Genomic DNA, 140475 nt, shown 5'->3' on the forward strand with positions numbered 1-140475 from the left:
ATCAAATCGCAATCACTATTGCTAGGATTTAGTTTCCCGTGAAAGCTCCAAGAGCAAGGCAGCTCTCAGATTGTGGTTTTTGATTGTTTTGCCAGTTTCATAAAAAAATTATAGTATGAGACATGTGCTACAGATATATATATATAAAAAAATTATTTACTGACCTCTTACAGCTACAATCAATAAGATTTATTAATAACATAATGTAGGGTGCGATCGTGGCTCAAGAGTTCGTCTTGTAATCGGAAGGTTGCCGGTTTGAGCCCCGGCTCCGACAGTCTTGGTCGTTGTGTCCTTGGGAAGACACTTCACCCGTTGCCTACTGGTGGTGGTCAGAGGGCCCGGTGGCGCCTGTGTCCGGCAGCCTCGCCTCTGTCAGTGCGCCCCAGGGCAGCTGTGGCTACAATGTAGCTGCCATCACCAGTGTGTGAATGTGTATGTGAATGGGTGGATGACTGAATGTAGTGTAAAGTGCTTTGGGGTCCATAGGGACTAAGTAAAGCACTATACAAATACAGACCATTTACCATTATGTTTAGAAACAGAGTGGACCTTTCAAATTATTTCACACATTTCCTCTAGGTTCAAATTTGTAGCTCTTTCTCAAAAAATTTGAGTGATTTCATTATTGTAAACCCAGTAAATGTGCTTTTAAAGTGCACAATAAAACACTGGATAATATCTCATTATGGCTTCCAGATGGACTAAATAAATAAAAAGAAGCTTGCAGCTAGCAGCATGAAATAGTGAAGAAAGGGGAGCCGATATCATGTGATGCATTATTGAGCAAAGTGTAAGAATAGTCTAAGAAGAATTTTGGCTTTCAAGTTTTCTTCAACTGACTTTAAAACAGTCTTTGTCTCTGTCCTTTGTTACTAAAGTCCTAAAGATACAACACAGTCTTAAAAATAAATACATCTGCACCACATGGGACAGAGATCTTGGCTCCTCTTGTCAGCAGCCTGCTGAGATAATTACACGGTGCAGACTACATGAACATGGCCTAATAATACACAGTGCAGACATGGCAGGCTTGTAAGGTTCACCAGATCAGCAGCTTGGCCCAAAACCATTCTCGTTCTTACTGTTTTTTAATCAGTTGGAAGAAAAAGGTGAACACCTGAAACAGACAGTATTATTTGTAATTGTTACTGTACGGGGGACTTCTTGAAGAAAGAAATCAGCTGCTAATCTGATCGAAAGCTTGTTTGTGTCAATGAAACTTTGAACTTTATAAGCCGATCTTTTAAACTATTCACTGAATTCTCAGCGTCACAAATTACCAACATGATGTTAACAACAATCCAAGGGAGAGCAGCAGCTCCAGTCCTTCATTAAATACCACAAGCGATTAGATGATGAGAGAGAAACTACAGGAAAAGGAAACTCCATCCACAGGTGGACCCACAAGGAAGCGTCACAGAAGAATGAAAGGGACAGAAGGACTGAGAGAGAGTGAGTGAGAGGGAAAAAAAACAGGGAAAATCCCAAAAAGTTATTGTTAGAGGCCAAAAACCAGGGGTATTAATATCCAGGTAAAATACCCCAGCTTGCTCCAGATCCTTTAAATCACCTTCAATTAATTCAGTGAGATTTTTTAGGTGTAACTGATTTTGCAGAAATGGAAATGTTTTCCAAATTCAATGTTTTTTAATGTGACATAAACAAAAGTACAAATGTTGGACTAGAGTAGGATTAACCTCTTCAAATCTTATGTTATTTAGTTCCATTTAGTTTGATTAAATCTTCTTTAAATAGCACCAAAACAATACAATTATTCAGCAAAGAATTCAACCCCAGCAGTTTTTATTGGTTGTTTTGAGTTAACTCTAGTATTCAGTGAGGTTTCACGGAGTCCTGAAAACTTCACCCCTGATAAAGTCTTTTGGAGCATCATGACCTGCCTCCTGTCTGTTTTGGCTCCACAATGGGCCACAACAAACAGCTCACCATTAACAACAGCAAGTTAATGTCAAGTGGACATTGGATAGTGTTCAGAACCCAGCCTTAACTTCTCTGATCACCTATTCTGCTTGTCTCTAAAGCCTGTATGTTTTATACCTTGTACTTGTGAAATACTTTTAACATCTCAGTTACAGTTCTGGTATCTGCTGGTATCTGCATGCAGTTTAAATTTGAATGGCTATACACAAATGAATTAATCATCATTTACTCATAAACACAGAAGCATAAAGTCAATCTCAAGTTCCCACAGAACATACATCCCTTAGTGCAGGTATAATGCCTTTCAAAGGCCAGAAGCTGACATGAGCTCCACTGAGCTGAAATGACAGAAAGGGAGCAGTCAGATACAGAAACACAAAGAACAGGAGAGATAGAGAAGGAGCTTTTCAACAATGCTGCTTAATAAATCAAACAGGCAGATGAAGGTTCTGCAGTCTTCATGAACTCCCTGCACTGTAGCAAGCATGTTATCTCCCATCTCAGAGGTGAAAAATGAGGTTGAGGTAGTTACTAGTACGTCAGGTTTTGTTCCCCGCTTCCCATTTCTTGTTTAAATTCCTCTTCCGCTCTGCCAAAGTTGCTTTGAGGTGATTAGTTTGGTTGAGTTTTATGGTGAGTTATTATATTTTTTCAAGACTTTAGCGTAATGTTGCCCAAAACTCTGTTCACTTAACAGTAATCTCCAACACTCGGTCTTCCTCCCACAGTCCAGCACCATGCAGGTTGGGATAGATGGTGCTCTAAATTCGTTGTAGATGTGATTCTGTTTCTTTCTGTGTGGGAGCACTAGCCAGAGCACGACTGTTTATTTAGAGGCTTATACTGCCATCTTGTGGCAGTAGTGAAGACTGACAGGCTCACTTGTTTCATTCATATAGTACCATTTCACAATAGTTCATCCCAAACTATCTTATAATGGGAGGCAAAGACTACGTAATATTAAAGAGGAAACACCAAGTTCACAATCCCCTATTAGCAGAACTTCCTTTTCTGGAGGGTCGTCTGGTAGAACAAGGACTAAGAGAGACACAGGCGTGTTCCACTGGTTTGGGAGTTCATTGAGAAACCATGAACAACAAACACAAGACCAAATTCGTTGCCTTTGAATACACGTCTATTGTAACAGTTGCAACAACAATTTTAAGGAAAAACAAAATTCAGTTAACATTAGCTTGTAAGGTAATAGGCACCAGTCTGTCTAGTTTGCTGTGTGAAGATGGGATGTGTCAGTATGCCTCAAGGTAATTTGTGAGCCACAGATGCCAGTTTATGATAAATCACAATCTTTCATTACATTAAATAATACATCAGAAATCAACACTTAAGAACATTTATTCTAGAGTTAAACGGCAGTCAATACGTCTTGTCTTTTTGGTTTTGATGAATTAATAAGTTGACTTTAGAGTGTCCAGCAGCAAAAGTAACTTTAATTTTAGTAGATATTTTAATAGACATGAGACAAAGTCTGCAGCAACATCACCCTGTGACAACTGGATCGTCTCGCAACATCAAAGTACCTCAGTGTGACAGAAGGACTGAATCTACATCGTGTCAAGAATTCAGGATACGCTTTTTAAGTTTTATACAAATAAACCTTTTTCAAATTTTACCAACTTTAATGATGAAAACAGAAAACTTACAAGCATTTACATGACACTATGGAGTATTAACACAAAATTATAGCTATACCTTGAGGGTAAGGAGGATCCCGTTCTACCTGTTGTGATAAATTACAGACTTTAAATGTTTAAAATAGTGAATCATTAATCAACACATTTAACAGGTCAGACATGATTATCACAGTTTTATGGCAGTCGTGACTTTAATTTTTGTTATTCATTGTCTAGTTTGAAACTATAACTTGGCCCTATTCTGTGCAGCATCAGAGCTCAGATGATTTCTGAGGAAATCTTGGATCTTCTTCCACATGTGGACCTCAGCTGCTGCGTGGGACTTGGGCTCACCTCCCCACAAGACTGGCTTGCCTAAAACCCCATGGAAGCTGGAAGGGCAGTAGGGTCCATAAGGTGGCTCTAAGTAGTGTCCAGCTCCAGGGTATGACACACTCTCAAACTTCTCCTTCCCGTGACGCTTCAGTCTCTCCACCATCTCATCCACGTAAGCCTTGCTGTCCCAGTTAAGGTCATCCTCAGAGGCCACAAAGAGGAAATGTCCTTTGGCTCGTTCAATGGGAATCAGGCTGCCCTTGTTCTCCTCCGCCAGAGGATTGTTTAAAACGTATTTGGTGTTGAAGGCCCCTGACTCAGTGGGAATCACTTTCTTTAAATCAAACATTAATGCAGAATGTATTTGTCTTTTCTTATAGTAGAGAGGCAAAGCTACATTGGCAGAGCAGCCATTGATCCACACTGTGGCCTCAACATCTGGTAGGTAAGAAGCAACTGATAAGGCAAGATCTCCACTTTTGGAAAGGGATATTACACCAACTTTTTTACTGGAACCCTGTGGAAAAACATGTCAATGGACAGCCATCAAAGTTGTCTTCAACAACTATGAGTCTTCCAGAATAAATTAACTCACCTTAGTTAGTTTTTTTAGAAACTCGACAGCTTCTTCCAAATAATCCAGGTGGATCTCCTTAATGTTTTTAGGCAGGTCATCGTGGCCATACAGGGCAACAGTCAGAACCAAAAATCCTCTGCTGGCCAACAGAGAGGCTCTTTTCTCTGACAGACCTCCACCAAAAGTGTACAAATCTAACACAGCTGGGAAGGGACCCCTGCCTGGAATGAAACATACATGCAAAGCAAGCATATTTTTGTATGGAGCTAAAATTATGAGTAACTGTAACTAGGACATTTTCAAGTATGTACTTTTTTTCCTAAATGATGCTGACAAACCTGGAGGAGTAAACAGGACTCCTCGAATGTTCCCCTCTTTGATGGGGACCCGAATGACCCCATCTCCCATTAGAATCCTCTCATTAGTCGCCTCTGCCAGAATCCGGCCCTCACCTGCCTCCTCGTGCACTGAGAACTTTACCATGGATGGATTAAGGGCATTTATCTTCTGAAGTCTTTTATGCAAAGAGTCCGGTGTCATTGACCAAAGCAGACCCATCGGTTCAACCCCAACGTAGCTCCCACTGAGTGAGGGGTCTCTCTTCAAGTCAATCTCCCCGTTGCCATTGGCTCTGTAGGTGGCCGCAGAGCTGAACACAGTTCCCTTGTCGTCGGTTGAGCTGGCTCTCAGGGAGACCACCTGCCTCGACCTCAGCCCGGCCACCTTCACCTGAATAGGCTCATCAAACAGACACCTGGCACTCGGGAGCAGCCTCAGCCTGACTTGGGAAGCCATGTCTTCAGCAACTTTCCTTTAAGTTACACGTTTAGACTTTGCCCTATAGAAAAATAAACAAAATAGTGCTACTGCACACGTTATTTTTATTACTCTAAGAGGTGCTGTGAACTTTAGCCTTTTAGAGTACACACTGGCCTTGTGGTAAAGTTAAAGAGTCCTATTGTATTTCACTCCAACTCTAGCATCCAAAGTGGATGTAAACGACGATGTGATATACGTCTTCCAGCTTTGTTTGGCTCAACAGAACTGTTAAGTTTCAAGGGTCCTGTGCGCTTTTATTTTGATGCCTTCCTTCCTACTTCCCTAACCCTCTCAGACCTGCAGTAACAGAACTACAGAAGCATTAGCGCTAGCTAAAAATCTTTTCTTCCCCCCACCAAGGGTAAAAGAGCAGGAAATATTTTTACATTTCTGTAAAAGCCTGAAGCCTCACCACCTAGACTTTTGTCGAGGATCAAGGGAAGACAGAGTACAAGAAAAGCTTCGTAAAGACTTTGGCTTCACTAACTAGTACATTTAAGCATTATACATACGACTTAAGCCTGAAAACAAAAGCTTTACCTGACGCTTAACCCTCCAAATGTGGAGGCATACACTCACGAAATCTCCCACCACTACTGGCAAACGAGCAAAAAGTGTGCAGAGAGCCACGACAAACTCGAGCGCTTATCAAAACAGGAAGTTATCACTAATCCCTTCACAATAAGAGCCTGAACTGCAAACAAACGCAGAGCTGCTCGGTACCGATTATAGCCCCCCAACCCCCCTTCCCCTCTCTCTCTTCCTCTCCACTGCATGGCTTTGGAAAATGTGAATGCGTGCACAAAATTCAGACTTTTAATTGTATTTTCTTAAGTTTTAAAGCTTTATCTGCAATCATACTACATCAAAGTAATTAAGTAATAGAAAAACAACTAAATTAAAACTGAACAGTTAAACAAAAAATTCAATGTTTTTCATTGTCTACAGTACCTTAGAAATTTCAGTATGTGTTTTTTTATGTAGAAAAAAGGAAACTGCTTGAAGATAATAATAATAATGATGGATTGGATTTATGTAGCGCTTTTCAAGGCACCCAATGCCACTATTCATTCACTCTCGCATTCTCACTGGTGGAGGCAAGCTACGGTTGTAGCCAGCCACAGCTGCCCTGGGGCAGACTGACAGAAGCGAGGCCGCCTACTGGTGTTGGCCCCTCTGGCCAACACCACAGATACGCTTCCCAACCCCCTGAGCCACGGTCGCCGTAATAACAACCTTTTGTTTAATAAATGCTGAAAAGCCTGGGAAATCGCACATTGACTACAATGAGACTACAATATGACTACAATAAGATTATAACACAGTATCCAACATCAGGATTTAAGGGCAGAACCAGAAATAGAAGAAAATTTTAGAAGTACTTACAAGAAGCATTAACAGAAGCTTGCCAGAAAATAAACAAAAAGTTGTTGGAGAGTCCAGGGCTTTTTCCAGAAACCACGTTAAGAAAAGATACGGAATTTGTTAATCGTGAGATGAGGGAAATTCCACGTTTTGTGTTATACATAGAGGGCTAGCTTACCAAGTTACCAGGATTAAAAAAAAAAACCTACCTAAATGGCTGGCAGGTTTTCTTCAACACACCTTAAGTTTTTGTTTGACTCCTCCCCTCATGCTGCATCTGTCTGAAACTGTTCCTCATTTCCACATTTATGTAATCATCAAAGCACATAGTGATTTGAAAATTGCAGCTTTTCTGGTATTAAGAGATGACCACCTTACTACTTAGTAACATATTCAATAGAACATGTTGGATTTGTTGGAGGTAGTTACCAGTATGTCAGGTTTTGTTCCCGGCTTCCTGTTTAATTCGTCTTCTTGCCAAAGTTACTTTGAGGTGACTAGCTTTGTTGAGTTTTATGGTCAGTTATAATATTTTTATATATATATATATATATTTTTTTTATAAAACAGGCCCTGGGACAAAGGGGGTAAGGTCAAGAACTGGTCCAGGATCACACAACAAACACTCAATAATAGATCACAGATAAAAGACCACCCCCACAGGACTACTGGTAGTGGCCATGTCCTTTCCCCAACATATATATTCATTTCACCTAGTAATAACCTCCAACAGGTGCTCTCCAGGTACTCTATCTTCCTCCCACAGCGAAGCAACATGAAGTTTGGGATAGATGGTGCTCTAAATTGGTTGTAGATGTGATTCTGTGTCTTTTTGTGCTTTAATATCAGGAATTATTTTGTCTAATTAAATATTGACTGGCAGCTTTTCTGGGGTGTACCCTGCCTCTCTCTAAATGTCGGACAGGATAGGCTCCAGCCCCCTTAATTATTGGGTAAGTGTTAAGTGAATTGGATAAGTGGTTAAGAAAAATTTAGGGATATTTTGGCTGGGGATCGTAAGCATATTTATAAACTGAAGGAGTAAGTTTAATATTAATAATATAAATGTACTACATTTGACAGATGTACAGATAAGAGCTAGAAGCTCCATTAACAGAAAAAGAATTAACCATGTAATATTTCTTATACCAAACAATATAGTGCCGGGGCTGGATGGCTTCCCGGCTGAGTTCTATAAGCTTTTCTGGGATATGCTCAGCCCAATATATTTAAAATGTATCCAAGGAATAAAACAAACTGGTATTATTCCCTGTGATTTAAACACAGCTGCTATCACAGTTCTTCTTAAACCTTGCAGGGATCCCACTGTCACATGTAGTTATTGATCACTCTCACTAATTAATACAGATATGAAAATTATAACCAAGGCAGTAACAATCAGAATTGAGAAAGTCATCTCATCCATAATTCACCTGGATCAAACTGGTTTTATCAAACACAGACACTCCCCAAACAATACACCTAGACTTTTGGATTTAACGGCTTCAACAGGAAGCCGTTAGGAAAAGCTTTGTAAAGACATTTGTGCAGAGAGCCATGACAGACTGGAGTGCTTACCAAAACAAAAAGTTACCACTGATCCCTTTGGAATAAGAACCTGAGTTGCAAACAAATGCAGAGCTGCTGGATATGTTTTTTTAATAATCTCTCTTTTGAATTTAACCTTTTGGATTTAATGTCAACTTAAATACAGTTTCAGTCAGTGGCAGACCTGTAATATTTGACCTGTACTAAATGAGTATAATAGTATTTGCCAGTGTGGCAAGCACGTCCCATTTTACTTAGAGGTTAACTCTAATGGAGCCAATGTTGCTATGTGAACTTTGCTCCAGATACCATTCCTGCTATCCAGAAAGTACATCATGAAAAGCTATTCGTGTACACGCAGAACACCCAAAACAACGCTTAACAACAGTGCAATCCTCTATGCCAGGGGTCTCAAACTCGCGGCCCGCAGGACGATAGTTTTTGGCCCCCACCTTAATATGAAAATTTAATGTTAGTGCGACCCGCGAGTTTGATAATGTATTTTAATGTATGACGTATGGAGTGTTTCTTTCTTTTCTGTACCTGGCTGGCTTCCTCCTTTGGGCAAACGCGGACATTCGCCCCAGCGCGCTGCGTTCACAACACTTCAAAAAAAGTTGTTTTTTTTAAGTTGCTGCCCAGCGGGACATTATACGTATATAGATTTATACACACGTCAGTGGGATTTTTAGTTATTTTTTCACAGAGAGAGATCTCATATTAACTCTCAAAGTGATGCGTAGGCGGCGGGATAAAAGAAAAGTAATGAACTCAATGCAGCCCAATTTAGTCTGCAGTCACATAGCGACACCTGTTCATCGGCAATAACAGTCCCCGGTAACCCGGACTAATTATAGAGTCGCACCGTAATTTGTCGGTCGATGTTTTTTATTTGCATCACTCCGTTTGCATTGCAGCATACATGAACATTACATATATTTCAATATAATGTAAAAGCAGTCAAAACAACTAACATCAGAAACAGGTGATGTTATTTGTTATATGTCACGGTGTCATTTCCGCTTCTTTCTCCTGTAACAACAGCCCGGCGGATAACAGTCCGTGAGCAGTCGCCTTTTTTGCGCTCCCTGTACTTTCTACCATCTGCAAATGCCACGGTGTTCGTGTCATCGTGAAAGACATGAACATCGAGCGTAAAAACAAAGGAGACTGCTACCGGCTTTTTATCTTCCGATCGCCGTGCTACGGTTGCAAGAAGAAGAAGGGGGAAATGACGTTCTCTATGCGTTGAGACGTTCTCCGTCCGTCGGCTAAATGCTTGATTGAAACTTCAATCCGACATTATTATTATTTATTAAACTTTATTAAGAAACAATATACAGAACATGTATACAACCAGAACAAAATTAACATATGCCAGGGGGTGTAATTCAAATAATTTGTAATTACTACAAATAGTAATAGTTTTCATAGCCTTTTTGTCAAGTGATCCACGAATCAATTTTATGTAACATAAAACATCATTATAGTAATGTTTAAAATTAGGCTTTTTGTTACTGTATTTGCATTTGTGAAAATAAAATTTTGCTAAGATAACTAACAAGTTTATTATAAAGTAAACATCTTCTCTTTTTTTTGCCTTCGAAAGAAACAAAATACAACGTTTTCCCATTTCACAGTAAAGTCTTTATAGAGATGTCCAGCAATGAATCTACTGAAGTCTTTCCAAAATGTTCTAGTGTATGAACAGATCCAGAAGAGGTGTTGCACAGTCTCAGGATGGCTTCCACAAAATCCACAGTTCACATTTATGTCCCTTTTGAACTTTGTCATATAATTAGCAGGATAAAATTTATGCAGTATTTTAAATGAGACTTCCTTCACTTTATTCATTACCAGATACTTGTTAGGAATTGTCCATACTCTTTTCCAGTTAATGTCACTGACAAAGAAATTCCAGTAAGAGACCACATGTGGAATAGTTAGAGATTCTGTCTGGAACAAAGCACGAATATTCTTATTACTTTTACTATGGTTTGTTAGACAGATTCTTCCTATGTGTGAATCTAAAGGGTTGGGGAGAGAAACAGATGATATGCAAGGTTGAATACCTTTAAAAAGCATTATAATACCCGTAGGTATTGCATCAAATAATATGGCATATTCTTTGGGTGTGGCTGGAAATTTATAGGTGTTTAAGAATTCTGAATAGGACATAAGCTGCCCATTAGGATTAAACAGCTAATTCACTAAAACAATCCATTTCTCAACCCACCTAGAAAAAAATAATGATCTATTTTTATAGGAAATGCAATATTTCTTTGTTGAGCACAGGGGCACCCCGACGTGTCTTATTTGCACAGAGAAAGTTGCGGTGCACAAGGAATACAATTTGAAACGTCATTACACAACTAGACATGCTGAGGTGTATGCAAAATACCAGGGAGATGAGAGAGCGAACCGGGTTGCCAGTCTTAAAACAGATCTACTGAGGCAGCAAGATTTCTTCAAGAAAGCAACCAAAGAGAATAATGCAGCAGTCGAAGCTAGCTACGTGGTTAGTGAGATGATTGCTAAAGCAGGGAAGCCATTCACAGAAGGTGAATTTGTCAAAAAGTCCATATTGCAGGCAGCAAATATAGTCTGTCCGGAAAAGAAAGGTCAGTTTAGCAACATCAGCCTTTCTGCCAACACCGTAGCAGATCGCATTTCTGACCTGTCAAGTGACATTTACGACCAACTGTGTGAGAAAGCCAAATGTTTCAGTGTATACTCAGTCGCTCTTGATGACACAACAGACATCACCGACACTGCCCAGCTCGCAATGTATGTCCGTGGTGTTGATGACAGTTTTGAAGCGATGGAGAAGCTGCTCACAGTAATTCCAATGCATGGCCAGACCACCACTCAGGAGATATTTCACAAGCTGTGTGATGCCATTGAGAATGTTGGTTTGCCATGGAAGAGGTTTGTTGGAATAACAACAGATGGAGCGCCATCAATGACAGGTAGGAAAAATGGACTGGTGGCACTTGTTCAAAAAAAACTGGAAGAGGAAGGCGTGGAGGAGGCCATTGCTCTGCACTGCATTATCCATCAGCAGGTCCTTTGCAGCAAATGCCTGAAGTTTGACAATGTGATGTCTATTGTTGTGAAATGCATCAACCAAATCAGATCCAGGGGCTTAAAGCACCGAAGGTTCCATGCTTTTTTTAGAGGAAATGGAGTCAGAATATGGGGATGTGCTCTACTTCACTGAGGTATGTTGGCTCAGCAGGGGAAATGTATTAAAGAGATTTTTTGAGTTGAGAACAGAAGTGAAAGCCTTCATGGAGAAGGATGGAGTAAGTGTTCCTGTGCTAACTGATCCCAAATTGCTCATGGACTTAGCTTTTCTTGTTGATATAACACATGAGCTTAATGTACTGAACAAGAAGTTACAAGGCCAGGGGCAACTTGTCAGTGCTGCCTATGACAACGTGAGAGCATTCTCCACAAAACTTGCGCTCTGGAAAGCTCAGCTCTCTCAGACAAACCTTTGCCATTTCCCAGCATGCAAGGCACTCGTGGATGCAGGCACACCATTCAGTGCTGACAAGTATGTTGATGTCATTTTGAGGCTACAGGAGGAATTTGATCACAGATTTGCTGACTTCAAGACACACAGAGCCACCTTTCAAATTTTTGCGGACCTCTTCTCCTTTGATGTGCAAGATGCCCCTTCTGTGCTTCAAATGGAGCTCATTGAGCTGCAGTGCAACTCTGAACTCAAAGCGAAGTTCAGGGAGGTGAGTGGAAAAGCAGAAAAGCTTGGACAATTTTTGAGAGAATTGAGCCCTAGTTTCCCTCGGCTTTCCCGAATGTTCAAGCGGACCATGTGCCTTTTTGGTAGCACATACTTGTGCGAAAAGCTCTTCTCCACTTTGAACTTCAATAAGTCCAAGTACAGGTCCAGACTTACGGATGATCATCTTCAAGACATACTGAGGGTCGCAACTGCTTCCTCCCTCAGGCCAAATCTGGCTCGGCTATGCGAGAGGAAACCCTGCCAGGTCTCTAGCAGCAAGGAGTAGGCAAGAGAAGCCATGTTCAGAAGAACAGTTCATTTTCTACAGTGTTCCATTCATGTTCAGAAGAAGGTTATAGAACTGTTAATACAGACATTTCAATCTAAATACAGCAGATATAGAAGACTGAAAAAAACACAAGTTCACTGACTAAAAATATCTTATTATTGTTTTATTTATGTAAGATAAGAGAGATAAGATAAGATAGAACTTTATTAATCCCTCGGGTGGGTTCCTCTGGGAAATTCGATTTCCAAAAAAGCACAGCACCGACAGAAGTTACAGAGTTATACACACACACATATATATAAATACAGAGACAATATAAATAAAATATACGAAGGGGATAAATAGAATAAATAGGAATAAAAATAAAAATACAAGTGAATTGCACATTTCAAGTATTGAGTCTATATCAATCTGTATTACAGATTGATTAATTTTCTTATTAATTCTTAATTTGCTTATTTATTTTTCATATTTTTTGTTAAAAAAAAAAAAAAGAGATTTGCGAAGATTGGAATTTTTTAACCATGCCTTTCTTGTGGAAAACCTAATGCGGCCCAGCCTCACCCAGACTCTGCCTCCAGCGGCCCCCAGCTAAATTGAGTTTGAGACCCCTGTTCTTATGCATTTCTGACTAGAGCTTTTTTCGTGTGTCTGACTCTCTTCTGACTACAAATATGTAGGACTGCTTTCTTTCATTTGCGCAAAATCTCTCAAATTAGAAACATCCTGTTTAAGAGTGATGTTGAAAAACTAGTTTATGCATTATTACTTCTAGGCAGAACTACTGTAATTCATTATTATCAGGCTGTCGTAAAAATTCCCTGAAACACCTTCAGGTGACCCAAAATGCTCCAGTAAGAGTACTGACAGGGAAAGAAGGACCATATTTAAGAAAAAAAAATCCAAAACAAAGAAGTGAGAGTTCAGGAGGCTAGCGGCAGAGACACAGCAGTTAAGAGGGCTGACCAGGAGGCTGGCAAAGAAAGACGGAGCAGATCTGGAGGCCGACCATGACCATAAAGATCCTCGGCTGACAAGACTAGAGACCGTTGTCAGTTTATACGTCAAGGACCTCCTCAATCACACTAACACTTCTTCTGTAGAGGAAATAGAGTCTGGGGATGAGGTATATGAGTCTGGGCACTGAGGCAGTCTTTGGTGGGAGGACCCCTAGGGAGGATTTTTATGAGAATCAGCACCCCCAAGTCTGAGGCCATGTTCCTCAGCTGGAAAAAAGTGGAGCGCCCACTCCGAGTTAGGGATGAGTTGCTGACCCAGGTGAAAGAGTTTATGTATCTCAGGGTCTTGTTCACGTATCATGAGAGAGGGGATTCCTTTTTTGATTCCTTTTGTCTGTACATTCATGTCCTTGGTTTCGGTCATCTCTCCTGATCTTGTCATTCTATAGGAATGTATTTAGGTTTAATGAGAGTAAAAGAATATTTAAGCGTTAACATGAAGTGGAAACTTGAACATTTAAGTAGTTGTTCATGCTTTGAAACAGCTAGAAAGAAGAATTAAACTGTCTAATCCAGGGAATAATTGTATTAAACATAAAAAACCTTTCATTTAAATCCATCCATCTAGAATTTACAAGTTTAAGGCTTGGTAATTTAGTAACATCACGTAAGATCATGAGATGAAATCTATTGGGCCGAGCTAACTGCGGTAACGCATTGACGCCATGCAGCCCCATGCAGCGGGCGACCCGCATTAACTCACTAACGGAGATTTGCCGAGTTAATGCGGTTATGGCGTTAACGTGATTTTAACGAGACTAACGCTGACAGCACTAGAAAATCTAGAATAGAAAATGAAATTATCATGGTTTTGGTAAGAGAAATTAAAATTACCAAACTGCATGAAACTGAACATTAAAACAAAACGTTAAAGGGAAATTTTCATTTGTATTTTTTTCTTCCACACAGTCTTTTTGGATAGCAAGGATTGGAGTGTGTCAAGGTTAATATATCACATTTATCTATACCAGAGTTGCAAATGTTTAACCGAAAACCAAAGGCACATCCTGTTCTTCTACAAATCCTTACCATATCCAAATTCAAACGTTTGAACTATCGAGCCAAGCGACCCGCAGAAAATAACTGCTAAAGCACTTGCAGAGAAACTGGACAGACTGCAATGTGATAGAAAAGCTAAATTAAATAAAGCTAATCATCTACAAGAGAGTATATGAAAATAATATCTATATTGTAAGTACATCACTAGATATAGATAATAGTATCTATATCTATATGGTTCAAGCCTCAACTAATGATTCTGTTGCTTTGTGTAATGAAGCAAGAACTATTCATGGTTCTTTGATCTGTGTGTTACCAGATGATGAAAATGAAAAGCATGAAACATGGTTTAAAGCAAAAACAATGTGTTATGATGAGTTTATTTATGAAGTGAGTGAATGGTTATCTGGTTGCGAACATTTGCATTTCAAATATTGGTGTTGATGATGGTGTTAATCCAGAGGACAGTGTTTCAAATGTGGCTGGTAAGCCTTCCACCATTAAAAGGTCAACTAGTGGTAAAATAAGCACAACATCCTCTGCAAGAATAAAAGAAAAGCCAGAAAAAGCTCTGTAACACACATACAGTTTCTAGGTCTGACCAACAATCTCCATCACCAACCAGTGTTGCCTTCTACTTTTAAATATCCTATGAACCTCAAGTAAAGCAGCAATCTGAGAGCGAAATATACCGGCTCCATTCTTTTAGTACAGGTAAGCAGTAATATTCTATAATAACTTCTCACACCTTCTATTCGAGCGCCCTCTGTCAGACATCATTTACAGTTTCAGTAAAGCTGCATTCACAAACACTGCAACCCAGTTTTACTGTTAAGCGACAATTACAGTTCACCGTTTTGAGTTGTTTGTATCCACTTATCAGGAACCCGACTATAGTTTGAAAGTCCAGGGCATGCAAAGTTCATTCTTGCACAATGCTCGACTTTAAAGGGACCATCAGTGTGAAGCACTCTGGAAAGACTGGAGCAAACGGTGGACTGACTTCTTAACAAATCAGTTGTTAAGAACTTCAGTGTGGTGACTGATTAGTCAATGACTGAACAATCAACAGACTTGTAACCTTTCAGTAACATGTGTGTGCTGTATGAACTATAATATTAAAAAATATTATGTTACTCTTGTACATGTATTCAAGGATCATGCTGCTAACTCAACAAAAACAATCAGGTCAGATGTTAAAATGACCTGTTTTCTGCATTCTAAAATAATCTACAAACTTACCTACAGACCGTTTGTTTTGAAAACAGCTGAAATATAATATGATCATTTCTGGAGCTGATTTGACATCGGCTTTCAGGATATCCAGGAACAGATCGACATGTTACATACTACCCTAAAACTCAGTGTAGAAGCGCACGAACGTTTAAGCGGTTAACAAGCGGCGGCTGGCTTGACTGTGGTGGGTAAAAACACCGATGTCAACACATTAAAGTGAAATAAAATCAGACACTTTTTGCAGGCTGACTTTAAACTCTGCAAAACCGATTTTCTCAAGAATAAACCACTGCAGAAAAGCAAACGTCACCCATTATATATATATATATAATATATCCTAAAAAATTATATATCTTGTGCTTAACTTTTGCAAATAGGTAATATTTTGATAATTTGGCCGGATATTTAATGTTGCTACATTCTCGCCGAAATCGTCGCACTATTTTATGCACTAGAAACAGTGCTTTTTCAGAACTTTACTTCCAGTTCTGAATTTCGTTTGAAATGCATTCTGGGATACTTGGCTAAGGCGAAGTCCAAACAAGTCGTCACCAGAAGCGTACTTTGAGCGTATTTTGAATTTAAAACATATTTGGGCTGCGACTCAAGTCTGTCTTAAGTCCGCGTGATCACGGGTACTTCGAGAAACAAAACCAACCACCAGACTCATTCGCTTCGGTGAGTTTTGGTTTTAAGAAAAAAAAAAACATCCTTGTAAAACTCTCGGCTGTTGCACATATATGGAGATACATTTGTCTCGAAAGGTTGAAAATAATCTACGATATACAAATGTGCGGACTGAGTTAATTTTGAGTGCTCACAAATCTGTGCTCCAGTCCACATAGATACACAGCAATGTAAACATATGGAAAACTATTTTGCAAGTACTGTACATGTTACAGTACAGTGATAATTTACGTAATTCAAACGTAATTAAAAATTTGAACATCACAAATCTCCCATTTCTCTTGTTAAAAATGTCACTGAGCATTGAGCGCATATTTTATTTTATTTTATGTGTGTGTGTGTGTGTGTAGTCTTTTTTATAAAAATATATATTTATTTACAGTCAACCATGTCACACATTGCTCAAGCCTTTAATTCAGTTGTGTTAATTACAATTTTTTTTTAGCTCTAGTTCTATTGTTTTTCTGAGCTTCTGTGTTTGTTTTTTTCGTTTGTTTCATTTTTTTTCTTTCACTTTTAAAGACATGCAGTTCTAACAGGTTAGCCACTATAAATATATGACTATATATAAATATGTGTGTGTGTGTGTATATATATATATATATATATATATAATTTTATTTTATTTTATTTATTTATTTATTTTTGCCTGTCCCGTTTGGATTTTTAGCCATCAGAATTGTTGTCTGAAGGCCAAGAAAGATGCCAAGTGGATTTACTTTACCAAGTGGATCATCGTGGCTTTGCCATATTGGTCCATTTAACTGACCTTTATTATAATTATGTATTTATTTTATTTTCATTTTTTAAAGATGGGACAGACATGACTGGGGGATAGGACAGGGTGAAAGAAAGAGAGGGTGAGAAAGAAAGAAAAATAGAGGGGAGAAGAGATGGTGAGAAAGGGGGGAAGAAAAAAAAAACAAAGAGCAACATAATAAATCCAGGCTGGAGAAATCCAGGCTCATCCAGGCTGGAGAAACTGATCAGGAGGGCTAGCTCTGTGGTCGGCATGAAGCTGGACACTCTGGTGACAGTGGCAGAGAAAAGGACATTAAAGAAACTGATGGACATTATGGACAATGCCAGGCATCCTCTGCACACGGCCATTAACAACCAGAAGAGTCTGTTCAGTGACAGGTTGCTTCTCCCCAAGACAAGAACTAACAGACTTAAAAACTCCTTTGTCCCACACGCCATCAAACTGTTTAACTCCTCTCTGGAGGGGAGAGGGAGGGGAAACAGGAGGACAAAGGAGGGGGGAACAACTAAGCTGTAGTGCCTCTTCACCTCACTGTACAATACCTTTTGTGCAATACTTTTGTAAATAGTCAACAGTGCAATAGACCTCAATACATGAAATGTGCAATTCACTTGTATTTTTATTTTTTATTCCTATTTATTCTATTTATCCCCTTCGTATATTTTATTTATATTGTCTCTGTATTTATATATGTGTGTGTGTGTGTGTGTGTGTGTGTGTGTGTGTGTGTGTGTGTGTGTGTGTGTGTGTATATATATATATAATATTCTGTAACTCTGTAACTTCTGTCGGTGCTGTGCTTTTTTGGAAATCGAATTTCCCAGAGGAACCCACCCGAGGGATTAATAAAGTTCTATCTAATCTAATCTAATCTAATCTAAAAACAACACCCTCACAATAAACTAGCTAACAATAGATAACAGTAGATACTTTTTTTAAATTTCACCTGTTGGGAATGAAAAAAGAAAACAAGCAGAAGAAAACGAGAGCAATAGAATAAACAACATCACGATGATCTATGGGAATATAACGGTAAATACTAAATATTAAACATTATTGTGCAGCACGTAAGATCGACAGCGCACAGTGTGCTTTGAGGTAGGAGCCAAAAAGGGTGTAGTTTGTGTGTGTGAGCACCCGTGTGTACACCTGTAAGCATGAACGCGCTTGTTTTTAAAAGGTTCCTTCATGTAATGATCTGCTAGAGCAGCGGTCCCCAACCTTTTTTGCCCCACGAACCGGTTTATGCCCAAAAACATTTTCACGGACCTTTAAGGTGTTGCGGATAAATACAACATAATAAAACTAGTACCGGTACCGAAAAAAAGAAGATTTATTCATAACACACGTGAAAAGACCCAGGAAAACCGAGTTAACGATAAAAACGATAAAAACGATAACAAAATAACGCTGAAAAACGATAAAAACCCTGAAAACCATACATTTCACACCTGAGCCTCAACTCTCGCGGCCTGGTACCAAACGACTCACGGACCGGTACCGGTCCGGGGATTGGGGACCGCTGTGCTAGAGGGTGTGGGGAGCCACAGCCCCATCCACCAGGGCATGAAGCAGGTATGGAGGAGATCAAAACTCCAAACATCCAGAGGCCCCCAGAACACAAGAGACCAAGGAAGACCAACAGAGGGGCAGCCGCGCCACTATCCCAGAAAGAGCTGACGAGAGTCCCAGATGAGGGGTCACTCAGCAGCCGCGGAGCAGAAGCCAGGGGGGGTTGCAGTGACGTGCCCGTGAGCTCCGCTGGCAGCCAGCTGTGCCTGAGTGACTGAGCCCCAGGCCGAGAGGCTGAGGGCACCCCACCCCCGAAGTGGTCCGAGCGAGCCCCAGGCTCCAGGCCCCGACAAGCAGCCACCAAGGAGTGAGTCGGTGTGTACCTGGGCGCCCATCCCCGGACACAAAGAACCACCAACGCACCGATGTCTGAGGGCGTCTGTCACTGGCAGGGGAAGTGGTGGGGGGAGATAGGCCTCCATACCTTGGAGGGCCCGAGATGCCCCCAGAGAGGTGGCGTCTGATACCCGACCAGATACAAACATCCATTCCCACCCTCATGCTCTCATATGTAATTACTCAACACTCACCCAACGTGGAGATATATTCCTCTTGTTAAAAGACCCATATTCACAAGGCGGTCTTGTGAATACCCTCAAAGCTGCAGGACTGCTTTGAGGGTATAGAGAATGTAATTTGTGAACAACATTGAGAAATCAATAACAGTTTAACCCAGGGGTAGGCAACTCCAGGCCTCAAGTGCCGGTGTCCTGCAGGTTTTAGCTCATTCAAATTGCTAAATTATCTCCTAAACGTGTCTTGACATTCTCCAGAAGACTGGTAATGAACTAATCATTTGATTCAGGTGCGAGACCCAGGGTGAGATCTAAACCCTGCAGGACACTGGCACTCGAGGCCTGGAGTTGCCTATCCCTGGTTTAACTGATTGCATGACAGAATATATATCAAATTCTGTGAACACATCATCCTGCCAGGCAGGACTGTATCACTGGATCACTTTTTCCTGATTATCCTGGACTCTTTGTGCCTCTGTTATTTCCAGTCAGCTTGTGTTACCACCTTGCAAGTCTTATTAACTTTTAATTAATTGTGACTATGCATTGATGGCATGGATTTGGGACCTTTTGTCCTAATCAACATCTATTCAAATTTTTTGTTTTTAAAAGTTTAATTGTAAACAATGGAAGAGAAATATCACTTTGAAGTTGGTGTTTACCTTTTGAAGTGGCTGTGTGATCATGAAAACGGGAATCAAAACTGCCTGAAGTGCAACGAGTGACTGAATAATTGTACTGAACATAAAAAAAACCTTTAATGGAAATCCATGCAAACCATTTACTTAACTAGAAAGAAGTCTTTACTGATGGGTGCATGGGAGGGTATCTGGTGCAAAGGTATCACACTAACAGTGGCTGTGCAAGAGCTGTTAAATATTAACAAAAAATAGTCAGAGTTTCTGTCTCGCTCTGGAAGATCCTGCTGTGCTGATTTGCTGCCCAGTGTAAAATATTACTGCCACTGTCTGAAATGGATCTAGTATTAACATTATTGACAGAGAGTACAGTGGGCACTTGTAATGTGGTTGCTTGCTAATGATACATATTTAAACTGGCACATTTTTTGAGTGGAGTTTGGATTTGGGTTTCCTGCACTCAGAGACCAAACTGGGACAGTGGGTTGTTGGTGTAATTAATAAACATAATGTAATGTAATATGGATCGATCTGTCTCTGAAATTTCTTACAAAAAGTATTGTGTAAGGGGACTTTTTATCTTACATTCATAAAGTCCAATCTTTTTCTCTTTTTCAGAAAAGATGTCCTCTCAAGTGAGACTGAAGCTGCTGCCAAGCATCAAATGTATGTTTGATGAGCCCATTCAGGTGAAGGTGGCCGGGCTGAGGCCAAGGCAGGTTGTCAACATGAGAGCCAAATTAACTGATGACAAGGGAGTGGTGTTCAGCTCCTCGGCCACCTACAGGGCTGATGGCAGTGGGGAGGTCGACCTGAAAAGAGACCCCTCGCTAGGTGGGAGCTACGTTGGAGTAGAACCCATGGGTCTGCTGTGTTCCATGAGGCCACATACCATGCACAAAATATATCTAAAGACAAATGCCATAAACCCCCAGGTGGTGAAGTTTTCTGTGCATGAGGAGGAGGGCAGATTACTGGCAGAGATGATGAATGAGAGGCTTCTGATGAGAGATGGGGTCACCAGGGTTCCCGTCAATGAAGGGAACATCCGTGGAGTCCTTTTCACTCCTCCAGGTACTGGAGGTGGTTCCTAGGTTTCTATGTTCATTTTAGTTCATTTAACATTAACCAGCTTTTAAATCAACATTGTTGAAATTAAACTTTAACTGTCATTCAGTCATCTGAAACTTCTAGTTCAAATTTTAATTTTCTCCCACCTTGCTTACTGTAGTTCACATTTCAGGTGCGTTTCTCAGTCCTCCACAACTCATGTCCAGTTAGTACAGAATGCAGCAAGACCTTTGTTTGAAAGACTGCTAACAAAAAATAGCTGACTGTCACATATTACACCTATTCTTGCGTCCCTTCACTGGCTTCCAGAGAAATTAAGAATAAAATTTAAAATATGACTTGCTGCTGATTAGAATCTTTTTTCTTTCTTCCAGGAAAAGGTCCTTTTCCTGCTGTGTTGGATTTGCCCACCTCAGTATCTGAGGCAAGACCCAGTCTACTGGCTAACAAAGGCTTTGTGGTTCTCTCAGTGGCGGTGTACAATAAGAAGGGTGACAATATCACAGAGACACATCTGGACCACTTTGAAGAAGCAATGAATTTCTTAAAACAGCAACCAAAGGTGAGTTGCTCTAGTGCGCACAGACAGCAGAAAGATGTTTCATACTGAAGGAAAGTTTATGTTTCTATACTCTGTGCATTCTCAGAGAGGAGAGTAAATTTGTAGATCCCAGGTGGAATATCTGCTGTATTCCTGTAGCTAATGGGGATCTTAATTAGCTTAAGTGGAGTTTCAGAAATACTCTCATTTACATTCATTCAGATAATTGAATAAATTTCAGAGAGCATAAAGCCTCAGCTTTACGACATATTTTTTGTAATCGCACAAATCTTCTTGAGAAAACATGAATTGTTTCTATTATCACACAATAACATAATAATTTCTAACATATAATAATTTTCAAGATCAACATTATCAGCCCCCTGAAAAATTGACCTTTTTATTGATAGTAGAAGCCACTGCTGTGCAATGTTTGAGCTGTCACTTGAGAACGCATCACCCCAAAAACAGAAGAAATCCTTTTATAATTTTATAGAATAAGAAATGTTGAAGATCTCTAAGCAAGAAATAGATATACAAAGTTATCACAGCATTTCCAAGTTTCAATATGCAAAGTTAAGAAATTCAGCCAAGAGAGTCACACAGTACAGAACAAGCTTGGCAGGGTAGGAAGCAAAAGATTTCAAACACTCTAGAAAGAAAACTAGTGATAGATGTGTCTAAAGACCCCAGTACTACTGCCAAGACACTAGAATCTAGAATTGTAGTCTCAAAAAGGACAATCACGAGAACAAACAAAAATTTGCAGTGTGAAGTGAACCAAGGTCCATGCTAGAAGCCAATAAAATCTGGAGGAGCTTGAGAGATTTGCCAAAAGAGGAATAGACTGTAGAATGTAACAGCGGCTCTGCGTAGCGTGATAACGTGGTCATGGGGCCAAGTGGGGGAAATTGGGCTTGAAGGGGTAACTGTAGCATGGCTTGGTACATAGAGCGATCACACTGAGGAGCGTGGAGTTAGAACTGTGGTAAAAGGGGAGTACTAGAAAAGGTGAGCATGGCTATATGTCTTGCTTACTTGCAGGTGGAGTGAAAGATGCTTGGAGGGAGAGGGGGCGTGAGTTAGACGGTGTGAGATGGCTGACCTGAGTTCCGTAGGTTCCGAAGGAGTGTGATGGCAGGAGGGCAGGCAGGTGAAGCACGGAGAGATTTCCAGAGAAGAGCTGGGTTATCCGAGGTTCAAGAGATTAGCTTAATTTGGGGGTAAGGGTTTTGGAGGTTCCGGGAAAAGCTAGGGCACAAGAGAACAAGGTAAGAAAAGCACTTGGCAAATAACATGGAGCATTAGAGCCAGCTACCAACATGAAGTAGTTGACAAACTGTTGGAGAGGGAATATCAGTGTAAGGCTTAAATCTCTTTAGCCTGATTGCCTCAACTCAGCTCCAGGTGAGTGAAGCTGTTGGAGATATGACGGCCCTGCCCAGGGCCAGATACCAAGGAGACTCAAGACCCTGGTAGAAGTTTCCAGCCACTCACCCGGATCATGATAGCTTCACTGTGCATATATGAATGTGTTTATTTATTTAGTAATGGTAATATGCATATGTAGTCCACAAAAATGAAAATAATGACAGGTAGAGTCAGCCCTGCGCTCCAAATGTTTTATAGATTTGCATCGCCTTTTAATTTCTGTGTTATTTCACAGGTGGGCAGTAAAGGAGTTGGCATAATGTCAAGATGCAAGGGAGCAAATATCGGACTGGCACTCGCTGCTTTTGTGCCAGGTGTCGAGGCCATAGTGTGCATGAATGCCTGTAACGCCAATGTGGTCACGCCTCTCTACTACAAGAAACGGCAGATCCTGTCATCAATACTGTTTGACGAAAGCAAGTTTATTCCCACCGAGTCAGGTGCAATCATCATAAAGGATGCTCTTGAAGATCCCCTGGCAGAGAAGAATAAGGGCAGCTTGATCCCCATTGAACGAGCCAAGAGCCATTTTCTTTTTGCGGTTGTAGGAGACGACCTCAACTGGGACAGCGAAGCCTACATGGATGAAATGGTAGTGAGACTTAAGCATCATGGGAAGGAGAACTTTGAGACTGTTTTTTACCCTGGAGCTGGACACATGTTGGAGCCACCTTATGCACCCCACTGCCCCTCCAGCTTCAATGCAGGTGTAGGCAAACGAGTGCTGTGGGGAGGTGAGCCCAAGGCCCACATAGCAGCTGAGATCCACCTGTGGAAGAAGATCCAGGATTTCTTCAAAACTCACCTGAGTTGTGATGCAGCACAGACTAAAGCCAAGTTATAGATTCAAACAGGATGATTAGAAAGCTTGAGTTACAGAAACATAAATCATGACAGCAAATTGACTGTATGAAAATCACATTTTATAATTAATATAATAGTTGTTAATATGACAGTTTGAAATTTTAGGTGAAATTATGATTCGCACATGTCTTCCCCTCCTGTATCTCCTGAGCCCTGTACACATGTTTCTTTTTTCATTTTTCTTTATAATTTTTTGGGATTGTCACTTGATCTTCTGTCTGCTTATCCTGGACTCTACAGTCAGCTATGGTTTATTTCCAGTCGGCCTTTCTTAATGTTTCATTGAAATTACTTTTTATTTGTTTTGGCTATTTGTTCCATCATCACAGTGCCAAAAACATTATATGATGAGTGTAGATACATGTTTTTAATTTTTGCGTAACGCTGATTTTGTTATTTGATCCCACATTACTGTACTTATCTTTTGTAAATTGATCTTTATGTTGTAATTAAAAACAACAACAAAAAACAATTGTGTTAAAACTATTAAAGCCTAAAAAAAACGCAACAAAGAATAATGAGCTGACAAATAGACTTCAGTTTAAAGTTTAATTTACACAGTTTCCTTTCTGAGAGACCAGCAAATTAAAAAGATGACCCATGAAACATAACATATTAAAAATATTCAAATATATATAATGTGTAAATGGGAAACTAAAAATGGCTTTATTGATATGGTCCAACCCACAGATTAATTTCTTAACTTTAGGTGGAAGCAGTTTGTTATTATGTGAGAAGAAAAAACAAAACAAGGTGAGACAATGTAGCTACTCCTGTTTAATGGTTTACTCGTATTTTAAGGTAGTAAGTAAGGTACTAAGTCCACACAAGTCGTCACTAGAAATAAGGTATTCACTTGCTTTGAGCATATTTTGTATTGAACCATATTTGGTCTGCGACTCAAGTCCGTCATAAGTCCACAAGATCACGGGTACATCAAGAAACAGCACGGACTAGTGACTCATTTTCTTCAGTGAGTTTTGGTTTTAAGAAAAAAACATGCATGTAAAACTCTCTTTGGGCTGTTGCATATTTTATGGAAATAATACATCTCAAAATGATCTAAAAAAAAAGATTTTACAAATGTGTGCACTGTGTGAATTTTGAGTGCTCACAAATCCCTGCTCCACACAAACACACAGAAATGTAAACATACAGAAAGCTATTTACAAGTGCATATTTCAAAATCATAATGAACATATAAAAACACATTTTGAAGCTAAACTTCACAAATCTGCTCATTTGTGCAGTTAAAAGCTCCTTGAGCATAATACACTCGCACACACCAATCACAGTTGACAGTGTATAGGAATTTCTTTTACTTATGTATTAATCACATTATTTTATTGTATAATGCCTTGGTGCCACTGGATTTTAACATGTTTCACACTCATACTATAAGACAAATGGTGGGGGTGTAGTAAGGAAGTTGGGGGAAGCAGACAGCTCCACAGGAAGAAACTTTTGTCTCTTTGAGGACTCTGGTAGGTAGCAAGGGAGTGTGAACCTTAACCTCGTAAGACCCGAACTCTTCCACAGCATGTATTTTTAATTTCTCTTTGATATTTGGGCATATTGGGGCCCAATGAATGTAAAAACAAAGAATTACCAGATTTTTTTTTACCTTATTTTTGTTTTTATGAAAAATCAGAGCCACATATAAGGATATTCGTTTAAAATTTTGATAGAACAGTAGCAGTATAATGTCCTCATCAGTGGATATCAGGCCCTTGTAGAGCAAAATTGAGTATTTTAGTCTAAATAACCCAAAATGGGAAGTCCACATATGTGGACGCCAGGTCCTAGGAGGTTAAGGTGTGAAACAGCTGTGTACTGCCTTTTGTTCCTGGAGAAGGTATTTAACTGAGAGCCATGTTAGACTCAGGGGAGACTCTGCTGACCTGCCCCACGGTCATGTAGGCTCTCCACCAAGCCTGGTTGTCTGTTCTTTGTGTGTTTTGATTAAAGACTGTTAGCTACCGCTCACCGCTCGTCTGCAGGCTTTATTTAAATGGAAAACTTCCACAACAACAGTTAACCACATCACACATTGCTCAAGCCTTTAATTTAGTTGTGATTTTCTTGGTATTATAATTTAAAATAATTCAAATATCCAGCTGTAGTTCTGTTGTTTTTCTAAACTCATCAAAAGTGTTTTGGGGGTTTCTTTTTGTATTTTACTTTTAGAGATATGCAGTTCTAAGAGTATTTTAATCTAAATTTCTAAACCGAAGAGACTTCAGGAAAGTCTGGCGGCAGAAGCTTGATAAATCCATCCATCCATTCGCTTCTGCTTATCCTTTCCAGGGTCGCAGGGAGCTTAATAAATCTGCTCTATAATTTGACAAAAGCACACTTAAGTCGTACTGAAACTGTAAACTGTAGATTCCATCACATAAATCTTATTCACAATATTTTTCTACTCTGATATCCTGAGCGGCCCGGGAAAGAGCCAATACCTTGTGATTTCCTTTTTGGCTGCTACAATCAGAATTTTTAAAAGATATTAAAGAAATTATCAGAATTTTTTAAGAATATGGAAGAAATTTGTAAAGGTATTTTATTTACCTTGAGCTTTGTGGAACTCAAGCCGTAACGTTTTAATTTTCCAGCAGTCCCACCTTCCAGGCCTCACATAACCTCCAACGGTTGAGTGTTCTCATGTCAAATATCCCTTTTTAACTACAGAAATTTTTATCAGTGGTTTATTGTCCTGTAAGGAGTACAGAAAGGTGTATCTGAGTACTTCATACTTTAGAAAAGAAGTCTTTACTGATGGGTGCATGGGAGGGTACCTGGTGCAAAGGTATCACATTAACAGTGGCTGTGCAAGAGCTATTAAAAATTAACAAAAAATAGGACACAGAGTTTCTGTCTCACTCTGAAAGATCCTGCTGTGCTGATTTGCTGCCCAGTGTAAAATATTACTGCCACTGTCTGAAATGGATCTAATATTAACAGCTTGTTGAATTAACAGTGGGCACTTATAGTGTGGTTGCTTGCTTGCTAATGATACGTATTTAAATTGGCAAATTTTTTGAGTGGAGTTTGGTGTAAAGCATTTCATGCACACTGAGCACAAACTGGGACAGTGGATTATTTTAAACACTGCATGGTAGCAATGGCACCCTTCAGTGACATAAATAAGCAGTGTGTTATACTGTTATCAGATGTGGAGTCTCACTAACCACTTTAATAGTGACTTGTGTCCCAAATACTGTTTATTTGTCTTAGTTACAGATAGTGAAATAAAAATGGAAAATGATTGTTTCATAATTGTATACTCAGCTTGGTCAAGACAATAATTCGAGAACGAGAAGCGTAGGATTTTGAATTGATACCATTGGTGCATCTACTAAAGTTCTGGGGTCAGTTTGAATATCAGTGACCTTGACCTTGAGTTCAAGTTTTCTGAAAATCTTGTGAATGCTACAACTCTGTGACGAGAAGTAAGTCTCCTAGGTCTTTAAATTTGTATATAGGACTAGGAAGCTGAAGGGTTGCACTGCGGGCCATCTGTAGAGGTGTAGAGTCAACAACCTGTCTCTGAACGTGGACAAAACAAAAGAGATTGTTGACTTCAGGAGAGCACAGTGGGATCACTGCCCACTTAACATGAATGGATCCTCTGTGGAGGTCGTCAAGAGCACCAGATTTCTTGGTGTCCACCTGGCGGAGAACCTCTCCTGCTCCCTCAACACCAGCTCCATAACCAAGAAGGCCCAGCAGCGTCTCTACTTCAAGCAGAAGCTGAGGAAAGCCCATCTCCCACCATCCATTCTCACCACCTTTTACAGTGGGACTAACAAGAGCATCCTAAGTAGCTGCATCACTGTCTGGTATGGTAACTGCAGCGCATTAGATCGCAGTACTCTATAACGGATTGTGAGAGCAGCTGAGAAGATTATTGGAGTCCCTCTCCCCTCCTTATAACACCCGCTCGCTGGAGGACCCCACACAGCCTTCAAACACACTCTTCACCCTGCTGCCTTCTGGAAAGAGGTCCCAGAACATCCGGGCCCTCACTACCAAACTACGGAAAAGTTTCTTCCCACAAGCCGTCAGACCCCTGAACACTCAGTGACTGCACTGGCACACGCACACCTTCACACACGATAGTTACTTTTGCACAATACTCAGCATTTTGCACATTTCCATTGTCTTGTGTCTGTATCGTCCTGTTCTGTCTAGTTTTGCACTGTTTTGTCTTGTTTATTTTTGCAATTTATGCACACTGCACTTTATGTAGTCCTGGGTTTGTCCGTATATGTCATATATAGCACCAGGGTCTCGGAGGAACGCTGTCTCATTTCACTCTGTACAGTACCTCTGCACGTGGTTAAAATGACAATAAAAGCCACTTGACTTGACCTGTATTTTGTAGCAGTTGCTTGGAGACGAGTGCCATACAGTTCAAATGAGCATACATTCCAAAATATGCAAATTAGCCCCATACATCATAACGATGATGTTTGCTGTTCAGGGTATGAACATTCTATGCTGAAAGTTTATAAATATACAACCTCTGACTGCTTGTTTTCAGTTGAACTTTTGCAAAGCTGAGGAGATTTTCGCTGTGATCACATCAAGTCCAAAGATGTTTAAACTTCTTTTTCACAGAAAGGTAAGTTTGAAGAGACTCGCAGCACGTTTCTCTGAATATTTTCTTATGGTAAATAAGCATTTTTGAAACTTTTAAGGAAGCTTCTTGGATGATTTCTGTAAAAACTGAATTTTGAATCCAAATGAAGGATATTGTATTTTCTTACCATATACTTTGTTTTATGCCATTACTGATGTTGCTTTTCTTGTTTCTAAACAGAAATCACATAAACAAAACGTGGCAGAGACGGAAAGTCCTTCTACGTCTCATCAGAGGTAAAGAAATGTGTCACTCTTTAATGCTGCTGGAGATATTTATAGCAGTGGTTTAGTTGGAGCTGTTTTATTTCCCTTTTATTGGTGTTTTGTAATTACATCTTTTACTACTTCTAGTCTTGTCTATAATTTATATTGATTCAGAGATTAGCGTTTGAAAATGTAGAGTGTAAATGTACAAAATACATGATTTTGTTCCATTACAGTTATTAATTTTTATCTGCAATCTCCAGCATGTACTCCTTGTTAAAATTTTCCACTTTGAAAAATAACATTTACACTTTTGTCCTCATCAGCATCCCGGATGCTTCTGTTGCTGAAAATGGTCAAAAGAAGAAGAGAAAATGGAGACACTTCTGCTGTTCCTCGGTTTGCTTTTACTCAAAACATATGAAATGCACTTTCTCTTTAAATTGCACTTGTTAATTTAAAGTGACTTTACTTTTTTAATAAACTTATGTTTGTTCGTCCTCTGCAGCAAACTGACAGCGATGCAGAGGCAGAGAGCAGCACTGTGAAGACACAAAAGAAGTGTCGCTGGTTTCTTTTTAAATTCTGGAAGGTATGTTTTATGGAAAGAGTCCCTGTCATCAAGCATTTACTCATCACATTAAATGAGAAGAATTAAGAGCAATTTAGCACATCTATGTCCTCAAATTAAGTTCAAAGATGTTTAAACGTTTTTTTTTCACAGAAAGGTAAGTTTGAAGGGACTTGCAGGATGTTTCTCTAAATATTTTTTATGGTAAATAAGCATTTTTGAATCTTTTAATGAAGCTTCATGGATGATTTCTGTAAAAACTGAATTTTGATCACAACCAAATGAAGGATTTTGTATTTCATAGGACAAACTTTAAAACTCAATTTAAAGCATGAATAAATTGTTTTTATTTTATTTAAAGATATTCATATATATCTGCTTCATGAGCTGACAGCTCACTAAAGTGATAAATAATATGAAATAATACCAAATTTTCTAACTGGACACTTTTCATGGAGAGACTCCCTTGGTATGTTTGTTTTATGCCATTACTGATGTTGGTTTTCTTGTTTCTAAACAGAAATTACACAAACAAAACGTGGCAGAGAAGGAAATTCCTTCTACGTCTCATCAGAGGTAAAGAAATGCGCCACTCTTTAATGCTGCTGGAGATATTTATAGCAGTGGTTTAGTTGGAGCTGTTTTATTTCCCTTTTATTGGCATTTGTCTTCCACCTTGTGTATTTACATCTTTTTTACTACTTTTGGACGTCCTCCAAAATGTTTCAGCGTCAAAGCTCATGCATACATGCACATACACTGCTCAGAATCTTGACATCTTTCCTAATTTTGTGTTTGTGTTTTTACCTTTTTGGAGCAGTGTAGCACGCGGTGGGAAAAAAATAAAAAGTCAAACTGGGACTATAGACCGCTTCGGGTGAGTACACGTGGTGCACAAAGATCAAAGGTCACTTTGTCAAAGTGGAGAAAATGAATTATTTTACACTGATACTGTAAACGTTGCGCGTGTGTGTCAGGTTTCCAAACATCGGAAACACCTGCTACATGAACTCCTGCCTGCAGAGCCTCCTCAACATTGAGGAGTTCATAAGAGACATCAGGCGTCAGGGGGTTTTGTGGAGCACAGATCCAGAAGCTCAGCTCTTAAGGTGCGCTACGTCAACCTTCTACTTTCTTCAAACACCTGAAGAACAAAGAGATCTAACAGCAGAAATGTCTGTTTACCCTTCCTTTCTACAGAAGGCTTATTGATGTCAGGGACTGTCATGAGTCGACAGATTATGGCCTTAAAGATCACCACCTAAGAGCTTTTAAGAAGGCATTCAGCAATCAAGCTGCCGAATACACCGGCAGTGCACAGAAAGTGCGTCAGCTATTTGGACATTTCGTTTTTTGCTTTACCTTCTGATTTTGATGTACTGTTTTAAATCTCTCTGCTTTTCTTTCAGGACGCTCATGAATTCCTAACATTGTTCCTCAATGAGGTCAAAAGGCTCACACCTCGCCTGGAGAGGAACGCAGCTCTCCTGGGCCAAAGTTATACCTGCCCAGTAGAAGACCATCACATTTTTAAAATGGAGAACATGAGGACATGCAAGAGGTAAGCCTGTCTTTCAGAAACGCAGAGCTGGTTGCAATATTTTCATATACCTCTTTTCCACGTACCTGATCTTTACTTTAACTACGTTACTCCTGAAATGTGTAGCTGCGGTCACCACTCATCACAGCAAGAGGAATTCACCAGTTTGTCTCTTGACCTGGTTCCAGAGGGGTCTGTGATAAACATGTTAGAGACATACTTGAAGGTAAGATCACAAATTCCAATAGAGTTGTCGTATCAGCGATCTTAACACACCTTTTTTGTTAGTGTTTGTGTGTATGCGTGTGTGTGCATATGTTGAGATTTCTTTCTACCATAAAGCCTGTTTTCTCTGTGCTGTTGTTCAGGAAGAAGAAATAGAATATCGCTGTGATTGTGGAGGGACGGCCTCAGAACTGAAGTCGTCTTTTGATACACTGCCAAGGTGAGTAAGGTCACATCAGAATTGATCGACTGACCAGGTTTCCAAACTGTGGTGCATCAAATATCAGAGTTTTTCGAGACAATATTTGAGCAGTCGTTTTCTCCCATCTTCTGTTTGTGTTTGACACTCATTCTTCTTATTTTCTACCTTGTTTGTGTTTTTTTTCTTTTCTGCCAGAGTTCTGATCTTGCATCTGAAGAGGTTTGGCTTTACACAAACCTACAAGATTCAGAAGGTGGATGACCCCGTCAGGCTGCAGAGGGACTTGGTGGTGCCATCCAATCAGGTAAAAACAGACTGCAGAACGTCTCAGGCTACGTCCACACTAGCCCGGATAGATTTGAAAACTCCGTGTCCACACTAGCGTTTTCAGTCATTTTCAAATAGTTGTGCGTCTGCATTGAAACGGCCGAAAACGCCTATGTTCCAGTCCTGCGCATGCGCAAAAGTGAGTGAGAATTACAGAATTTGAAGAAAAGCTATCCGGAGCATGTACAAACTGATATTAATCGTTTTTAGGGCTGTCAAAGTTGAGAGCAATCAAAACAACTGCTGTATAATGCACTCGGCTTATCTTTGTTTAATTGCTCACATGACTGCATCACATGACTAAAATGCGTCATCGTTTTAGAAAGTCTGTGTTTTCGAGTGTCCACACTGCGACGGGACAACTCCGTTTTGAAATGTATGCGTTTTCGAGAGCGTTTTCAAGATGCTGTGTTTTTCCTTGAGGAAAACGCCGTCTCAGTGTGGACGGGAGGTCAAAGCGGAGAGAAAACGATGTGTTTTCAAACGAAAACGCATTAGTGTGGACGTAGCCTCAGCAAATCAGCTTAATTGTGGCACTGATGTGAGACTTTATGAAACTAACACTCTTTGGATTTGTTCCTTCTCAGGGTGGTGGCTGTTATAGTATTGTCAGCATCATCAGTCATTATGGAGGCACAGAGTCAGGTAAAACAACAGACTTGTGACGAACAGAAAATGAAAACTTGCTACTTTTCAGTGAAGGACTCACACACAAAAGCTTTTGATGTTCTAAGAAGCACTAAGTCAAAATCACTGTTTGCTTGAATCAGTTGACTTCCAGAAGTTGGATTCATTTGTCTTAATGTGATTTCAGGACACTACATCTGTAGTTCTGTCCATCCTGAGGAGAGTCAGCACTCTACATCAGATCGCTGGCTCACCTATAATGACGCACAGGTGCTCCACACAACTGGATCTGTAGTTTGTGAGGAACAGCAGCACTCGGCCTACATCCTGTTTTACAAGAGAAACGTAAGAAGACACAGCATCTCATCCTGAAGTGAGAGAATTTTTAAATGTCCTGTTACCTTGTTAACCAGTTTTGTCTTCATTCTCAGTTCTGAAACAGGAAGTGGAAGGAAGGAAGGAAGTTAAGGTCATCGTCATGCTGAGAAGGAAAAGCAGTCGTCCCAGCCCACCATCGCACACTGGAGGACAAGTATAGGTAAGTATTGCCCTCAGGAGGGAGGGTCCTCCCAGAGAGCCTGGTCCTCCCAAGATTTCTTCCTCCAGGAGGGAGTTTTTTCTTGCCACCGTCGCCCCACATTCACTGGTCTCATCAGCAGGGACATTTTTAACCTCCTAAGACCTGAACTTTCATGGCATGCATTTTTAATTTCTCTGTGCCATTTGGGTTGATTGGGACCTGATGAATGTAAAAACAAAGACATCAGATTCGGACTATCTTTTTTTTGTTTCTCAAAAGAATGAGATCCACATATGAGGACATTCATTTTAAATTTCGATTGAACAGTGGCAGTGTAATGTCCTCCCTCATAAGTGGATATCAGGTTTTTGAAGAGCAAAATTTTGTATTTTGGTCTAGACAACCCAAAATGTTATGTCTACATATGTGGACACCAGGTCCTAGGAGGTTAAAACAAAATCTACTAGAGATCGTCCTTTTCTGGACCAGTGTTTGGCTTGCTCTCTGGAAACAACAAATTAGTGCTGTCAGCGTTAACGTCATTTTACCTAATGACGTTTACGCTGACAGCACTAATTTTATTGTTGTTATTAATATTATTATTAATTTATTTGTAAAATAAATTAAATTTAAAAAAACAAAGAAATGATTTAATTCTTTATTTTATTTTGTTTTATTAAAATCAAAATAACAACAAAAACAAAAATAACTAATAAAAAAATATTAAAAGTTTTCAGCAGTGTTTTGTGAAATTTGTAATGAGCCTTAGTTAAGTTGATGTCACAGAAGTTTCTGAATCATTTAGATTGTTCAACAAACTGATTCACTCAGGTAAAGATGGTAAGCTGGAGCAATGGTACCCTTGGAGTTCAGTTTAAGTTTTCAGACAAATATTCCCTCGATCAGTTGCAGCTTCTGCTTTTAAATAAATGATTTAGCTGCAAATGTTTAGCTGCAGGTAGCAAAGTCCAAAAGTGACAACATTTCCACTGCAGTCTCTCCAGAAATGGCTTATAAAATTTTTACCAAATTAGACATTTATCCTTGGATCATTGACAACCCTGTAGGGTGAAAATCTTTCATTGTACCTTTTATAACATTTTAACAAGTTGCTGTCTCCTGCTGCAAGTTTCCTGTTTTGGCTGAACTTCATCAGCTCAAAAAAACTCACCGTGCTGTGGTGTACTAAATGACCTCATGTACAGGACACACTGAAGGCAGGTTTGCAGTGTTTAATTAACAAAGTCAAGATCAGTTAACAACAGCTGAACTAAAGACTTTCTTTTTCTCATCGATAAAATGAGGTCCATGCCAATGCGCTCAAATGGGACCTCCATTAATGGTGAGGGGCATAAAGGTGCTTTTTGAATGACCAGCTGGTTCACCAGCTGACACCATTGGACGCACACCATCGGCGCATATCCAAACATGCAAGAAATGCAAGATGGTGGTGCGCACAGATACAGCGGCTCTATGCTCTCCACTTACCCAATTTCACTGTGCAAGAAACTGCACAATGACAATAAAAAGCTCTAAGTCTAAAACAGTTTCCTGGCCAGTAAAATCGGGCAATTATTCGCTCCAGAGTTTTATGCTATTCCAGGTGACCAGCCATCGACTTGTAATGAGCCAGCTAAAACAATAATTTCTCAGTGGCTCTTCTGGCACCAACAAGTGGGTGTGTTCTTCCATCGTGCAAGTGTCACGACACACTGAACATGGTCTGAACATGGATTTTCCCTCGATATTTCTTTTCCACCAGTACTATGGGGTATTTGTGAATATCCATGACTGACCCGGCCAGGTGGCCAGCTGGTCTTTGGACAGGGTCACGGCAGTTTCAAGGTTCAACAAAATCCCTTTCACTGACAGACTGAAGGAAAGCTCCTCAAAAATAGAGGGTCTTCAAGCTCCTCAGTGGCACGAAAAGGTTTCCCGGACTCAGTGTTGTATATTTTTTTCCCAAAAGATTGAAATAGTGGAGAGAAATCAGCTTCTGAAACCATCCAGAAGACAAAGTCTCCAACTGGTTTGTGGAAGTCCAGTTTCTCCAAATTAATCAGCGGGTGAAATGTCTCTTCATGGATGGTTTTGATTCTGTTGTTATTCACGAACAAAGCCCTCAAAGCAGCATATGAAAGAAAGTCCTCTTTCATTGTTGTCTCCAGCGTGTTAAAAGAGAGATCGAGCTCAGTGATGAGTTTTGAAGCGGCTGCAGGGACTTCTCGAAGGTTTTGGCTCGAACAGTCGAAGGATGTTGTTCACAGTGGTGACACTGTTGACTGGTGATTGACAAGCACTGAGATACTAGCATGACAAACACAAGAAACATCATGACTTATTCTCCTGAGTGCCTGCAAAACAAACACAAAATCAAACTCAAAGCTTTTCTCTCAGATGCTGGTGTGGCACAATCTAATGATAAAAAAGGTCATGCTAACAGCTTTTGGAGCACAGCTGCACAAAATAACAGCTTTTGGAGCACAAAATGCATTACAGGTAAACCCAGTACCCAAACATGTTAACAAGGATAAAGAAAAAATCTGAAACAAAAGCAGGTAGTGTGGTGATTTATGTTGTGAGGATGCTTTCACTCCCATCAAAGTCACCCAGTGTTGAGAACCCAAATGAGCCCAAAAACCTCAAGTGGCTGCAACCAACAGCGAACGTCAAGAAGTGGATACTTGCATGTTGAGCCAGAAACATGCAGAAAACCCAAAAGAGGCGAGATAGCACATCTTGGTCCCACTCAGGCAGTACGAACACCTGGAAAGAGGAGCCCACAGTTCAGACCCAAGGTCACTGGTAAGGACACCAGCCAGTTATAAGTCTAGTTTTAATTTTCATTTTAGTTAGTGTTATGGCCTTTCTAAGGGTGGCCAGACCATAATATAAGGGTGATCCACCCCTGTCTGACCCCAAGCAGCACATCACACAACCAGTACAATTTTGATGGTGATTTTTTTTCACAGTGATTGAATTCTAACAAAGGAAAGGAGCGAACTATAGCTTCGGGGTGGACCCCAAAACAACAAACAAAAGGGACCGTATCTAAAGGATGTACAAAACTTATTTATGAAAAGAATAAAACCAAATGACAATGTCTTATCTCCCTAACTAAGAAAAACATGAGAAAAGGGTAATCAAATAAAAAGGCAGTCCACCCCTACATGCTCCTGTATAAAGAAACAGGTAACACAAAGCCTGCCGGTTGAGGTCCATGGCGGTGTCATCTTATATGTTGTCTCCAGGTCATTAGCCAATCTGTATGGGCCGTCCCATGGATGCACCAATCACGGAAAGGCACCTGCACACTCAGATTTACATATGAGACAACATTACGACAACAGTCGTAACATTAACTAAAAATGTTTTTCACCATCTCGTTTTAACTTCTGGTTTAGCTTCAGCTAACTAAAACTAAATGGACCTTGGAAATAATCACATCTTAATAGAGTGAACCATAGACTGTATAAAAGATAGGACCATTGCAACTTTACTGCAGCACTTCACCCTTTCACATAGTCCCAGCTCTTCTCTGTCATGTTTTATGGTGCTGCAAATGTCTTCAGTTGGTGAAAGGTTGGGCTGCTGGTGTCTTGTTGTGCTTGCTATGCATCCCTGACTCGTTTCTTCTTTCTGCATCAAGTAAGGAATGTAGTGAAAGTTCCCAAGAGGTTAAAAGCACCACTGAAAAAATGCCATCAGACCTGAGTTGGGACACTTGGATTATGGAGCTTCTGGACCAAGAGAGTGGATGGGAGCATGTGTTTAACAAGTAAGAGTATAACGTCCCCCAAAATGTCCCTAACTAAGAAAAACATGAGAAAAGGGTAATCAAATAAAAAGGCAGTCCACCCCTACATGCTCCTGTATAAAGAAACAGGTAACACAAAGCCTGCAGGTTGAGGTCCATGGCGGTGTCATCTTATATGTTGTCTCCAGGTCAAGGAGACAACCTTAACCTTAACAACCTTTCGCGTGCCACAGCTGGTTGCCGACCCCTGGACTAGACTATTTAACAATATGTTACAGATTTATGTTACAAAGAAGAAACGCCACAGAGGAGGTTTGTGGATGTAGTGAAGGAGGACATGCAGAGGGTTGGTGTGACAGATGATGCAAACAATTGCCCATTCCCACAAAGCTATGGTAAAAGCTAGCGTGAGATTGGGCTGGGTTCATTGTACTGCTGTATATGACTAGGTATTTATTTGGGAAAGGAAAAAATGAACTGAAAACAGTTACTTTCTTATGAAATGAACAAAAATAAAACCCAATGTTGTAACAATTACTGCATGGTATATAAATTAAGATTTTCAAAATAAAACACCAGGCCTCCTAAGTCCTAACTCTGGTTTCACTCAAAAAACCTTATACCTTTAAAGTGGAATGGCTTTCACCTTTGAAATGCCCCAGGGTACAACTAAAACAGTTATTGTCAACTTAAACCACATTTGTACTAGTGGGCCCCCACATAGACACACATTTACTTGTCCATATTAAACCTGAAGCATAGGCCCTTTCTCTTGTTTGTACTTGTGTTCTCGTGTACTCGTGATACGTCATCAGTCGGAGACCAAGTACTGTTCCAATTCAAAGTATGCATCAAGCCGAGAACGCGAAAAAGTCCCGGATGTGTTCTCGCTCCGCCTGTTTTATCGATAAATGAACGTTTTCTTTAAATTATTTGAATATATATGAGTGCCTGTGTATAAATACACAAACAATACACATATGCTTTCAATTGTGTAATTTAAGTGATCTAGGTAGCTCTGTTTTGGAAGTTCAGTTAACGCTAGAAATGTGTTTTGGAGTTTCTACGTCCTTTAGAATTTGTACGTGCTTTTTGGAGTTTGTACGGGCTTTATCTCTAGGGGCCACTGTATATATTTATATATAAACATACATAAATAAAACCACTTTTTTTTTTTTTACATTAGTAATTCCTTTTGTGCATAATTTTATATTGTTGTTAATAATAAATTAATTAAAGCAACAAAACAACCTGAAGAGCCGAAAGAGCCGTCTCTTTTTAGTGAGCCGAGCTGAAAGAGCCGGTTCTCTAAAAAGAGCCGGAATTCCCATCACTAATTCTTAGGACTTAGCTTCTGTGTCAGGTCCCACAGGTTCACCTGAACCTTTACCACTTGTCCCGCCCCAAAGCAGAAAAGAGTGTTTTGGACTGGCTTGTTAGTCTAGCAACCAAAGACAATACAGAGTTGAGATGACTGACATTAGATTGGTAAACAAATAAGGTGAACCTATAAAACAGTCATAAATTCAATTATGTTTAATTCTTGAGTTTAATAAACAGATAATGTCTGTTAGCAGTTAATCTGTCATTACAGTTAAATGCTGAAGCAGGAATACATTTGTTTAACACTCACAAATGTAGGACTTAGTCATTTCTACTTTAATTTCTCCATTTTCTACCTATTAAAGGATGACAAAATCGCATTTGGAGTCTGCTGTAGTTGATAGTGGTGCAAATACTTTCACAACCACAAGTCAAAGGTTTTTACACTTAATTTGTCTTGTTTTTCAATACATCAGTATTTTAAAATACATTGTTATTTATCATAAAAAAGAGCAGCATTGATGAGTAATGTGCTAGTTTTCTGTGGTGCCATTTTCATCCTTGTACTACTGTGGTAGTGAAATATACTTTAGAAATGTGCTATAATAATGCAGTTCTTTAACTTGGAGTTGGTCTTGTATGGTTTAACCTTTTTTTCCTGTGTGTTCGCATTTGTATTGTAACATTTATTCTGTAGCGATATCTCCCAGGTGGCATCTTTGGTCTCCTTCCTTGCTGTTTTCTGGTAGTGACCTCACCCAGATAGCTGTAGGATGGTCACTCACAAGCTGAACACAAATATTTCTTTTAATCTTTGCTGCCATTGTATTAAACTTGATTTATGAATTTATGTATTCAGTCAACACAAATTCCAAGCAGGTAAAAAGCTTTGGAGCTCAGCAGCAGTCAGAAGAGCTTGATGAGGTGAGGAAGAAGTTACTGCCTCTGTCAGTGCGCCCCAGGGTGGCTGTGGCTACAGTGTAGCTTGCCATCACCAGTGTGTGAATGTGTGTGTGAATGGGCGAATGACTGGATGTATAAAGCGCTTTGGGGTCCTTGGGGACTAGAAAAGCGCTATACAAATACAGGCCATTTACTGTTGTCCTGGAGTAACTGTAACCCACATAATTCCCTGAGGAATTATTAAAGTATTCTGATATTAAAATCAAACATGAAATGCATTCAAAGACAGAACAGAAAATATTCACAAGCAAATAAAATAATATATTCAATAGTTGTTTTTTGTTTTATCTTTCAAATCCTGTTTATAAATTGGCTTTAGCCTGTGCAGCATCACAACTCAGGTGAGTTCTAAAGAACTCCTCTATCTTCTTCCACAGGTGGATCTCTGCTGCTGCGTGGGCCCTGGGCTCCCCTCCCCACACCACTGAGAAGCTAAGCATCCCATGGAAAGCAGAGGAACAGAAGGGTCCATAGGGTGGCTCCAGCAAATGTCCAGCTCCAGGATAAAAAACAGTCTCAAAGTTCTCCTTCCCACGACGCTTCAGTCTCTCCACCATCTGGTCCATGTAGGCCTTGCTGTCCCAGTTGAGGTCATCCTCTGCAGCCACAAAGAGAAACTGGCTCTTGGCTCGTTCAATGGGGACGAGGCTTCCTTTGTTCTTCTCTTCCAGGGGATCTTCAGTAGCATACTTGATAAGGTTTGCTCCAGACTTGGTGGTAATCACCTTGCTGAAGTCAAACATTAAGGGTGAGAGGATCTGCTGTTTCTTGTAGTAGAGGGGAGTGCCCACACTGGCACTGGTGCCATTGATCCAAACTAAGGCCTCCACACCGGGCACGAATGCAGCAAGAGAGAGCGCGATATCTGTTCCCTTTGATCTTGATATTATGCCGACTCCTTTACTGCCCGCCTGTGAAATAACACACAGAGCTCAGAAACCGGCAATTCCAAAGTATTAAAAGTTGTGACCTGCTGGGCATTTAAACTGGAACAGTTTAAAGAAAAAAATGGGTATTCTGGCACATAACTCGTAACTACACATAACTAGGACTCCCTAAAGCAGTGTCTCACTTTTTGCCAAGCAATTCTTCAAACCTGACTGATTTTTAACCAGTTCACTGCATTTCACAGACTACGCATGCAATCATTCCCCCCCCTCCCAAAAAAAACAAAAACATTTGCTTCACATTCGGTCTGAACACACAGTTACATGGGTTCTTGTAAAGTTACGCTGCTAGCTTAAGTGTCACCCACTGGACCCACCTTGGGGTGGTGGCGTAAGAAATCCACGGCTTCTTTAAAGGGGTCCAGATGTATCTCTTTCATATTTTGTCTGTCACTGAACACAGCAATCGTGAGGACCAAAAACCCTTTGTTGGCCAACAAACAGGCTCTTTTCTCAGACATGAAGGTGCCCAGATCCAGCACAGCAGGGAACGGACCTTCTCCTAGAACACAGACAACAAAAGTTTCATGTAAGTAGTGTAACGATGGTTAAGTGTTACTGGACAGTGACATGTTGGTTTTCTCTGCACACTGTTGTTGTTCCTTTAAGATTCATGTTTGGTTGGGCTGCAGGAAGTAGTGAGGGTGGTGTACAGGAAGGGGTGGGGGGACCTGGTTGTTCTGTGTGTGTGCCAGGCTGAAGAGAGGTGTAGTTCGAGAGCGCTTCCCCCTGAGTTAACAACCCGCTGGCTTATGTGCCGAATAAACGGACAAACTGAGACCCCAACCGTCTGGTTCTTGTGAACGTTACAGTAGGTTATAATCATGCATAATGTGCAACTTTAACCTAAAGCCCTACAATAAAAGATCCATATTCAACACTTCATCTATGTTTTCCAGTTTAAATATGAATTAAAATGTTTTTCACTCATGTATCGTGATTTTGGTGTAAGTTTCATCATATAGTTTCATTACAGCCCAATTAGTGCTGTATTTTATGATCTCAGAGGTGTTAAACACATTTTTTTTTATATTTAAGGATACTTTTAAATAACTTCCCAAAGTAGTACAATAAGTACTTCTACAAAGGATACAGCTGTGCAAATATGATTACAGCTAATATGACAAGCCACCCCCTCCTCTGTCCTCCAGATGCATTTTAGGAACTGAGACATCTTTTAAGACATCTGTTATTAATCTCTGTCTCTCTTCCACAACATGTCTTCTATCCTGTCTTCCTTCTCTCACCCCAGATGGCCCCGCCCCTCCCTGAGCCTGGTTCTGCGGGAGGTTTCTTCCTGTTAAAAGGCAGTTTTTCCTTCCCACTGTCGCCAAAGTTCTTGCTCATAGGGGGTCATTTGATTGTTGGGTTATTCTTTGTATGTATTATTGTAGGGTCTGCCTTACAATATAAATACTTTGAGGCGACTGTTGTTGTGATTTGGCGCTATATAAATAAAATTGAATTGAAATTGAATCAAGAAAAGTGATGTACCCTTTGCAGAAAATATACCTTCGCCACCTGTTAAAAAAAAAAAGGGGGCCCACTGTAATGATAGTGAATACTTCTAAGTGGAAAACCACATACAGTACCTGGGGGTGTAAACAAGACTCCTCGTATGTTCCCCTCTTTGACTGGGTCCCGACTGACCCCGTCTCCCATCAAAAACCTCTCGTTTGTCTCTTCTGCCAGTATCCTGCCATCCGCCTCCTGCTCATGCACAGAAAACTTCACCACGTGAGGGTTCAGAGCTTTGTTCTTGAAGAAGTACTTGTGCAAAGTGTCTGCCTTCAGTGACTGCAGCAGACCCATGGGCTGCACTCCAACGTAGCTCCCGTTGAGTGAGGGGTCTCGGTTCAGGTCGACCTCTCCGCCATCATCTGCCCTGTAAGTGGCTGAAGAGCCGAACACCACTTCTCTCTCGTCGGTCGATGTGGCTCTGATTGTGACCACCTGCCTTGACCGCAGCCCGGCCACTTTCAGCTGAACGGGCTCATCAAACAGACACCTGGTGCTCGGCAGCAGCCTCAGCCTGACTTGGGAGGACATCTTTTCTGAAAGATCAAAGACTGAACTCCATGAATGTTCAATATTTGGACAAATGGGTCATTGCAAGGAAAATAAAAAAGAAACATTCTTGGAATGCTTCCCACTCGACACCATCAGAATCAGATCTTTTTTTTTTTTAACTTCAATATATTTGAGGACGCAATGCTACATACTATGTAGATTACTGGAGTTACAGACCAGAAAGTATACAGTGTTAGGTCAAAATGTGGCACTTTTTAATGTCCCAGCATTTTTTAAATCTCACAACTTTTTAACCACATGAAATTTTAAAGGCTGAAAATTACATTTCAGCTTTGTTACAAACAGCAACCTATTTAATTTTAATTCAGCTGTCTACTGGGATATATCAAAATTTTCAGTAGTAAAACTTCATAAATTTAATGCCAATGATGCAGAGAAAAAGAAACAAGCAATAATACACTGGGTATTTTTCCTGCTCTGATCAGTCACTGGAGAAAACTCTCACAGGTGCATTTTGATGACCTTTCACATAGTTACTGGATGTGAAAGGTCATTTTTTCCCTACATTCTAGTGTCCAAAGTAATTTTCTAAAGCAGGGATTCCCAAAGTGTGGGCTGGGGCCCTCTGGTGGGCTGTAAAGATACTGCAGGTGGACCACAGTATTAACAGAAATTCGGTTTGGAATTACTCGGAAGTATGTGTAGTTACATGTTCATACAAGTTAATTTACTTATATAAAAAGTGAATTCGAACTGGTAGTACGAGGTGGTTAGTTTGTGATATTATTCATTACTGTGACCTTAATTTTCTGCTCATGTATTTAAATTTGTATCCCTGTGGCAGGCGGGGTCACACACTGGCCTTAACATTATGCATATGATTGGGTAACAATAGCAAATTATAGCCTGAGTTGTTTATGTTTGTTTTGTTTTCAAGGAAACATATACATTTCTTTTGTATTTTAATTAGAGGGAGGATTTCAGATTGGGTGGGCCCCGCTAGGTTTTCTTTTTTTAAGAGAAAACGGAAGTTGTTGTTGGGGACTGAAAGTTAATGACACACTGAAATCCCTAAAGTTTATGGAATTTTGGTTAATTGTATGGATTAAACAAATGACACTAATGGCTCTTGGCTCTGGAGTAATCGCTGAAATTACTCCAGAGATCTAAAGCGTATCTTATATGAATATTTCCCATAATGCTGAAATGCCAAGTGTATCATATTTAATACATTAGTTTTTATGACTTTTTTGAGACTTCCACATTATTAGTGTGAATTTTCCCCCTGAGAAATCTGAAGAAATTGCACAATAAAATTTCAAGCAATAAATTGCACAAAAATGCCAGCTGAAGTAAAAAAAAATAAAAAAAATTAATTAAATTAAGACTCATACATGCACATTGATATTTAATTTTTTTTTATGGGTCTAAAGTTAAAAAAATACCTGTGTCAAAAAGATGAACCATTTTGTAGTTATTTCATGGTTCAGGCTTTACAGGGTTAAAAACGAGTTCAACTGTTGTTTCATTCTTTTATTCTGAAGCACATTTGAATTCATGGGATTAATTTCTTCTTTTCTTATGTATGTGTACTTTTGATATTTGTTTTGTTTTCTGTTCATTATTAATCATACTGTCTGTGTAAAACACCAGCTTCTAATCTAGGCATGGGGATATCTTTAGAGTCCTGCATATGCAAACCATGCATATGTCACAGAGGGACAACACAACAATAAACAAGGGGAGACTGAGACAACATGAAGACAATATAGATACAGTATAATGAGACGGGGGAAGTTAGCTCAACACAAAACACATTACATATCCATTACCAAAATAAAACAGGAAATGTGACACAACATGAATCCATCCATCTTCTTCTGCTTATGTAATCCAGGGTCACAGCGAGAACATAAATCATTTGACAAAATGAGCTCTTAAGACACCGAGACCATGACAGCTGTATATAGATTCAAGGACTCAAGAGATTTTTCAAATTAGCAAAGAAAAAAAATATATCAACATTTTTCTGGAAATGTATGTTTCCATTAAAATAGTAAATGGCCTGTATTTGTATAGCGCTTTACTAGTCCCTAAGGACCCCAAAGCGCTTTACACAACCAGTCATCCACCCATTCACATTCACACACCGGTAATGGCAAACTACATCGTAGCCACAGCCACCCTGGGGCGCACTTCGTAATCCATTTAAAAATTCATCTTAAGTCACTGTCTGCTTATTCAGAAAAGTCCTGTTTAATTTTTTATAGGAGATGTACTCCAGAGAAGCTCCTCACTGTACAGGTGAGACGCTCGTGACTGACTCGCAACACAAAAGCTGCCAAAATAAGTGAAAAGCAAGGATTCTGGTATCTTACTGCCCCTGAGGATTTTTATCCCTTTCCAAATTTATTTAACAACACAAATTCAAAACAGCTGATTATTCAGCTTCATTATATGACATAAACCCTGTATTCTCTCTCCCCTTGAGCTTTTCTCTCTTAACTGTCACCAGATTTTTGTTATCTTGTCCACACAAACAGTTTTATTTGAATGTAGTTTGCAATTTTTCTTGCACAGAATTTATGCAGATAAAGTTATCACATCATTCCACCAAATGTTACAGTTTATGGCAATAAGACATGGAAGAAAAGCACAAAACTGCATAAAAGGTCAACCTAAACCTCCAGACATTTGAACACTTTTACTAATTTGTAATCCATGATCATTTCTGCACTAACATCTGAATGTGAAATAAAGCTTCACTCTGCTGATCTGTTACTTACAATCATCTAAAAGCCTTTATGTCCCATTAATTTATTTTACTTGTGATGTGACAGATGGACGGTGGGAGTATGTAAATAATCATAACAACAGCAAAAATGTACTGACAAGGTGAAAGTGAGGGTCTAGAATCTAGTTATAGTTCAATCACTATATCAAGCTAAATGAAAAGGCTTTAAGCTGAATTCATACTGATGTAGATGTAAACTTTACATAAACTGATTTTTGTGCTCTGAGGCTGAAAAGTATGCCAAAAACTGCCATTCTTTTAACGGGCACCTGAGGCTATATCCAAAGAAGTGAGTAACTCTCAGCAGTAGGAATACACTTGTTTACAGCTTGGACCAAAGCCGTTTTTTGTATCTATGGCTAATTTTCTACTTGTAACAGCTTCATGCAGGGTGGAATTTTATATAACTTACCCATTTAAATTGTGTGCAAGTGGATGTAGCCACATTTAGTGACAGGTGCGTGGAAACTAGGTCAGTACTGTTTTAGTGGGCCTCACCGAAATTGACCTCTCAGCCACGTAACTGGGTAAGTTTTGTATTATTTAAAAATGCAAATCATCAGCTAGTCCAAGAACTTTGTGCTCCAATTCTAGTGTGTGATGTTCAAGTATTTAGTTTGTTACACCAATATATTGTATTGATATAGTTTGCTTACCAAGCTTGCAAGCATTGGGTGATAACTACATCCTCTTGCTAACGCACTGCTTACACCAGGCTGTTTTTCTGTTTGTTTGTTTTTCATTGTTATTTTTAAGTATGAGTGATAGAGTGAAATAACATGTTTTAATTCAAGTTTATTATTTATTACATCAACGCTAAAAAGAGTTTAGTATTGATTGCTTAACTACAAAGGATTGGAAACAAATCTTTCATCCATTCTGTTTGGGAAATCTATCCATTCATTTACTTCCACTTACCTAATTCCGGGTCACAGGGGGCGGGGGGAGCCTATGCCACCTGTCATAGGGAAAGCTGGGTTCCACCATGGACAGGTTGCCAATCTCTCACAGGGCAACACATCCATTCACACTCACATTCACACCTACAGTCAATTTAGCATGACTAATTAACCTAATTGCATGCATGTTTTTGGGCTGTCCAAAGAAGCCAGAAAGGCAAAGAACATGCACACACAAACTGGGTTGAGACTCAGAACCTTGTTGCTTTGATATTCAGTACAAATCACTGGTCCACTCTGCTTGACACTCAGGAAGCTTTAGGTTTTAAATGTGGTGCCTAAAGTTAGATATTTGGGTCACATCATGACTGATCTCTGCAATGATGATGTGCAGCACCACTGCTGCACAGTATATGCACAAGCAAATATGCAAGTCTTTAAATTCTACATGTGTACAGATGATGTTAAAAGCTCCTTTTAGATGGCTTTTTTTATTGTACTCCATCTTAAACCACAATTATGGCACAAAAATAAAAGAAAAAAGCTTTAGGATGTTGCTCAAGCTTGTGCAAGTGCAACACTAAATGTGTATTGTTTTAAGTTTTGATTGAGTAGTGTTAGTTTGTTCTTTTCCTTTGTTTGATGACTTCATTTACTTTTGTTTGAGCAACCAAAAAAAAAGTCAAGTGGATTTCATAATGGTTTTGAACACACTAACAATAAAAAGCCCATTTAAGCCTCAGAAAATTCCTAATAGAACATCTCAGCTTTTCATTAGTTATCTATTGTTTTACAGAGTTTTTCAAATCCTGCAGGAGGCATTACTCTCAAAACAGAAATAGTAACACCCATGATGTTAACCTATTGCTCCCTCTTGATGCAGTGTAACCACTGCACTGTTAAGCCAGGGGGCTTTTTTTTTTTAATCTACAGAAATATACACGGTACGGTAACATATACCAAACATTAAATGTATTTTTTTTCCTAAAAACTATGAAAATACAGATTTCCATGCAGTAGTGTTGCAACACAGAATCTGACATGATGTCTATGCCTATTCAGGCCTCACTGGGAACAATGTAAAGCACAAAATGTGTGGGATAAACATGTAATTGTTATACTTTTACCAGAAACGTGGAAATCTTTGATCATCTGTTTTCAAAAGCAGGCCAACACGTTCGCTGTCTGCATGTTGGCAAGAGCCCGAGGACCACTGCCAAACACAAGGGCCGCAGAGGGATTTGAATAAATGTTTCTACAATCACTGTTTCCTCGTGTCCTTTTTAGATGAATTAAAAGGAGATGATATGGTGGCTCTGCTTGTTTTGGATGCACTGTGCAAGGAATGAGACAAAGACTAAAGAAAAGCGCTCTTGCGTAAATCAAAAGTTGTTTGACTTTGGAGACCAACTTTTTCCTTTGTGTGTTGATAAAATCAAGAACTACACAAAAAGTGTACAAGAACTAAGGAATTTTCTACACCAGTCATTGCAGTTAATCAAATCGCAATCACTATTGCTAGGATTTAGTTTCCCGTGAAAGCTCCAAGAGCAAGGCAGCTCTCAGATTGTGGTTTTTGATTGTTTTGCCAGTTTCATAAAAAAATTATAGTATGAGACATGTGCTACAGATATATATATATAAAAAAATTATTTACTGACCTCTTACAGCTACAATCAATAAGATTTATTAATAACATAATGTAGGGTGCGATCGTGGCTCAAGAGTTCGTCTTGTAATCGGAAGGTTGCCGGTTTGAGCCCCGGCTCCAACAGTCTTGGTCGTTGTGTCCTTGGGAAGACACTTCACCCGTTGCCTACTGGTGGTGGTCAGAGGGCCCGGTGGCGCCTGTGTCCGGCAGCCTCGCCTCTGTCAGTGCGCCCCAGGGCAGCTGTGGCTACAATGTAGCTGCCATCACCAGTGTGTGAATGTGTATGTGAATGGGTGGATGACTGAATGTAGTGTAAAGTGCTTTGGGGTCCATAGGGACTAAGTAAAGCACTATACAAATACAGACCATTTACCATTATGTTTAGAAACAGAGTGGACCTTTCAAATTATTTCACACATTTCCTCTAGGTTCAAATTTGTAGCTCTTTCTCAAAAAATTTGAGTGATTTCATTATTGTAAACCCAGTAAATGTGCTTTTAAAGTGCACAATAAAACACTGGATAATATCTCATTATGGCTTCCAGATGGACTAAATAAATAAAAAGAAGCTTGCAGCTAGCAGCATGAAATAGTGAAGAAAGGGGAGCCGATATCATGTGATGCATTATTGAGCAAAGTGTAAGAATAGTCTAAGAAGAATTTTGGCTTTCAAGTTTTCTTCAACTGACTTTAAAACAGTCTTTGTCTCTGTCCTTTGTTACTAAAGTCCTAAAGATACAACACAGTCTTAAAAATAAATACATCTGCACCACATGGGACAGAGATCTTGGCTCCTCTTGTCAGCAGCCTGCTGAGATAATTACACGGTGCAGACTACATGAACATGGCCTAATAATACACAGTGCAGACATGGCAGGCTTGTAAGGTTCACCAGATCAGCAGCTTGGCCCAAAACCATTCTCGTTCTTACTGTTTTTTAATCAGTTGGAAGAAAAAGGTGAACACCTGAAACAGACAGTATTATTTGTAATTGTTACTGTACGGGGGACTTCTTGAAGAAAGAAATCAGCTGCTAATCTGACCGAAAGCTTGTTTGTGTCAATGAAACTTTGAACTTTATAAGCCGATCTTTTAAACTATTCACTGAATTCTCAGCGTCACAAATTACCAACATGATGTTAACAACAATCCAAGGGAGAGCAGCAGCTCCAGTCCTTCATTAAATACCACAAGCGATTAGATGATGAGAGAGAAACTACAGGAAAAGGAAACTCCATCCACAGGTGGACCCACAAGGAAGCGTCACAGAAGAATGAAAGGGACAGAAGGACTGAGAGAGAGTGAGTGAGAGGGAAAAAAAACAGGGAAAATCCCAAAAAGTTATTGTTAGAGGCCAAAAACCAGGGGTATTAATATCCAGGTAAAATACCCCAGCTTGCTCCAGATCCTTTAAATCACCTTCAATTAATTCAGTGAGATTTTTTAGGTGTAACTGATTTTGCAGAAATGGAAATGTTTTCCAAATTCAATGTTTTTTAATGTGACATAAACAAAAGTACAAATGTTGGACTAGAGTAGGATTAACCTCTTCAAATCTTATGTTATTTAGTTCCATTTAGTTTGATTAAATCTTCTTTAAATAGCACCAAAACAATACAATTATTCAGCAAAGAATTCAACCCCAGCAGTTTTTATTGGTTGTTTTGAGTTAACTCTAGTATTCAGTGAGGTTTCACGGAGTCCTGAAAACTTCACCCCTGATAAAGTCTTTTGGAGCATCATGACCTGCCTCCTGTCTGTTTTGGCTCCACAATGGGCCACAACAAACAGCTCACCATTAACAACAGCAAGTTAATGTCAAGTGGACATTGGATAGTGTTCAGAACCCAGCCTTAACTTCTCTGATCACCTATTCTGCTTGTCTCTAAAGCCTGTATGTTTTATACCTTGTACTTGTGAAATACTTTTAACATCTCAGTTACAGTTCTGGTATCTGCTGGTATCTGCATGCAGTTTAAATTTGAATGGCTATACACAAATGAATTAATCATCATTTACTCATAAACACAGAAGCATAAAGTCAATCTCAAGTTCCCACAGAACATACATCCCTTAGTGCAGGTATAATGCCTTTCAAAGGCCAGAAGCTGACATGAGCTCCACTGAGCTGAAATGACAGAAAGGGAGCAGTCAGATACAGAAACACAAAGAACAGGAGAGATAGAGAAGGAGCTTTTCAACAATGCTGCTTAATAAATCAAACAGGCAGATGAAGGTTCTGCAGTCTTCATGAACTCCCTGCACTGTAGCAAGCATGTTATCTCCCATCTCAGAGGTGAAAAATGAGGTTGAGGTAGTTACTAGTACGTCAGGTTTTGTTCCCCGCTTCCCATTTCTTGTTTAAATTCCTCTTCCGCTCTGCCAAAGTTGCTTTGAGGTGATTAGTTTGGTTGAGTTTTATGGTGAGTTATTATATTTTTTCAAGACTTTAGCGTAATGTTGCCCAAAACTCTGTTCACTTAACAGTAATCTCCAACACTCGGTCTTCCTCCCACAGTCCAGCACCATGCAGGTTGGGATAGATGGTGCTCTAAATTCGTTGTAGATGTGATTCTGTTTCTTTCTGTGTGGGAGCACTAGCCAGAGCACGACTGTTTATTTAGAGGCTTATACTGCCATCTTGTGGCAGTAGTGAAGACTGACAGGCTCACTTGTTTCATTCATATAGTACCATTTCACAATAGTTCATCCCAAACTATCTTATAATGGGAGGCAAAGACTACGTAATATTAAAGAGGAAACACCAAGTTCACAATCCCCTATTAGCAGAACTTCCTTTTCTGGAGGGTCGTCTGGTAGAACAAGGACTAAGAGAGACACAGGCGTGTTCCACTGGTTTGGGAGTTCATTGAGAAACCATGAACAACAAACACAAGACCAAATTCGTTGCCTTTGAATACACGTCTATTGTAACAGTTGCAACAACAATTTTAAGGAAAAACAAAATTCAGTTAACATTAGCTTGTAAGGTAATAGGCACCAGTCTGTCTAGTTTGCTGTGTGAAGATGGGATGTGTCAGTATGCCTCAAGGTAATTTGTGAGCCACAGATGCCAGTTTATGATAAATCACAATCTTTCATTACATTAAATAATACATCAGAAATCAACACTTAAGAACATTTATTCTAGAGTTAAACGGCAGTCAATACGTCTTGTCTTTTTGGTTTTGATGAATTAATAAGTTGACTTTAGAGTGTCCAGCAGCAAAAGTAACTTTAATTTTAGTAGATATTTTAATAGACATGAGACAAAGTCTGCAGCAACATCACCCTGTGACAACTGGATCGTCTCGCAACATCAAAGTACCTCAGTGTGACAGAAGGACTGAATCTACATCGTGTCAAGAATTCAGGATACGCTTTTTAAGTTTTATACAAATAAACCTTTTTCAAATTTTACCAACTTTAATGATGAAAACAGAAAACTTACAAGCATTTACATGACACTATGGAGTATTAACACAAAATTATAGCTATACCTTGAGGGTAAGGAGGATCCCGTTCTACCTGTTGTGATAAATTACAGACTTTAAATGTTTAAAATAGTGAATCATTAATCAACACATTTAACAGGTCAGACATGATTATCACAGTTTTATGGCAGTCGTGACTTTAATTTTTGTTATTCATTGTCTAGTTTGAAACTATAACTTGGCCCTATTCTGTGCAGCATCAGAGCTCAGATGATTTCTGAGGAAATCTTGGATCTTCTTCCACATGTGGACCTCAGCTGCTGCGTGGGACTTGGGCTCACCTCCCCACAAGACTGGCTTGCCTAAAACCCCATGGAAGCTGGAAGGGCAGTAGGGTCCATAAGGTGGCTCTAAGTAGTGTCCAGCTCCAGGGTATGACACACTCTCAAACTTCTCCTTCCCGTGACGCTTCAGTCTCTCCACCATCTCATCCACGTAAGCCTTGCTGTCCCAGTTAAGGTCATCCTCAGAGGCCACAAAGAGGAAATGTCCTTTGGCTCGTTCAATGGGAATCAGGCTGCCCTTGTTCTCCTCCGCCAGAGGATTGTTTAAAACGTATTTGGTGTTGAAGGCCCCTGACTCAGTGGGAATCACTTTCTTTAAATCAAACATTAATGCAGAATGTATTTGTCTTTTCTTATAGTAGAGAGGCAAAGCTACATTGGCAGAGCAGCCATTGATCCACACTGTGGCCTCAACATCTGGTAGGTAAGAAGCAACTGATAAGGCAAGATCTCCACTTTTGGAAAGGGATATTACACCAACTTTTTTACTGGAACCCTGTGGAAAAACATGTCAATGGACAGCCATCAAAGTTGTCTTCAACAACTATGAGTCTTCCAGAATAAATTAACTCACCTTAGTTAGTTTTTTTAGAAACTCGACAGCTTCTTCCAAATAATCCAGGTGGATCTCCTTAATGTTTTTAGGCAGGTCATCGTGGCCATACAGGGCAACAGTCAGAACCAAAAATCCTCTGCTGGCCAACAGAGAGGCTCTTTTCTCTGACAGACCTCCACCAAAAGTGTACAAATCTAACACAGCTGGGAAGGGACCCCTGCCTGGAATGAAACATACATGCAAAGCAAGCATATTTTTGTATGGAGCTAAAATTATGAGTAACTGTAACTAGGACATTTTCAAGTATGTACTTTTTTTCCTAAATGATGCTGACAAACCTGGAGGAGTAAACAGGACTCCTCGAATGTTCCCCTCTTTGATGGGGACCCGAATGACCCCATCTCCCATTAGAATCCTCTCATTAGTCGCCTCTGCCAGAATCCGGCCCTCACCTGCCTCCTCGTGCACTGAGAACTTTACCATGGATGGATTAAGGGCATTTATCTTCTGAAGTCTTTTATGCAAAGAGTCCGGTGTCATTGACCAAAGCAGACCCATCGGTTCAACCCCAACGTAGCTCCCACTGAGTGAGGGGTCTCTCTTCAAGTCAATCTCCCCGTTGCCATTGGCTCTGTAGGTGGCCGCAGAGCTGAACACAGTTCCCTTGTCGTCGGTTGAGCTGGCTCTCAGGGAGACCACCTGCCTCGACCTCAGCCCGGCCACCTTCACCTGAATAGGCTCATCAAACAGACACCTGGCACTCGGGAGCAGCCTCAGCCTGACTTGGGAAGCCATGTCTTCAGCAACTTTCCTTTAAGTTACACGTTTAGACTTTGCCCTATAGAAAAATAAACAAAATAGTGCTACTGCACACGTTATTTTTATTACTCTAAGAGGTGCTGTGAACTTTAGCCTTTTAGAGTACACACTGGCCTTGTGGTAAAGTTAAAGAGTCCTATTGTATTTCACTCCAACTCTAGCATCCAAAGTGGATGTAAACGACGATGTGATATACGTCTTCCAGCTTTGTTTGGCTCAACAGAACTGTTAAGTTTCAAGGGTCCTGTGCGCTTTTATTTTGATGCCTTCCTTCCTACTTCCCTAACCCTCTCAGACCTGCAGTAACAGAACTACAGAAGCATTAGCGCTAGCTAAAAATCTTTTCTTCCCCCCACCAAGGGTAAAAGAGCAGGAAATATTTTTACATTTCTGTAAAAGCCTGAAGCCTCACCACCTAGACTTTTGTCGAGGATCAAGGGAAGACAGAGTACAAGAAAAGCTTCGTAAAGACTTTGGCTTCACTAACTAGTACATTTAAGCATTATACATACGACTTAAGCCTGAAAACAAAAGCTTTACCTGACGCTTAACCCTCCAAATGTGGAGGCATACACTCACGAAATCTCCCACCACTACTGGCAAACGAGCAAAAAGTGTGCAGAGAGCCACGACAAACTCGAGCGCTTATCAAAACAGGAAGTTATCACTAATCCCTTCACAATAAGAGCCTGAACTGCAAACAAACGCAGAGCTGCTCGGTACCGATTATAGCCCCCCAACCCCCCTTCCCCTCTCTCTCTTCCTCTCCACTGCATGGCTTTGGAAAATGTGAATGCGTGCACAAAATTCAGACTTTTAATTGTATTTTCTTAAGTTTTAAAGCTTTATCTGCAATCATACTACATCAAAGTAATTAAGTAATAGAAAAACAACTAAATTAAAACTGAACAGTTAAACAAAAAATTCAATGTTTTTCATTGTCTACAGTACCTTAGAAATTTCAGTATGTGTTTTTTTATGTAGAAAAAAGGAAACTGCTTGAAGATAATAATAATAATGATGGATTGGATTTATGTAGCGCTTTTCAAGGCACCCAATGCCACTATTCATTCACTCTCGCATTCTCACTGGTGGAGGCAAGCTACGGTTGTAGCCAGCCACAGCTGCCCTGGGGCAGACTGACAGAAGCGAGGCCGCCTACTGGTGTTGGCCCCTCTGGCCAACACCACAGATACGCTTCCCAACCCCCTGAGCCACGGTCGCCGTAATAACAACCTTTTGTTTAATAAATGCTGAAAAGCCTGGGAAATCGCACATTGACTACAATGAGACTACAATATGACTACAATAAGATTATAACACAGTATCCAACATCAGGATTTAAGGGCAGAACCAGAAATAGAAGAAAATTTTAGAAGTACTTACAAGAAGCATTAACAGAAGCTTGCCAGAAAATAAACAAAAAGTTGTTGGAGAGTCCAGGGCTTTTTCCAGAAACCACGTTAAGAAAAGATACGGAATTTGTTAATCGTGAGATGAGGGAAATTCCACGTTTTGTGTTATACATAGAGGGCTAGCTTACCAAGTTACCAGGATTAAAAAAAAAAACCTACCTAAATGGCTGGCAGGTTTTCTTCAACACACCTTAAGTTTTTGTTTGACTCCTCCCCTCATGCTGCATCTGTCTGAAACTGTTCCTCATTTCCACATTTATGTAATCATCAAAGCACATAGTGATTTGAAAATTGCAGCTTTTCTGGTATTAAGAGATGACCACCTTACTACTTAGTAACATATTCAATAGAACATGTTGGATTTGTTGGAGGTAGTTACCAGTATGTCAGGTTTTGTTCCCGGCTTCCTGTTTAATTCGTCTTCTTGCCAAAGTTACTTTGAGGTGACTAGCTTTGTTGAGTTTTATGGTCAGTTATAATATTTTTATATATATATATATATTTTTTTTTTATAAAACAGGCCCTGGGACAAAGGGGGTAAGGTCAAGAACTGGTCCAGGATCACACAACAAACACTCAATAATAGATCACAGATAAAAGACCACCCCCACAGGACTACTGGTAGTGGCCATGTCCTTTCCCCAACATATATATTCATTTCACCTAGTAATAACCTCCAACAGGTGCTCTCCAGGTACTCTATCTTCCTCCCACAGCGAAGCAACATGAAGTTTGGGATAGATGGTGCTCTAAATTGGTTGTAGATGTGATTCTGTGTCTTTTTGTGCTTTAATATCAGGAATTATTTTGTCTAATTAAATATTGACTGGCAGCTTTTCTGGGGTGTACCCTGCCTCTCTCTAAATGTCGGACAGGATAGGCTCCAGCCCCCTTAATTATTGGGTAAGTGTTAAGTGAATTGGATAAGTGGTTAAGAAAAATTTAGGGATATTTTGGCTGGGGATCGTAAGCATATTTATAAACTGAAGGAGTAAGTTTAATATTAATAATATAAATGTACTACATTTGACAGATGTACAGATAAGAGCTAGAAGCTCCATTAACAGAAAAAGAATTAACCATGTAATATTTCTTATACCAAACAATATAGTGCCGGGGCTGGATGGCTTCCCGGCTGAGTTCTATAAGCTTTTCTGGGATATGCTCAGCCCAATATATTTAAAATGTATCCAAGGAATAAAACAAACTGGTATTATTCCCTGTGATTTAAACACAGCTGCTATCACAGTTCTTCTTAAACCTTGCAGGGATCCCACTGTCACATGTAGTTATTGATCACTCTCACTAATTAATACAGATATGAAAATTATAACCAAGGCAGTAACAATCAGAATTGAGAAAGTCATCTCATCCATAATTCACCTGGATCAAACTGGTTTTATCAAACACAGACACTCCCCAAACAATACACCTAGACTTTTGGATTTAACGGCTTCAACAGGAAGCCGTTAGGAAAAGCTTTGTAAAGACATTTGTGCAGAGAGCCATGACAGACTGGAGTGCTTACCAAAACAAAAAGTTACCACTGATCCCTTTGGAATAAGAACCTGAGTTGCAAACAAATGCAGAGCTGCTGGATATGTTTTTTTAATAATCTCTCTTTTGAATTTAACCTTTTGGATTTAATGTCAACTTAAATACAGTTTCAGTCAGTGGCAGACCTGTAATATTTGACCTGTACTAAATGAGTATAATAGTATTTGCCAGTGTGGCAAGCACGTCCCATTTTACTTAGAGGTTAACTCTAATGGAGCCAATGTTGCTATGTGAACTTTGCTCCAGATACCATTCCTGCTATCCAGAAAGTACATCATGAAAAGCTATTCGTGTACACGCAGAACACCCAAAACAACGCTTAACAACAGTGCAATCCTCTATGCCAGGGGTCTCAAACTCGCGGCCCGCAGGACGATAGTTTTTGGCCCCCACCTTAATATGAAAATTTAATGTTAGTGCGACCCGCGAGTTTGATAATGTATTTTAATGTATGACGTATGGAGTGTTTCTTTCTTTTCTGTACCTGGCTGGCTTCCTCCTTTGGGCAAACGCGGACATTCGCCCCAGCGCGCTGCGTTCACAACACTTCAAAAAAAGTTGTTTTTTTTAAGTTGCTGCCCAGCGGGACATTATACGTATATAGATTTATACACACGTCAGTGGGATTTTTAGTTATTTTTTCACAGAGAGAGATCTCATATTAACTCTCAAAGTGATGCGTAGGCGGCGGGATAAAAGAAAAGTAATGAACTCAATGCAGCCCAATTTAGTCTGCAGTCACATAGCGACACCTGTTCATCGGCAATAACAGTCCCCGGTAACCCGGACTAATTATAGAGTCGCACCGTAATTTGTCGGTCGATGTTTTTTATTTGCATCACTCCGTTTGCATTGCAGCATACATGAACATTACATATATTTCAATATAATGTAAAAGCAGTCAAAACAACTAACATCAGAAACAGGTGATGTTATTTGTTATATGTCACGGTGTCATTTCCGCTTCTTTCTCCTGTAACAACAGCCCGGCGGATAACAGTCCGTGAGCAGTCGCCTTTTTTGCGCTCCCTGTACTTTCTACCATCTGCAAATGCCACGGTGTTCGTGTCATCGTGAAAGACATGAACATCGAGCGTAAAAACAAAGGAGACTGCTACCGGCTTTTTATCTTCCGATCGCCGTGCTACGGTTGCAAGAAGAAGAAGGGGGAAATGACGTTCTCTATGCGTTGAGACGTTCTCCGTCCGTCGGCTAAATGCTTGATTGAAACTTCAATCCGACATTATTATTATTTATTAAACTTTATTAAGAAACAATATACAGAACATGTATACAACCAGAACAAAATTAACATATGCCAGGGGGTGTAATTCAAATAATTTGTAATTACTACAAATAGTAATAGTTTTCATAGCCTTTTTGTCAAGTGATCCACGAATCAATTTTATGTAACATAAAACATCATTATAGTAATGTTTAAAATTAGGCTTTTTGTTACTGTATTTGCATTTGTGAAAATAAAATTTTGCTAAGATAACTAACAAGTTTATTATAAAGTAAACATCTTCTCTTTTTTTTGCCTTCGAAAGAAACAAAATACAACGTTTTCCCATTTCACAGTAAAGTCTTTATAGAGATGTCCAGCAATGAATCTACTGAAGTCTTTCCAAAATGTTCTAGTGTATGAACAGATCCAGAAGAGGTGTTGCACAGTCTCAGGATGGCTTCCACAAAATCCACAGTTCACATTTATGTCCCTTTTGAACTTTGTCATATAATTAGCAGGATAAAATTTATGCAGTATTTTAAATGAGACTTCCTTCACTTTATTCATTACCAGATACTTGTTAGGAATTGTCCATACTCTTTTCCAGTTAATGTCACTGACAAAGAAATTCCAGTAAGAGACCACATGTGGAATAGTTAGAGATTCTGTCTGGAACAAAGCACGAATATTCTTATTACTTTTACTATGGTTTGTTAGACAGATTCTTCCTATGTGTGAATCTAAAGGGTTGGGGAGAGAAACAGATGATATGCAAGGTTGAATACCTTTAAAAAGCATTATAATACCCGTAGGTATTGCATCAAATAATATGGCATATTCTTTGGGTGTGGCTGGAAATTTATAGGTGTTTAAGAATTCTGAATAGGACATAAGCTGCCCATTAGGATTAAACAGCTAATTCACTAAAACAATCCATTTCTCAACCCACCTAGAAAAAAATAATGATCTATTTTTATAGGAAATGCAATATTTCTTTGTTGAGCACAGGGGCACCCCGACGTGTCTTATTTGCACAGAGAAAGTTGCGGTGCACAAGGAATACAATTTGAAACGTCATTACACAACTAGACATGCTGAGGTGTATGCAAAATACCAGGGAGATGAGAGAGCGAACCGGGTTGCCAGTCTTAAAACAGATCTACTGAGGCAGCAAGATTTCTTCAAGAAAGCAACCAAAGAGAATAATGCAGCAGTCGAAGCTAGCTACGTGGTTAGTGAGATGATTGCTAAAGCAGGGAAGCCATTCACAGAAGGTGAATTTGTCAAAAAGTCCATATTGCAGGCAGCAAATATAGTCTGTCCGGAAAAGAAAGGTCAGTTTAGCAACATCAGCCTTTCTGCCAACACCGTAGCAGATCGCATTTCTGACCTGTCAAGTGACATTTACGACCAACTGTGTGAGAAAGCCAAATGTTTCAGTGTATACTCAGTCGCTCTTGATGACACAACAGACATCACCGACACTGCCCAGCTCGCAATGTATGTCCGTGGTGTTGATGACAGTTTTGAAGCGATGGAGAAGCTGCTCACAGTAATTCCAATGCATGGCCAGACCACCACTCAGGAGATATTTCACAAGCTGTGTGATGCCATTGAGAATGTTGGTTTGCCATGGAAGAGGTTTGTTGGAATAACAACAGATGGAGCGCCATCAATGACAGGTAGGAAAAATGGACTGGTGGCACTTGTTCAAAAAAAACTGGAAGAGGAAGGCGTGGAGGAGGCCATTGCTCTGCACTGCATTATCCATCAGCAGGTCCTTTGCAGCAAATGCCTGAAGTTTGACAATGTGATGTCTATTGTTGTGAAATGCATCAACCAAATCAGATCCAGGGGCTTAAAGCACCGAAGGTTCCATGCTTTTTTTAGAGGAAATGGAGTCAGAATATGGGGATGTGCTCTACTTCACTGAGGTATGTTGGCTCAGCAGGGGAAATGTATTAAAGAGATTTTTTGAGTTGAGAACAGAAGTGAAAGCCTTCATGGAGAAGGATGGAGTAAGTGTTCCTGTGCTAACTGATCCCAAATTGCTCATGGACTTAGCTTTTCTTGTTGATATAACACATGAGCTTAATGTACTGAACAAGAAGTTACAAGGCCAGGGGCAACTTGTCAGTGCTGCCTATGACAACGTGAGAGCATTCTCCACAAAACTTGCGCTCTGGAAAGCTCAGCTCTCTCAGACAAACCTTTGCCATTTCCCAGCATGCAAGGCACTCGTGGATGCAGGCACACCATTCAGTGCTGACAAGTATGTTGATGTCATTTTGAGGCTACAGGAGGAATTTGATCACAGATTTGCTGACTTCAAGACACACAGAGCCACCTTTCAAATTTTTGCGGACCTCTTCTCCTTTGATGTGCAAGATGCCCCTTCTGTGCTTCAAATGGAGCTCATTGAGCTGCAGTGCAACTCTGAACTCAAAGCGAAGTTCAGGGAGGTGAGTGGAAAAGCAGAAAAGCTTGGACAATTTTTGAGAGAATTGAGCCCTAGTTTCCCTCGGCTTTCCCGAATGTTCAAGCGGACCATGTGCCTTTTTGGTAGCACATACTTGTGCGAAAAGCTCTTCTCCACTTTGAACTTCAATAAGTCCAAGTACAGGTCCAGACTTACGGATGATCATCTTCAAGACATACTGAGGGTCGCAACTGCTTCCTCCCTCAGGCCAAATCTGGCTCGGCTATGCGAGAGGAAACCCTGCCAGGTCTCTAGCAGCAAGGAGTAGGCAAGAGAAGCCATGTTCAGAAGAACAGTTCATTTTCTACAGTGTTCCATTCATGTTCAGAAGAAGGTTATAGAACTGTTAATACAGACATTTCAATCTAAATACAGCAGATATAGAAGACTGAAAAAAACACAAGTTCACTGACTAAAAATATCTTATTATTGTTTTATTTATGTAAGATAAGAGAGATAAGATAAGATAGAACTTTATTAATCCCTCGGGTGGGTTCCTCTGGGAAATTCGATTTCCAAAAAAGCACAGCACCGACAGAAGTTACAGAGTTATACACACACACATATATATAAATACAGAGACAATATAAATAAAATATACGAAGGGGATAAATAGAATAAATAGGAATAAAAATAAAAATACAAGTGAATTGCACATTTCAAGTATTGAGTCTATATCAATCTGTATTACAGATTGATTAATTTTCTTATTAATTCTTAATTTGCTTATTTATTTTTCATATTTTTTGTTAAAAAAAAAAAAAAGAGATTTGCGAAGATTGGAATTTTTTAACCATGCCTTTCTTGTGGAAAACCTAATGCGGCCCAGCCTCACCCAGACTCTGCCTCCAGCGGCCCCCAGCTAAATTGAGTTTGAGACCCCTGTTCTTATGCATTTCTGACTAGAGCTTTTTTCGTGTGTCTGACTCTCTTCTGACTACAAATATGTAGGACTGCTTTCTTTCATTTGCGCAAAATCTCTCAAATTAGAAACATCCTGTTTAAGAGTGATGTTGAAAAACTAGTTTATGCATTATTACTTCTAGGCAGAACTACTGTAATTCATTATTATCAGGCTGTCGTAAAAATTCCCTGAAACACCTTCAGGTGACCCAAAATGCTCCAGTAAGAGTACTGACAGGGAAAGAAGGACCATATTTAAGAAAAAAAAATCCAAAACAAAGAAGTGAGAGTTCAGGAGGCTAGCGGCAGAGACACAGCAGTTAAGAGGGCTGACCAGGAGGCTGGCAAAGAAAGACGGAGCAGATCTGGAGGCCGACCATGACCATAAAGATCCTCGGCTGACAAGACTAGAGACCGTTGTCAGTTTATACGTCAAGGACCTCCTCAATCACACTAACACTTCTTCTGTAGAGGAAATAGAGTCTGGGGATGAGGTATATGAGTCTGGGCACTGAGGCAGTCTTTGGTGGGAGGACCCCTAGGGAGGATTTTTATGAGAATCAGCACCCCCAAGTCTGAGGCCATGTTCCTCAGCTGGAAAAAAGTGGAGCGCCCACTCCGAGTTAGGGATGAGTTGCTGACCCAGGTGAAAGAGTTTATGTATCTCAGGGTCTTGTTCACGTATCATGAGAGAGGGGATTCCTTTTTTGATTCCTTTTGTCTGTACATTCATGTCCTTGGTTTCGGTCATCTCTCCTGATCTTGTCATTCTATAGGAATGTATTTAGGTTTAATGAGAGTAAAAGAATATTTAAGCGTTAACATGAAGTGGAAACTTGAACATTTAAGTAGTTGTTCATGCTTTGAAACAGCTAGAAAGAAGAATTAAACTGTCTAATCCAGGGAATAATTGTATTAAACATAAAAAACCTTTCATTTAAATCCATCCATCTAGAATTTACAAGTTTAAGGCTTGGTAATTTAGTAACATCACGTAAGATCATGAGATGAAATCTATTGGGCCGAGCTAACTGCGGTAACGCATTGACGCCATGCAGCCCCATGCAGCGGGCGACCCGCATTAACTCACTAACGGAGATTTGCCGAGTTAATGCGGTTATGGCGTTAACGTGATTTTAACGAGACTAACGCTGACAGCACTAGAAAATCTAGAATAGAAAATGAAATTATCATGGTTTTGGTAAGAGAAATTAAAATTACCAAACTGCATGAAACTGAACATTAAAACAAAACGTTAAAGGGAAATTTTCATTTGTATTTTTTTCTTCCACACAGTCTTTTTGGATAGCAAGGATTGGAGTGTGTCAAGGTTAATATATCACATTTATCTATACCAGAGTTGCAAATGTTTAACCGAAAACCAAAGGCACATCCTGTTCTTCTACAAATCCTTACCATATCCAAATTCAAACGTTTGAACTATCGAGCCAAGCGACCCGCAGAAAATAACTGCTAAAGCACTTGCAGAGAAACTGGACAGACTGCAATGTGATAGAAAAGCTAAATTAAATAAAGCTAATCATCTACAAGAGAGTATATGAAAATAATATCTATATTGTAAGTACATCACTAGATATAGATAATAGTATCTATATCTATATGGTTCAAGCCTCAACTAATGATTCTGTTGCTTTGTGTAATGAAGCAAGAACTATTCATGGTTCTTTGATCTGTGTGTTACCAGATGATGAAAATGAAAAGCATGAAACATGGTTTAAAGCAAAAACAATGTGTTATGATGAGTTTATTTATGAAGTGAGTGAATGGTTATCTGGTTGCGAACATTTGCATTTCAAATATTGGTGTTGATGATGGTGTTAATCCAGAGGACAGTGTTTCAAATGTGGCTGGTAAGCCTTCCACCATTAAAAGGTCAACTAGTGGTAAAATAAGCACAACATCCTCTGCAAGAATAAAAGAAAAGCCAGAAAAAGCTCTGTAACACACATACAGTTTCTAGGTCTGACCAACAATCTCCATCACCAACCAGTGTTGCCTTCTACTTTTAAATATCCTATGAACCTCAAGTAAAGCAGCAATCTGAGAGCGAAATATACCGGCTCCATTCTTTTAGTACAGGTAAGCAGTAATATTCTATAATAACTTCTCACACCTTCTATTCGAGCGCCCTCTGTCAGACATCATTTACAGTTTCAGTAAAGCTGCATTCACAAACACTGCAACCCAGTTTTACTGTTAAGCGACAATTACAGTTCACCGTTTTGAGTTGTTTGTATCCACTTATCAGGAACCCGACTATAGTTTGAAAGTCCAGGGCATGCAAAGTTCATTCTTGCACAATGCTCGACTTTAAAGGGACCATCAGTGTGAAGCACTCTGGAAAGACTGGAGCAAACGGTGGACTGACTTCTTAACAAATCAGTTGTTAAGAACTTCAGTGTGGTGACTGATTAGTCAATGACTGAACAATCAACAGACTTGTAACCTTTCAGTAACATGTGTGTGCTGTATGAACTATAATATTAAAAAATATTATGTTACTCTTGTACATGTATTCAAGGATCATGCTGCTAACTCAACAAAAACAATCAGGTCAGATGTTAAAATGACCTGTTTTCTGCATTCTAAAATAATCTACAAACTTACCTACAGACCGTTTGTTTTGAAAACAGCTGAAATATAATATGATCATTTCTGGAGCTGATTTGACATCGGCTTTCAGGATATCCAGGAACAGATCGACATGTTACATACTACCCTAAAACTCAGTGTAGAAGCGCACGAACGTTTAAGCGGTTAACAAGCGGCGGCTGGCTTGACTGTGGTGGGTAAAAACACCGATGTCAACACATTAAAGTGAAATAAAATCAGACACTTTTTGCAGGCTGACTTTAAACTCTGCAAAACCGATTTTCTCAAGAATAAACCACTGCAGAAAAGCAAACGTCACCCATTATATATATATATATAATATATCCTAAAAAATTATATATCTTGTGCTTAACTTTTGCAAATAGGTAATATTTTGATAATTTGGCCGGATATTTAATGTTGCTACATTCTCGCCGAAATCGTCGCACTATTTTATGCACTAGAAACAGTGCTTTTTCAGAACTTTACTTCCAGTTCTGAATTTCGTTTGAAATGCATTCTGGGATACTTGGCTAAGGCGAAGTCCAAACAAGTCGTCACCAGAAGCGTACTTTGAGCGTATTTTGAATTTAAAACATATTTGGGCTGCGACTCAAGTCTGTCTTAAGTCCGCGTGATCACGGGTACTTCGAGAAACAAAACCAACCACCAGACTCATTCGCTTCGGTGAGTTTTGGTTTTAAGAAAAAAAAAAACATCCTTGTAAAACTCTCGGCTGTTGCACATATATGGAGATACATTTGTCTCGAAAGGTTGAAAATAATCTACGATATACAAATGTGCGGACTGAGTTAATTTTGAGTGCTCACAAATCTGTGCTCCAGTCCACATAGATACACAGCAATGTAAACATATGGAAAACTATTTTGCAAGTACTGTACATGTTACAGTACAGTGATAATTTACGTAATTCAAACGTAATTAAAAATTTGAACATCACAAATCTCCCATTTCTCTTGTTAAAAATGTCACTGAGCATTGAGCGCATATTTTATTTTATTTTATGTGTGTGTGTGTGTGTGTAGTCTTTTTTATAAAAATATATATTTATTTACAGTCAACCATGTCACACATTGCTCAAGCCTTTAATTCAGTTGTGTTAATTACAATTTTTTTTTAGCTCTAGTTCTATTGTTTTTCTGAGCTTCTGTGTTTGTTTTTTTCGTTTGTTTCATTTTTTTTCTTTCACTTTTAAAGACATGCAGTTCTAACAGGTTAGCCACTATAAATATATGACTATATATAAATATGTGTGTGTGTGTGTATATATATATATATATATATATAATTTTATTTTATTTTATTTATTTATTTATTTTTGCCTGTCCCGTTTGGATTTTTAGCCATCAGAATTGTTGTCTGAAGGCCAAGAAAGATGCCAAGTGGATTTACTTTACCAAGTGGATCATCGTGGCTTTGCCATATTGGTCCATTTAACTGACCTTTATTATAATTATGTATTTATTTTATTTTCATTTTTTAAAGATGGGACAGACATGACTGGGGGATAGGACAGGGTGAAAGAAAGAGAGGGTGAGAAAGAAAGAAAAATAGAGGGGAGAAGAGATGGTGAGAAAGGGGGGAAGAAAAAAAAAACAAAGAGCAACATAATAAATCCAGGCTGGAGAAATCCAGGCTCATCCAGGCTGGAGAAACTGATCAGGAGGGCTAGCTCTGTGGTCGGCATGAAGCTGGACACTCTGGTGACAGTGGCAGAGAAAAGGACATTAAAGAAACTGATGGACATTATGGACAATGCCAGGCATCCTCTGCACACGGCCATTAACAACCAGAAGAGTCTGTTCAGTGACAGGTTGCTTCTCCCCAAGACAAGAACTAACAGACTTAAAAACTCCTTTGTCCCACACGCCATCAAACTGTTTAACTCCTCTCTGGAGGGGAGAGGGAGGGGAAACAGGAGGACAAAGGAGGGGGGAACAACTAAGCTGTAGTGCCTCTTCACCTCACTGTACAATACCTTTTGTGCAATACTTTTGTAAATAGTCAACAGTGCAATAGACCTCAATACATGAAATGTGCAATTCACTTGTATTTTTATTTTTTATTCCTATTTATTCTATTTATCCCCTTCGTATATTTTATTTATATTGTCTCTGTATTTATATATGTGTGTGTGTGTGTGTGTGTGTGTGTGTGTGTGTGTGTGTGTGTGTGTGTGTATATATATATATAATATTCTGTAACTCTGTAACTTCTGTCGGTGCTGTGCTTTTTTGGAAATCGAATTTCCCAGAGGAACCCACCCGAGGGATTAATAAAGTTCTATCTAATCTAATCTAATCTAATCTAAAAACAACACCCTCACAATAAACTAGCTAACAATAGATAACAGTAGATACTTTTTTTAAATTTCACCTGTTGGGAATGAAAAAAGAAAACAAGCAGAAGAAAACGAGAGCAATAGAATAAACAACATCACGATGATCTATGGGAATATAACGGTAAATACTAAATATTAAACATTATTGTGCAGCACGTAAGATCGACAGCGCACAGTGTGCTTTGAGGTAGGAGCCAAAAAGGGTGTAGTTTGTGTGTGTGAGCACCCGTGTGTACACCTGTAAGCATGAACGCGCTTGTTTTTAAAAGGTTCCTTCATGTAATGATCTGCTAGAGCAGCGGTCCCCAACCTTTTTTGCCCCACGAACCGGTTTATGCCCAAAAACATTTTCACGGACCTTTAAGGTGTTGCGGATAAATACAACATAATAAAACTAGTACCGGTACCGAAAAAAAGAAGATTTATTCATAACACACGTGAAAAGACCCAGGAAAACCGAGTTAACGATAAAAACGATAAAAACGATAACAAAATAACGCTGAAAAACGATAAAAACCCTGAAAACCATACATTTCACACCTGAGCCTCAACTCTCGCGGCCTGGTACCAAACGACTCACGGACCGGTACCGGTCCGGGGATTGGGGACCGCTGTGCTAGAGGGTGTGGGGAGCCACAGCCCCATCCACCAGGGCATGAAGCAGGTATGGAGGAGATCAAAACTCCAAACATCCAGAGGCCCCCAGAACACAAGAGACCAAGGAAGACCAACAGAGGGGCAGCCGCGCCACTATCCCAGAAAGAGCTGACGAGAGTCCCAGATGAGGGGTCACTCAGCAGCCGCGGAGCAGAAGCCAGGGGGGGTTGCAGTGACGTGCCCGTGAGCTCCGCTGGCAGCCAGCTGTGCCTGAGTGACTGAGCCCCAGGCCGAGAGGCTGAGGGCACCCCACCCCCGAAGTGGTCCGAGCGAGCCCCAGGCTCCAGGCCCCGACAAGCAGCCACCAAGGAGTGAGTCGGTGTGTACCTGGGCGCCCATCCCCGGACACAAAGAACCACCAACGCACCGATGTCTGAGGGCGTCTGTCACTGGCAGGGGAAGTGGTGGGGGGAGATAGGCCTCCATACCTTGGAGGGCCCGAGATGCCCCCAGAGAGGTGGCGTCTGATACCCGACCAGATACAAACATCCATTCCCACCCTCATGCTCTCATATGTAATTACTCAACACTCACCCAACGTGGAGATATATTCCTCTTGTTAAAAGACCCATATTCACAAGGCGGTCTTGTGAATACCCTCAAAGCTGCAGGACTGCTTTGAGGGTATAGAGAATGTAATTTGTGAACAACATTGAGAAATCAATAACAGTTTAACCCAGGGGTAGGCAACTCCAGGCCTCAAGTGCCGGTGTCCTGCAGGTTTTAGCTCATTCAAATTGCTAAATTATCTCCTAAACGTGTCTTGACATTCTCCAGAAGACTGGTAATGAACTAATCATTTGATTCAGGTGCGAGACCCAGGGTGAGATCTAAACCCTGCAGGACACTGGCACTCGAGGCCTGGAGTTGCCTATCCCTGGTTTAACTGATTGCATGACAGAATATATATCAAATTCTGTGAACACATCATCCTGCCAGGCAGGACTGTATCACTGGATCACTTTTTCCTGATTATCCTGGACTCTTTGTGCCTCTGTTATTTCCAGTCAGCTTGTGTTACCACCTTGCAAGTCTTATTAACTTTTAATTAATTGTGACTATGCATTGATGGCATGGATTTGGGACCTTTTGTCCTAATCAACATCTATTCAAATTTTTTGTTTTTAAAAGTTTAATTGTAAACAATGGAAGAGAAATATCACTTTGAAGTTGGTGTTTACCTTTTGAAGTGGCTGTGTGATCATGAAAACGGGAATCAAAACTGCCTGAAGTGCAACGAGTGACTGAATAATTGTACTGAACATAAAAAAAACCTTTAATGGAAATCCATGCAAACCATTTACTTAACTAGAAAGAAGTCTTTACTGATGGGTGCATGGGAGGGTATCTGGTGCAAAGGTATCACACTAACAGTGGCTGTGCAAGAGCTGTTAAATATTAACAAAAAATAGTCAGAGTTTCTGTCTCGCTCTGGAAGATCCTGCTGTGCTGATTTGCTGCCCAGTGTAAAATATTACTGCCACTGTCTGAAATGGATCTAGTATTAACATTATTGACAGAGAGTACAGTGGGCACTTGTAATGTGGTTGCTTGCTAATGATACATATTTAAACTGGCACATTTTTTGAGTGGAGTTTGGATTTGGGTTTCCTGCACTCAGAGACCAAACTGGGACAGTGGGTTGTTGGTGTAATTAATAAACATAATGTAATGTAATATGGATCGATCTGTCTCTGAAATTTCTTACAAAAAGTATTGTGTAAGGGGACTTTTTATCTTACATTCATAAAGTCCAATCTTTTTCTCTTTTTCAGAAAAGATGTCCTCTCAAGTGAGACTGAAGCTGCTGCCAAGCATCAAATGTATGTTTGATGAGCCCATTCAGGTGAAGGTGGCCGGGCTGAGGCCAAGGCAGGTTGTCAACATGAGAGCCAAATTAACTGATGACAAGGGAGTGGTGTTCAGCTCCTCGGCCACCTACAGGGCTGATGGCAGTGGGGAGGTCGACCTGAAAAGAGACCCCTCGCTAGGTGGGAGCTACGTTGGAGTAGAACCCATGGGTCTGCTGTGTTCCATGAGGCCACATACCATGCACAAAATATATCTAAAGACAAATGCCATAAACCCCCAGGTGGTGAAGTTTTCTGTGCATGAGGAGGAGGGCAGATTACTGGCAGAGATGATGAATGAGAGGCTTCTGATGAGAGATGGGGTCACCAGGGTTCCCGTCAATGAAGGGAACATCCGTGGAGTCCTTTTCACTCCTCCAGGTACTGGAGGTGGTTCCTAGGTTTCTATGTTCATTTTAGTTCATTTAACATTAACCAGCTTTTAAATCAACATTGTTGAAATTAAACTTTAACTGTCATTCAGTCATCTGAAACTTCTAGTTCAAATTTTAATTTTCTCCCACCTTGCTTACTGTAGTTCACATTTCAGGTGCGTTTCTCAGTCCTCCACAACTCATGTCCAGTTAGTACAGAATGCAGCAAGACCTTTGTTTGAAAGACTGCTAACAAAAAATAGCTGACTGTCACATATTACACCTATTCTTGCGTCCCTTCACTGGCTTCCAGAGAAATTAAGAATAAAATTTAAAATATGACTTGCTGCTGATTAGAATCTTTTTTCTTTCTTCCAGGAAAAGGTCCTTTTCCTGCTGTGTTGGATTTGCCCACCTCAGTATCTGAGGCAAGACCCAGTCTACTGGCTAACAAAGGCTTTGTGGTTCTCTCAGTGGCGGTGTACAATAAGAAGGGTGACAATATCACAGAGACACATCTGGACCACTTTGAAGAAGCAATGAATTTCTTAAAACAGCAACCAAAGGTGAGTTGCTCTAGTGCGCACAGACAGCAGAAAGATGTTTCATACTGAAGGAAAGTTTATGTTTCTATACTCTGTGCATTCTCAGAGAGGAGAGTAAATTTGTAGATCCCAGGTGGAATATCTGCTGTATTCCTGTAGCTAATGGGGATCTTAATTAGCTTAAGTGGAGTTTCAGAAATACTCTCATTTACATTCATTCAGATAATTGAATAAATTTCAGAGAGCATAAAGCCTCAGCTTTACGACATATTTTTTGTAATCGCACAAATCTTCTTGAGAAAACATGAATTGTTTCTATTATCACACAATAACATAATAATTTCTAACATATAATAATTTTCAAGATCAACATTATCAGCCCCCTGAAAAATTGACCTTTTTATTGATAGTAGAAGCCACTGCTGTGCAATGTTTGAGCTGTCACTTGAGAACGCATCACCCCAAAAACAGAAGAAATCCTTTTATAATTTTATAGAATAAGAAATGTTGAAGATCTCTAAGCAAGAAATAGATATACAAAGTTATCACAGCATTTCCAAGTTTCAATATGCAAAGTTAAGAAATTCAGCCAAGAGAGTCACACAGTACAGAACAAGCTTGGCAGGGTAGGAAGCAAAAGATTTCAAACACTCTAGAAAGAAAACTAGTGATAGATGTGTCTAAAGACCCCAGTACTACTGCCAAGACACTAGAATCTAGAATTGTAGTCTCAAAAAGGACAATCACGAGAACAAACAAAAATTTGCAGTGTGAAGTGAACCAAGGTCCATGCTAGAAGCCAATAAAATCTGGAGGAGCTTGAGAGATTTGCCAAAAGAGGAATAGACTGTAGAATGTAACAGCGGCTCTGCGTAGCGTGATAACGTGGTCATGGGGCCAAGTGGGGGAAATTGGGCTTGAAGGGGTAACTGTAGCATGGCTTGGTACATAGAGCGATCACACTGAGGAGCGTGGAGTTAGAACTGTGGTAAAAGGGGAGTACTAGAAAAGGTGAGCATGGCTATATGTCTTGCTTACTTGCAGGTGGAGTGAAAGATGCTTGGAGGGAGAGGGGGCGTGAGTTAGACGGTGTGAGATGGCTGACCTGAGTTCCGTAGGTTCCGAAGGAGTGTGATGGCAGGAGGGCAGGCAGGTGAAGCACGGAGAGATTTCCAGAGAAGAGCTGGGTTATCCGAGGTTCAAGAGATTAGCTTAATTTGGGGGTAAGGGTTTTGGAGGTTCCGGGAAAAGCTAGGGCACAAGAGAACAAGGTAAGAAAAGCACTTGGCAAATAACATGGAGCATTAGAGCCAGCTACCAACATGAAGTAGTTGACAAACTGTTGGAGAGGGAATATCAGTGTAAGGCTTAAATCTCTTTAGCCTGATTGCCTCAACTCAGCTCCAGGTGAGTGAAGCTGTTGGAGATATGACGGCCCTGCCCAGGGCCAGATACCAAGGAGACTCAAGACCCTGGTAGAAGTTTCCAGCCACTCACCCGGATCATGATAGCTTCACTGTGCATATATGAATGTGTTTATTTATTTAGTAATGGTAATATGCATATGTAGTCCACAAAAATGAAAATAATGACAGGTAGAGTCAGCCCTGCGCTCCAAATGTTTTATAGATTTGCATCGCCTTTTAATTTCTGTGTTATTTCACAGGTGGGCAGTAAAGGAGTTGGCATAATGTCAAGATGCAAGGGAGCAAATATCGGACTGGCACTCGCTGCTTTTGTGCCAGGTGTCGAGGCCATAGTGTGCATGAATGCCTGTAACGCCAATGTGGTCACGCCTCTCTACTACAAGAAACGGCAGATCCTGTCATCAATACTGTTTGACGAAAGCAAGTTTATTCCCACCGAGTCAGGTGCAATCATCATAAAGGATGCTCTTGAAGATCCCCTGGCAGAGAAGAATAAGGGCAGCTTGATCCCCATTGAACGAGCCAAGAGCCATTTTCTTTTTGCGGTTGTAGGAGACGACCTCAACTGGGACAGCGAAGCCTACATGGATGAAATGGTAGTGAGACTTAAGCATCATGGGAAGGAGAACTTTGAGACTGTTTTTTACCCTGGAGCTGGACACATGTTGGAGCCACCTTATGCACCCCACTGCCCCTCCAGCTTCAATGCAGGTGTAGGCAAACGAGTGCTGTGGGGAGGTGAGCCCAAGGCCCACATAGCAGCTGAGATCCACCTGTGGAAGAAGATCCAGGATTTCTTCAAAACTCACCTGAGTTGTGATGCAGCACAGACTAAAGCCAAGTTATAGATTCAAACAGGATGATTAGAAAGCTTGAGTTACAGAAACATAAATCATGACAGCAAATTGACTGTATGAAAATCACATTTTATAATTAATATAATAGTTGTTAATATGACAGTTTGAAATTTTAGGTGAAATTATGATTCGCACATGTCTTCCCCTCCTGTATCTCCTGAGCCCTGTACACATGTTTCTTTTTTCATTTTTCTTTATAATTTTTTGGGATTGTCACTTGATCTTCTGTCTGCTTATCCTGGACTCTACAGTCAGCTATGGTTTATTTCCAGTCGGCCTTTCTTAATGTTTCATTGAAATTACTTTTTATTTGTTTTGGCTATTTGTTCCATCATCACAGTGCCAAAAACATTATATGATGAGTGTAGATACATGTTTTTAATTTTTGCGTAACGCTGATTTTGTTATTTGATCCCACATTACTGTACTTATCTTTTGTAAATTGATCTTTATGTTGTAATTAAAAACAACAACAAAAAACAATTGTGTTAAAACTATTAAAGCCTAAAAAAAACGCAACAAAGAATAATGAGCTGACAAATAGACTTCAGTTTAAAGTTTAATTTACACAGTTTCCTTTCTGAGAGACCAGCAAATTAAAAAGATGACCCATGAAACATAACATATTAACCCTCTGATGCATGAATTATGAAAGCCTTGGTCAAGATTTTTTTCTTAAGTGCTTTTATTCTTCTCAGGACATGAAAAAAAATGTTTAACTCTTTTTTTTCCAAAAATATGTTTTTTTATAAAGTTATAAACTTGTCCACTCCAGTGGACTACATGCGCCTGAGCACTTAGCATGAAATACTGTGAATTTACTGTAAAAATTAATTACCTCGTGTTCTATTGTAAATATACAAACACTTGTTTGCTTGTATCCTTTGAAAAACATCTCAGCAATTTTTTTGGAACTTTCAACTCATAAGGCCCCAATGTTTAGACGTAAATAACAAAACCAATCAACAGTCCTAGCTGTGAATCCTACACCTGAATATGGCAAACTATCTCCAACAAGAGAAACATTTTTGAGTCTACACAGTTCTATAACGATGCAGGACAGTATTACCAAGCCCTTAGTAGCATGCTGGAAGAAAACACAAACTGACATCTTAGTCTCTGCATCTCCAAACAGTTCTATGTTCATCACACCTAGGCTGTGCGAAAGTTTGCAACGCATCCAGGGCACAATGGCACACAGCATTGCATGCAGATGTATTTGGTCTTCCGTGTGCACGCAACATCATGGCACCTGTTTGCATTTTTCACCTCGGTCAGTTGGGGCCAGTGATATCCTGTGGCAAACCTGACCTCACAGGCTACTTTGATGACTGCTCTCCACTTCACGGGTTGTGGGGTCCCACTGGGTCTTCCTCTTTTGCATTGCTGGAGGGTGAATCTCTTCTCTTGTTACTGACAGTTCTTTCCCATACAAGTTGGTGTTGTATGTTATATTATCAATTAGATCTGCTGGAAACAGATGTCTGAAGAAATCTATGGGATCCTTCCCCTCCACATTCAATTTCCACTCTCCTAGAAAAGGAGGCAAGTCTCCAACCAAGTCATTGTCTTGGACTTTCCAAATATTTTTGCGGGCTTGAGTATGGTCAGGTGCCATGTACCCATCTCCCACAGCTCCCTGATCATACTGACCTTCCTCTTCATCCTGCCCCTCATCGTTCTCACTTTCTGCATCCTGACTGTCTGTGTCTTCATCATCCGTAGTTCCTATGTCTCTGTTCTGCTCTGGCAGCCACTCTCATCATCACTGGACTTATCACTGAACTCCTCATCACTGCACTCATCAATGAAATCATCATCACTGGAGCTGGATGGAATTTCCTGGACTATTCTGTACGCTGCCTTATTCTTTGCTGCATTTGAAGTCTACAAAATATGATAAAATAATTATTATAGTAACTCAAACTACAGCTGATCTGCACAGAAATATATATTTTAAATGAGTAGCTTATAAATGTAACAATTATATGCTTAATAATAACCAAAACAGTCCCAAAAAACAGTGAGACAATTTATGACTTATGTTAAAAAAATATAGTGGGTAATGCATGATGTCCACTACAGTGGACACATGGTTAATTGTAGTTTTCTACATATTAGACATAACAATTTCTTATTCCAAACAGATAATATCCTTCCCTAGATGTTACTGCATATCATCATATTTTTTTTACCTGTTGGGCTCTTTTAGCATAGAAGGATTGACAGGATATGCCAGCAGTGGTCGGCAGGGGTGACAGTTTGTCTGCCATCTTTGATTCAGAGGAAATTTACTTGCAGTTGCACTAACTGAACACTGAATTGACCTCAATGGAGCATGGCAGCAGAGAGCACTCTAGAGGCTAATATGCAGTTCCACCATAGAAACCAATGCATTAAAGAGATATGTACGTTTTAGTAGCTGTCCACTCCAGTGACCACTATGCATCAGAGGGTTAAAAATATTCAAATATATATAATGTGTAAATGGGAAACTAAAAATGGCTTTATTGATATGGTCCAACCCACAGATTAATTTCTTAACTTTAGGTGGAAGCAGTTTGTTATTATGTGAGAAGAAAAAACAAAACAAGGTGAGACAATGTAGCTACTCCTGTTTAATGGTTTACTCGTATTTTAAGGTAGTAAGTAAGGTACTAAGTCCACACAAGTCGTCACTAGAAATAAGGTATTCACTTGCTTTGAGCATATTTTGTATTGAACCATATTTGGTCTGCGACTCAAGTCCGTCATAAGTCCACAAGATCACGGGTACATCAAGAAACAGCACGGACTAGTGACTCATTTTCTTCAGTGAGTTTTGGTTTTAAGAAAAAAACATGCATGTAAAACTCTCTTTGGGCTGTTGCATATTTTATGGAAATAATACATCTCAAAATGATCTAAAAAAAAAGATTTTACAAATGTGTGCACTGTGTGAATTTTGAGTGCTCACAAATCCCTGCTCCACACAAACACACAGAAATGTAAACATACAGAAAGCTATTTACAAGTGCATATTTCAAAATCATAATGAACATATAAAAACACATTTTGAAGCTAAACTTCACAAATCTGCTCATTTGTGCAGTTAAAAGCTCCTTGAGCATAATACACTCGCACACACCAATCACAGTTGACAGTGTATAGGAATTTCTTTTACTTATGTATTAATCACATTATTTTATTGTATAATGCCTTGGTGCCACTGGATTTTAACATGTTTCACACTCATACTATAAGACAAATGGTGGGGGTGTAGTAAGGAAGTTGGGGGAAGCAGACAGCTCCACAGGAAGAAACTTTTGTCTCTTTGAGGACTCTGGTAGGTAGCAAGGGAGTGTGAACCTTAACCTCGTAAGACCCGAACTCTTCCACAGCATGTATTTTTAATTTCTCTTTGATATTTGGGCATATTGGGGCCCAATGAATGTAAAAACAAAGAATTACCAGATTTTTTTTTACCTTATTTTTGTTTTTATGAAAAATCAGAGCCACATATAAGGATATTCGTTTAAAATTTTGATAGAACAGTAGCAGTATAATGTCCTCATCAGTGGATATCAGGCCCTTGTAGAGCAAAATTGAGTATTTTAGTCTAAATAACCCAAAATGGGAAGTCCACATATGTGGACGCCAGGTCCTAGGAGGTTAAGGTGTGAAACAGCTGTGTACTGCCTTTTGTTCCTGGAGAAGGTATTTAACTGAGAGCCATGTTAGACTCAGGGGAGACTCTGCTGACCTGCCCCACGGTCATGTAGGCTCTCCACCAAGCCTGGTTGTCTGTTCTTTGTGTGTTTTGATTAAAGACTGTTAGCTACCGCTCACCGCTCGTCTGCAGGCTTTATTTAAATGGAAAACTTCCACAACAACAGTTAACCACATCACACATTGCTCAAGCCTTTAATTTAGTTGTGATTTTCTTGGTATTATAATTTAAAATAATTCAAATATCCAGCTGTAGTTCTGTTGTTTTTCTAAACTCATCAAAAGTGTTTTGGGGGTTTCTTTTTGTATTTTACTTTTAGAGATATGCAGTTCTAAGAGTATTTTAATCTAAATTTCTAAACCGAAGAGACTTCAGGAAAGTCTGGCGGCAGAAGCTTGATAAATCCATCCATCCATTCGCTTCTGCTTATCCTTTCCAGGGTCGCAGGGAGCTTAATAAATCTGCTCTATAATTTGACAAAAGCACACTTAAGTCGTACTGAAACTGTAAACTGTAGATTCCATCACATAAATCTTATTCACAATATTTTTCTACTCTGATATCCTGAGCGGCCCGGGAAAGAGCCAATACCTTGTGATTTCCTTTTTGGCTGCTACAATCAGAATTTTTAAAAGATATTAAAGAAATTATCAGAATTTTTTAAGAATATGGAAGAAATTTGTAAAGGTATTTTATTTACCTTGAGCTTTGTGGAACTCAAGCCGTAACGTTTTAATTTTCCAGCAGTCCCACCTTCCAGGCCTCACATAACCTCCAACGGTTGAGTGTTCTCATGTCAAATATCCCTTTTTAACTACAGAAATTTTTATCAGTGGTTTATTGTCCTGTAAGGAGTACAGAAAGGTGTATCTGAGTACTTCATACTTTAGAAAAGAAGTCTTTACTGATGGGTGCATGGGAGGGTACCTGGTGCAAAGGTATCACATTAACAGTGGCTGTGCAAGAGCTATTAAAAATTAACAAAAAATAGGACACAGAGTTTCTGTCTCACTCTGAAAGATCCTGCTGTGCTGATTTGCTGCCCAGTGTAAAATATTACTGCCACTGTCTGAAATGGATCTAATATTAACAGCTTGTTGAATTAACAGTGGGCACTTATAGTGTGGTTGCTTGCTTGCTAATGATACGTATTTAAATTGGCAAATTTTTTGAGTGGAGTTTGGTGTAAAGCATTTCATGCACACTGAGCACAAACTGGGACAGTGGATTATTTTAAACACTGCATGGTAGCAATGGCACCCTTCAGTGACATAAATAAGCAGTGTGTTATACTGTTATCAGATGTGGAGTCTCACTAACCACTTTAATAGTGACTTGTGTCCCAAATACTGTTTATTTGTCTTAGTTACAGATAGTGAAATAAAAATGGAAAATGATTGTTTCATAATTGTATACTCAGCTTGGTCAAGACAATAATTCGAGAACGAGAAGCGTAGGATTTTGAATTGATACCATTGGTGCATCTACTAAAGTTCTGGGGTCAGTTTGAATATCAGTGACCTTGACCTTGAGTTCAAGTTTTCTGAAAATCTTGTGAATGCTACAACTCTGTGACGAGAAGTAAGTCTCCTAGGTCTTTAAATTTGTATATAGGACTAGGAAGCTGAAGGGTTGCACTGCGGGCCATCTGTAGAGGTGTAGAGTCAACAACCTGTCTCTGAACGTGGACAAAACAAAAGAGATTGTTGACTTCAGGAGAGCACAGTGGGATCACTGCCCACTTAACATGAATGGATCCTCTGTGGAGGTCGTCAAGAGCACCAGATTTCTTGGTGTCCACCTGGCGGAGAACCTCTCCTGCTCCCTCAACACCAGCTCCATAACCAAGAAGGCCCAGCAGCGTCTCTACTTCAAGCAGAAGCTGAGGAAAGCCCATCTCCCACCATCCATTCTCACCACCTTTTACAGTGGGACTAACAAGAGCATCCTAAGTAGCTGCATCACTGTCTGGTATGGTAACTGCAGCGCATTAGATCGCAGTACTCTATAACGGATTGTGAGAGCAGCTGAGAAGATTATTGGAGTCCCTCTCCCCTCCTTATAACACCCGCTCGCTGGAGGACCCCACACAGCCTTCAAACACACTCTTCACCCTGCTGCCTTCTGGAAAGAGGTCCCAGAACATCCGGGCCCTCACTACCAAACTACGGAAAAGTTTCTTCCCACAAGCCGTCAGACCCCTGAACACTCAGTGACTGCACTGGCACACGCACACCTTCACACACGATAGTTACTTTTGCACAATACTCAGCATTTTGCACATTTCCATTGTCTTGTGTCTGTATCGTCCTGTTCTGTCTAGTTTTGCACTGTTTTGTCTTGTTTATTTTTGCAATTTATGCACACTGCACTTTATGTAGTCCTGGGTTTGTCCGTATATGTCATATATAGCACCAGGGTCTCGGAGGAACGCTGTCTCATTTCACTCTGTACAGTACCTCTGCACGTGGTTAAAATGACAATAAAAGCCACTTGACTTGACCTGTATTTTGTAGCAGTTGCTTGGAGACGAGTGCCATACAGTTCAAATGAGCATACATTCCAAAATATGCAAATTAGCCCCATACATCATAACGATGATGTTTGCTGTTCAGGGTATGAACATTCTATGCTGAAAGTTTATAAATATACAACCTCTGACTGCTTGTTTTCAGTTGAACTTTTGCAAAGCTGAGGAGATTTTCGCTGTGATCACATCAAGTCCAAAGATGTTTAAACTTCTTTTTCACAGAAAGGTAAGTTTGAAGAGACTCGCAGCACGTTTCTCTGAATATTTTCTTATGGTAAATAAGCATTTTTGAAACTTTTAAGGAAGCTTCTTGGATGATTTCTGTAAAAACTGAATTTTGAATCCAAATGAAGGATATTGTATTTTCTTACCATATACTTTGTTTTATGCCATTACTGATGTTGCTTTTCTTGTTTCTAAACAGAAATCACATAAACAAAACGTGGCAGAGACGGAAAGTCCTTCTACGTCTCATCAGAGGTAAAGAAATGTGTCACTCTTTAATGCTGCTGGAGATATTTATAGCAGTGGTTTAGTTGGAGCTGTTTTATTTCCCTTTTATTGGTGTTTTGTAATTACATCTTTTACTACTTCTAGTCTTGTCTATAATTTATATTGATTCAGAGATTAGCGTTTGAAAATGTAGAGTGTAAATGTACAAAATACATGATTTTGTTCCATTACAGTTATTAATTTTTATCTGCAATCTCCAGCATGTACTCCTTGTTAAAATTTTCCACTTTGAAAAATAACATTTACACTTTTGTCCTCATCAGCATCCCGGATGCTTCTGTTGCTGAAAATGGTCAAAAGAAGAAGAGAAAATGGAGACACTTCTGCTGTTCCTCGGTTTGCTTTTACTCAAAACATGTGAAATGCACTTTCTCTTTAAATTGCACTTGTTAATTTAAAGTGACTTTACTTTTTTAATAAACTTATGTTTGTTCGTCCTCTGCAGCAAACTGACAGCGATGCAGAGGCAGAGAGCAGCACTGTGAAGACACAAAAGAAGTGTCGCTGGTTTCTTTTTAAATTCTGGAAGGTATGTTTTATGGAAAGAGTCCCTGTCATCAAGCATTTACTCATCACATTAAATGAGAAGAATTAAGAGCAATTTAGCACATCTATGTCCTCAAATTAAGTTCAAAGATGTTTAAACGTTTTTTTTTCACAGAAAGGTAAGTTTGAAGGGACTTGCAGGATGTTTCTCTAAATATTTTTTATGGTAAATAAGCATTTTTGAATCTTTTAATGAAGCTTCATGGATGATTTCTGTAAAAACTGAATTTTGATCACAACCAAATGAAGGATTTTGTATTTCATAGGACAAACTTTAAAACTCAATTTAAAGCATGAATAAATTGTTTTTATTTTATTTAAAGATATTCATATATATCTGCTTCATGAGCTGACAGCTCACTAAAGTGATAAATAATATGAAATAATACCAAATTTTCTAACTGGACACTTTTCATGGAGAGACTCCCTTGGTATGTTTGTTTTATGCCATTACTGATGTTGGTTTTCTTGTTTCTAAACAGAAATTACACAAACAAAACGTGGCAGAGAAGGAAATTCCTTCTACGTCTCATCAGAGGTAAAGAAATGCGCCACTCTTTAATGCTGCTGGAGATATTTATAGCAGTGGTTTAGTTGGAGCTGTTTTATTTCCCTTTTATTGGCATTTGTCTTCCACCTTGTGTATTTACATCTTTTTTACTACTTTTGGACGTCCTCCAAAATGTTTCAGCGTCAAAGCTCATGCATACATGCACATACACTGCTCAGAATCTTGACATCTTTCCTAATTTTGTGTTTGTGTTTTTACCTTTTTGGAGCAGTGTAGCACGCGGTGGGAAAAAAATAAAAAGTCAAACTGGGACTATAGACCGCTTCGGGTGAGTACACGTGGTGCACAAAGATCAAAGGTCACTTTGTCAAAGTGGAGAAAATGAATTATTTTACACTGATACTGTAAACGTTGCGCGTGTGTGTCAGGTTTCCAAACATCGGAAACACCTGCTACATGAACTCCTGCCTGCAGAGCCTCCTCAACATTGAGGAGTTCATAAGAGACATCAGGCGTCAGGGGGTTTTGTGGAGCACAGATCCAGAAGCTCAGCTCTTAAGGTGCGCTACGTCAACCTTCTACTTTCTTCAAACACCTGAAGAACAAAGAGATCTAACAGCAGAAATGTCTGTTTACCCTTCCTTTCTACAGAAGGCTTATTGATGTCAGGGACTGTCATGAGTCGACAGATTATGGCCTTAAAGATCACCACCTAAGAGCTTTTAAGAAGGCATTCAGCAATCAAGCTGCCGAATACACCGGCAGTGCACAGAAAGTGCGTCAGCTATTTGGACATTTCGTTTTTTGCTTTACCTTCTGATTTTGATGTACTGTTTTAAATCTCTCTGCTTTTCTTTCAGGACGCTCATGAATTCCTAACATTGTTCCTCAATGAGGTCAAAAGGCTCACACCTCGCCTGGAGAGGAACGCAGCTCTCCTGGGCCAAAGTTATACCTGCCCAGTAGAAGACCATCACATTTTTAAAATGGAGAACATGAGGACATGCAAGAGGTAAGCCTGTCTTTCAGAAACGCAGAGCTGGTTGCAATATTTTCATATACCTCTTTTCCACGTACCTGATCTTTACTTTAACTACGTTACTCCTGAAATGTGTAGCTGCGGTCACCACTCATCACAGCAAGAGGAATTCACCAGTTTGTCTCTTGACCTGGTTCCAGAGGGGTCTGTGATAAACATGTTAGAGACATACTTGAAGGTAAGATCACAAATTCCAATAGAGTTGTCGTATCAGCGATCTTAACACACCTTTTTTGTTAGTGTTTGTGTGTATGCGTGTGTGTGCATATGTTGAGATTTCTTTCTACCATAAAGCCTGTTTTCTCTGTGCTGTTGTTCAGGAAGAAGAAATAGAATATCGCTGTGATTGTGGAGGGACGGCCTCAGAACTGAAGTCGTCTTTTGATACACTGCCAAGGTGAGTAAGGTCACATCAGAATTGATCGACTGACCAGGTTTCCAAACTGTGGTGCATCAAATATCAGAGTTTTTCGAGACAATATTTGAGCAGTCGTTTTCTCCCATCTTCTGTTTGTGTTTGACACTCATTCTTCTTATTTTCTACCTTGTTTGTGTTTTTTTTCTTTTCTGCCAGAGTTCTGATCTTGCATCTGAAGAGGTTTGGCTTTACACAAACCTACAAGATTCAGAAGGTGGATGACCCCGTCAGGCTGCAGAGGGACTTGGTGGTGCCATCCAATCAGGTAAAAACAGACTGCAGAACGTCTCAGGCTACGTCCACACTAGCCCGGATAGATTTGAAAACTCCGTGTCCACACTAGCGTTTTCAGTCATTTTCAAATAGTTGTGCGTCTGCATTGAAACGGCCGAAAACGCCTATGTTCCAGTCCTGCGCATGCGCAAAAGTGAGTGAGAATTACAGAATTTGAAGAAAAGCTATCCGGAGCATGTACAAACTGATATTAATCGTTTTTAGGGCTGTCAAAGTTGAGAGCAATCAAAACAACTGCTGTATAATGCACTCGGCTTATCTTTGTTTAATTGCTCACATGACTGCATCACATGACTAAAATGCGTCATCGTTTTAGAAAGTCTGTGTTTTCGAGTGTCCACACTGCGACGGGACAACTCCGTTTTGAAATGTATGCGTTTTCGAGAGCGTTTTCAAGATGCTGTGTTTTTCCTTGAGGAAAACGCCGTCTCAGTGTGGACGGGAGGTCAAAGCGGAGAGAAAACGATGTGTTTTCAAACGAAAACGCATTAGTGTGGACGTAGCCTCAGCAAATCAGCTTAATTGTGGCACTGATGTGAGACTTTATGAAACTAACACTCTTTGGATTTGTTCCTTCTCAGGGTGGTGGCTGTTATAGTATTGTCAGCATCATCAGTCATTATGGAGGCACAGAGTCAGGTAAAACAACAGACTTGTGACGAACAGAAAATGAAAACTTGCTACTTTTCAGTGAAGGACTCACACACAAAAGCTTTTGATGTTCTAAGAAGCACTAAGTCAAAATCACTGTTTGCTTGAATCAGTTGACTTCCAGAAGTTGGATTCATTTGTCTTAATGTGATTTCAGGACACTACATCTGTAGTTCTGTCCATCCTGAGGAGAGTCAGCACTCTACATCAGATCGCTGGCTCACCTATAATGACGCACAGGTGCTCCACACAACTGGATCTGTAGTTTGTGAGGAACAGCAGCACTCGGCCTACATCCTGTTTTACAAGAGAAACGTAAGAAGACACAGCATCTCATCCTGAAGTGAGAGAATTTTTAAATGTCCTGTTACCTTGTTAACCAGTTTTGTCTTCATTCTCAGTTCTGAAACAGGAAGTGGAAGGAAGGAAGGAAGTTAAGGTCATCGTCATGCTGAGAAGGAAAAGCAGTCGTCCCAGCCCACCATCGCACACTGGAGGACAAGTATAGGTAAGTATTGCCCTCAGGAGGGAGGGTCCTCCCAGAGAGCCTGGTCCTCCCAAGATTTCTTCCTCCAGGAGGGAGTTTTTTCTTGCCACCGTCGCCCCACATTCACTGGTCTCATCAGCAGGGACATTTTTAACCTCCTAAGACCTGAACTTTCATGGCATGCATTTTTAATTTCTCTGTGCCATTTGGGTTGATTGGGACCTGATGAATGTAAAAACAAAGACATCAGATTCGGACTATCTTTTTTTTGTTTCTCAAAAGAATGAGATCCACATATGAGGACATTCATTTTAAATTTCGATTGAACAGTGGCAGTGTAATGTCCTCCCTCATAAGTGGATATCAGGTTTTTGAAGAGCAAAATTTTGTATTTTGGTCTAGACAACCCAAAATGTTATGTCTACATATGTGGACACCAGGTCCTAGGAGGTTAAAACAAAATCTACTAGAGATCGTCCTTTTCTGGACCAGTGTTTGGCTTGCTCTCTGGAAACAACAAATTAGTGCTGTCAGCGTTAACGTCATTTTACCTAATGACGTTTACGCTGACAGCACTAATTTTATTGTTGTTATTAATATTATTATTAATTTATTTGTAAAATAAATTAAATTTAAAAAAACAAAGAAATGATTTAATTCTTTATTTTATTTTGTTTTATTAAAATCAAAATAACAACAAAAACAAAAATAACTAATAAAAAAATATTAAAAGTTTTCAGCAGTGTTTTGTGAAATTTGTAATGAGCCTTAGTTAAGTTGATGTCACAGAAGTTTCTGAATCATTTAGATTGTTCAACAAACTGATTCACTCAGGTAAAGATGGTAAGCTGGAGCAATGGTACCCTTGGAGTTCAGTTTAAGTTTTCAGACAAATATTCCCTCGATCAGTTGCAGCTTCTGCTTTTAAATAAATGATTTAGCTGCAAATGTTTAGCTGCAGGTAGCAAAGTCCAAAAGTGACAACATTTCCACTGCAGTCTCTCCAGAAATGGCTTATAAAATTTTTACCAAATTAGACATTTATCCTTGGATCATTGACAACCCTGTAGGGTGAAAATCTTTCATTGTACCTTTTATAACATTTTAACAAGTTGCTGTCTCCTGCTGCAAGTTTCCTGTTTTGGCTGAACTTCATCAGCTCAAAAAAACTCACCGTGCTGTGGTGTACTAAATGACCTCATGTACAGGACACACTGAAGGCAGGTTTGCAGTGTTTAATTAACAAAGTCAAGATCAGTTAACAACAGCTGAACTAAAGACTTTCTTTTTCTCATCGATAAAATGAGGTCCATGCCAATGCGCTCAAATGGGACCTCCATTAATGGTGAGGGGCATAAAGGTGCTTTTTGAATGACCAGCTGGTTCACCAGCTGACACCATTGGACGCACACCATCGGCGCATATCCAAACATGCAAGAAATGCAAGATGGTGGTGCGCACAGATACAGCGGCTCTATGCTCTCCACTTACCCAATTTCACTGTGCAAGAAACTGCACAATGACAATAAAAAGCTCTAAGTCTAAAACAGTTTCCTGGCCAGTAAAATCGGGCAATTATTCGCTCCAGAGTTTTATGCTATTCCAGGTGACCAGCCATCGACTTGTAATGAGCCAGCTAAAACAATAATTTCTCAGTGGCTCTTCTGGCACCAACAAGTGGGTGTGTTCTTCCATCGTGCAAGTGTCACGACACACTGAACATGGTCTGAACATGGATTTTCCCTCGATATTTCTTTTCCACCAGTACTATGGGGTATTTGTGAATATCCATGACTGACCCGGCCAGGTGGCCAGCTGGTCTTTGGACAGGGTCACGGCAGTTTCAAGGTTCAACAAAATCCCTTTCACTGACAGACTGAAGGAAAGCTCCTCAAAAATAGAGGGTCTTCAAGCTCCTCAGTGGCACGAAAAGGTTTCCCGGACTCAGTGTTGTATATTTTTTTCCCAAAAGATTGAAATAGTGGAGAGAAATCAGCTTCTGAAACCATCCAGAAGACAAAGTCTCCAACTGGTTTGTGGAAGTCCAGTTTCTCCAAATTAATCAGCGGGTGAAATGTCTCTTCATGGATGGTTTTGATTCTGTTGTTATTCACGAACAAAGCCCTCAAAGCAGCATATGAAAGAAAGTCCTCTTTCATTGTTGTCTCCAGCGTGTTAAAAGAGAGATCGAGCTCAGTGATGAGTTTTGAAGCGGCTGCAGGGACTTCTCGAAGGTTTTGGCTCGAACAGTCGAAGGATGTTGTTCACAGTGGTGACACTGTTGACTGGTGATTGACAAGCACTGAGATACTAGCATGACAAACACAAGAAACATCATGACTTATTCTCCTGAGTGCCTGCAAAACAAACACAAAATCAAACTCAAAGCTTTTCTCTCAGATGCTGGTGTGGCACAATCTAATGATAAAAAAGGTCATGCTAACAGCTTTTGGAGCACAGCTGCACAAAATAACAGCTTTTGGAGCACAAAATGCATTACAGGTAAACCCAGTACCCAAACATGTTAACAAGGATAAAGAAAAAATCTGAAACAAAAGCAGGTAGTGTGGTGATTTATGTTGTGAGGATGCTTTCACTCCCATCAAAGTCACCCAGTGTTGAGAACCCAAATGAGCCCAAAAACCTCAAGTGGCTGCAACCAACAGCGAACGTCAAGAAGTGGATACTTGCATGTTGAGCCAGAAACATGCAGAAAACCCAAAAGAGGCGAGATAGCACATCTTGGTCCCACTCAGGCAGTACGAACACCTGGAAAGAGGAGCCCACAGTTCAGACCCAAGGTCACTGGTAAGGACACCAGCCAGTTATAAGTCTAGTTTTAATTTTCATTTTAGTTAGTGTTATGGCCTTTCTAAGGGTGGCCAGACCATAATATAAGGGTGATCCACCCCTGTCTGACCCCAAGCAGCACATCACACAACCAGTACAATTTTGATGGTGATTTTTTTTCACAGTGATTGAATTCTAACAAAGGAAAGGAGCGAACTATAGCTTCGGGGTGGACCCCAAAACAACAAACAAAAGGGACCGTATCTAAAGGATGTACAAAACTTATTTATGAAAAGAATAAAACCAAATGACAATGTCTTATCTCCCTAACTAAGAAAAACATGAGAAAAGGGTAATCAAATAAAAAGGCAGTCCACCCCTACATGCTCCTGTATAAAGAAACAGGTAACACAAAGCCTGCCGGTTGAGGTCCATGGCGGTGTCATCTTATATGTTGTCTCCAGGTCATTAGCCAATCTGTATGGGCCGTCCCATGGATGCACCAATCACGGAAAGGCACCTGCACACTCAGATTTACATATGAGACAACATTACGACAACAGTCGTAACATTAACTAAAAATGTTTTTCACCATCTCGTTTTAACTTCTGGTTTAGCTTCAGCTAACTAAAACTAAATGGACCTTGGAAATAATCACATCTTAATAGAGTGAACCATAGACTGTATAAAAGATAGGACCATTGCAACTTTACTGCAGCACTTCACCCTTTCACATAGTCCCAGCTCTTCTCTGTCATGTTTTATGGTGCTGCAAATGTCTTCAGTTGGTGAAAGGTTGGGCTGCTGGTGTCTTGTTGTGCTTGCTATGCATCCCTGACTCGTTTCTTCTTTCTGCATCAAGTAAGGAATGTAGTGAAAGTTCCCAAGAGGTTAAAAGCACCACTGAAAAAATGCCATCAGACCTGAGTTGGGACACTTGGATTATGGAGCTTCTGGACCAAGAGAGTGGATGGGAGCATGTGTTTAACAAGTAAGAGTATAACGTCCCCCAAAATGTCCCTAACTAAGAAAAACATGAGAAAAGGGTAATCAAATAAAAAGGCAGTCCACCCCTACATGCTCCTGTATAAAGAAACAGGTAACACAAAGCCTGCAGGTTGAGGTCCATGGCGGTGTCATCTTATATGTTGTCTCCAGGTCAAGGAGACAACCTTAACCTTAACAACCTTTCGCGTGCCACAGCTGGTTGCCGACCCCTGGACTAGACTATTTAACAATATGTTACAGATTTATGTTACAAAGAAGAAACGCCACAGAGGAGGTTTGTGGATGTAGTGAAGGAGGACATGCAGAGGGTTGGTGTGACAGATGATGCAAACAATTGCCCATTCCCACAAAGCTATGGTAAAAGCTAGCGTGAGATTGGGCTGGGTTCATTGTACTGCTGTATATGACTAGGTATTTATTTGGGAAAGGAAAAAATGAACTGAAAACAGTTACTTTCTTATGAAATGAACAAAAATAAAACCCAATGTTGTAACAATTACTGCATGGTATATAAATTAAGATTTTCAAAATAAAACACCAGGCCTCCTAAGTCCTAACTCTGGTTTCACTCAAAAAACCTTATACCTTTAAAGTGGAATGGCTTTCACCTTTGAAATGCCCCAGGGTACAACTAAAACAGTTATTGTCAACTTAAACCACATTTGTACTAGTGGGCCCCCACATAGACACACATTTACTTGTCCATATTAAACCTGAAGCATAGGCCCTTTCTCTTGTTTGTACTTGTGTTCTCGTGTACTCGTGATACGTCATCAGTCGGAGACCAAGTACTGTTCCAATTCAAAGTATGCATCAAGCCGAGAACGCGAAAAAGTCCCGGATGTGTTCTCGCTCCGCCTGTTTTATCGATAAATGAACGTTTTCTTTAAATTATTTGAATATATATGAGTGCCTGTGTATAAATACACAAACAATACACATATGCTTTCAATTGTGTAATTTAAGTGATCTAGGTAGCTCTGTTTTGGAAGTTCAGTTAACGCTAGAAATGTGTTTTGGAGTTTCTACGTCCTTTAGAATTTGTACGTGCTTTTTGGAGTTTGTACGGGCTTTATCTCTAGGGGCCACTGTATATATTTATATATAAACATACATAAATAAAACCACTTTTTTTTTTTTTTACATTAGTAATTCCTTTTGTGCATAATTTTATATTGTTGTTAATAATAAATTAATTAAAGCAACAAAACAACCTGAAGAGCCGAAAGAGCCGTCTCTTTTTAGTGAGCCGAGCTGAAAGAGCCGGTTCTCTAAAAAGAGCCGGAATTCCCATCACTAATTCTTAGGACTTAGCTTCTGTGTCAGGTCCCACAGGTTCACCTGAACCTTTACCACTTGTCCCGCCCCAAAGCAGAAAAGAGTGTTTTGGACTGGCTTGTTAGTCTAGCAACCAAAGACAATACAGAGTTGAGATGACTGACATTAGATTGGTAAACAAATAAGGTGAACCTATAAAACAGTCATAAATTCAATTATGTTTAATTCTTGAGTTTAATAAACAGATAATGTCTGTTAGCAGTTAATCTGTCATTACAGTTAAATGCTGAAGCAGGAATACATTTGTTTAACACTCACAAATGTAGGACTTAGTCATTTCTACTTTAATTTCTCCATTTTCTACCTATTAAAGGATGACAAAATCGCATTTGGAGTCTGCTGTAGTTGATAGTGGTGCAAATACTTTCACAACCACAAGTCAAAGGTTTTTACACTTAATTTGTCTTGTTTTTCAATACATCAGTATTTTAAAATACATTGTTATTTATCATAAAAAAGAGCAGCATTGATGAGTAATGTGCTAGTTTTCTGTGGTGCCATTTTCATCCTTGTACTACTGTGGTAGTGAAATATACTTTATAAATGTGCTATAATAATGCAGTTCTTTAACTTGGAGTTGGTCTTGTATGGTTTAACCTTTTTTTCCTGTGTGTTCGCATTTGTATTGTAACATTTATTCTGTAGCGATATCTCCCAGGTGGCGTCTTTGGTCTCCTTCCTTGCTGTTTTCTGGTAGTGACCTCACCCAGATAGCTGTAGGATGGTCACTCACAAGCTGAACACAAATATTTCTTTTAATCTTTGCTGCCATTGTATTAAACTTGATTTATGAATTTATGTATTCAGTCAACACAAATTCCAAGCAGGTAAAAAGCTTTGGAGCTCAGCAGCAGTCAGAAGAGCTTGATGAGGTGAGGAAGAAGTTACTGCCTCTGTCAGTGCGCCCCAGGGTGGCTGTGGCTACAGTGTAGCTTGCCATCACCAGTGTGTGAATGTGTGTGTGAATGGGCGAATGACTGGATGTATAAAGCGCTTTGGGGTCCTTGGGGACTAGAAAAGCGCTATACAAATACAGGCCATTTACTGTTGTCCTGGAGTAACTGTAACCCACATAATTCCCTGAGGAATTATTAAAGTATTCTGATATTAAAATCAAACATGAAATGCATTCAAAGACAGAACAGAAAATATTCACAAGCAAATAAAATAATATATTCAATAGTTGTTTTTTGTTTTATCTTTCAAATCCTGTTTATAAATTGGCTTTAGCCTGTGCAGCATCACAACTCAGGTGAGTTCTAAAGAACTCCTCTATCTTCTTCCACAGGTGGATCTCTGCTGCTGCGTGGGCCCTGGGCTCCCCTCCCCACACCACTGAGAAGCTAAGCATCCCATGGAAAGCAGAGGAACAGAAGGGTCCATAGGGTGGCTCCAGCAAATGTCCAGCTCCAGGATAAAAAACAGTCTCAAAGTTCTCCTTCCCACGACGCTTCAGTCTCTCCACCATCTGGTCCATGTAGGCCTTGCTGTCCCAGTTGAGGTCATCCTCTGCAGCCACAAAGAGAAACTGGCTCTTGGCTCGTTCAATGGGGACGAGGCTTCCTTTGTTCTTCTCTTCCAGGGGATCTTCAGTAGCATACTTGATAAGGTTTGCTCCAGACTTGGTGGTAATCACCTTGCTGAAGTCAAACATTAAGGGTGAGAGGATCTGCTGTTTCTTGTAGTAGAGGGGAGTGCCCACACTGGCACTGGTGCCATTGATCCAAACTAAGGCCTCCACACCGGGCACGAATGCAGCAAGAGAGAGCGCGATATCTGTTCCCTTTGATCTTGATATTATGCCGACTCCTTTACTGCCCGCCTGTGAAATAACACACAGAGCTCAGAAACCGGCAATTCCAAAGTATTAAAAGTTGTGACCTGCTGGGCATTTAAACTGGAACAGTTTAAAGAAAAAAATGGGTGTTCTGGCACATAACTCGTAACTACACATAACTAGGACTCCCTAAAGCAGTGTCTCACTTTTTGCCAAGCAATTCTTCAAACCTGACTGATTTTTAACCAGTTCACTGCATTTCACAGACTACGCATGCAATCATTCCCCCCCCTCCCAAAAAAAACAAAAACATTTGCTTCACATTCGGTCTGAACACACAGTTACATGGGTTCTTGTAAAGTTACGCTGCTAGCTTAAGTGTCACCCACTGGACCCACCTTGGGGTGGTGGCGTAAGAAATCCACGGCTTCTTTAAAGGGGTCCAGATGTATCTCTTTCATATTTTGTCTGTCACTGAACACAGCAATCGTGAGGACCAAAAACCCTTTGTTGGCCAACAAACAGGCTCTTTTCTCAGACATGAAGGTGCCCAGATCCAGCACAGCAGGGAACGGACCTTCTCCTAGAACACAGACAACAAAAGTTTCATGTAAGTAGGTTATAATCATGCATAATGTGCAACTTTAACCTAAAGCCCTACAATAAAAGATCCATATTCAACACTTCATCTATGTTTTCCAGTTTAAATATGAATTAAAATGTTTTTCACTCATGTATCGTGATTTTGGTGTAAGTTTCATCATATAGTTTCATTACAGCCCAATTAGTGCTGTATTTTATGATCTCAGAGGTGTTAAACACATTTTTTTTATATTTAAGGATACTTTTAAATAACTTCCCAAAGTAGTACAATAAGTACTTCTACAAAGGATACAGCTGTGCAAATATGATTACAGCTAATATGACAAGCCACCCCCTCCTCTGTCCTCCAGATGCATTTTAGGAACTGAGACATCTTTTAAGACATCTGTTATTAATCTCTGTCTCTCTTCCACAACATGTCTTCTATCCTGTCTTCCTTCTCTCACCCCAGGTGGCCCCGCCCCTCCCTGAGCCTGGTTCTGCGGGAGGTTTCTTCCTGTTAAAAGGCAGTTTTTCCTTCCCACTGTCGCCAAAGTTCTTGCTCATAGGGGGTCATTTGATTGTTGGGTTATTCTCTGTATGTATTATTGTAGGGTCTGCCTTACAATATAAATACTTTGAGGCGACTGTTGTTGTGATTTGGCACTATATAAATAAAATTGAATTGAAATTGAATCAAGAAAAGTGATGTACCCTTTGCAGAAAATATACCTTCGCCACCTGTTAAAAAAAAAAGGGGGGCCCACTGTAATGATAGTGAATACTTCTAAGTGGAAAACCACATACAGTACCTGGGGGTGTAAACAAGACTCCTCGTATGTTCCCCTCTTTGACTGGGTCCCGACTGACCCCGTCTCCCATCAAAAACCTCTCGTTTGTCTCTTCTGCCAGTATCCTGCCATCCGCCTCCTGCTCATGCACAGAAAACTTCACCACGTGAGGGTTCAGAGCTTTGTTCTTGAAGAAGTACTTGTGCAAAGTGTCTGCCTTCAGTGACTGCAGCAGACCCATGGGCTGCACTCCAACGTAGCTCCCGTTGAGTGAGGGGTCTCGGTTTAGGTCGACCTCTCCGCCATCATCTGCCCTGTAAGTGGCTGAAGAGCCGAACACCACTTCTCTCTCGTCGGTCGATGTGGCTCTGATTGTGACCACCTGCCTTGACCGCAGCCCGGCCACTTTCAGCTGAACGGGCTCATCAAACAGACACCTGGTGCTCGGCAGCAGCCTCAGCCTGACTTGGGAGGACATCTTTTCTGAAAGATCAAAGACTGAACTCCATGAATGTTCAATATTTGGACAAATGGGTCATTGCAAGGAAAATAAAAAAGAAACATTCTGTCAGGGTCCTGGGACTGGGCGACCCAGGATCCCTGAGCAGTCATGTATTATATTATTATTATTATTATTGCTGTGTATTTTGGTGTTGCTCCCCCTTCCCTGTGCTTGTGTATATGTGTGTGTGGGTGGCTGAGCACTTGTTTATAGGCGGCGTCAGGCCTGGAGGGTGTGGCCCTGCAAGGGGACTGGCCACACCCGAAGCCACACACCTGCTGCTGATCAGGCCTCGTCGGGGGAGCTACTTAAGAGAGTCTTGGAGCTCCCACCGACGCGGGATCATTGCTTGGGACTCCACGTTAGTTACCCAGTTTAGGTTTTGGTCGTGTAGTGTATGCCTGCCATTGTTCAGTGTCCTGACTACTGCCGCTATTGTTTCCCGCAGGAGGAGCGTGGAAGGCTTAAGGAGCAGCGAGCACCGGGAGTGTAGACACGGGAGCAGAGAGCACTTGGAGGACACGACACGGGAGTCTGGGGAAAAACACGGGGATTTATTGTTGTTTGATATCACCCTCTGTAAATAAACGCACTGCTTGAACTTTGAGCTCCGCGCCTGGGTCCTCCTTCCCCACATCCCCACGGTCTGCCAGCCAGACCGTGACACATTCTTGGAATGCTTCCCACTCGACACCATCAGAATCAGATCTTTTTTTTTTTTAACTTCAATATATTTGAGGACGCAATGCTACATACTATGTAGATTACTGGAGTTACAGACCAGAAAGTATACAGTGTTAGGTCAAAATGTGGCACTTTTTAATGTCCCAGCATTTTTTAAATCTCACAACTTTTTAACCACATGAAATTTTAAAGGCTGAAAATTACATTTCAGCTTTGTTACAAACAGCAACCTATTTAATTTTAATTCAGCTGTCTACTGGGATATATCAAAATTTTCAGTAGTAAAACTTCATAAATTTAATGCCAATGATGCAGAGAAAAAGAAACAAGCAATAATACACTGGGTATTTTTCCTGCTCTGATCAGTCACTGGAGAAAACTCTCACAGGTGCATTTTGATGACCTTTCACATAGTTACTGGATGTGAAAGGTCATTTTTTCCCTACATTCTAGTGTCCAAAGTAATTTTCTAAAGCAGGGATTCCCAAAGTGTGGGCTGGGGCCCTCTGGTGGGCTGTAAAGATACTGCAGGTGGACCACAGTATTAACAGAAATTCGGTTTGGAATTACTCGGAAGTATGTGTAGTTACATGTTCATACAAGTTAATTTACTTATATAAAAAGTGAATTCGAACTGGTAGTACGAGGTGGTTAGTTTGTGATATTATTCATTACTGTGACCTTAATTTTCTGCTCATGTATTTAAATTTGTATCCCTGTGGCAGGCGGGGTCACACACTGGCCTTAACATTATGCATATGATTGGGTAACAATAGCAAATTATAGCCTGAGTTGTTTATGTTTGTTTTGTTTTCAAGGAAACATATACATTTCTTTTGTATTTTAATTAGAGGGAGGATTTCAGATTGGGTGGGCCCCGCTAGGTTTTCTTTTTTTAAATGGGCTGCAGCACTCTCGACTTTGGGAGTGGCTGTTCTAAAGCATCGTTTTCTCACTGATGGCAGTTTGTTCTTGGATCCTGATGATGTCAAAGAGTGCGGATATCCTTAATATGTTGTGGTGGAAGATTCTGTCTGTTTTAATTTGATATGGCTGAATGGAAGGCTCCATAGCATCACGTCTTTATATAATCCTCTATTACAAGATATACTCGACTGTACAGATTGTTTTGTCTGATTGTATTCTGTAATCACGGCGGGTATATACCTTGTTTCTATAAATGATTCTGTGTTTGCTATTATTATTTTCTGTTGTTGCGCTCTGCGTTGTTCTTTGACCTCTTTGCAAATGCAAATTAAAATCTCTTCTAAATTCTGATGCTCAATTTAAACTCAGCAGGCCACTGGATGGCTAAATAGATGTTTGTATTAACAATCAGTTAAACAGGTGTTGAACCTACGCCCAGTGCTCCGACATGCCCTTGGATCATGTCCATGCAACAACCAATCTCCTCTCAAATAATTCACACAGGCGGACAGATCCAAGTTTTTTTAGGCTAAAGGTCGTTTAAATATTTTTGCGCTTCTACCCTAGGTTTTGTGGTAGTGCGTCTTCTTCGTTGGTGATTATTGTTAAACAGAAAAGAAACAACCTTCCATAAATGTATTTTTGAATTTACTATTAGATTGTATCGTGCATTTTAATACTGAAACAAACAAGAAACAAACAGAGGGAAGCGCAATTTCCCATATAATGCCATCATAGTCGACTTTCTTCAGCAAGATGATAGTCAAAGTAAATTTACAGTCTAGTGAAATTATGCTTGTAGTAAACGTCAAAATTCACCAAAGGAAAAAGACTACCAAAAAAATTTAGGGTAGAAGCGCAAAGAAATTTAAGCGCGGTGTAACGCAAACGCAGTAAAACTAAAACAGTAAAGTTACTTGCTCCCTTTGGAAAAAAAAAATCGCACTTTTAATTAGTTTACCGGTAAGTCTGAAACTATACTGGAGAATCTGGGTAAATCTTCCAGAAAATAAACTATACTTTAAATAGTGCTAAACTTCTGCAGAGATCTCCACGCCAGCTCTGACGAAGGTATTCGCTGTGCAAAAGAAGAAGCGTATTTTATATACACTTTCAAAACATCTGAGCACAGACGCATAACTGGGAGTGGCCTGCATGTCTTCAGATTTTCTTCTCTGTCTTAAAAACAAAACTTACCGAGGCGGATGGATTCAATTACTGTTTTACTAAATCGGGTTAATCTAAAGCACGTTGTTCGCTCTCTCAGACTCCAGACCCCTTCCCGATCAATGCGCGTCATGACGAAGTCTGCGCAGACTCTGTTCTGTTCAGCTCTCTGCTGGAATATATTTTGGTAAATAAGCACCAATGTTACTGAGTGACTGCAGTAGTAAAACTGTTGAATCCAGCTAATGTAATGCTAAATGGTGTCCGGCAGAGGGCGCTGAAACCGTCTAACAGGCTGACACGGGCTAAGCAGGTGCGTTAGGGTAAGCAAACGTCCAGGTGTGGGATAGTACAGATTTTTTACACCCATGTCCGGATATTGAGATAATACCCCACATTTTAATTGTCTTTAGTTTACACTATTCAGCACAACACACAAATCTCAAAGTAAACCTTAGAAAAAACATCTATAAGTTCTCCCCACTGCAATTAAAAGTTGATACACAGAATAGAAAAAGAAATTTGAAATGATAGTTAATCCACAGAGACTTCGGACACTGGGCACCTATTTTTTTTTCATTTTCTTTAATCAGCAGAAGATTTTTCAGCTGTCCTGATAGGATCAGTTAGATTTTTCACAAAATAAACTTGCATTCAACTTACAGTTTCTGAAAAAAAGGCCTTTCTATGCTTGTCTCATTATTTGCAGTGCTTAATATCATCTAAAGATTCAGAGAGGCTCAAGCAGCACATGCAGTGATTTCCATGATTGATTCTGTCATGAAAATCACTGCGCTCAGGAGCACTTGCAGGCCTTTCACCTTTCAGGTTGAAAAGACTTATTGCACCATCAAACAAAAAATACACAAAAACTACACTGTCCCAACAATATTCCTCCCCCAGAAGCACAGCAACGGGTCTGTTCCCAAACATTTAACAGTAGTTTCCAAAAGAAGTGGGGATGCTACACTGGCCCAAGTGTTCTGAGACATGTTGCTGCCAGGAAATTTAAACTGACATTTTTTCCCCCTCAAAGTTCAAACACTTGATGTTTTTTGTGCTGTGCTGTGAAAAAAATATAGAATCATTGCATTCAGTTCCTATTTATATTCTACTCTGCATCACAGCGTCTTTGGAATTAGGAAAACATTTTATGATATTTTTTTTATTTTAATCTTCAAGTTAGATCAAAAGAAGAGGGCAGAGTCCAGTAGTTCATTACAACCACCAGAAAAAAAATTGTGAAAAAAAAGTGAAAAAGGAAAAACTGAGTTATGTAAAAATACTTGGAACAGTTGCTATAGTTTCCCCCTTCACTCTTTCCTGATAGCATAATAGAATCTGTATTTTGGAGATATGATGCAATGAAATGAAAGTGTATGCAGCAAGGACACAAATGACTCCACTTCTGAGTTGAGCATTATTGTGATTTAATTCACTATGTCTTATATCACAAAGAAAGTCTTTAAAAATGCAGACTAGAATTTCTGTATATAAACTGTACACAAAAAGCAAGGCACTATACAATCAGATTCTTCAAGCTGCTGTTTCTCTCCTAATGAAACTCTCAGGTGCCCAATAAACCAGGGTCACTTCAGCAGTTTTGAGCAATATGAGTTACCTATGAGGCCTGGCAGCATCCAGACAGTGTGGACAGAAGAAGTGACGACTTTCCTTACAACATCTGACACGACAGGACTCGTTTTTACATAGATACAAAGTCACAGGCGCACCTACACACAGTTTTACACAAATTAACGTTGCACACAAACATTATATACAGTCGCACACATACACAACCACAGCATGGCACTCTGACAACAAGCGTCCAAGTCTTTTTCTTTGACGAGTCCATAAGCGGTGATTTTAGTGCTATGACACACATAAAAGCCATGTATGCAACAAAGCCAGGTGTCTTTTTTTTTTTTTAACCTGCTTGTTATACCGCTTGAATTTCATTTTGTTAAGTAACGACAAAGTTGAGAAGTAAAACATCACTATAAGCGAGGCGAGTGCATCTCCAGTCTCATTCTCCTCGTATCAGATCAAAAGCAGGTTCATCTCTCTGCGGCTTCTTCTCGCATCTCCCTCTTGACTGTCCTCTCTTGTACCTCTTCACATACCAACTCCTATTAAAAACACGATTAAAACAGTCCTTTGGCCTTCTTTAAGTTCACTTGCTTCCACCCTGGCAGACGTTCATATTCCTCTCTCTTCACCTCCAAAGCTTTCTGGGGTCAGAAAAAGAGACAAACGTTTCAGAAGAGAACACAGGCAGTGTGATAGGATCATCACTGAATGCCAAGCACAGCCTCAGAGAGGAGAGATGGCAATTTAACTCTAACTAATAATGGTTCAACATGATCAATATTGTTGTTCGGTGACAAAATTCAGCCTTTGTTTTATACTAACACACCCTGAATGTGTTAAGTTTTGTTAGCAGGTGCATTTGATGAAACACTGACTGTCAAAGCACCAAAAAATATAATTTGATAAAAGTCTAAGACAGGAAACATTTAAATGTCTCTCTTATCATGTTTAGTTTCAGTCTTCTTGTGTAGGTATGCCTTTTTCCTACTTCCTGTTTTACTCTGAAGGTTAGTTTATTCACATGATCATTGATTTTGCTTCCTAATTCTATCCTTTGTGCCTATCTGCCCAACCCTAATTAGATCAAGCTGTTTTAAGCATCCACAGCTTCATGTTTGCATAAAAGCTTCTTCAGATGTCCGATGTGCCCTACGTCGGTCTCTGTGGATGCAAATCCTTTCTCCTTCCTTGTTATTCAGCCTCACATCCCACTTCTTCTTTGCAAACCTCTTCCTTGGAATACTCTTCTCTGTTTCCTGTATCCTTGTTCTCTTTCCTGTGTCCAGATGATAGACCAAACACCTTTTTGGCTGGCTATCTATCTATCTTCACCTTTGCAATGAAAATTCAGGAGATCAGCGTCTTTAGAAGTGCTCAAATCACCTGATCAATCATGTTTGATTGAGTGAAGCTCCAGCGCCATATCTGCAGGATGTTGTCCTTTGCACTTTGCACTGGATCATTTCATGGATAAACAGATGAGTAGGTGCTTAGTGATTATACATTTTTTGGTACTTTCACAGTGAGATGTTTCAGAGCGCACAATTTTCAGAAAAGTTCAGTTTAATATAAATAGGAAAACAATATTTTCAAATATTTTCTTGTACAATCACATCTGCTAATTCACTGATTCTCTAACATGACGTGATATCTTGTGCCCTGTGGGGAAACAAATCAACTCCATCCAGTGTTGGTGTTTTTTCATGCCTCCATGTTGTGCTCCACAGACAGATAGTGAGTCAGACTGCAGTGCAGATAACAGTGAATCACTAAAGAGCATTTATTTGCACTGAGAGGAAAGGTAGAAGTTGTGTGCGTGCGTGCAAAGAGAAAAGCTGCAGGAGCAGAGAAGTGTGGAAGGAGTGCGGCGTGGTCGGAGAGATAAACTGCAGCTGCGCAGATAAAACCTGTCAATTATCACAAGAGCATAAACACATCATTTCAAAGTCTAAACCCGCTCCCACCAAGGAAAACATCAAGAGATAAGCGACCTCTTAACTCACTAGGATGTAACTAATTATTATTAATTATAACATTACATAAAATCCATAATTTCCTGATGGTTTTTTTCTATACAATATTAGTAAATAGTGACAAATAATCCTGATGCGATTCTGAGCAATACTGGGTGTTTACAGGTACAGAGAATATATATTTAAGGCTTTTAATACTTTTTACTACTTTATATACAATTTGAGACCAAACATACAATGAAAATATACGTCTATCCAGGCTGAGTTTAAGAACGCCTGCTAGATGTGTTTATTAATATTAAAATAACATGAAAATCTCACGTTTTTTCTAAAATGAAATCTCATTCTCCTCCGTCTGAAGCAAACTAAATGCAGAGTTTAGATTTCTTTCCAGCCACTAGCTTCAACATCGATGACTAACCATCCTTGTCAAGCTATTGACAGGTCATCGTCATCATCATCTTTAGGGTTTTCACTGCTGTAAAAATGGCACCTCACTTGGTCTAAGAATTTTGTATTTTTAAGATGTGCAGGTATGAGTTAAAGGTAGCCTACAGTGGATTTACCATTATGGGCACACCCTGAATGAACATGAAAAGTTTAGCCTATCTATAAATCCCGTCCTACATAAGATCATTTAGGAAAAAGAAAATAATGTAATAATTTTTAAGTCCTGTATGTAGGATATTTAAGGGGTTGTAAACTATGAATGTTTTATGTCATTTATAATAAGAAGGACTTTAGAAGCACATTAGAGTTATAGCTTCAACTCTGAGGTATTAACTGAAGTGTATAAAAGTACACACTTACAGCACATACCAATCAAATCCTGAATTCTCTGACTGATTCAAGTGGTCAGTTGTAACTTTTCATCTTTTCTCCCAGCAGAGATGGAAGCTAATTTTGGATCATGTGTCATTTTGTATTTGTTGTCTCCTGTGTGAAGGAGTTGAAGTGCCAAGTCCTTTGTGATTGCAGCTTTTATAAAGTACTGTCTAACAGCGTAAGGGTGTTTCTGGATGATCTTTTCAGACATAATCGTGCAGCCAAGCACAACCTTTCCTCCTCGACCAGCACCACACTCAAGAGACAGGAGTGATTTTTTTTAAACAGAGCGCTGACGTGCTCGAGAGAAGGACGGGTCATCAGTGCGGATGAGTCACACGAGCATCTCTTCTTACCTGAATCCACCTACAAACTGGTCTGTAAAGTGAGAGTTAGATGGTGTTAGATGGATTTTAATGACTGAAGGTTAGTTACTGTGTACAGTTCTGGTTTTCCACCATTTATACTTGTTGATGTACCTGCTACATATCTGCTCAAATCACTGATGTGAATCACTGAGGTTATTTTTGCTTGTGCCAATAAAAAAAAAAGAAAGAGAAAATATGCACCAGATAAAATTGGCTGAGATCTATTTCAGAATTGTCTGTTTGTGCATCTTTGCAGCACTTCCAGTGTTGCTGCTGTTTTCTCTTTGCTTTCTGGAAGCTTCATTCTGTAAGTATATCTGCATGTATGCTTCTCAAAATGATGGAAGAGGACAAAGACGAAAAAGAGGCAAAACTGGAGATTAGCAGGTCATTTTGCTGGTGTGGCTCCTTTCAATTGTCTGTCTGTGGCCTCACATTCAGGCTTTTTGCACTGAAAGTCCCCTCTCAGAGGCCTCAGGACTTTACACCTGAACTGTGCACTGCCACTCTCATCCTGGGGACGATCCTCCTGTTTAGCCTCCAGGTTACAGACCGAAACTCAAAACTTGTAAGACAGGACAGATTGACAAAGAAGTTGTCTGCTGTCTATGTAAGTCTGAGGCTGATGGTGAAATTGCAAATGCACACTTGTAAACGGCCAGGGAACTTCCAGGGAACAAACCAAACAGATACAGTTTTTGCTTTTTATAGGTACAGTCAGGCAACATTTTCCTGTTTGCCACAGTGTTAAAATGTCATCAGCTATATTTTCTTTCTCATCAATAAAAGATAACTAAGTGAAAATGTCACTTCAGAAAAAATGCCTCACTGTGTCAAAAAGCTGCTACTATAGATATTACACTTCTACTTTAATTAGGTCACAGGTAAGTCATGTGACTAATTTGATTTCAACTGAGCTGTCATTGTTATCAGATTTAAAAGTTATAAAAAAAAAATCTGGTAAAAGGAAAGAAACATGCTGATTTTTTTGTGTGACTAAAACGCTGCCAACAAAAACTTCAAAGCAAAAGTAAAATAGTTTTTCTTCACTTTACTGACCTCAAAGTCCTGGTCAGACAGGTAGAGCTCCAGGCAGAGTGGGTCAACTCCCTCTGGCAGCGGCCGGGCCTGCAGCTGAGCCAGAGGGAAGGTGTTCTGACAGAGCCGGGCCAACACGTCCTCCACCAGGATGATCTGGTTACACACCTCCGCCTCCTGCAGCCACAACAGAGCATGCACAGGCTCCTTTGTAGTAATTGTGAGAAACCGCTTTGTATCAGTGAGGAAGGAAAAATATAGCATAATCTAAATGTTAATCACATTTTCCACTTTGGATGAGGGCATATAAAAAAGGAGGTGCAGGAAGAAAGGAAGTTTTATTTAATTTTTTATTTCTTTTTATTTGGGACGGAAAAAGATGTTTTAAAAGAAGGATGAAGGGAGTCAGAATAGCTTGTTTCGGACATGAAACTGACCTGAGGGGGTGCAAGGCTGAGTATAAACTAAATATGAATTACTTTGAACATGAATATGGAAAGCTATTGCAGTGACGTCCAAGAGAAAAAGTATAGGATAACAATATGTCTTGCTCACTTTCTCTGTAATCTCAGCCACGTCCTCTCTGTGCTCCCAGCTGGGAAACATGTTGGTGAAGGTGAGCGGCTCCAGGCCAGCGTGGATCAGGTATGACTTCTGAGGCTTCTTCTCATTCCTCTCTGCAGGAGAAAATCAGCACAAGGTTCTCATTAAATCACACATTAACCTTTTCCTAATGTTTTTCTTTTCTGCTTTTAAAGTTTCTGGATGTTTGCCTCACGTTTGCAGTACTGCAGCACAGTCTCCATCGCGCACTTCCTGTCTGCATCCCAGCGGATATGAGCAGAGCCAGTCCTCTCGCTGTCCTGAGGCCACCAGCCCTGCCACAGGTAAACCTCATGGAAGTTATCCACCAGGAACAAAGCTGTGCCAGAGACATAAGATACAGTAAGAAATATGCGGTGTAATCTGCATACTGTATGTTCTGGATTTGTAGTTATGCATCTACATTTTAAAGTGTTCCCCCCCCCCAAATGATCCTTTAAGTCTATGCGAGCATCAGTGTGAGGATAAAAAAGACAATGAGATTTGAAAGTGTGTCTTTCATTTTGCAAAAAATCAGTTCCTAAATAACATCTCTTCATCTTGTTTTTGCAAGGATGTGAGAAAGAGATGATGGGATGAAGCTATTTTTATATCCTCACTCTCTCTGGCACCATCTTGGACAGATACAACTGATCTCATTCTAAAACACTGACGTGTTCTAAAGGTTCAGGTTGTAGAAATGTACATAGGTGTATATTTTACTCAAATGACACAAGATTAAACTAAATGAAAAGAAAAACAACCTTTGAGCTGAGATGATGAATATGAATACTCTTGCACATTAGAGCTCCCACAGTACAGTTTATGCATGTATTTTGTCCACAAATAATTCAACATAATTAAAATAAAACTGTTTTCATAACAGCTCAGCTGCTCATTTTATTCCCCAGCAGTCAATAAAAACATTGGTCTTCATTCACAAACAGTGTGTTCTCACAAATCTGTTCTTAACTGTGCAGATGAACAAATGACGCACAAACCCTGAATCGTCCAAAAAATGAACAGTAATGAATTGTGGAAATGAATAAAGAATTACATAAATGCACATACATCAGACAGATATGCTTCACCACTTTTTCTACCTCTAGGAAGGTTCCCTATATCCAATCACTGGATACTTTATTAGGTATACTCAGCTAGTAGTGGGTTAAACAAGACGCTGAAAACATTCAGAGATTTTGGTCCATATTGATAATGACAGCATCACACAGTTGCTATAGATTTTAAATGAGGTGGATGGCATGTCTATCTAAAACACTCCTGTTTCCTCACTCGAAGCTTATGGAGCAAGGATGGATGGAAGCCTTAACTAGAAGAATATAAATCCCCACCCGCCAAACGTTTGTGTTTCAGTCTCACCAGGTTGAGGTGCATTGTACAGATCTTCCTGCAGGAAAGGCAGCGAGCTGACCAGGTCTGGAGCTCTGGACGGGTGGAAAAACTCATTTGCTACAAAATCTCCAGATGTGCTGCTCAGCTGGAAGAGCCGTGGGGTGAAATTGAATTTTCCTGGATCTGACAAACAACAAGATACATCATCCTTCTTCGGATGATGACCAGTGTAGGTGTGGAGAGCTTTAGACTACACCTCATGATTTAATATTTTGTTAAACATTGGAAAAAAAAAATCAAACCTGTTATTTCTGATTTCATTTATATATTTTTGATAAACAATTGTTGTTATTGTTAATTCCTAAAAAAATAAAAATACTGCAGTTTGTGAAATACTCTAAAATCTTATATTGTAGAGTAAAGAGCATTAGGTCTTTACATTAAAACAGTCATTCCCAAATTCAAGAATCCTGTGACCTCTTTAAAAACCAAAAATTCCCATGAAGTCCACCCAATCTTAAATCTTCAATTCAAAACACAAGAGAAAGTGATGTATTTCTTTGAATGTTTTAATACTAAAAAACAAGAAACACAAGCTGTTGACTATGAACTGCTAATGCTACCCAGTCATATGCATAGTCACACTGAGCTCATGTGTTATGACTAATGTGTAACCCACCTGGCACTGGGACACAAAATTCAATGCATAAGCATAAAATTTAGGTCAGAGTAATATTTGCAATAACACAAACTAACTGTCTTTTATTACCAGTTTTGATTCACTTTTTATATAAACGAATATAAATATGTAACTGTACATACTTGTGAGCAATTTCAAACTGAGTTTCTGTTATTACTGTGGACCACCTGCAACACCGGGCCCACAATTTGGGAATCACTGCCCTAGAGTAAAAATCACATTGAGGCTTGAGTTGGTTATAAATAAAATAAAATTGAACTAAATTGTTATTAAGCCATCATAAGGGCTTTTAAAAAGGTTAAAATTTGACCTACAGATAATATATTCATGCACTTTATTGTGCAATGTACAAGAATGCAAAAGAGCAATTTTACTGTGTGGTAGTATAAGCAAGTATGCTGTATGAATTTTATTGTATGTATTGAATTCATAATGTGAGCTAAACAAGATATTTTTAACTTTACTAGAAATGATATCAGTTATAATTACAGTTACTGCTGCAGCAGTGTGGCAATGGTAGTATAAGTGATGCTAGGAAACAACAATGGTGTTATAACAATGCATTGTTAAGCAAATTTCAGACAAGCTGAGTCTATGGTGTCAACACATAAAAACGCTGTTTCCTGTACCTTGAAGCATGCAGTCATAGGCTTTCCTGTCTTTTCTCCCCAGAGCCTCCCAGAAGCCTGGAGGCTCCACCCCCTCATCACACTCATGGATGGTCACTTTGCTGCTGCTGTGGAGACCTGCTTCCAGAGGACATCTGAAAGCAGCAAAGAGAGAAATGATATTCAATTCTCAGATGAGAGTGTAAAATGAGGAAACACTGTCTTTATAAACACTCACTGCTCCTTTATCTTAAGAGCGGCCGTGTTTCCAACACTGCGGGTGTGCAGCTGCGTTTTGCAGCCGTGCCACAGGTAGATGATGGCTTTGTTGATGTTGAGCAGGATCATGGAGGCTCTAGAGCGAAGGCTGCTGCAGTGACAAGCCACCTCCAGCAGGTGGCCCTCCACCGGCACTTCACCACGCACACAGTAAAGACGCCACTCACCTGATTAGAGCAGGTAAGCGTGAGTGACAGGAAGTTTTTATCCTTAATCCTTAATCAGCAATCCAACATAAATCATATTATAACAACAACAATTTATTTTCTTTATTTAATACCAATATTAAATAATAACAAATAATATAATATAATAACAATATATAAAGGTAAATAGAATAAAAAACGGAAAAGTCCAAATATTTACTCTGAGTGTTCTCCTCCTCCTCCTCCCTTTTGCCTGCATGGACGATCATTCCTCCATTGAAGCACTGCAGGAAACATGCCGGCTCCTTTCCTTGCTGCACCTGCATCTGTAACACACAGTGGTCAAATTACTCTGTTAAAGTCAAGATTACAAATGTATGCACTGTCCATCTTTCTGTACATGTGTACATGTGCGCGTTATAAAGAGAACATTGTACAAAACTTTCATTCTTAGCCATCTTAATGCCGTCGTAATCTCCTGTGATGAACGATTCAATGGAAGCGGGCTAGTGTGTTACTTCAGTAGCATTTCATAACATCAGCCTTCACCGCAGAGCTGATAATATGTTTTTAAACACTGACTGCCTTGTCTCTTGTACCTGTGCCCCTCTCTCCTCATCCAGCTCCACCGTCATCAGTGCTGAGGTCCCCTTCTCGCTGACAGTGGAGTGTCGCCCCTGCCAGAAGAAGTAGCAGCATTTCTCCTTCCCGGGCCCACTGCTCCTTGCCTCTGGGTTCTGCCTGCGACCAACTAGGGCCAAAATACAGAAACAGACAACAAAAGGATCAATAAACCACTCTAAAACTACTCTTTTCACTACACAACAAAAAACGTTTACGTCTTTTTGAGTGAGGTGGTGTTGTAATGAATTATCAGAGCTCACCTACCTGTTTGTGTGCCATAAAGCACACAAATGCAAAATGTCAAGTAGATCATTTTTACCATGTCAGAATATGACTAGAGACCAACCTGAGGTGCTGACCATGTACTTCCACTTGACCACATATGCGTCCCCCTCGTGGAACTGGCCTATGCTCTGGCGTGGCAGACGGCTGTAATCAAACTCCAGGATGTGCCAAACGTCCACAGAAACTGTGACGATCTCCTGAGTCCTCATGGAGTCCTCTGATTCCACTCGACCGTGGCCACGCCCGACATTCACCCCATCCAAAATCATGGAAACTGATGACTGCAGGACAGGCAGCATTAGGGTGGCATCGTAAGGCCGGCACTCTCGCCTTGGAGCCTCCTGGGAGAAAGATTGCAGATAGGATTAGAATCAAATGAAATGTTAAGATGTGATAGTGAAAACTGAGCCAACAGGCAAAATAAGGCACTTTGACACACTAATGCTTCATACAGCATCTAACCAAAGGCATATCCGCTCTAATTCCTGGTCCCAGTGTGTAATAAACTGTTCCTGACAAAATGAACTAAGCCTGACTGAGACAGCCCAACAAATAAACAGATGGGGAGATAAAGTCGATATATCAGGCTTCTCTGATGTGGATAATCTGTGGAATAAAGCTATTTATCCTCATACAACAAGAGCCTGATTTGCACCTTCTGCTCAGGTACAAGCTCGCAGCCTTCCTTTGGCGTTGGGGACTTTACTTCAGTCCAATCCACGAACTTCTCCTTGAATAAGATTGTCTCATTGTGCTCTGTCAGCCTGCCGAATATTGCCCAGTCAGGACGGCCCTGGCCCTTCCTGTGGAGAAGAGCGTGGTTAAAAAAAAAAAGAGTAAAAGGACGTTAAACTTCATGAAACCAAAAGCCTTTTAAAAACTAAGAAATAAAGTTGATCATTTTAAAACACTATGCATTTTTGGTGTTCGATTGAGGCCAGAAGTAAAAATGTGAAGCAGGCATGTGTATTCTCACCTGGGTATGAGTTTGTTGCAGCCTCCGGGGTCCAGAGGGTTCACGTCACAGCACGTGTAGTCAAACGTCCCGTTCCACAGGTGTTTAGCCAGCTGGAAGGCCACCTTCCTTTGGGCCAGAGTCACCTCTTTACCGTGCCACACATACACCTCACTGCCAAAATCAAACACCAAAACCTGCAGCACAGAAAGCACAACAACCACAGACACCCAGTTAGCACTGCTTCAAACTTAATAAAGCCCTTTTAAGTTACATATGGAGAAAATCATCTATATTATATGCAATAACACATGTAGTGTTGTTATATAAATCCCAGAAATAAGAAGTAAAATACAAAAAACTCAAAAAACAATCACTGCAAACATGTTTTAACCTCTGTGTTCTGTGGTGAGCTATATATAACTCACCACAGTAAATTTTACTAAAGCTTAAAGTTTGCATTTTGAGGAGCACGACTGCTTTGACTGACAGTCACTGAACTGGATTTCTCATATGAATTTGCAGCTTTATTCCCTTTTTTAAGCATTTTAATGGAAAAATCTAACAGATTATATGGTCTGCTGTTTGCTATAGACCAAGAACATCAAACTTATTTTATATCGAGGGCCTTATACAGCCCACTTTGAACTTAACCAGACCAGTGAAACTCTTCTTTCTGTCAATGTAAAAATGTTTAACTACACATTTAATCCCTGAGATCTGTTAATATGAGAAGTGCAATTTCAACAGTATTACTCGATTGTTCTATGTGATAAAGAAATGCTGTCGTATTAAATGTATGTCAACAAAATAAATAAATTAATATGTAAAATTATGGGAAAAGTTCTGGTAGCTTATTGACCAGATTATCCTGTAATTATAATGCAGAAAAATTTGTAAATTCATAGAATGATTTGTTTAACTGTGGACCTAGTCTAAAAAAAAAAACAAAAAGAAGAAGAAATTTTTCTAGTATAAAAAAACCCCTTTTCTGCAATTTAATTGTTTATTTTTTACATAATTACTCTGGCGCAGTATGAATAGATGTGGTGGAGGTATTTATCAGTAGAATAATATGTTAACTATGCTGAAAATACAATTAAAAGTCTAATAAAATGATTGTCTCCTTCACATTTCCCAAAGTTGCCCAGTGAGCTGGATTAGAGTCTTTGACATTATGTTTGACACTCTTGCAAGAGACAATCCAAGAAGTGCGTGCATCACTTTAGTGACTGAAACTCTTGCCCCTTTGTATGTTACTTAGTGCAAATTTGCAGGTGTCTGTGCAATATACAGTGGATGCATGCAGCTTGCCAACTAAGTGTAAGCTGATAGCTTGACGGTCTCCAAAAATAGTCCTTTCTAGCTCCAGAAAGTTAGCATAGGTTCAGTCCCTGTAAATTCAGGACAGTGAATCTCCAGCTTCTTTTTATTTTGCATCTCATATAAAGTTTGCATCAGAAATTCTTTCTCTGATCCACCACCACCACCTTCTAGACTCCAGAGAGTCCATTCATTATCTTTGACCTTCATCTACAGGTCTGCTTCTTATTTTTTTAGAAGAAACTTTGATTTCTTCCATGTAATATTTCTCTTCTGTAATACAGTGGTTTGCATTCTCGTGTGGCACATGTGACAGAAATGCTGAAAAGTGTCCCATTCACATGCAAACCAAAAATAAAGCTAAACTACACCAGTGATGAAATCCTATTTCCTCTCCGTTCATGAAATCTTTCCAAGTTCAGAAAGCGGAAACGTGAAATTCTGCTGAAAATTTAAAAGCAGCTATCAAAATTATAATGAGGCTTTTATAGATCACCTCCTTGGATGTCAGGAGGGAGCTGCGTGGGACCTTCCCCCACTCATCATCATCAGGAACCAGCTTATCATCCTGCAGTCTGAAAATACAGTTGGTTTCCACGATGGCATTCTCAAACTGCTCGTCCTCCTCTGCTGGACCCGCCGCTACAATTAAACATAGTAACCGAAAATGTTAAGATATTATCAACGCAAGTGTGTGCAGTGGTTCAAACGCACAGACAAAAGCTTATGTCTTACACTGATATGCCATCTGTCCACCGAGGACTGACCAGAACTCCTGAGTATCTGGACTCTGTGGGTTCACCCCTTCTTCGATGGTCTGCACCTGGTTCCCCCTGCAGCCCATGTCCTTATTTGTCTGGATGAACGTGGCCAAATCGTTTGCCTGCATTCACAAAAGAAAAAGAATCATCTTATCAGCTATTAAATATGATAGATTTCAGTTTCATGGGCTAGATTCTGTTTTAATCTGCATGCATAGACGTAAACATGGAGGCCAATGAAGTGTAAGCAGATGACAAAGAGGAAACTTTTTAATCCTGTGTGTGGATGTGGAATCTGAGCCTGGAGCGGTGTGGATGTTACATGAATGGTTTCCCTGAGAGAGTTTTCCAAACTTTTAGGATGTGGAGGCTCACTTAACCACTACTGTCAGCATCTCTTAACTTAACAAGGCTCTAGTAGAGAGACACAACGCTCAGCTCGCTCATCTCCCCGAGACAGAGTTGAGTTATCTTGGTGACGACTGGAGTGGTGTAAATTTTGGGTTACTGTTCAAACTAAGGTCAAATTAAGTGAAGAAAATCAGACCTGTATCTAACTTAGTAACACATACAGAAGCTGTGTCAATGATGATAAAAAAAAAGACTAGACATGTGATTTGCTGTTTAAACTGACAAGAATAAAGTAGATCTGAGTCGCATATAAAGAAAAATAAAGAGTAAATGTAGCCATATCCTCACCATGATGTTGATGTAGACAACAAATAAATTTAGCTTCTTAATTAATCCATTAATACCCCTCAGAAGTAAGAGGTGAAACTTCATAAGAATGTCAAATATTAAAGTCAACAACAAAAAAAGTCATACTAAAGAGATTTGGCCGACTGTTTCTTGGCTCTTCATGCATAAAATCACAATAAAGTGTGTAAAGATCACAGAGAAGGAAAACAAATGTTTATTAAAAACTGTCTAGACAGACGCCCTTTGGGAAAATGGAGAGGCTGAAAACGTGTTTGATGAGGAGCACAGATGGGCATATGTGCCAGTTGGTGTGTGCGCAGAGAATGAAAGTTAAATAATCAATGAATCTTTTTTTTTCAAACACCAGTATGGCTACTGTAGCTCTGACCACACCAGACAGAGTGGTAACACTCACCTTCGCCTTCTCAATAACGTTTGAGAACTCTCCCATCCAAACAAAGCAGTGCTCTGGAGTGACCAACAGGAAACAATCCCCGCTGTTCAGAGACGACGCTCTGGGCTCCACTAGTCTGGTCTGAACATGACGACGACCTGCAAGAAATATGAAGCCACTTTAATTCATTTTCTCCGTAGATTTATCATAGATGTTCTGCTTGAGGCAAAACTTGTGTAGCGCCTTTGAGTATTTTACAAGGACAGATGGAAACGACAATTTGTGTGACCCTTGTTTTCTTATTGGTGGATTATCACAGGAGCAAAAGCCTGACTACACGTTGAGATGACCAAATCAACATATGAAAAACAGACTTATTATTCACAGATAGCTGTTGATGTATCATCATTAAAATGCAGATTACAGCCTTTAAAAAAGATTCTGTTTTGTATACAGCAATTTCCCCTTTTGTTTGTTGCTGTACATACAAAACTCAATATTTTATAATAATAGTATTATTTATTTATTATTCGGGGCATGACCACTTTTGACTTTCTTGAGGCTACCAACCTAGGCGCCTACAGCAAGATGTCTGCTTCACCTCAATCACTTCATGTTTAAATCACTGAACTGAATACTGTGAAACATTAAAATTAGGGGTGTGGTTGCCACAGCAGGTGGTGGTGCTGACACAGCTGAGAGCTATCTGCTAATTTAACCCTCTCAGTGCCTTTTGAAGCCTTATTAATACCATTACATTCAATTGCTGAAATTGCAGAGTTTTCAAGGAAAGTCTAGGATTTATTAGCAGATCCCATGTTTGTGACACGCAGGTACACAGTTTATGGATGCAGTTTATGATGCAACAATATGACTTTCATATAGAACACTAACTGCAGTATGAACCTAAACATTAACAGCCAGTTTCTGAAAACTAAAGGTAGTTTTGGCTGCTCATTTTTCCCCAAGGAGAGGGCTTCCCATATTTGATATGGCACAGCTGTTACACCAGATTCGTCTCTCCCATTTATTCAGATTTGGGATCAGCACAAGGCTGGGTTTGTGTCTCCTCCTGATCTTAAACTAGGTAAAGCAAATGTGTTAACCCCTACCCCACGGTGCCACTAGACCTAGTTTTAGACTAAATGAAGAATGAATGAAGCTCTCATTTAAAAGGTTCTAGTCCAAGATTATGTTTATTTCATGTCTGGGAGCTGGAAATGACACAGCATTAAACAATGGTAGACAGGTTAAGACAAACACACAATATAAGCGAGTTTTCACCTTTGATCTGCATCAGCATGATGTTCTTGTACGGCACAGCGCTGTTGTTAGACATCTGCTCTGAGATGTTGACGCTGCGCAGACTCACATTGCTGAAGTTTTCTTTACTGGCCAGACCTGCCAGAGCAGCCTCGGAGTATTCTGAGGTTTTATTCACTGAAATGAGAAAATACACACTTTATAAAAACAATAAAGGCCTACTGGAATAAAAATTAATAAATAACTATAATAACTGTTTCATTAAACATTAAAGTAATAAAATCCCTGCAGAAAAAAACGTCTGTATAAATGGGTCACGCTAATTTGCAGAGGTTAAAAATCGATGTAGTTTTGTTGGCTCCAAACAACAATAATGTTTCCAATTTTGCTGTTGTTGCTTTTTTTATTACACACCCCTCTGTTATTTAAACAATAACAGAGGGGCTCTATTAAGTCTTCTGTTCTACAAACTCCTAAACACAGAGTAATGTTCTTACTCGTCTTCTCGGATTTCATTCTCTTGCTTTCCAACTGTGCCACGTTAAGTCTCTGCTCTGTGTACTCATGTCGGATGTCCTCTCGAGCTGCCAGCATCTTCAGAGGGTTTTTAGATGACTGAACGTTTCTAGAAGGACGAACTGAGCGCTTGTGCTGCACCATGGCTGAAGTCAGCCTAGTCAGGAAGAAAAAATGAGTATGAGTACAATGGAAAATAATTACCAAGAGGCCGATGATGTATAATTAGAAGCTTTTTTTTCTTACTTGGGAGCCTGGGAGCCAAATATGCTGTCAAAATCCTCGCTGATGTCAATCCTGGTGGGCATGCGTGGAAATTCAGCGACACGCCTGTAAAACTTGGAAAAGATCTCATCATCCAGCTTCATCACTTCCTTCACGGCCTTCTCAGTCACTGTTATAGTGGTTTCCTGCAAACCTGCCACTGAAAAAAAAACAGTTTAAAATAATAAGGATGCAATCTATACAGATTCTTTGAAGGTAACACTGCAGAGTGTTGATATTTTTGGGGGATTGGCACTAAAAATGCTTTTAAAATGAAATATATTCCTAAGCTGAGGTCAAAGTCACTGCGGATGTACTTACCTTTGCTATTCAAGCGCCCCAAGAAGCTTTCCAACTTGTCAAGCTTCTTATCTGACTCCATGTCCGGCCTCGCCTCAATTTCTGGAAGACATAATTCAAGTTTTAAAACAACAGCTGTGATAAGATTGAGGTGCTCTCATTACGTTCGTTTCTATCCCTGTATTTTTCTGGACTGCTTTTACATTATTCACAGTTCAAAATGATCCTTATTTATCATATACTGGGCCTTGGCATAGTCTCTTAGTTCCTCCTCTGTTTAGAAGCTGTTTTAGTGTCTCTCCCTTTAAGCCAACGCTCTTCTGCTATTTGCATACAAAAATTGTGAACAGTAGGTAGGTGAGGCTGTTGTGTTCACAGGATTACCTGCTCTCACTGATATTCTGGATAAATAGCAAACCTAGAATAGTCTAAAGTTTCTGTCTCATACTTGTACATAAACTGGCCTACGTATTTGAAACTTTGGCCATATTCAATATGAGGATCCACCAAGTTATTTTAAAGTTATAGTTGACAGAAAATAAAGGAAAACATATCAGGACCCCTTAAAATTTTCTTAAAGTAATTAAATTAAACACACAAGTTCATCCAGCTTTTTTGTGTTTTGTGCCGTTATTACTGTTTTTAAGTTATTAGCTGATATTTTTTTATGAACTTTAGGAATTATTTTTAAATCCATCAGCTTCTGTAAACTGCAAACTAGTTTTTTAAAAGCTCTGACAGCGATTTCTCTGGGGTGACAGTGATGACTTGCAAATCTATCTCACCCTCTTGTGGTTTGTTGACAGCTGGCATGCTGCTCTTCAGCTTGGTGGAGACAGGCGACAGTATTGGGCTGATAACGGAGGAGGAGGCTGCCAGGCCTGCAGACACATAGACACAAATTTAGAGCAAGCGATGTAACTACTACATGAACCTGCTCACAATCAGGTCTTTGAATTTTTCTTTAATGCCTGTGAAAAAAATTTTTGGCATCAGAAGCCAAGTGCATCTCTACATTTCGACAGCCAGTGTCACCAACTAAGTCAATGCAGATTTGTAAATAGCACTAGAGTCCAAATACATCCATTTTTTTGGGTGCGTACTGTTGCTTCAAAGTCTTTTTCTATAGCATTTTTAAACACCACCCCAGTCACCCACCTTTCTTGACCATACGTGCAGCCACTGTGTACTGGGTGGAGTCATTAGCTGCTCCTTTGCCCTTTGCCTTCCAAGCATCCTCCCGAGTTGAAATCATCTGCTTCCTCTCCTCAATGGTCATCTGGGCTTCAATTTCCTCCCCCGTCTTCTGCACAGACATGTCAAATTATCAGATTATGAATGATTATTAGGTTAAAGTGTCAAGCCCTGCATGAAAAGCAATCATCTCTACACAATGAAGCTAACTGTTAGTCTTCAATTCAATATATTTCCAGCCATGTAGGACTTGTTCTTAATAAGATTAAAACATAAAACAAATACATGGAAGAACTGCATCACCTCTGTAGCTCCAATTCACTGCTTTGTTCCCAAAGGCGCAATTATTCATGTAGTAACAGTATCAAACCAAGCAGTTATAAAAAGATTGGATGCATTCGAGCATGCTAGGTGCATTGCTATATATAGTCTACTGTATTCCTCAGTGGAAGTGATGGCTGTACACTCGTGTTGGCGTAACCAAATCAATTTCAATAACGCAGAAAGTGCTCAACACATGAGTAGCTGCAGACCAAGCAAGAACGATAAGACTCCAGTACATGCTGCCTGTTTGAGCATGCTAGGCGCATGACCTTACCTGACTATGATGGTCAATATACTGACACTTTTGGCCAAGGGAGATAGGAGGAGAAAAGGTAGAGGAGAAGACAGGCTCCTGAGGATGTAGTAGTGGGTGGAAAATCGAAAGACAGGAAAGGAAACGAGGGAAAAACGATGAACACAGAGGATGACAAACGATGGATGCAAAGGAAAGAAGACCAAAGCCAGAAATCGGGACTGCAGTTTGACTATTAAACAGTAAACATGACGCTAATTTAATTTTACCTTTAAAACATGCCGGTTTTAAATATTCATTATTCATTTAAGAAATGACAAAAGTCTTTCAAAAGAATTAAGGAAGTTTCACTGTCTCTAAATAAAACACTCCAAAATAAAGAATGCACTTACTTTTGTTAAAGGTTGCTGAATACATTTATGTTTACTGTTAGTAACAAGGCAACAAATTGCAAAAGCCGCTTCGCCCAGGAGAAAATTACATTACCTGTGCAATGAAAACGTAAAGCTTAAAGGAACCCCGTCTCTTTCAATCTCGTGGGTCTTAACATGTTGCCTGTTCACACTGTCAAACATGTGCGGTATATTTTTACTGGTTAAAAGTTGAAAATATTTAACACATATTTTGATCTGCAATGTAAACTGGTTGCACTCCATATTAGAAGCATCATAAAATGTTAAAGTGCTGCTTTTGGTTGCAATTTCCAGTAAAAAGGAAACATGTAGAATTAGTTTTCAAAGCCTTCCTGTTGCTAGGAAGAGGAGAAAGACGGAGGAAAGTGCTTGTGCGCAAAGACAAAGCATTTGATGCATTTAGTCAACTAAAAGATCTGCTGATCATAAAACCAAACACTGTGTCTACATTTTTCTCGCACAAGGAGTCTAACTGGCCTCTGATAACGACCAAAAATAGATGCTGTCTTGCTGCTGCTGGATTTGTACTGCAGCACTTTCTTTTGTTTTTCTAAGGTTTTTAATGTGCGTAACAGTGGTTTCTTTATTGTTAAATGTTGTTATACTTGTTTGACAGTTGCCACAAGACACAAATAGAATTTCCAAAAGGGCAACAAACATTAAATACAAATTATTGCTAATGGAATCGATCGAGAAAATCAGAATATATAAAACTGCCGTCTTCTAGATCGGCAAAGAGGAGCTATGCTGCACAAACACAGATATTTCCGTATTCTCTTCGTATCGCCTCTGTGAACATCATCATTGTGATATACAGTTTGACTAACGCCCATTATGTTTTCTTCTTTGCTTTCCTTGTTAAACTATTTTCAGGTTTAAATAAAAAAGGTTGTAAAAAAGGTTGAATATCAAACATGTCCATGTCATAGAAGGAAACAAAAATTGCAACCAAACACTACAATCTTAACAACAATGGTGGCTACGAGTTGCGGGAATTATTTTTAAATTTTACAACAAAATACAAAACTATAAAAGACATTCACAGTGTATTTTATTTCAAACTCAAAAAATATAATAAGCCACATATCTTCATACCATGGTTCGTTAAATATAATATATTGGCATTTAAAGCAGTTTCTTAGCCAACCTGTGGAGATGTGACTTGTGCAAAGTGAACTCGTGATTGCTCATCAAATGCTATAGTATTTCTGAGCATGAGCACTTTACTTAAGAAGTGCTTAATTAAAATATTTAGAGCCCCAATGAGTTTATATAATCTAGTATTAAGACCATGTGTTAAATGTTAAATATTAGATGTTGTTAGAACATCGACAGACCAGCAGATTCAGGAAAAGCAAAAAGCAGCCTCGCACAACATCCAAACAAAACTGTGACAGGAAAACAGAGATCCCACGCCAAGCTAATAACCAACAGGTCTTACCCACAGCTGTTCAGACACAGACAGAGAGGAGTCCTGAACAACCACCCCTTCCTCCTGAGGGGTTAAACACAGGGGAAGTACACGTCAGAGTGAGGGGGGGCTACTGCTATTGTTGCTAATGGGTTTTAGGGGCGAGATCGCCTTAAGGATTAGCATCCAGCGTTTAAGCAGGCGGTTTCAACTCACAGAATACTAATTTTGAGTGTACGAGCTGCAGGAAAGGAGTCCTTTAAAGTGCCCTAGTCCCAAATCCCAAAATTAGAACTTCTTTGAGCTTATAAATGTCTTTCTAGCTGCTGTTTAAGCCAACAGAGATGCATAAATACTTATAAGAGATTCCCAAAATAACTCTTTCTGTCAGATAAGCTTTCAAGTATTACCTCTCGAGGTTTAAGTCAAACTTAGCCTGAAGCTTCCCCGATTGTGTTAAAATTCATTTGTAATAGCCCAGACTGCTAATTCTACAAGCAGAACGAGGCGTATGATTTAGTGTTTGCTGTCTGAGGGCTGGATGCCACGCTGGTCGGACACCACTGCGCTCAAACAACAGATGGGCTAAAGGGAATGAAATGAAAAGGAGCACTTAACTGAAAGAGAGGGGGGGCAGAAGCTGGCATGGTAACGATGAAGGATGGGGAGGGAAATGAGGCACTGGTGTTTACTATGTTTAACAAAAACTGTTAGAGCAAAGGCTCTGTAAAAATATACCTGAAGCTAAATGAAAAGCGGATATAACACTTTTCTGAAACAGGGGATTAAATTTATTCCTATTATTTGGTTTCATTTATATTGGTCATGTCATGACATTTTCTGCAAACATTTAAGACAAATGTTGTTTTAAACCACAATCTGTTGGAACTCAAGCGAGAAACCTGTGCCCACTTTACTTAAATCTCCAGGAAATGTAATCCGTGGAGAATGACCTGCCAGTCATATTTGAGCACACACAGTTTTATTCACAGCGATGTAGAAACCACAAACATTTATGCGAGGAGACAGGTTTTAGTGCAGTTTCTCTACATACAGTGCGCAAGAACCAGCCCAGTGTATCTGGGAAGCACGACAAAACTGCAAGTCAGCCGCACAGTTAGTTAATGGGTCTGACTTAATCAAATAAATTAATAAATATAATCACAAAAGTGTTAACTGCATAAATGATAATTTATTTTAATGCTGGATACTGGAAAGAGAGATTTAATTTTCACTATAATTTTTTTTTTTTTAAAGCTACATTTTGTTTGGTACTTTCTTCTTTAGCTTAGGTTTAAATTTGCCAAATCAAATATGACTCACTCTAAATGTGACCACAGTGAGGCTTCACAGTTGTTATACTGTATACACAGTAAAGACTAACCTTCTTCTGGCTGGTCTGATCTGTTTCCCATGGCTGAGCTGGCTGCTCAGTGGATGCCACTTTAACCACTTCCTGTTTCTTATTGATCCTGTTCCTCCAGTCCTCCTCACCACTCTTCTTCAGCAGTGCCACTCTGACATAAGACAAGAGATAATCTTTTAACAGGCAAAAATTAGGCTTTTAATTAATATCCTATACTTATTTTTAAAAAAAATCTGTGTTCTGTCATTGGACAGTGCCTTGTAAAATTCTTAGGGCCAAAGTCCAGAAGCCAATGGGTAACCTCCACGTTTACGATGGCTAAATCCATATATGTGTACAAAATGACAATATAAAAATACATGGAAATAAAAATATTGAGATAATGGTGCTTTTCAAATTTATATATAAATATGTTTTACATATTTGTGCTTTTAGTTCAAATCATAGGAAAGAAATCCTTTCAAGGGAGAAAATCCAGACCAGAGACCTTTTGCTGCAAACACAACTATCACAGTTTTTCTCGATTGCTTAAAAACTATAACCAATCTTGTGAACCCAAATTTCAAATTTTAATGCCACTTTCCAAGAAGCACACCCATTTCCCTGAACTATAAACACGATGCCCCTGCTTTACCACATGAGTCAGATGTGGTGAACTGTAAAACTACACACAAATCCCTACATTTGTCAGTGCTTACACCATGTGGTCACTTAGAAAGCACTAGCAGTCAATTAACTCACATCAGCACAGCTTTAGCTCAAATAGCACATAGTTAACGAAGTGGAAACACTATGAGTCAAAATGTATCACACACCAATCAGAAACTTTAATGGATAAACAAAAGGGCCCAAGTCAGCTCATTCAGGTTTGAAACAATGGATCCAAAGACATGCAAAGGAAGAGGTCCAGGAGCAGTAGGAGAAGGTGGTCTAGGACACCAGGGAGGAGGAGGTGGAGAAGGTGGAGGAACATAATTGGTTATTGGGCTATTGTAAATGTCCCTGGTAAGCGTGGAAGGAATGTCACTATGTGCGCAGCTATCAGCCAACGAGGGATACTCCACCGCCATCTGATTCTAGGACCCTATAACACTATGCTTCTCCTTGCTTTTCTTGATGGTCTGAGACAACATATGTTTCAGCGGGACTGCAGGTAACCAGCACAGCCAGAGAAGCCTCACTACGTTGTTGTTTGGGATAACGTCAGCTTCCATCACGCTGCTATGGTTCATGACTGGTTTACCAATAACCCAAGGTTTTCTAACATCTTTCTGCCTGCATACTCTCCCTTTCTAAACCTGATAGAGGAGGTATTTTCGGCAAGGCAGTGGAAGGTGTACAACACCTTATGTCCTCCTCCAGGCCGTGAAAGACGCCTGCCTAGACATATCAGTAGATGCATGCCAGGGGTGGATCAGGCATGCAAGAGGATTTTACCCCCGCTGCCTAGCTAGGGCCAATATAGCTTGTTATGTCGATGAGATTCTCTGGCCTGACTCAAACCAAAGACAGGATGCTGAGGTGGAATAATGTTTTTGGTGTGTATTGTACTGGATGGTACATGAATAAAAATGTCCCACTGTATGTACATTGGTTGCGTCTTTTGTGTTCATCATGTGAAAAGGTTTTTGAGGGGAAGAACCACAAGCAACATAACTTGCCAGTTTTGGGAATACTGTTTTACATTTATTGCACCAATGTGTACGACCATTTTGTCGTGCATGTGTTTTTGAGGCCGTGTGTGTGATGTCTGTAGTCAAAGTTTGGTTTTTCAGCAAGAGCAAATGGTTTTGAGTATAGAGCTTCATTTTGACCTGACAATACGATGTTTGGGAAATTGGGTGAGAAGTTATGGATTTGTGTTTACTGTTTTGAAAATACAAGGCATAGTTTCAAGAAATGTAACAAAGGCCTCCAAAGACTGCATGAGGAGCCCTGATAACGAATGGCTGAGGGGTAAAGGAAAGTATGTCATAATCTCCTCTCCTTGTCTGGACAGGGCAGAAATGAGGGCATTAGGAGGAATGTGCAAACTCTCAGGGGACTCTAACAGTCCACTCAGCTCTCTGCCAGCTGTGAAACACAGTGATGCTAATAATGAATCTCTCCCACCTCCATGGATGTGAAAGAGTTAAACAAACCTATATACGGCAGTGAAGGACACACAGTCTTATCAGGTGCAACACTACAATGTTAGCAAGCTTTGGCTTTTTTGACTCAGCCAGCAGAAAAGAATCAAAATCTGATCTTTGCTGGCATTTAATTTTACACCTTGTAAAGAGCCGAACTCTGATTGGATCCAGAACTTGTGAATCCACTTTGTAGCCTAGCCAGTGTTGCTAGGCTACAAGCTTTAAAGAATTATTTTCTTTGTGAATTTTCATTCACCTAAAGGATCCCAGTCACGGTCATGCGTGCCATTGTTTGTATTCCATGTTTGGCAGCAAAGCCTTTGAAGGTATTTATATTCAGAAAAAAATTAGTTTCAGGTCTTTTGGTTACACTGCACTTATTTAATTTATGTGAAAAAATGGTTTTGTATGGTTACTGAACCAATTTCACTAGACATAATGAGGCATAACAACAAACACGGCAGCAATAGACTTCGCATTTTATACCAGATATTGTTTCTCAAACCTGAGCATGTTTTTTATCTCCAAAACAGCTGCCCAAATAAGCGCTCTGAGGGATTACCACCATAGAGTTTTGTCGTTATGAGGAGCAGCACCTTCCAGAGACCACAAATCGTAATTTTGGAATTGAGTACTAATTTGCTTTTGGGTGTTGTTTTGGACATTTTAATCATATCCTCTACATCTTTTTTCCCCCTCTGCTTTTACATCTACAACAAATAAATAAATCTATAAGTAAATCTGCACTAGATGAAACCTTCAGCTGTCACTCACCTCTCCTTTATGGACATCTGTTTGCTGGACATGCCGTCAGACAGCTGGTCTCCGGACTCTGTGGGGGACAGCAGGTCCCCAGAATGATCACTGTGTCTGCCCAAGTCCTCGATGTGTTCCAGGGGCAGGGACTGGGACTTGATGAGCGCCTGGGGCAAGGACTGAGGTTTGGGGGGGGTCTGAGGAGGCACCTGGGGTTTGAGCTGAGGCTGCGGTGCTGTCTGCTGGTAAGGCTTAGGGAGAGGTTGGACGAATCCCTGAGGTTTGGGCTGGATTTGTGGCGAGTGATTGAAAGGCTTGGGATATGTTGGTGGGGCCTGGGAGTACGACTGGGGCTCGATGTATGACGGAGGTTTGGGTTGGTTTGGAGGAGACTGCTGTGTGAAAGGTTTAGGGAGGGTCTGGGGAGGCTGAATGACGGTCTTCTGCTGCTGTTGGCTGCTTGAAACGTGAGACACAGTCCTGGATGACACTTTAGCTATCAGTGGCCTCAGTGACGCGTGATGATCCGGCACATCTGGGAGAAAAATAGAATGCAATAGTGTATATTAACTAGGGATGGGTATCGTTTAGGTTTTATCCGATACCGGTGCCAAATCGGTACTTTTGAAACGGTGCCGGTGCTTAAACGGTGCTCGAACCGGTGCTTAAAGAACGGAGAACACAAAATTGGTCCAAAAACCTCTCATGTTCAGCTGTTTTTTTTTTGTAAAAAGATAACAATGTGTGCCTTTTCTGCAGCTATGTGGCATATATGGCATCACTCTTGGCTGGAAGCAGTGCTTAAACAATGGAAAAAACACAAACTTTGTCCAAAACCTCTCATGTTTAGCTGTTTCCCACTTTTTCTTTGGTCATTTTAGCCTTTTTGGCCAGGGTGAAGGGAGCATCTGCCATCAAACAAGAGGACAGCCGCATGTAGCTATGATGATGTTTGCTAGTTCACCTTACATGCATTAATGTAATAACGTGGTTAGCGTACGCAACGTAAATTACACACGAACAACATGAAGCTACTCATGCAGAGAAGAACGGCTGCTACTGCTGCATCATCATCCTCATCATTTCTGCTACACTGGCAGAGCTAGGGGCCAGGACTCTATTCTTCGGGTTTTTGGGGGATGTTGCTCCGGGTCCGATAACTGGCAACCCACCCGACATGCACGGTGTGAGGTCTCGCAGCAAGCTATCAAATACGGCGCATTTCTGGGCTTTAAAAAAAAACGCTATGCGTCGCCAGCTGTTTAATCGGATTCTTGGTGTTACCTCCTTTGACAGTATCACAGTATCAGCTTAAAGCACTTGTTGCAGGCAGCTGAGTTTGCATATTTTGCTATGAAGTACAGCCAGAATTTTGACTGCTTCGCCTTGGGCATTTTTAATCTGTGGCTCTGCTCTAACAGAACGTACGTACCTGGCCCCGCCTACTATCCTCGGAAACGTAAAATGATTGGCTAAAAGTGTATCACAGCTCAGGAAAAAAAAGCACCGAAATAAAGCACCGAAATGTGCGCTGCTTTTCGGTCTGGTTACTACCGTTTATGTCAGAACCGGTGCCATCATGGCACCGGACACCGGTACCCATCCCTAATATTAACTGATCAAAATTACAGATATTTACATAAAAGATTATGTGCCACAGGCCTTCCATCAAAACCTGTTGAAAAAATATTAAAAAGATAACTTTTCCAGATGTGAAAATATGGAAAATATGTCCCACTGTGATTACACTTGTTTAAAATCTGAGAGGATATGATACCTCTGGAAATTCCTCAGATGAGCTTGCTGTGAGATGACACTGTTTACCACTTCATCCCTGTCCGTGCAAACAATTTTTGGTTTTACAATAAATGGCATGCAAATTTTTTTATACTTTATATATACAATGGTTACCATTTAGAAGTTTTTAGTAACTCTTTTCAACAGAAAATTGCTGAGTGGGAGTGAACATGGATCTGTTTGGGAACTGGGTAAAATTCAAATCTTTTCAACAGCCTGAAATACAACATTACACCTTTCATCTTTTCAGACTTCTACGTTCTCAGATTTCTTTTTCCAACCAAAGGCAAGAATTAAAGCATTTCTATGTTCAACTTTTATATACAGTCTATATCTTGAACTAAGACTTTTCAAACTACATCTGGTTCAGCAGTATTTTCAATAGTCCCACCTTAATTGGTGTTAATGCGGTGAAACAGTGTAGATGTTAGCAGTGTTTTGAAGTAAAAACATATTAGCATGGATGCAGGAGCCCTAAAAGGTAAAACTAAATTAAACTAACAGAAAAGTCAAAGTCAACTTTTAAAACGCACTGTGTGGGTGTAGCATTAGTTTAAAGGCTCTTTAAAATCTACCTTTCACTTTTTGTTTGTTGGCTGATGAATTTAGGGAAGCTCCATCTGATATTTTAGTGCTGGGTTTATTGGAAATGACCACATTGTTCTTTTCACTGAACTGATTATAATTTTGTTTGTCTCTTATAAATTTGAATATATCAAAACGTTCCTGAAGCATTTTTTTGAAAGAACCCTTTTTTGCAAACAATCACAGTGTAAATACTCCGATAATTATCTGGAAATGGATTCATGTGTTACTAAACACGAAGATGAGGTTACCATATATCTGTTTGTGCACCAACTCCGTGAAATGCATGCATGCACACAGGGAAACGATTTTGTCGGATTTAAGTTCGAGTCACATAGTTGCAGACGTTAGAAGACACGTTCACCTCAATATTTTGAGCAAAAACATTTTTCCCACCAATGAAAAATGCTTTTGTTAACTTGTTACTCTGCAAGTTATATGTAAGAAGAAGAAGCTTTGAGCAACTTTTTGAATATGTTTTGTTGCTAGTGTGCTATCTTATCTTTCTGCCTGCCTGTGTTTTCACCCTCAGAAACATATCTGAGATGCACACGAATATCCTCTGAATCACCTGAAAGCACAGATATACTTGACATACTTTAAAGTGTGCACAAAGTTTTGAACATGGGTATCTGAGCTATTAAAAGAAACGTAATTATTAATGTGAGCAGGTGACAAATGGCCCTTTGGGCAAACAAAAACAGAAAAGCCTGATATGACACTGTTAGTTCATTACACTCTCTGGAGCGAGGCAAAGTTAGGAGGGCAGCAAAGTAAATCTATATGTATGTTGACTCAGCAGGGATAGCAGGAATAATATTACACTGGAAATATTTTTGAAAGCAGCACAGAATACCAGAGAGCCTCGCTGCATTACAGTGCAGTTTTCTGTTTCTTTTAAAAAATGTCCACTATACTGATACAGAAAATAAAAATGCTGCATAGAAAGTAAAGTGTGAGATGATCAGGATTTCCTGCAGGGAGGAATCCCAGACTATCCCCACTTAATGTGTATTAAATATACTGTGGAGATACCTCACAGTATGGTGAAAAACTCTGGCCACAGTCAGAAGGACAACTACACAGTAGGCTTAACATGTGTCTTATTAAGGCTTTTAGGCATGTTGTGGTATTTCCCCAGTGAATCATGATAAGCTCGTATAAAGGATCTTACTATAGTGAAGATTTACTCATGCAGAAGTAAATAAGGCTATAGCCTGCAGACAAGCCTTCCATTGTGTCCCTCTTGTCCTCTACCTGCTTTATTTAAGTGTCCAACAATTGCTCTGCACTCTCTCAATGAGGGCTTTCATCTCTGCATGTACTGTTTGTGTGCATGCATGGGAAAGGACCACCCCTGGACACTCTGTGCATTAGTACATAAAAACAGGTCAGGCCTATTTTACTGTAGCATGTGCACAGCTAAGCCACAGGCGTAATGTGGTGCAAAAGGGATGACAGCCCTTGTAGAGGCCACAGCAGTGAGGAGAGACAGTTCTATATAAAAATCTTAGCTGATCAACAGCATGTTAGGAAAGGGCTTCCTCTTTCCAGACAAAGAAGCCACGAGGTAAATTCATGGAAAAATATGCTAATTAGATGCAGTCTCAGACGCCTCTCCCTCTCTCTTTCTGTATCAGCCAAATCAAACACCCCCAGCTGGGACAAGTGTGTGTGCAGCCAGCAAAAACCAATCATGCGTGGGAGCATGCTGCATGAGACAATGAGGATAATGAGAGCAGCCCCTTCCCCAGACATTTCTCCTTCTGTCTTTTTGTCATTTCCATTTTGTCTTTTCTTTTTGCCCCTTCTATTTTTATATCTTTGTCCATCCTTCTCTCAATCCCCCCACCCCCTGCCCCCACCCACCCACCCATCACCCCAATTATCTCCATCTCTTTATGTTATAATCAACAGAGAAGCTTCCTACCTGAGACCGGGCCACTGCCTCTCTCCTGCTCATGTGTGGAGGAACTGTGCGCTGCTGCAGCCTCCCTCAGGTAGCCTCCTTTTCCTCGTCCTCCTCCCTCTGTTCTGTCTCTGTTCTCGTGGGAGTCTCCGTCTGCGGCTCTCCAGCTGGGCAGAGACTCTGACTCGCCCCCCCACAAAGAGGGCTCGGCAAAGTGCTGAAGCCGGGGATGCTGCTGCCTGTCGTCTCTGTCCCTGTCGGGGGAGTGCCGCTTACCCTTAATGCTGCTGCCTTGGCCGGCTTCTCTGGCTCCTCCCTGCTGTCTTTGCCTCACCTCCTCCTCTTTCGGTGCTCTCCGGCTCTCCTCCTCCTGCCTGTGATCAGTTGAGGAGGTGGGAGCAGGAGGGGCCCCAAATTTCTCCTGGCTCTCAGGGAAGGGATGAGGGGAGGAGTTGAGCTCAGACTCTGGGTGGCCTGGGTCCCCACTCTGGGTCATGGAGAAGTACTTCGGCGCCCTCTCCTGGTGAATGCTGTTGCTACTGGAAGCCTGTTGTTGGGCAGGGATGTAGGTGACGGCAGTGGACTTCTCTAAACGGAGACCATCATCATCACCGGCAATGCTGCCTGACGCCTTGGTTACCATGGCGATGGAGGCCTGGGAGGTGACAGCTGCCACCGATCGAACCAGGGAGGCTGACAGGGGCTCCAGTTTGATCTCGCCGCTATTTTTCAGCTGCAAGAACAGCAGGAGTCGTGTGAGAAAGTCGGGACACAAAAGACAGAACAACAGAAGAGGTGAAGGGATCGATATGAAGGGCGGAGGACGTGAATACAATTAAAGCAGACAAATTAGAACTCAATGGAGGGACAGGTTGCAGAACGTAGGCCTATGTGGATGTGATGGTGAACAGACAGACGACGGGATGGCAAAGAGGCCAAAAGGTAGGGAAGAAACATGTGGACTGTTGAGAGGAAGGAAAGCAGCAATCACAGCACAACTGAAGCCACAGCAGTAGCTGTCATTCACACAATTACCTGATAATATACATCTTAGCCACGTCGTCATACTTAAACACAGCTCAGTAATTTCCTTTTAATTAGGTTCATACTTCCATTTTTGTTAACCAGTGTGGCATCATGGAGTGATCAGTGCAGTGTAGGGTCTTTACCTCACAATTTAAAGCACCTCAACCATTGTTGTGATTTGGAGTTGTATAAATAAAATTGAATTGAATTAAAATGCACCTGAAATTCTTGAGCAACAAGAAGTTAATGAATACAGACACCCTAATACTTTAAAGTACTGGAGCATGATGAGCTAAAAAATAAAGCTGGATTTAAAATTTGACACTTGATTTGAATCTTTCAAACAAGAGTCAGTCAAAGGATTAGTTAGAAACACACACTGTATATAAAAGACAGCCAACCGCAAGTACACACTTTCCCGATGACTTCCTGACACAACAGCCAAGAGTTTTTGTCTCCTGCTGGGAACAACCTGAGGCTCTTTCGCTTGTTAGGCCAAAGTGTAAAGCACTACACTATGCAGTTTATCTTTAATATGTCATCTGTGGTTAGGAATTAAACTTTAAAAGCCAGAAAAGTGCATCAAAGCTGTATTGATGTTATCTCCTACATTGTGTAGTTTATGTCTCTTCCTCAAGGTGCTCCAGCACAGGTAGCTTATACATTTACGGAAATAACCAGTCATCAATAACATGCTAAAGCTCCACACCACTACAACACACTGATTTTGTTTGCAATTCAAGGTCTCACCAAATTTTGTACACATTCAGTATCACATCTATCCACATACTAAATCCACAGGTAAGCATTTCTTTTGCAACAGAAGTTACTTCAGGACTAAACAAACTAAAGAGCTGTATTTGCTTGCATTTGAATATCCCATGCTTGTTATGCAGGGAACAAGCATGTCCCAGAAGCAGCAACCATTAAAAAACATAGCCACAGATAACAAAAAAACTCAACCGGAACTTTTAATTACATGCTGTTTTGCAAAGAGTACACACATCTAACATTGAGGCAAAATATAATTCATTTTTAACCGACACCAAAAGCCACTAGACACAAACACTGGCTTCTAGCAGGACCTGATCAGATCAGTCCTGGCGGGATTTTTCAATGCAACCAATCATAAGCTCCACAAATGCAGCAGGGGTCTTACATGTTCCTCCTGACTGGTCTCTAAGTCACCATTGCACACCGCAGAGGTTACTGCCAGCTCATCTTCCTGTGTGGAAACCAGGTATTGACTATGACTCACTGCTGAGAACATGGTGGAGATAAAGTCGACCTTTTATAAAATATCTCAGCGTGATGTCAGGTTATCTTTGTCAGAGGATGCCGGGGAGGAACGTTTTCATTTTTCACCCTTACTAATATATACAGTATTATAAAATTCAGGGTAGCTCTGGAAACAACAACATTAATGTGATAAATGAAAATTGTGTCAGGCTTCCCATTTGTGGACTTCTAGTCATTTGTGACATATGGAGGCTAGTAAAGTTTAAAAAAACACAAGTGCAAAATAAACTCTGTGACCTTTTTTGTGCTATGTAAAAGTCATCCCTCTGCACAGAGAACCACGTCAGCTGTCGCTAAAGCACTGAGGCAAACTGTTCGTGGTGCTCACTGCAGTCACTGGAAGTAACCTAAAAGTAAAATGTTTGCAGGTTTTTCACAAATCTTACAGCAAAGAAACTCTAGATGATCTATTGTTCATTCTAATTAAATTACACTTTTGTCTGCACATCAGAAAATTGTTAACCTCCTGCAGAAATTTGCTTTTACTCTAGAGCTTTTGTGATAAACAAGAATATCATTCAATTCATTTTATCACTACTTACACAATTTCATTGTTGTTAGTTGTAATTGTTCCCTTTGTTTGTTTTCAGCCAATTTTCTCTGCTTTCTTTGCACTTTTTGTTGAGCATTGCAGTCTTTCATGTTATTTCTTTCAGTCTCTTTTCTATATACTTCTACCAATTTTTGTGCCTTATTTTATGTCTAATCCCACGTCAGTTTTGAATAAAACAAATCTAATTATAACATATGTATTGCACAGAGCTTTGCTCATATATGTTAGAAGAAAAGTAGAAGAAGTAGTAGTGGTCGTTAGGGATCTTTGTATATTGACATTGCAAAAGGTGAAATTATTGTACCTTCTTCACCTCTCCCTGGGTGATAGGTTGAGTCTGAAAACGAGCATTAGCTCTACGCTGGCGGGTGTCCCCTCGAGTCCCCTCACCAGTCTTGCCTGTAGAATGGGCGAGGCGGTTGAACAGGGCCATTTTCTCAGACAAACTGAGCGTGGAAAGGTCTGGCTCCTCTGGGACACCTTCCTGGCCATTTACCTCCACCTCTGCAGTGGAAGCCTGAGCTGGTTTCTGGTGCTCCTGGCTTTCCTTGTCCTGCTCCTGGACTGTTGAGCCTGGCTGAGAGGAACCCTGAATGCTGGGGTAGAGACAAAGGGATGTCAGTGACTGATTTAAAAAAATAAATAAATGTTTACTTTAACCTGGGACATTTTTATACTACAGTGATATCTGCCTTTGACTTGGATTAAATGGAAAATTGTGCCACTGAAAGCACACAAAAATATTTCTTTGAGTTAATAGAGTAATAATTGTTAAAAAAAAAAAACAACAACAACAAAACATTATTATAGAGTTTCAAATTTGCTTTTTGATACTTTAACCACCTGCAGAGTAGCATCCTTAAAGTCTGCTTTTTATATACTTTATAAGTTTACCTGATGAGTAAATGGCTGTGGCAGCTGTGTCAGATTACAGTCACAGCAACAGAGGCATAAGCAGATCAGCCCACAGATGACTGATAATCATATAATGCAGCTGAATGTTTGCAGTAGTGTGCTGAGTTAAACCTGGCCTGGTAAACAAACTGCAAGACACGTGAGCTCACGCTTTAACCTTTCTGGTGATATGCAACCTTTTCCTTCACCGAGGTTTGTGACCTGCATGTGAAAATCACTGCAAGAAGCAGTGATGCTTGGAAACTGAATGTTTAAAGTTCTGAATGAGTTATTGTGTAAGCAGTGTCTTCTATCTCGTATAAGGTGCACACAGCAAAGAAGCAGGACATGAGGGGGGCAGAAATAACAAGGTAAGGTGAGCTGGATGAGCACATCAGCACTGCAACCAGGAGAGGGAGACAGAGATTTATTAACCGCAAACAACATGGCAAATTAAATAGGAAAGGGTAGTTAGAAACTAGGTGTGGTTGTGGGTTTTAGCTTTATTTAGAGCACAAACATCATGCAGATCTCTCCAATTCATATGTGTGGATGTCATTCAATGGAGGGATTTGCTTGAAGCAAATGTAAGGGTTGTTCATGTGCAGCTTTTCAGGCTATCTTTTTGCTCTCTTTTGTTCTTTATTCTTGTTTACTTCTTGGACTGAAGTCGACCTGCTCCTCCTAACCTAATTTGGGACTTATCCAGAAAAGCTCAATAGCACGTTTTATTGCCATTTTTCTCTTAATGTCTTATTAAAGACAATTTGTATTTTACTACCTGCGTCTGACTTTTCCTGCTTTTGGACTGTTTTATGAACGAACGCACCCAAAAGAACCCCCAATATATCAGTAAATTCTTGGATAACATAAATTATTCCAGTTTATAAATTACCCCAATTCTCTAAGTGCATTATTAAAGAGTATTTTTTATTATTATTTTTAATCAAGCATAATGGCTAGATGCCTTCAGTGCTAAATATAATTTTTTACTATACATTGTAACGCACCCTCTTCTCTATAAAATTCATAAATTTATTTTTATGCTGGAAAACATCCCATTTCTCCCTTATGTCGATGCTGCTGCCCTGTGTTACCATCTTCTGTTTCAACCCATCCACCACCCCAGCATCCACCCTTTTGGGTCCAGGGAGATATTTTACACATCACCAGTCTTTATATACTTGTCTGAGCAGAGTTGTTTGACTAAGTACATTAATATCACACGTACACTCAGGAAAACATCAGAGCCCACCTGATGCTAGTCACACTGGTGCTGCCTACTCTGGATCTGGACACATTATCTAGATTACTGTGGAAAACCGGAGGTTGTGAAGATGTGGCAGGATCACTTAAAGTGGAGAAAAGGACATATATATATATATATACAGAAAAAAAACAGTGAAATTAAGGTGATGGAAGGCAGAAATAGAAGTGTCTTCAGATGTGTCAAAGAGAAAGGAAGAAAAAGACAAGAGAGGCACAGAAAATTACAGATAGGAGCAGAGAAATGACTTTTAAAAATGAAGGGAAGGAGTAAAGGAAAAGACAAGCTTCAAAATGCCCATCTACCTTGAAGCATTGACCACCTCCTTGTTGGTGACAGGCTGTGTGTGTGAGCGGTCCTGAACTCTTCTCAGACGTCTTTCTACAGCCGCATTTCGTGAGCGTGGTTTGGGAACACCACCCTCCAATGTTCTTTCAAGTTCCTGTATCAAAACAAAACGTATACCTGTTTCAACCTCCGTGTATACTCAGATAACTCACCAAAGGTGATCTAAGCCAAATTTCAGCTTTTGAAACTATGATTTTAAAACGGTTTAACAGCATTAATCCTGTGTTATGAATAATTTACCCTGAAGAGAGACCTCTTTGCAGCCACACTCATCTTAGCTCTCTCATCCAGTTTTTCTTCATCTGCTTTTAAAAAGGAAGAATTATGTTATATGCATAATTATATATTGCAAAAGTTGTGAAAATTTCCTTAAACAGTTTTTAAACTAAATACATTTTCTCTGATAGACTGTACTCGCCTTCAGCATCCTGTAGTTGTGAAGGGCTCAGACGAGACCTGTAGAAGACATAAAAATACATCATTCCTCTGAATTTATACCATATTTCATTTAATCTTTTGACCACGGGACCATAACCTTATGGCCGGTGCAGAGTCATGCTCTTTCATGCCATTCTGTGTTTTTTCCTTTGTCAATGGACTTGTTATAAGGAGTTCCTAGTACAGAAACCTCCTCTTGTACCTATCAGACTCCAAACGCTCTGCAGATGTGATGGGCTGGGTCCTAAACCTCTCCGACATTCGACTGTCTCCTGGAGTGATGTAGCGCCGAGGTCTGCGAACACCCCTGTCCCGATCACTGCTGCTAGACGGATCTACTTCCACAGCTGAGAGATCTACTTTAGTAGTCTCACTTTGGAGGAATGGATGAATTTGGAAAGTGTGACGAAGACAACAAAAAGGAAAAGTACATTTAAACCAATAATAAAGATAGTTGGTCTTGTTTTTTTAATTTAACATATTACCTTCAGACGCACTTGGGTTAAAAAAATAAAATAAAAGCAGACACACAGACCTAACTGCAACACAAATATAAAGGTCAGTTACTTGATGGTAACATGCAGCTGTGACCCAACTGTCAAAACAGTTTGCAGAAATGTAATGAAACACAACAGTATTTCACACCTTCCATGCCACATAAAATGCATCACCATTATTTTCTCAGATTGCCACTGTATTATTTATTTGCACCAGCTTATTAATGCACTGTTAGACAGTTATTTAGCAATGCAACACAGAGCCCATGCTCAGTGGACCTACAATTCTGGTTTCCGGTTTGCATTTTCCAGATAAGAGTGTCGCAGCTGTGCCACTGACACCCTTGTGTCCAGGGTGCCCGTCTCCCCGTTAGCCATTCCTGGTGCAGGGCCGGTCCTGGATGCCTCTCTGCCGATGTCCATACCATACAGGACAGCATGCTGGCTTATACCTATATCTGACATGGAGCGGGTTCGTGTCTTGAGTTTGGACCCTCCACTCATCTCCGTGCTTCTGTGTCTGGCCTGAGGCAAAGAGGAGCCCTTCTGGAGGTAGGCTGAGTTAAGCCTCTGGTGCCCAGATGGAGCCTGCTGCTGCTGCCTGTGATGCTCAGACTCCTGGTGTATTTGGGGATGTTGTTTCTCCTGGGAGTCTTGCTGTTGACGTACAGTCTTATGTCTTTGTAGCTCCAACTCCTGTTGTCTTTGAGCCTGTTGTTGTCTTTGACTCTCCACTTGCTGTCTCACGTGGTCATACTTATGTTGCATTTGCGGGTCTTGTTGTTGAAGTTGTGCAGCATGCTGTCTGTTGTGGTGCTGATGCATTAGAGGCCCTGCTTGCTGAATTTGGGGCTCTTGATAGCATATAGGGTCAGAGGATTGATGCTGTCTGGGCTGCGATGATCTAAATGCTCTTTCCTCTAGGCCGTCATGGCCAAGCTCTCTCCTCCATTCTCTGATCCTTTCAACATTTCTCTCCCTCCCCCTCTCCCTTGGTCTCTCCCAATCCCAGTCTTCCTCACCTCGACTTGCCCTCCTTCGTTCTGGACTTTTGTTCTGCCAGTCTGCATCTTCATGTCGTCCCCTATGTGTGTCATCCACACTCCTTTCCCTTCGCCGTATCTCTGAGGGCAACACAGCTTTCCTGCTCTTTAACAGGCCCTCTGTTTGGACTTCTTCCTTTAGGGCTTGCCTCGCTTCCAATCGTGCCTCCCTATGGGCAGCATAGATTTGGTCAGAACTAACTCTTCTTCGTGGTTGTACTTCAGGGGGTTCAGAAGGTCTGGCACTTGGTTCTAATGGAATCATGGCCAAATAGGGCTGAGAGTCCATAGCAGGGCCAGAGTGTTGGTAGTCGGAGTTCGAAGTAGGGTAGGGTATTTGCCCATGAATCGGATGGTAGCCTAGGCTGTGCTGAGGCTGGGGAACTGTCCTTTGCTGGGTGGGTTCTGAATGCTGTCGCTTATATTGAGCTGTGCTCCCTTGAATACGATGTCTGTTATCCTGGTGCCTATCAGGACTGCAGTCAGGAGGCCTCTTGACAGTTTCATCCCTGGACAATCGTTCCCTTACTCGGATTCTTGGAAAAAGGAATGCACAAGGGAAACTGAGCTTCCAGTTCAATTTGAAACTACTATTTCCTCTAAGCCCAAAACTCAACTCAAACACAAGGGTATATAAGTTGTAATCCAGAGTTCCACTAAAAAATAAATAATAAATAAATAGAAATAGAAATTAAAGCCCTTACCCAATTTACTCTGAAGTTTGTCTCTACCTGACCGGCCCTCTTCCATATGCACATTAACAATTTGCGATGATCGCCTTCACTTTCACCATCAAAATTGGCAACTCTTCAACTTTATTTAAATTTTTGGGAAGCTGCATGTTTCCAAATCTGCCACACGATGGCACTTTGTGTTGACAGTCTGACCCAAGGAATGCAAAAGTGTCAACTATAAAATAAACTTGTTCCTGGTCATGCGGCCGGCTTGATACACTTTGGCCTTAAGGTCATAGCTGGACATCTAACATCAAAAAGGCTGTGTCAGACTGACAGAAAATTCTATCTGTGTAAGTTTGTAATATATGGTGAAATTACAAATCTGAATCAGAAACAGTGCAATATAAAGGTGCAAAGGGGATACTTGCCAAATTCTGCACTATTTAATCACATCCAGTAAATCTGCCTTACACAAAGTTTGGTAAATAATTACATAAACTGACAACCGTTGTATTGTCTGAAGAAAAAACCCCATCAAAACCTAATTTCAATTCCATTAATTCCAACTAGACAATGTCAGACATAAAGAACACAAACATGAGGCTATCACAAGACCAATTCCAGCTCTCAGGTATAGCATGTCCTAGGTTTAAATTTGAATCCAAGTGTCCCTCTCTCTCTCCGATGCCAAAAAAGTCAGTCAAACTATTTTTATCTACAACTTTATAACCCTTGGTAGCTAAAGGTTGCACTAATCTCATTGTACACCACTAAGCCACACATAATTGATGTGCCTCTGCTTTATCTGACATGGCATGAAAGACCTAAAAGAGTCCTTCTTGTACTCTAATACCAGCTAGAATAAGCAGCTGACAAGGACAAACAGAAGTCACAGTCATTTGGGTGCATTCAAGAAAAAGTGATTAAAATAAGCGCCCTAAAAGAACCAATAAACTTTACAAATAAGCACCATTATTTTTGATGTTGCTGTGATGTGCTGTGATGCATAATAGTCTGGTGAAAGGTCTGACTAAGTCATACCACACCTTGTTAATTTCACTTATTCATTCGAGTGTTCATTTGAGAATTTTAGTGTTCATCATTTCACCAGCTATTTGCAAACTGGCTGTATTTCTTATCTATGCCACTGTCCTCTCCAGAAATCCACATATAGCCAAAGTCTTCACACTTTTTTAACAGCAAAACTCAGATAAAACTTCAGTTTTCTACCAGTTTACCTCACAAAACCATTTTAGAACATTTTAAAATCATTAATGTAAGCTCCTTATTCCACAACATTATAAGTAAGTGATTCAGTGTAAGACTGAGATATAGTTTCATAGATGCTAACAGGCCAGAACCTGAGGAGGGGGCATGTGAGTACAGCCTTGCTGACAAGTGCCAAGTCAGTAGGTCTGCGGCCGACTCAGGTCAGGGTCTGGAGCTTTCAAATGTTGTCACCCCATCAACTCCGTTTCACTAACACTTATCAACTGCTCGCCAAAATCTAGTGCCTATTTCAAACTGAAAATTTCAAACTGATCGTGTGAGATGCGGTTTTAGGTAAATCTTTGAATTAAAAAATGTTAGAAATTAAAGTTTGTCAGTTGAAAAAGGAAAAACCCTCAGAACACCAAACAACTGTTAAATGAGAGACTATGATGTCAATTATAGTGGGAATTATTAATGAATTAAAAATAATTGTGAATAGTTATGCTTTTGATGTATGGAAAAGATTTAGCTGACTGTCCACTGGAAACATTTTTCTTTCAAGTTTATTATGTTATTACATTTACTTGTCACAGTATTGTCAGGAGTATTATATTATATAAGTAAGCAGGTTTCAAAATTGTTCAAGGCTTTATTCAAGGCTTTTAGGAAAATTGCACTTAAGACATTTCAAACTCCTTCTGCACACCATTATTCCCAGAAAAGGACTGCATTAAAAGAAAAGCACAGCCTGGTTTTTACCTGAAAATATCACATGAGCAATCATAACCTGGACTTTATTTAGTGCCTCAGTGCTGTGTTATAAAACCATATGTACCCAGTGGACAGTGGGCAATTGGTGGGGTTTGACGCTAACGGCATCCCAAGTGGACTGTACCTTGAGGGCCAGGTGAAGTCTGTCTGAGCATCACTCTCTGAGTCTGTGTTGAGAGACCAGTCGCTCTTTGACAGGGCGGCCAGGCTACAGGATGATTTCATGCATCAGTATCAAACCCTGAGAGAAACTTCTGCTCAAGTTCTTAGAGACCAAATGTGCACTAAGCAGCTGGACTGTGCGACAACTACAACTACAACAAGAGTCAAGTTTAATAAGTAAGAACATTATTTATAGGCTTCATATAAGATTTGCCACAGTGTCATCACCCTGAATTCGTTCACATCCATTAAGCGTCTCGTTCCTTTTGTGGTGGCGTCTTCAGGTTTATAATAGAAACTGACAAACTCTTTGCTTAATGAACCAGGCTGCTGTTAAGTGAGGTTCGCCTCTAAAGGCAAGCAAAATCCAGCCCTGTAATCATCCCTCTCACGTACAACCTTTCCTTGATGAGCTCCACAGAGCCTCTTTCTATGTGAAACTGGAGCAGGCCAAGTGTGACTGAGCTGGGCCCACAGTCCAGAAAGATCCTAGCACTGACACAGTGGTAAAAGCCACAAGCTAAGAAGCTCAGCAGATAATGGGAGCCACAAACTCCAGATTATAGATTTTGAAAAGATAAAATACTTCTTTCAAGCTTTTTTTTACAAACACCAAATTCTAACAAGATTGCAAATAAATATTTTATAATAATTTGAATTTGTAATGATGAAAAAGTAATTAAAAATTAGCATATGAAAAGGATTATTAAGAAATATTAACTGAAAGAGAAGCATCAGAAATGTTATGGTATGATCACTGATGCACTACTGACAGCAGTAAAATCTTAAAGTATTTGCAGGTGCATGGAGTAAAACCACACAACAAAATAGGAGAATCAATAATGTTATGCTAAAGTAGGAATACAATAACAGAAGTTTAGCTAACAATAATTTATGTGGGGTGTTAGTATTTATGCAGTATTTTATTATTCTAATCTAATTTTTTGGAGTTATATTACAGTTTTTCTCGATTGCTTAAACACTATAACCAGGCCTCTAAACTAAAATTTCAAAACCGTAACACTACTGTTCAAAAAGCTCACCCATTTCCCTGAACTATAAACACTATTCCCTGCTTTGACACATGACTCAAATTTGGTGAACTGTTACTGCAAAACTCTACACACAAATCCCTACATTTTACAGTGCTTACACCATGTAGTCATTTAGAAAGCACTAGCATGCAATAATGTTAACTTAAGTCAGCATAGCTTGAGCTCAATTAGCACACAATTAACCAGGTGGAAACACTAGGAGTCAAAATTTAGCACACACCAATCAGAACCTGCGATAGATAGATAAAAGGGCCAAAGTCAGCTCATTCAGGTTTGAAACAATGGATCCAAAGAGATGCAAAGGAAGAGGACGTGGTGGAGAAAGAGGACGTGGTGAAGGAGGTGGAGAACGACGGCGACAAGGAAGGGGAAGAGCAAGGGCAAGAAGACAGTCAGTCTCGGATGAAATTCGAGCCACTTTAGTTGACCATGTCCTTGTCCATGGGATGACTATGAGGGAGGCTGGGCAACGAGTACAACCAAATTTGAGTCGCTTCACTGTTGCCTCCATCATCAGAACCTTCAGGGAGGAAAACAGGTAGGTGTACTTGCAGTAAGACTGCTTTGTACAGTAACGTTTAAGTTACTGAACTTATGTGTCTTGAGTTTCAGTATGTTTCCATTATTTGCCTGTAAAATGAATGTGTGACAGTTACAGTAATGAGTGCTTCTATTTTTGTAGGACACAGAGACGACCACCTGGTGGAGGCAGGTTAAGGCTTTTGTCGGAGGAGCAAGAGAGGGAACTTGTAAACAAGGTAATTGCAAATAATGTAATCCGCCTGCAAGAGATTCAAAGGAGAGTGATTGAGGATGATCATCTTTTTCGAGGCATAAATGCCATCAGCCTCTCCACAATTGACCGAAAGAATCAATTCCGGATGAAACAGGCATACCGAGTCCCTTTCGAACGAAACTCTGACAGAGTGAAAAACCAACGTGTGGAATATGTTCAGGTATGAGTTTTGATACTGTATAAAGTATTGTGTACCATCACAGCATGGCAGTTTATGCTGCCATTTCAGCACTCTTGAACTGTGGTTCAGGGTACCGATTGACTCTACTGTGTTATGTGTTTTGCAGAGAATCTTTGAGATTGAAGGACGGCCTGTTCCCCATGAAATAATCTTTGTGGATGAGGCAGGTTTTAACCTGACCAAAAGAAGGAAAAGGGGGAGGAACATAATTGGCCATCGGGCTATTGTAAATGTCCCTGGTCAGCGTGGGGGGAATGTCACTATGTGCGCAGCCATCAGCCAACGAGGGGTACTCCACCGCCATGGCGTACTAGGACCCTATGCTTCTCCTTGCTTTTCTTGATGGTTTAAGACAACATATGTTCCAGCTGGACTACAGGGAACCAGCACAGCCAGAGCAGCCTCACTACGTTGTTGTTTGGGATAACGTCAGCTTCCATCGCGCTGCTCTGGTTCGTGACTGGTTTACCAATAACCCAAGGTTTTCTAATATCTTTCTGCCTGCATACTCTCCCTTTATAAACCCGATAGAGGAGTTATTTTCGGCATGGCGGTGGAAAGTGTATGGCCGAGAACCTTATGTCCGTGTTCACCTCCTTCAGGCCATGGAAGAGGCCTGCCTAGACATCAGTAGATGCATGCCAGGGGTGGATCAGGCATGCAAGAGGATTTTACCCCCGCTGCCTGGCTGGGGCCAATATAGCCTGTGATGTGGATGAGATTCTCTGGCCTGACCCAGACCAAAGACAAGATGCTGAGGTGGGATAATGTTTCTGGTGTGTGTTGTACTGTATAGTACATGAATGACAATGTGCCACTGTACATACATTGGTTGCGTCTTTAGTGTTTATCATGTGACAAGGGTTTTGAAGGGGAGAACCATAAGCAACCTATTTGTTTTGGAACTATTGTTTTGAATTAATTGTACCAGTGTGCAAAACTCTGTTGTAGTGTGTGTGTTTTTGAGGGCTTGTGTTTGATGTCTGAGGGCAAAGTTTGGTTTTTCAGCAGGAGTGAATAGTTTTGGGTGTAGAGCTTCATTTTGACCTGGAAATAGGATGTTTCGGAAATTGAGTGAGATGTTATGGATTTGTGTTTACTGTTGTGAGGATATGAGGCGTAGTTTCAAGAAATGTGTTTTAGCAATCGAGAAAAACTGTAACATATACTTGTGCTGTATTTTGGTATTAGTGTAAAAGATAACAAAGTTTAACCTGACTGCATGCAATTTGTTTTATTTTGTCATCTTACCCCTGCCTGTTTAGGATGCTCTGGGCCTGCTGCTCAATGAATAAATCCCCAGGTGAGATGCCGTAGCGAGTGGAGGGCAGGGATGCCCGGCGGGCAGTGCGAGGGGAGCTGGGCACTGCTGCAATGCTGTAGTCCCGGGTGGTGGCTGGACTTGGCTCCTGCTGGGCAGCATCTTGCTGGTGGGGTTGCTGTTGTTGTTGGGGCTGGGCTGGATGCTGTTCCTGAGTCCTTGTTCTAGAAGAGACTGAGCGCTCCTGAGCTCCACCACGCCGATAGTTCTCCATATTCATCACTCTTTCCCGTTCTGAAAATCGGCTTGGTCTTTCTTGAGAGGGGGGAGGGGCTTGGTTTGACTCGGAGGAGCTTGATGTGCTAACAGGCGCAGGATCTGGGTGAGTCCTCATGGAAACCCTGCCCACTCCAGAGCGGTACGGCACCCTAGGGTCGCGTCCTTCTGTCTCTACTTCTGGTCTGTCCCTGTCTCGCCTGGCAGTAGTTTGTCTGTCAGCGGAGTCTGGATCACGCCTGGAACGGTAGCGTGGTATATAATCGCTGTCCGCTTCCTGATCCAGGAGGATGCCATAACGCTCTGAGAGCTGGCGCCGGCGCTCAGCTTTGTAGCGGGCGATGCGCTCAGCCTTAGAACTGAGGTTTGTGGATTCTGTGGGGCCAGATGTGGGTGTAGAAGAGGTGGATAGTGTTACTGGGTCAACATAAACCAACACTGGCTCTGGGCGGCTGCTGCCAGCACCACCTTTGACCTGAGGTGACCTGTCAGGAGATGACACCTGCTTCTGTGGAGCCACCGTCTCCTCTCGGCTGTAGCGTTTCACTGTGGTAAATAGTAAAAATACTTCATTAATTATCAGCAATAACCCTGGAGAACTAAAAATTATACCAAAATCATGTCACACGTTTGTAAACTGAAAATGTTGAAGTTGAGTCACACTTACAGCAGAACAATGCTCAAGAGATCAAGTTTAGATTCATGTGAAAAAGAACATTCTTCACAGAACTCAATGCAGGCCTGTGAAAAACTAGCATATCCCTAACACTTCTTTAAGAATTAAGGGGAAAAGTAGATGCCAGGTGCTGCTAATCAAATGCATTTTATTAACTGAGTGTGATAACACAATGACATAATCCCAGGCCAGAATCATCCTGGCAAAGACCCCAATCCAGTCTGCTGAATGGCTTTGGAAAATGTGAAGGATAAGCGAAAACCCTTAGTGATCCCATATGTCTCAGGAGTATTGGAACAGTTGAGACGCATTTTTTGTAAACACCGCATCTCCGTGGCTTTTAAACCCTAAAACACGCGGCGCCAAAAATTGGTCTGCCCCAAGGATCGGGTCCCCCGACAAACAGAGTAATGTAGTGTACGCTGTTAAGTGCCAAGAGGATTGCCAGGACTTATACATCGGGGAAACCAAACAACCTCTGGTGAAACGGATGGCACAACACAGAAGAGCTAACTCCTCAGGTCAGGACTCCGCAGTCTACAGGTTTGAGCGGGGAGTCAAGGAGGCTAATTATGTAAAAAGGGAAAGACCATCGCTGAATCGAGGAGGGGGCCTAAGGGTACATCTGTCACCATCTTGCTGTGATTGCCGCCATTCCCCAACTCTCTGTGAAATACTCATGGCCATTGATCCGCAGGCTTTGATCAGTGGTTGTTGATCAATGGTCATGAGAATTTGCATATTAATGATCAAGGAACTGACCTCACAGCCCATTGTTCATTCAGTGGGCTACTTCCAGTCATTGTGCAATTGTGCTTTATAAGGTTGGGGAAACTAGCAGGCAGCTGAGACTGAAGAAGTCACTTGGATGAGTGATGAAACGTTTCTCCCACTGAAAACGCGACCTCCAGATAAACAGATTCAACTTTTTGGGAAGGATGGCATACATTTTGGACGTTTACCTGTATTTTGACAGGTTTTCCAGCTTTCTTTCCAGCTTTCATCTTAAAGTCTACAGGCCTCAGTTAGCATGGTATGGCTTATTTGGAAGCACTGCCAGGAGAAAGCCCAATTTCTCTAAGAAGAACATGAGCATGGCATAAGTTTGTTATGCTGCATCTGAACAAACCACAAGACTTCTGGAACAATGCTCTTTGGACGGACAAGACCAAAGCGAAGTTTGGCCAGAACGTGCAGCACCATGTTTGAAGAAAAACAAGAGATGTATAACAAAATAAACACTTCCGACCAACTGTCAAACAGGATGGTTGAGGGTTGATGATTTGGGTTTGTTTTGCTACAGGGTCTGGGCAGTCGACCATAATTCAGTTCACCAAAAGTTTACCAATGTATTGTAGCGTCAAAGAGCCCATTAGTCTGACAGCTAAAGCTTGGCCAAAATTGTGTCATGGAACAGGACAATGATCCCAAGCACAGAAGTAAATCTACAACAGCTTAGAGTAGCTGAAAACAAAAATGGTCAAGGTGTTACGGCGGCCCAGTCAAAGTCCAGACCTCAACCTGATTGAAATGCTTTGGTGGGACCTCAAGAGAGCTGTCCATAAACAGATGCCCACAAACCTCAATGAGCTGAATCAATGCTGTAAAGAGCAGTTGGCCAAAACTCCTCGACAGTTATGTGAGAGACTGATAAAGTCATACAGAAAACTACTACTGCTGAATCATAGAGTGATTGTGTAGTCCTGAGAAAACGTTCCTTTTCACATGATTGTACAAAATACATTTTGTAAAAAACACAGATGCAGTTTACACAAGGGTGACATTTTTCTGATGTGGTGAAACAGAACATTCTCAGACATTCGTATCACTTTTTTACTTCCCATCTTGCAAACTGTGGCAACATGCAATTACAAGCAGTTTCAGGGGTGCTTGATTGCTCAAAGGTATGTTGAGATAACACCAATTCTGGGAATACACACACTGACATTGCATCTCCAATGTGGTTTCATTCCATTATTTCAAAAGCTCCAAATTGTTTCAGAAGTGTCATGTTGAGTTTTTGTATTTTAAAAGCTGACAGGATTCCCTATGTTGTTCCTGAGGCTGACTTCCTGTACTTTCCATCTGATCTGTGCATGCTGATGCACCTTGCATAAAAAAATCTGTTAATCTGAGGATAGGATGTCTTAAAGAGGGAGGTTTCCCCTTGTTTCAGACAGACAATGAGCTGTGGGTCTGCACAAAAACCCAACTATGCCAACCTACTCTAACAGAGTCTATTAAAGCATATATAGAGTTAGAAATGAGGTCCTCTTCAATTGTTGAGACATATTTCAGTAGTCCAATTAAAGCAGCACAGTCCAGCAATGCATCATCCCATGCTTACCCATCACGCAAGGCTCACAGGGGTCTGAGGCACGGGTGTATCGTGGGGGATCCTCCTCAAGCATCCTGTTGGCGACCAATCCACCAGGCACCAGTGCAGGTGGTGCATCACTTTCAATGCCCTCCAGGCGCCGGGCTATCCTCTCCTTCCTGTTGGAGACAACATACAGCAGGTGCAGGTTAGAAGTGAAGGAAATCTTTGACATGTTTACATCAAAATACGTTGTCGTTCTTGAAAATACCTGTTCATTCCCAAATCCTTTCTGACCGCTCCCTCAAAATATTTCTTCAACTCTGAAACTAAAAGTAGGACCAGAAATTTGAGTTAAAGAAATGGCATGACTAACTAAACATGAATTTATTCTGTGTTATTTTTTGTAAGTGTTTAGAAGTGAAGCCCACCTTTGGGGAGGACAACCAGAAGTTTGGCATCTGTATCTGAAACACTCTTGACCAAAGCAGTCTTGTCATTCAAGGAGAAATCACTCTGAAAACTGAAAAAGAAGAGAAGAAGACACAAACCAATATGAAACTTATGATGCAATAAACTTCTATTCTTTTAATCAGGAAGTCTAAAGTCAACCCAAAGAAAACTAATGATGCTCTAAACCTCAGATAGCCAACTAAATTCCTCTTTAGCCCTCACAACAACTCTTCCTCAGCTGACCTGTCCTAAAGAGGTAAAAGCTGTAACGCTGAAGCTCAGCTGGTGTAGCTTCTATTAAGATCCAACTTAAGAAAGAGGTCATCAATTCCTTAATTAGAAACCGCCAATTAAGGTCTTCTCTTAATGATTTTATTTGGCAGCATGAACAGATCACACAAGCCAGGATAATTAATCTCACCCTTCTTTTGTATCCAGTAGCTTCTCCAACTATTTTATTCATCACTTAAACATAAATCTTAACATCAGTTGTGTGCGTTAAAGTTCTGGAAGTGATGCTGAGCTAACATGATGTAAGAGTAAACATAAAGCTAAAACTGAACTACATTGTTCATGCTTACATATCCAGAATTAAATCTCATTGAGCTGCTCTTGTCATCTTTTAAATAAGATTTTAGGGTGCTACTCTTCATTTTTAGGACCAGATACCTTTAATTTTGTCTTATAATTTATATAGAAGTGAAGCTATTTAGCTTGTAGCCCCAGAGCACTAACGCTGTCCTGTAAACTAATGCAAAACGGAGCTTGGTGCAGTGTGGTCCTGAAGGAGGTATTATAGCTCTAATTCCATGTGAACTAAAAGGTTTCTTAGCATAAGCTGGTCCAGGCATCTCAGCTTTTAATGGTTACTAAGCATGATAAGCTAAAGCACTCGAGTAAGTAAATCATATAGATCGGTTCAATGCGTCCCTAGATAACAAAACATAAAATAACAGTAAATGCTGCATATCATTTACTTTTAGTTTACATTATAGGTAGCTATATAAATAAATCCACCTGCTATAAACCCATTTTTAAATTGTTTTAATATTGGTATCCCATCGTGATTTCACATAAAGAGAGTTTATTCTTTACTGACCTTAAGGTGTCTGTTGGCAGCGAGGTGGAGGTACAAAGTTTGGTAGACGCTTTAGATCCAAATCCTGAGAAGAGAAACAAGACACAGTTAAACTTGAATAATAAATATATACATATATATGTTGGCATTGCAAGTACCGAAGCATCTGTATCAAAATAACAATAATGGATTGGATTTATATAGCGCTTTTCAAGGCACCCAAAGCACTTTACAATGCTACTATTCATTCACACACTGGTGGACGCAGCTACGGTTGTAGCCACAGCTGCCCTGGGGCAGACTGACAGAAGCGAGGCTGCCATATCGCACCATCGGCCCCTCTGGCCAACACCAGTAGGCAAGCAAGGTAAGGTGTCTTGCCCAAGGACACAACGACCAGGACAGAGAGCCCAGGGATCGAACCGGCGACCTTCCGGTTACAGATGCGATTCCCAACCCCCTGAGCCACGGTCGCCCCGTAAATAAACCGTATGTTTCACTATAATGTATTACAGAGTTCTTTATCCACTAATCAAAGACAAAACCTGAAACAAAATTTAAGAAAAGGAACAAGAAACAGCTCAATATGCATCATAAAGAAAGTTTTTTAAAACCTTCTGAACAGCTGAGCTATTTTGAACTTTAAAATTACATCTAAATGTAAAAAAACAACTACAACTTTACAATAAAACAAAAGAATGGCACAC

General features: G+C 40.2%; 9 protein-coding genes and 1 pseudogene across 38 annotated transcripts in view; 4 read left to right on the forward strand and 6 right to left on the reverse strand.

The window, feature by feature from the left end:
• Positions 1–3560: 3560 nt before the first annotated feature.
• LOC146553183 (acyl-coenzyme A thioesterase 5-like) lies at positions 3561–26377 on the reverse strand. 5 transcript variants are annotated; one of them, XM_085255795.1, is made up of 7 exons: positions 26162–26377; positions 23373–23498; positions 23162–23305; positions 22404–22549; positions 4827–5326; positions 4507–4709; positions 3561–4428 (listed from the first exon to the last, which is right to left on the reverse strand). In XM_085255795.1, the coding sequence occupies exons 5-7, from the start codon at positions 5281–5283 to the stop codon at positions 3820–3822; spliced, it is 1269 nt and encodes a 422-aa protein (XP_085111921.1). In that variant the 5' UTR covers positions 5284–5326; positions 22404–22549; positions 23162–23305; positions 23373–23498; positions 26162–26377; the 3' UTR covers positions 3561–3819. The 5 variants fall into 5 exon arrangements, with proteins under 5 accessions (XP_085111921.1, XP_085111922.1, XP_085111925.1 ...); XM_085255796.1 differs by lacking the exon at positions 23373–23498; XM_085255799.1 differs by lacking the exons at positions 22404–22549; positions 23162–23305; positions 23373–23498; positions 26162–26377 and adding an exon at positions 8764–8938.
• Positions 16019–24065, forward strand: LOC146553184 (acyl-coenzyme A thioesterase 2, mitochondrial-like). Its single transcript, XM_085255801.1, has 4 exons — positions 16019–16189; positions 20305–20760; positions 21132–21319; positions 22965–24065. Exons 2-4 carry the CDS (start codon positions 20310–20312, stop codon positions 23571–23573), a joined length of 1248 nt encoding a protein of 415 aa, XP_085111927.1. The 5' UTR covers positions 16019–16189; positions 20305–20309; the 3' UTR covers positions 23574–24065.
• A 1751-nt stretch (positions 26378–28128) lies between the features above and the next one.
• Positions 28129–33107, forward strand: LOC146553185 (ubiquitin carboxyl-terminal hydrolase 37-like). Its single transcript, XM_085255800.1, has 15 exons — positions 28129–28217; positions 28416–28471; positions 28768–28840; positions 28950–29033; positions 29533–29588; positions 29833–29889; positions 29990–30121; positions 30213–30336; positions 30422–30573; positions 30679–30778; positions 30921–30997; positions 31175–31283; positions 31894–31951; positions 32121–32278; positions 32365–33107. Exons 1-15 carry the CDS (start codon positions 28191–28193, stop codon positions 32368–32370), a joined length of 1269 nt encoding a protein of 422 aa, XP_085111926.1. The 5' UTR covers positions 28129–28190; the 3' UTR covers positions 32371–33107.
• Positions 33108–37716: 4609 nt separating this feature from the next.
• On the reverse strand, positions 37717–41537 carry LOC146553186 (acyl-coenzyme A thioesterase 1-like). Its single transcript, XM_085255598.1, has 3 exons — positions 41036–41537; positions 39761–39945; positions 37717–39407 (listed from the first exon to the last, which is right to left on the reverse strand). The coding sequence occupies exons 1-3, from the start codon at positions 41490–41492 to the stop codon at positions 38799–38801; spliced, it is 1251 nt and encodes a 416-aa protein (XP_085111724.1). The 5' UTR covers positions 41493–41537; the 3' UTR covers positions 37717–38798.
• An 8687-nt stretch (positions 41538–50224) lies between these two features.
• On the reverse strand, positions 50225–74863 carry LOC146553187 (acyl-coenzyme A thioesterase 5-like). Of its 5 annotated transcripts, XM_085255685.1 has the most exons (7): positions 74648–74863; positions 70029–70154; positions 69818–69961; positions 69060–69205; positions 51491–51990; positions 51171–51373; positions 50225–51092 (listed from the first exon to the last, which is right to left on the reverse strand). In XM_085255685.1, the coding sequence occupies exons 5-7, from the start codon at positions 51945–51947 to the stop codon at positions 50484–50486; spliced, it is 1269 nt and encodes a 422-aa protein (XP_085111811.1). In that variant the 5' UTR covers positions 51948–51990; positions 69060–69205; positions 69818–69961; positions 70029–70154; positions 74648–74863; the 3' UTR covers positions 50225–50483. The 5 variants fall into 5 exon arrangements, with proteins under 5 accessions (XP_085111811.1, XP_085111812.1, XP_085111815.1 ...); XM_085255686.1 differs by lacking the exon at positions 70029–70154; XM_085255689.1 differs by lacking the exons at positions 69060–69205; positions 69818–69961; positions 70029–70154; positions 74648–74863 and adding an exon at positions 55428–55602.
• On the forward strand, positions 62683–70721 carry LOC146553188 (acyl-coenzyme A thioesterase 2, mitochondrial-like). Its single transcript, XM_085255691.1, has 4 exons — positions 62683–62853; positions 66961–67416; positions 67788–67975; positions 69621–70721. Exons 2-4 carry the CDS (start codon positions 66966–66968, stop codon positions 70227–70229), a joined length of 1248 nt encoding a protein of 415 aa, XP_085111817.1. The 5' UTR covers positions 62683–62853; positions 66961–66965; the 3' UTR covers positions 70230–70721.
• Positions 70870–72686, reverse strand: LOC146553189 (uncharacterized; annotated as a pseudogene).
• Positions 74864–76614: 1751 nt separating the features above from the next.
• LOC146553190 (ubiquitin carboxyl-terminal hydrolase 37-like) lies at positions 76615–81593 on the forward strand. The gene is made up of 15 exons (XM_085255690.1): positions 76615–76703; positions 76902–76957; positions 77254–77326; positions 77436–77519; positions 78019–78074; positions 78319–78375; positions 78476–78607; positions 78699–78822; positions 78908–79059; positions 79165–79264; positions 79407–79483; positions 79661–79769; positions 80380–80437; positions 80607–80764; positions 80851–81593. Exons 1-15 carry the CDS (start codon positions 76677–76679, stop codon positions 80854–80856), a joined length of 1269 nt encoding a protein of 422 aa, XP_085111816.1. The 5' UTR covers positions 76615–76676; the 3' UTR covers positions 80857–81593.
• Positions 81594–86203: 4610 nt separating this feature from the next.
• LOC146553191 (acyl-coenzyme A thioesterase 1-like) lies at positions 86204–92665 on the reverse strand. 2 transcript variants are annotated; one of them, XM_085255207.1, is made up of 4 exons: positions 92533–92665; positions 89244–89705; positions 88248–88432; positions 86204–87894 (listed from the first exon to the last, which is right to left on the reverse strand). In XM_085255207.1, the coding sequence occupies exons 1-4, from the start codon at positions 92633–92635 to the stop codon at positions 87286–87288; spliced, it is 1359 nt and encodes a 452-aa protein (XP_085111333.1). In that variant the 5' UTR covers positions 92636–92665; the 3' UTR covers positions 86204–87285. The 2 variants fall into 2 exon arrangements, with proteins under 2 accessions (XP_085111333.1, XP_085111334.1); XM_085255208.1 differs by having other exon boundaries at positions 89244–89720; positions 92533–92583.
• Positions 92666–93911: 1246 nt separating this feature from the next.
• Positions 93912–140475, reverse strand: part of LOC146553192 (supervillin-like) — a 57155-nt gene continuing 10591 nt past the window's right edge. For 2 of the 21 annotated variants that reach the window (XM_085255325.1, XM_085255309.1), the window contains exons 2-41: positions 139790–139853; positions 138669–138760; positions 138509–138566; positions 138268–138416; positions 134959–135790; positions 131638–131721; positions 128094–129389; positions 127516–127686; positions 127294–127331; positions 127116–127180; positions 126833–126969; positions 126516–126611; positions 124671–124962; positions 123674–123739; positions 121510–122221; positions 117216–117732; positions 114328–114460; positions 112974–113027; positions 111141–111218; positions 110507–110654; positions 110134–110229; positions 109370–109450; positions 109031–109208; positions 108766–108941; positions 108290–108445; positions 107027–107163; positions 105887–106034; positions 105648–105793; positions 103850–104025; positions 103529–103676; positions 102935–103214; positions 102564–102715; positions 102185–102290; positions 101778–101985; positions 101561–101694; positions 100259–100414; positions 99075–99218; positions 98852–98973; positions 98318–98503; positions 93912–94733 (exon numbers count right to left, since the gene is read on the reverse strand). In XM_085255325.1, coding sequence (XP_085111451.1) covers positions 94647–94733; positions 98318–98503; positions 98852–98973; positions 99075–99218; positions 100259–100414; positions 101561–101694; positions 101778–101985; positions 102185–102290; positions 102564–102715; positions 102935–103214; positions 103529–103676; positions 103850–104025; positions 105648–105793; positions 105887–106034; positions 107027–107163; positions 108290–108445; positions 108766–108941; positions 109031–109208; positions 109370–109450; positions 110134–110229; positions 110507–110654; positions 111141–111218; positions 112974–113027; positions 114328–114460; positions 117216–117732; positions 121510–122221; positions 123674–123739; positions 124671–124962; positions 126516–126611; positions 126833–126969; positions 127116–127180; positions 127294–127331; positions 127516–127686; positions 128094–129389; positions 131638–131721; positions 134959–135790; positions 138268–138416; positions 138509–138516 — 7893 coding nt within the window. In that variant the 5' untranslated portion in view covers positions 138517–138566; positions 138669–138760; positions 139790–139853 and the 3' untranslated portion in view covers positions 93912–94646. Of the gene's footprint in view, positions 94734–97246; positions 97269–98317; positions 98504–98851; positions 98974–99074; positions 99219–100258; positions 100415–101560; positions 101695–101777; positions 101986–102184; positions 102291–102563; positions 102716–102934; positions 103215–103528; positions 103677–103849; positions 104026–105647; positions 105794–105886; positions 106035–107026; positions 107164–108289; positions 108446–108765; positions 108942–109030; positions 109209–109369; positions 109451–110133; positions 110230–110506; positions 110655–111140; positions 111219–112973; positions 113028–114327; positions 114461–117215; positions 117733–121509; positions 122222–123673; positions 123740–124670; positions 124963–126515; positions 126612–126832; positions 126970–127115; positions 127181–127293; positions 127332–127515; positions 127687–128093; positions 129390–131637; positions 131722–134958; positions 135791–138267; positions 138417–138508; positions 138567–138668; positions 138761–139789; positions 139854–140475 lie in introns of all 21 variants that reach the window. The other 19 variants (XM_085255317.1, XM_085255312.1, XM_085255314.1 and 16 more) reach the window with 19 other exon arrangements.

The sequence above is a fragment of the Mchenga conophoros genome, linkage group LG18 (assembly GCF_057382185.1).
Source record: "Mchenga conophoros isolate Kocher_MC1m ecotype Shallow Benthic linkage group LG18, M_conophoros_male_GT1.1, whole genome shotgun sequence".
Taxonomy (NCBI): Eukaryota; Metazoa; Chordata; class Actinopteri; order Cichliformes; family Cichlidae; genus Mchenga; species Mchenga conophoros.

Coding starts and splice junctions, on each gene's coding strand:
- LOC146553184 (XM_085255801.1), top strand. CDS start 20,310: ATGTCCTCTCAAGTGAGACTGAAGCTGCTGCCAAGCATCAAATGTATG. Junction 20,761..21,131: donor AGTCCTTTTCACTCCTCCAG/GTACTGGAGGTG, acceptor TCTTTCTTCCAG/GAAAAGGTCCTTTTCCTGCT. Junction 21,320..22,964: donor TCTTAAAACAGCAACCAAAG/GTGAGTTGCTCT, acceptor GTTATTTCACAG/GTGGGCAGTAAAGGAGTTGG.
- LOC146553187 (XM_085255686.1), bottom strand. CDS start 51,947: ATGGCTTCCCAAGTCAGGCTGAGGCTGCTCCCGAGTGCCAGGTGTCTG. Junction 51,374..51,490: donor AGTCCTGTTTACTCCTCCAG/GTTTGTCAGCAT, acceptor GTTTCATTCCAG/GCAGGGGTCCCTTCCCAGCT. Junction 51,093..51,170: donor TTCTAAAAAAACTAACTAAG/GTGAGTTAATTT, acceptor GTTTTTCCACAG/GGTTCCAGTAAAAAAGTTGG.
- LOC146553190 (XM_085255690.1), top strand. CDS start 76,677: ATGTTTAAACTTCTTTTTCACAGAAAG. Junction 77,520..78,018: donor TTCTTTTTAAATTCTGGAAG/GTATGTTTTATG, acceptor GTTTCTAAACAG/AAATTACACAAACAAAACGT. Junction 80,438..80,606: donor TTATGGAGGCACAGAGTCAG/GTAAAACAACAG, acceptor ATGTGATTTCAG/GACACTACATCTGTAGTTCT.
- LOC146553186 (XM_085255598.1), bottom strand. CDS start 41,492: ATGTCCTCCCAAGTCAGGCTGAGGCTGCTGCCGAGCACCAGGTGTCTG. Junction 39,946..41,035: donor AGTCTTGTTTACACCCCCAG/GTACTGTATGTG, acceptor TCTGTGTTCTAG/GAGAAGGTCCGTTCCCTGCT. Junction 39,408..39,760: donor TCTTACGCCACCACCCCAAG/GTGGGTCCAGTG, acceptor GTTATTTCACAG/GCGGGCAGTAAAGGAGTCGG.
- LOC146553191 (XM_085255207.1), bottom strand. CDS start 92,635: ATGACGCGCATTGATCGGGAAGGGGTCTGGAGTCTGAGAGAGCGAACA. Junction 89,706..92,532: donor AATTGAATCCATCCGCCTCG/GTAAGTTTTGTT, acceptor TTGATCTTTCAG/AAAAGATGTCCTCCCAAGTC. Junction 88,433..89,243: donor AGTCTTGTTTACACCCCCAG/GTACTGTATGTG, acceptor TCTGTGTTCTAG/GAGAAGGTCCGTTCCCTGCT.
- LOC146553188 (XM_085255691.1), top strand. CDS start 66,966: ATGTCCTCTCAAGTGAGACTGAAGCTGCTGCCAAGCATCAAATGTATG. Junction 67,417..67,787: donor AGTCCTTTTCACTCCTCCAG/GTACTGGAGGTG, acceptor TCTTTCTTCCAG/GAAAAGGTCCTTTTCCTGCT. Junction 67,976..69,620: donor TCTTAAAACAGCAACCAAAG/GTGAGTTGCTCT, acceptor GTTATTTCACAG/GTGGGCAGTAAAGGAGTTGG.
- LOC146553185 (XM_085255800.1), top strand. CDS start 28,191: ATGTTTAAACTTCTTTTTCACAGAAAG. Junction 28,472..28,767: donor CCTTCTACGTCTCATCAGAG/GTAAAGAAATGT, acceptor TGTCCTCATCAG/CATCCCGGATGCTTCTGTTG. Junction 30,998..31,174: donor TCTTTTGATACACTGCCAAG/GTGAGTAAGGTC, acceptor CTTTTCTGCCAG/AGTTCTGATCTTGCATCTGA.
- LOC146553183 (XM_085255796.1), bottom strand. CDS start 5,283: ATGGCTTCCCAAGTCAGGCTGAGGCTGCTCCCGAGTGCCAGGTGTCTG. Junction 4,710..4,826: donor AGTCCTGTTTACTCCTCCAG/GTTTGTCAGCAT, acceptor GTTTCATTCCAG/GCAGGGGTCCCTTCCCAGCT. Junction 4,429..4,506: donor TTCTAAAAAAACTAACTAAG/GTGAGTTAATTT, acceptor GTTTTTCCACAG/GGTTCCAGTAAAAAAGTTGG.